This window comes from Pelecanus crispus, chromosome W (assembly GCF_030463565.1).
Source record: "Pelecanus crispus isolate bPelCri1 chromosome W, bPelCri1.pri, whole genome shotgun sequence".
Lineage (NCBI taxonomy): Eukaryota > Metazoa > Chordata > Aves > Pelecaniformes > Pelecanidae > Pelecanus > Pelecanus crispus.
Window position 1 is genome coordinate 3,038,665 of NC_134675.1, and position 144,179 is coordinate 3,182,843.

The 144,179-nt window shown below is 44.3% G+C and overlaps 1 protein-coding gene across 3 annotated transcripts; it reads right to left on the reverse strand.

The window, feature by feature from the left end:
• Nucleotides 1-32,872: 32,872 nt before the first annotated feature.
• Nucleotides 32,873-115,516, reverse strand: LOC142592844 (phosphatidylinositol 3-kinase regulatory subunit alpha-like). Of its 3 annotated transcripts, XM_075725549.1 has the most exons (15): nucleotides 115,183-115,516; nucleotides 73,052-73,144; nucleotides 70,103-70,177; nucleotides 63,364-63,495; nucleotides 62,283-62,484; nucleotides 62,004-62,083; nucleotides 40,099-40,201; nucleotides 39,313-39,411; nucleotides 39,008-39,188; nucleotides 38,434-38,559; nucleotides 37,257-37,399; nucleotides 36,811-36,987; nucleotides 36,637-36,705; nucleotides 33,525-33,695; nucleotides 32,873-33,062 (listed from the first exon to the last, which is right to left on the reverse strand). In XM_075725549.1, exons 1-15 carry the CDS (start codon nucleotides 115,514-115,516, stop codon nucleotides 32,873-32,875), a joined length of 2,175 nt encoding a protein of 724 aa, XP_075581664.1. The 3 variants fall into 3 exon arrangements, with proteins under 3 accessions (XP_075581664.1, XP_075581666.1, XP_075581665.1); XM_075725551.1 differs by lacking the exons at nucleotides 62,004-62,083; nucleotides 62,283-62,484; nucleotides 63,364-63,495; ... (1 more) ...; nucleotides 73,052-73,144; nucleotides 115,183-115,516 and adding an exon at nucleotides 43,590-43,605; XM_075725550.1 differs by lacking the exons at nucleotides 62,004-62,083; nucleotides 62,283-62,484; nucleotides 63,364-63,495; ... (1 more) ...; nucleotides 73,052-73,144; nucleotides 115,183-115,516 and adding an exon at nucleotides 41,438-41,543.
• Nucleotides 115,517-144,179: the final 28,663 nt, after the last annotated feature.

Below are 144,179 nucleotides of genomic sequence, written 5' to 3' on the forward strand. Positions count from 1 at the left end.
TGGTCAAAGATACTTTTTCTGTATCCCTGACTTGTGGTGAATGAGACTTATCTGACTGAATAGTCAGGCTAAATTAGGGTAATAGTTCTGTTTTACTTGAATAAGTTTGTACAAGAAATACATTCTCCCATTGTTCCTAACACACTTGGCAGCTTGATACGGGTAAATTCATGCAGGGTTTTGTTTCCTGGCTGCTGATTTCAAACCCAGGCTGAGAACCAAGCCTCAGCTTTTTCAAGGGTTTAAATTCAGTTCAAAAAGAGATGTGGGCATTGTGGATCACTACCAGTTTAGGCCCAGGGTATTTAAACACACAGGTGAATTGGTGTGGTGTTACTGCTGCAAGCCCATTCCAAGCATACAGCATGATACAGATTTTCTGCCTCCCAAAGCCTTCTGGCAGATGATAATGTTTGCTGTTGCAGTGGTTCAGTTTCTGTTTGAGGTAAACAGCAACAATAATACATTATTAAAACTAAGAAAAAAATTTCTTAGTCCACACTGGAATAACATCCCATGTGTACATGGCAGTTCCCAAACCATGCCCTGTGAAGCACCTTCTCCTGTAAGAGAGATTCTTCTGCACCAGCCCTTTGGGGCCTGTTACCTCTGCCATAATCCTTGATGAAACAGGGAAACAGAAGAAATGTGACCGATTGCAATGACAAGCTTGCACTGAGTAATTTAGTACACACTCAAATGAATTCCTGATTGCCTAATATACTGTATTAGTCAGTGTAGTAGTCAGATGGCCACAAGAAAAGACAGAACAAAATGAAAAAGAAAGAATCTGAGGAGGGAATAGAATCATAGAATCATAGAATCATAGAATCGTTTAGGTTGGAAAAGACCTTTAAGACCATCCAGTCCAACCATTAACCTACACTACCAAGTCTACTCTAAACCAATCAAGGGTAGACTAGACTAAACCATGTCCCGAAAGAAGAACCCACCCATATTCCAAGGGAGAGATGAATACACTTTTGGTGTATGAATGTTTTAGGTGAATTGTGTCCACTTCTCCCCAGAGCCATCCAGACTGAAGAGGCAAGCAGATGAGAGTCATCAGTGAGGTTCCTGTGAACAGCATGGTCTGATAGGGAAAAAGCTTTTGCATAGCCTCCTGCCAATTAACTCCTACTGTCACACAAGGCCAAAAATGAAGTAAAATGGCTGTGAGGCTACTAAATGAATCTGAGGAATCAAAGAATAGAACAAAGTTTATCAGAACCATGTTACATAGTATCTCCTATGACAGAGCTTCAGCTAGTGGCTGGAATGAATTCCAGATGTTTCCTCATGTACTGCTGAATAGGAGGGATTGGGATATTTGCCTTGAAAATTATTCAGAATGAGATAGTTTGGTACCAGCATGACTCCCTATCTAAAAAGCTGGAGGAAAAAGTTGGTTTATCGCTGTCTTCATCTGAAAGGGGTTTTTTTTGTTTTGGTTTGGTTTGGTTTTTGTATTTGCAGTGTTTGGAAATAGAAAAATTCCATTTTACTAGAACTTGAACAAGTAATGGAGAATGACAAAATAGACAAATGGCAGGAGGGAATACAAATTTAGAAATGCATCAGATGGAAATGTAATGACTGACTGCGTATGGAAGGGTTAAAAGATGGAATTTTGGTCTGTGGATGGACACTGGGTGAGAAGTAGATAGCCGAGGAATGCAGTTAGCACAAGAGACAGATAATTTATTGTTTGAAATGCTGACCATAGAGATAAAAAGCTGCGAAATGTTAGGGAGGATGTGCAGCTGTGAAGATACAAGGCACAGCTCACGATTTTGCTTGCTTTGCAAGCATCCTGTTATTGGCTTGAGCATAGATAATACGTGACTGATGGATTATGGTAATATGCCACGTGAACAAAGCCCATGAACCAATAGACGGGATGACTATGTCACGTGCAGCGCGCCTGGCCAGCGGGCGCACGCGCCATAGGCTCCCTTTGTTGCAACCGAGGCGTGTTTCGGCACTCGCTGGCCACATGTGTCGAAACCCGTTTCCTCTGCCATATGAATACCGGGATTTCCTGAAGAGGGGTGGGCAGGTGTACGGTGAGGTCACTGTTGCCTCCGTGGGGACGCCCATGTAAAGCTGGCACCTACCGATCGCTGGGCTGAGCTCGCAGCGCAAGATGGCACAAGATTGTACGGATGGACCATCTTCCTCACAGTCCTCGGGTCGGTAAGACTATTGCTTTGCTGAACACTTGTAGTGTAGTTAATAAAGTCTTTTGTGCTGCTAGATAGTCCGTATGTGTGTACCATTCTTTCCCCGGGAATCCTTGAAACCACTCTAAAACATAAATTGGCGATGAGGATGGGATTCCTGTAAGGAAGGAGGCACACAGACACAAGTGGGTGGGACGCGGATAGTGGAGTCGATAGCTATCTGTCGGTTGCGCCACTCGGGTGCAGAGGGGTCGGTCAAGAAGTATTGAATGGGAGGCTCTCCGCATGCAGGTTTAGGGATAAATGTGATAACAAGGTATACCGCGGGACGGAGCCCTTGTTTGTACAGGAATTGTTCGTGTTTTGTTAACCTAGATTGTGGTTGGTGTGGATGGCACATCTTACCCACCGATTTATTGCTGAATAAATCTTTAGATTTCTTTTGTATCCATTGCGGGTGTACCACACCTTTGACCCACGGGCAAGTAGATTATTATTTTTGTGTAAGATATCGGAAAGAAGTCTTGTGCGCTCAATATAATGGCTTTAAAAATGCCCTGGAAATCTGGGATGGGTACCAGTGGGTCAGCACCCCCAATTGAGAGATCAGGCTGGACCCTGGAACCCTGGAGCACCCTTTGGGACAAGTGGGAAACCTGTACTCAGGTATGTCCCGAGACATGGACCAATGAATCCCCTATGGAGGTTTTAAAATATTGGGAAGGGTTTGTAGAAACATCACATACAAAAGGGAAGGACCGCCTTAAGCATGCTGGGCAGATGGGGGGTGCTCTCCTATGCACCTATAAAGTACAATGGGGGCAAACGCAGGAACTGGAGGCAAAAGTTGAACAGCTAGAAAATCAGTTGTGGGAGCTTAAAGCGAATACAGTCATACAACAACAAGCCCTCCTTAGTGAAACAAAACAGCGGGAGGAGTTGGTGCAGAAATGTGCCAATCTTGCTACCCGTTTTGCGGTGCGAGTAGCCCGCCGGAGGCAAAAGGGATCCCGAAAGCTGAAGGGTGCACCTCATGTCCGGGCGATTGTGACTGACCCTGGGTGGGATCTGGAGACGTGGGATGGTAACATATGGGAAAGTAGTGATGGTGACTCCACCGAGACGGAGGGGGAGAAGGCGGGGGAAGAGGCAGCACCCTCGACCTCTGCACTGCCTGAGTCAGGGAAGCGAGCCACCCCCATAGTAAAACAAAAGGCGGTGCTTGATTCTAGCAGTGTATTTGTCTGACAGGACCAGATGGAAGATTATTTCCCTGAGGATATTAAAAATCTTTTACAGAAATATAAACAGAAGCCAGGAGAAAAACCGCAGCATTGGCTGGTATGGCTCATGGAGGAGGGAGGAGACATGGTTTTCATAGACAGTGTAGATGCAAGTAAATTCCTGGGGCTTACAACAGACCTATATGTCAAATCAGCCTTACGGCACCTACCCCCGGGAGAAAATGTACCCTTAGTTACGGTAGCAATGAATGGACTTGGGGACAGACATAACAATGACGGAGCATGGCCACCAGAGGCAAAAAGTTGGGCTATGCTGCAACAGGCTATCGCCCTTTTAAAAGCAGAAGGTATGAAGTTAGCAGTATCGATGGGAGACCCACGCTTATATCCTGACCAACCACTTTTGCCGGGAAGTCGTAATCTGCTTCTCAAAGGTTGTCCAGCAGGATGGAGACCTTATTTGATTCCCCTTCTAATGACAGAGCAAGGAAACACCATTTCGCAGGTAACAGAAAAGCTGAGTCAAATGGGGGACCTTCTGGGCATTGTAACAATGGAGAGTAGCACCCCGCAATCCCAAACTATGAAAAAACCACGCCCTGAGCCTGGACTGCCAGGAGAGCGAAGCCGTTTGTTCAAACAGTTGTTAGAGCAAGGTATCCCAAAACCAGAGATAGATGGACAACCCCTATCAGTGCTGCGCCGCTTGGCCAAACAGGGCATTAGAAACCAAGTCCGTAAACTCCAAGGTGCCGCCCCAGGTTTTCCTTTAAGGACACCTTCCATAGAGCACAAGAGCTATCAGTCCCCAAGTGTAAAAAATCAGGCAGGGAAGGGAAGAGACCAGCATGGCTGAGTCGAGACCTGCTGGTCAAACTAAAGAGTAAGAGGGAACTGCACAGGCAGTGGAAGCAGGGACAGGTGTCCTGGGGGGAATACAGGGAAGCTGCCTGGTTGTGTAGGGAGGAGGTCAGGAAGGCCAAGGCGAGGATGGAGCTGAATTTGGCAAGGGACGTAAAGAATAACAAGAAGGGCTTCTACAGGTATATCAACGAGAAAAGGAAGGTTAAAGAAAGCGTACCCCCACCGATGAACAAGAAAGGCGAACTTGTATCAACGGATGAGGAGAAGGCTGAGGTACTCAACAACTTCTTTGCCTCAGTCTTCACCGGCAACCTCTCTCCTCACCCCTCCTGAATCGATGGACCAAAAGATGGGGAGCAGGGATATAAAGCCACTCCCACTGTAAGGGAAGATCAGGTTCGAGACCACCTGAGGAACCTCAGTGTACACGAGTCTATGGGACCTGATGAGATGCACCCCAGAGTCCTGAGGGAATTGGCTGATGTAGTTGCCAAGCCACTCTCCATGATATTTGAAAAGTCATGGCAGGCAGGTGAAGTCCCTGGTGACTGGAAGAAGGGGAATGTTGTGCCCATTTTTAAAAAGGGAAGAAAGGAGGACCCTGGGAACTACCGACCTGTCAGCCTCACCTCTGTGCCTGGGAAGATCATGAAGCAGATCCTCCTAGAAGCTATGCTCAAGCACATGGAAGACAGAGGGGTGGTTCAAGACAGCCAGCACGGCTTCACCAAGGGCAAGTCCTGCCTGACCAACCTAGTGGCCTTCTATGAAGGAGTGACTGCATCAGTGGACAAGGGAAAAGCAATGGATGTCATCTACTTGGATTTCTGTAAAGCGTTCGACACAGTCCCCCACAACATCCTTCTCCCTAAATTGGAGAGATATGGGTTTGATGGGTGGACTGTTCGATGGATAAGGAATTGGCTGGATGGTCGCATCCAGAGGGTCGTGGTCAATGGCTCGATGTCCACATGGAGACCGGTGACAAGTGGAGTCCCTCAGGGGTCCGTACTGGGACCGGTGCTATTTAACATCTTCACCAATTACATAGACAGTGAGATTGAGTGCACCCTCAGCAAGTTTGCAGATGACACCAAGCTGAGTAGTGCCGTTAACACACCAGGAGGACGAGATGTCATCCAGAGGGATCTGGACAAGCTGGAGAGGTGGGCCTGTGTGAACGTCATGAGGTTCAACAAGGCCAAGTGCAAGGTCCTGCACCTGGGACGGGACAACCCCCAGTATCAGTACAGGTTGGGGGATGAAGAGATTGAGAGCAGCCCTGTGGAGAAGTACTTGGGGGTACTGGTAGATGAAAAGCTGGACATGAGCCGGCAATGTGCACTTGCAGCCCAGAAAGCCAACCCCATCCTGGGCTGCATCAAAAGAAGCGTGGCCAGCAGGTCGAGGGAGGGGATTCTGCCCCTCTACTCTGCTCTGGTGAGACCTCACCTGGAGCCATGCGTCCAGCTCTGGAGCCCTCAGCACAAGAAGGACATGGACCTGCTGGATCGGGTCCAGAAGAGGGCCACCAAAATGATCCGAGGGCTGGAGCACCTCTCCTATGAGGACAGGCTGAGAGAGTTGGGGTTGTTCAGCCTGGAGAAGAGAAGGCTGCGGGGAGACCTTATTGCGACCTTCCAGTACTTAAAGGGGGCCTACAGGAAAGATGGGGAGAATCTTTTTAATAAGGTCTGTTGTGACAGGACAAGGAATAACGGATTTAAACTAAAGAAGAATAGATTTAGACTAGACATAAGGAAGAAGTTTTTTACAATGAGGGTGGTCAAGCACTGGCACAGGTTGCCCAGAGAGGTGGTAGATGCCCCATCCCTGGCAACATTCAAGGTCAGGTTGGATGGGGCTCTGAGCAACCTGGTCTATTTAAATCTGTCCCTGCTCACTGCAGGGGGGTTGGGCTAGATGACCTCTAAAGGTCCCTTCCAACCCAAAGCATTCTACGATTCTATGATTCCGAGTTTTGAATCCCGTGAACAGGCTCCACTATACCCCTGGAAGGACCTAGATAAGACCGTAGCCCAGTTCCACCTGAAAGCTGAATGAGGGTCAGACCAACCCCCGGGTCTGCGTTGCCTTGTACAGCGTCATGACCCACATTCCTTTGTAGCTTGCACAATTTGGTGGTCTTCTCTGAACAAACAACAAGTGCGAGCTCTAGTGGACACCGGGGCAGAGGTCATGATTATACACGGCAACTCAGCTAAACATAAAGGGGAAGCAAGCCCTGTATGGGGTTTGGGAGACCAAACAGTTTGCTTAACACATGTAACATTGCAGATTGGGGAGTGGCCCCTCCAGGTCTTTTAGAATCATGATAGCTCAGATTGGAGAATATATTATCGGTATGAACATACTCCGGGGCCTTGTGTTACTGAACCCAACTCAGGAATCTGGCAAAAGACCACTCATACTTGGAATTAAAAATGCCTCCTCGCGGGCGGTGGTCTTACCTGCTGCCCCATGGGTTTTGGTATATCATGTCCTGAGTGCACCACCAGGTACAGAGACCACGCGGTGGTTCGCTGGGGCACGGGTATGGTATCGACCCCTGTTAGGACAACCAGTTGCGGCCGAAGTTATAGCCGCTGATAACTCCCAAGCTGTAACTATAGCAGTACCAGAACAATCTGCGTGGCGGCGTGTGCCAGCACAGCATTTAACGCATCGGGAATAGGGTATAGGCCATGTTTCCCCTCCCCTCTTATGTTCACAGATGGACACAGACATGGATACTGCCTCAACCCAAGGAAAACATCTGGGTGACCCTGGCTAACGTGACTGGACAAGATTCCTTATGTCTCAGTACAGCAACACCAAATAATCCCTTTTCCACATGTCTAATAGGGATTCCGCTGTCATCAACGGAGTTCAAAGGTCTGTCGACGGAGACGGCTGTCATACGGTTAGCCATAGACTCGACGGACTGGAATGCTTGGCTTTCACGAGCTGGGCATTCACCTTCATTGCCACCCTGGGGACTACAGATTCTGGGATCCCTGAATGCGGATTGGTGTACCTATTTTAATTACACCAGTAACAGGAGTGCATCTTGGTGGGTTAATGCCACCCTACCAGGATATTCCAACACATCGCGCTGGTGTAATACCACCTCCAACACTGTTACGATAAGTTTCTCCACACATATGTCCTTGTCACCAGGATTGTTTTTGATATGCGGTGACCGAGCCTGGCCAGGGGTAACATGAGCCATCAAAGGTGGGCCTTGTACCCTGGGCCGACTCACCCTGTTAGCCCCGAACATCACCCTTGCAGTCTGGATGCAGAAAAACCACATGCAAGTTTTCCAGAATGGAAAGGAGGAGGAAGCCCTATTTGAATGACTGGAAATTAGAAGGACTAAACCATCAGGAAAATGTTTCTAACAAAGCAAATGTTATTTTCATGCAACATGAGTTCTGAATATATGGGCAGGCAATTACCCAATCCATTATAGGCCACTGCATATTGGATGGCAGCTACTGAACTCTTGGCTTCAACATGTTTGGATAGAGCAGTACCTTAATTATTCTTCCCCTTTCTGTTAATGGGAAGAACAGCAGCTGGGAGGAACATTTGCTGTGGACAGAGTGTAGACTGCATTAAGAATCAAACATTTAAGCAGAACATTTCAACAGGGATGCAGAACCCATTTAGATTTCAGCTGTGAACATGTTTAATCTTGTTTAAAATTGAGCCTCTTAAAATGCCTCTGCAAAGCTGAGAAATACTAGAAATTAAGCTTGCATTTACCTTTGAAGCAAAAGGTCATAAGAACACAGTAAGAATATCTCCTTATTTGTTTATGTTGACAAATACTTGGTGTAATTTTAGTATATGTAGCTATAGTACTGTACACCCCAGAGACTGAAAATGAGTCTCACATCCTCTTCTGGAGATGGAATTCTGCCAGATTTGCCAAAACTTTTATTAGATCAGTCATGAGCTCCTGGAGACTTAAAAAAAAGTAATATTCATGAGATATGAGTTTGAATCAAAATTCTGGGAAAAAAGCCAAAGCAGAACAACATCCCACATTTTAGAAGGTAGAAGTTTAAATAACAATGTGGAGCTGAACATTGCAGCTGAAGTTATAATGAGCCTAACCCCCAAATCCTTAACAAATTTGGAATCCAGGTCTGAATTATCTCAATAACTTTTTTCAGATACTTCATTAGTCCCCATATAATAGCTTCCTTGGTTTATCATTGCTTCAGTTCTACTTGCAGTCTAAGGATTTTACTGCCTGGCAGTTGTAGCAGCAGTTTTTTCTTCAGTAGTTCTGATGGATTTGACTGCCATGAATTTGTCTAATCACTCTTTGGTATTCACAGTTTCCTGGGTCAAAGAATTTCACAGTTCACCTATATATTATTTGTATTCATTTGTTTTAAATCAACCACCTGTTAAGTTCGTTTGATGCCCTTGGACCTTGTGTTCTGATAAGCAGTAACTAAATTTTCTCTATTGGCCTTCTCTCTGTCTTTCAGAAGTGGTTGTATCTATCACACCTCCTCATCAGCCTCTTTTCCAAACTAAAGCACCCTAGTCTAGCTTATCTCCCCTCTCAGTGAAGCCACTCCACACTTTCAACCATCTTTCTGTCCTATTTGGTAGCTTTGCTAGTTTTTTTATCTGCTTTTCTAGATGAGGGAGACCACAACCATAGTCTAAGATTTCCACTATCTTTGAAACAGCTGAGTTGCTTACCAATTTTTTAACTGATCTTCTTTGGGTTGGGTACTATATAAGGGCTTTCTCACAGATTCATGTTTGATAAAGCAACAGACTGAGGTGTGAATTTCTACTGCCATCCTGAGAAAAAAAGGTAGGTATGGGGCTTCTGACTGGTTGTGCTTAAGGTGCAAGCTGGTGCTGCAGCAGTGACAATTACTTAGTGACTTGTCTTATATGCCTGTCTACGCTAAAAAAAACCCCCAAGCACCTTTATACATTGCACAAGAGTAAATGTACACCTCCCTTTGCCCTTACAAGTAATGAAAAAGCCACTTCCCCCCCTCTCCACTCCCAGCTATCTCCACAATGAAACAGAGAGAGAAAAAGATGAACCTTCCTGATTCAGGTGACCGCCACAAGAACATCTTTTCACCAGCCCCTGTGAATTTGCTCTCATATCAACTGTTTGTCCCATCCTGAAAGTGACTGCTGATGACCAGGTAAGCCAGGCATCTGATCAGACTGCCAATTTGCTCTCTCTCACTCCCTCGCCACCCAGATTATTTTTTAGACAGGGAGGTGAACATGCAGAAGAACATTAAAAAAAGAAAACCCTAAACACAAAAGCCAAAGACATCACTGTGTGAACAATATCTTGAGCAAAGCTTATAGCACAGATTCAATGGACAAAGAATCATAGAATCATAGAACCATTTAGGTTGGAAAAGACCGTTAAGGTCATCCAGTCCAACCATTAACCTAACATTACCAAGTCCACCAATAAACCATGTCCCTAAGCACCACATCTACACGTCTTTTAAATATCTCCAGGGATGGTGACTCCACCACCTCTCTGGGCAGCCTGTTCCAATGCTTGAGAACCCTTTCCGTGAAGAAATTTTTCCTAATATCCAATCTAAACCTCCCCTGGTGCAATTTGAGGCTGTTTCCTCTTGTACTATCACTTGGTACTTAGGAAAAGAGACCCACCTCACTACAACCTCCTTTCAGGGAGTTGTAGAGAGCGATAAGGTCTCCCCTCAGCCTCCTCTTCTCCAGGCTAAACAACCCCGGTTCCCTCAGCCGCTCCTCATAGGACTTGTGCTCCAGACCCTTCACCAGCTTCGTTGCTCTTCTTTGGACATGCTCCCGCACCTCAGTGTCCTTCTTGTACTGAGGGGCCCAAAACTGGACACAGTATTCAAGGTGTGGTCTCACCAGTGCCGAGTACAGGGGGACAATCACCTCCCTGCTCCTGCTGGCCACACTATTCCTGATACAAGCCAGGATGCTGTTGGCCTTCTTGGCCACCTGGGCACACTGCTGGCTCATGTTCAGCCGGCTGTCGACCAACACCCCCAGGTCCTTTTCGGCCAGGCAGCTTTCCAGCCACTCTTCCCCAAGCCTGTAGCATTGCATGGGGTTGTTGTGACGCAGTACTTAGCCTTGCTGAATCTCATACAATTGGCCTCAGCCTGTCCAGATCCCTCTGTAGAGCCTTTCTACCCTCAAGCAGATCAACACTCCCACCCAACTTGGTGTCATCTGCAAACTTACTGAGGGTGCACTCGATCCCCTCGTCCAGATCACTGATAAAGATATTAAAGAGAACTGTCTCCAATACTGAGCCCTGGGGAACACCACTCGTGACCGGCTGCCAACTGGATTTAACTCCATTCACCACAACTGAGGTACTTCAGCCTTTTCCTCAGCCTTTGTCACTATGTTTCCCCCTGCATCCAATAAAGGATGGAGATTCTCCTTAGCCCTCCTTTTGTTGCTAATGTATTTATAGAAACATTTTTTTATTGTCTTTTATGGCAGTAGCCAGATGAAGTTCTAGTTGGGCTTTGGCCCTTCTAATTTTCTCCCTGCTTAACCTGACGATATCCTTGTAGTCCTCCTGAGTTGCCTGTCCCTTCTTCCAAAGGTCATAAACTCTCTTTTTTTTCCCCTGAGTTCCAGCCAAAGCTCTCTGTTCAGCCAGGCTGGTCTTCTTCCCCGCCGGCTCATCTTTCGGCATATAGGGACAGCCTGCTCTTGCGCCTTTATGACTTCCTTCTTGAAGAATGTCCAGCCTTCCTGGACTCCTTTGCCCTTCAGGACTGCCTCCCAAGGGACTCTGTCAACCAGGCCCCTAAACAGGCCAAAGTCTGCCCTCTGGAAGTCCAAGGTAGCAGTTCTGCTAACCCCTCCATTACTTCTCTGAGAGAGAATCAAAAACTCTATCATTTCATGATCGCTATGCCCAAGACAGCCTCCAACCATCACATCACCCACAAGTCCTTCTCTGTTCGCAAACGAAAAGTCCAGCAGGTTGCGTTCCCTAGTTGGCTCACTCACCTGCTGTGTCAGGAAGTTATCTTCCCCACACTCCAGGAACCTGAGACTGTTTCCTCTTTGCTGTATTGTATTTCCAGCAGACATCTGGTAAGTTGAAGTTCCCCATGAGAACAAGAGCCAATGATCATGAGACTTCTCCCAGCTGCTTATAGAATATTTCCTCTGCCTCTTCATCCTGGTTGGGTGGTCTATAACAGACTCCCACCACGGTATCTGCCTTGTTGGCCTTTCCCCTGATTCTTACCCAGAAATTCTCGACCCTTTCATCACCATCATCAAGCTCTAGACAGGCAAAACACTCCCTAACATACAGGGCTACCCCACCGCCTCTCCTTCCTTGCCTATCCCTTCTGAAGAGTTTATAGCCATCCATTGCAGCACTCCAGTTGTGCGAGTCACCCCACCATGTTTCCATGATTGCAACTATATCATAGTTTTCCAGCTGCACAATGTCTTCCAGCTCCTCCTGTTTGTTTCCCATGCTGTGTGCATTGGTGTAGATGCACTTCATTTGGGCCATTGATCCTGCCACCTTTTATGGGGGAGTAGCCCTAATTCCTATGTGACTGTTCTCAGGTGCTTTTGTGGTTTCTAACACATCCATAACACTTGCATCTTTGCTGCTGCATGGATCTCCATCCCCTACCCCAACTGAGGTGGCAGACCGAAGGACCTTGTTAGCACACCATCACTGAAACATTGGCATGCTGCCCCCAGGTTTATCTCTAGTGAGCCTGGTTTTATCCCTTTCCCCCTCCAAGTCTAGTTTAAATATCTTTCAATGAGCCCTGCTAACTCCTACGCAAAGATACTTTTCCCCCTTTGAGACAGGTGTACCCCATCTGTTGCCAGCAGGCCTGGTGTTGTATAGACCGACCCATGATGGTCAGAAAGGAAGAGGAAATGTGCTCAAGCTGCGCCAGGGGAGGTTTAGATTGGATATTAGGAGAAATTTCTTCACGGAAAGGGTAGTCAAGCATTGGAACAGGCTGCCCAGAGAGGTGGTGGAGTCACCATCCCTGGAAGCGTTCAAAAAACAGGTAGACGTGGCACTTTGGGACATGGTTTAGTGGGCATGGTGGTGTTGGGTTGATGGTTGGACTGATGATCTTAGAGGTCCTTTCCAACCTTAATGATTCCTAGTTTTACTTTCATTAAAAAATAATCCAGCCACCAAGCCAGGAAACATGAAATTAATTATTACTCTGCCCTTAATTGTTTTAGTGGTGGACTTGGTAGTGTTAGGTTAATGGTTGGACTGGATGATCTTAAAGGTCTTTTCCAACCTAAACGATTCTATGATTCTATGATCAAAAAACCCCAAATTCTGCCAGTGACACCAGGCTCGGAGTCAGGTATTGATCAGCTGGGTCTTCCTGTTTCTTCCTTCATCATCCCCTGCAACTGGAAGGATAAAGGAGAACATTACCTATGCTTCTGATCCCTTAACCAGTCATCCCAAGGCCCTGAAGTCTCTTTTGATCACCCTTGGACTTCTTATTGCAACTTCATCGCTGCCTACCTGAAAAATCAATAATGGTTAATAATCCGAGGGCCGTACCAGGGTAGGAAGTTTCCTTGTCACATCTTTAACCCGGGCCCCAGGGAGGCAGCAGACTTCCCTAAGAAGTGGGTCCAGTCGGCATATTGGGCCTTCTGTTCCCTTCAGAAGAGTCCTATGACAATGACCTGTCTTTTTTTCTTTATGGAAGCAGTTTTGATGCAGGGCGTAGGCCAACTTAACCTTGGCAACTCCCCCAACCTAGATGAACCATCATCCTCGTCATTGGTTCCACTTGCAGAGCCTTGTACCTATTATGCAAGGGCACCTGGGAAGGTGGGGTAGTCACAGAGGAGACACGCCTGCTGCGCCAGGCAGGAACTTGTTGCCATTGCCCCCTATCCCTTAAGTCACTGTGTTCTGCCAGGTGGAGAGAGGATAGGGAATCCTCTGTACCATGTGTCCTGCCTGCCTGACAGGCCTGTCCCAGGGAAGGCAGGGTGCGATTCCAGTAGTCTATCTCTCTCTCAGACTCCCTGATATTCCTCAAGAGCTCAAGAAACTCTGTAAGAATAGTCAAGCTCTCTAATTGGGAAACACAAGTTCTATTTTCCATTGCAAATATCATTCAGATACACTGGGTGCATGTAGTCAGGCACACAAGGGGAACAGGTTTTTATGATGCTAATACAAAAGCACTCCATGGGAGCTTGTGGCAGCAAAATTAAATGAGACTGATAATTTACACTTTCTCACTTACGAATGCAATATCACCAGTGCTAGATAAATTATTGAAAAAGTTGTCAAACAAATTGCCTAGTGGATATGATCACCATTTTGTTGGTTGAACAGCATTTGAACAGCTGTTCCTCTAATACCCTCCAAAAGGGATTACTTGAGTGAAGTTTTAATGTGACTCTTCTTCCACTGAATTTTCTTTAATGAATACCCTTGGTGTAATTCTATCACTCAGGATTTTTGCACTTTGATTCTGCTTCCATGCAAATGATAAGAGAAAACTTTCTCCTTTACCAGACTATGCATGTCTTTAAGGCTAGGAGGCCTGACCAGTGATTACTGTTCATCTACTTTTTAAAATGTTGGTAAAGAAAGCAGAAACCATTTTAAAATATTTTAGCTTATCAAGTAGGCAGGGCTAATCACTTTAATTTAACAGTAAAAATAGTAATCTGAATGGCAGCCAAATCTATCTATAGGGACTGAAGATAATTCTGGGGAGATTCTTGTGCTGGGATTAGATGGAGTCAGTGAACCTAAAGAGATTTTTGGCATACACAGCCCCATCATGTATATTTGTCCATTTCTAGTTCACATGAATTTGTGCTGGGTAGAAGCAGAAGGTTTGTGATTTCTACAATTGCATGAGATGGTTTCTCGTGTCTGAAAAACCTCCCAGACTCTAGAGCCCCTCCTTTAGAATCCAGAGCCAGACTCACATTGCAGACCAATTAGGCCTTGAAATGTGAATACTGATCACATAGTTCTGATCTAGATGTCACTTCTTGAGCTGTAATACTCAGTAAAGAATCAAGAAATCAGACTGCTTAGAGAAAAACACCACCATCTTTATAGCTATAAGATTACCTGTCTGTCCTGGTTTTGGCTGGGATAGAGTTAATTTTCTTCCTAGCAGCAGGCATAGTGCTGTGTTTTGGATTTAGTAGAAGAATGTTGATAACACACTGATGTTTTTAGTTGTTGCTAAGTACTGCTTATGCTAGTCGAGGACTTTTCAGCTTCCCATGCTCTGCCAGGTGCACAAGAAACTGGGAGGGGGCACAGCCAGAATAGTTGATCCAAACTGCCCAAAGGGCTATTCCATACCATATGATGTCATGCTCAGTATATAAACTGGGGGGGGTTGGCCGGGGAGGAGCGATCGCTGCTCGGGAACTGTCTGGGTATCGGTCGGCGGGTGGTGAGCAATTGCATTGTGCATCACTTGCTTCGTGTATCATTATTATTATTATCATTATTATACTGTTACTATTAGCATTACTATTTTACTTTATTTCAATTATTAAACTGTTCTTATCTCAACCCAGGAGTGTTTCTCACTCTTACTCCTCCGATTCTCTCCCCCATCCCATCAGGGTAGGGGGAGTGAGCAAGCGGCTGCGTGGTGCTTAGTTGCTGGCTGGGGCTAAACCACGACACTGTCTCAGCCTAAGCAGGCTTAGTTTTCAAGAAGCTTGAGGCTTCATGCTGTATACATGGAGTAACCATTGAAGGAGGGATGTGAATTCAGTCTTCCCTTGTCTCTGGTGAGTGCCATAATGAATGGGCACTGTAATCAGTTTTCTTTATCCCAATGAATGTCTTTATTTATATGGAGTAAAACTACCAGTGGATTCAAGCTAACTCTTTAGTCTGGTGGGAAAAAGCATTCACCTAGGATGTCTTATCTCTGACTTCAGCCACTGCTCACTGGAGACTCTCCTAGATCTCACATATGCTAAGTGACTACTAGCATGGTCACTGTTGGCCAACAAGCTATATGACATAGAAAATGGAGTCCTGCTTTTCATTTTGAACATTGAAAAAGTTCTGCTAAATCCATAACCTTGTTTCATATCAAACAAGTGAGTTTTTTTAACGACAACTGTCCTTGCAGAACTATTCTTGATCAACTCTAGTATGTGCATGCTGAGCCTTTCGTTCTTAGTCTCTTTCAAGGTCCTTGACTAGATTAATTCCTAGGAAAGGATGGAGAATGACATCATGTTGTTGCTGAGTGGGCCATTTATCTGACACAGGAATGTAGCCATGGATTATCAAAAGCATCATTGCTAACAAATACACCAATAACTTTAAATTGATAAAGATACTGGGCTGGAAAATTTGGCCCTTAATGATCTGCAGAGCAAAATTTAAAAGACAAGTAAATTCAAGATTTTAGAAGACTATGTGAATAGTAAAGCTAGTCATTAACAATCTTGTCATATTTCTCTGCCTTGACCCTTCCCCTTGCATTCAAGTAGATCTCCCAGGAAACTGATCCACTGAAAATAGGTAGCTCAGGAAAATATTGGAAGAAAAGCTTTTTTTCCAGATCTCATGGTCCCTCTCTCTCAGTGGGAACCAGTTCTCAAAGCTCCAGAGCCAGGTTTGCTTCAGAAGCTACAGAGGTAAAAGTGTAGAGAGATTTCAGATGTGAAGTATCTGCTGGGACTGATACCCACAGGTACCCATTATTTTTCTTGTGTAGAGCCTACAGTCAGCTATTTCAGCTTCAAGACTGTAGAGACTAGAGCTGACATTAAAAAAAAAATCAGAAGAAACCAGCTGCCTAATTTGTGCTGATGCTTTTTTTTAAGCTAAAAAGCTTTGAAGATGACAGCTCAAAGAAGAAAACATACGTGTTGAATTGGGCATGGACATGCATCAGTCAAGGCCTACATATATATTACCAAATATGGGAGCACTTTCTTTGAGTTTCTGAGGTCAGGCATGTTCCTCAGGTGCGTCCTGATTTCATATCAGGGCATAAGCTAGCCTCACTGCCAAAGAAAACAACCCAGGTGTGTGGGTGGGGGCAGCTTTGGCCCACTTCAGCTGCTTCCTCTGTCAGTGGCTAACATAATAAGACTTGAAGAGTCAAAAAGACCCCAGTGGTTGTTTTTTGACTGGAGATGAACCCAGAAAATATGATCTAGCAATAATAGATACATACAAGAAGGATGGGACATGGTAATGGAGCTGCAGTAGACTCACTTTCCAAGCTCCAGAGTAAAATGGTAATGATAATAATAACAAAATAATAATAATAATAAAAATAATATACAAAGCAAGTGATGCGCAATGCAATTGCTCACCACCCGCTGACCAATACCCAGACAGTTCCCGAGCAGCGATCGCTCCTCCCCGGCCAACCCCCCCCCCGTTTATATACTGAGCATGACGTCACATGGTATGGAATAGCCCTTGGGGCAGTTTGGATCAACTATTCTGGCTGTGCCCCCTCCCAGTTTCTTGTGCACCTGCCAGAGCATGGGAAGCTGAAAAGTCCTTGACTAGCATAAGCAGTACTCAGCAACAACTAAACCATCAGCGTGTTATCAACATTCTTCTCATCCTAAATCCAAAACACAGCACTATGCCAGCTACTAGGAAGAAAATTAACTATCCCAGCTGAAACCAGGACAGTATCCACCCATTATTCTATACCATCTACGTCATGCCCAGGTCTTACCCTTTCGCATGCATTCTAATTAATCACCACTACTTTCCATATCTGGATATATGCACACAGATATCATTCCCGTCGTTTATGGCCCATCCCTCCAAAATGTCCATTGATTTCATTTAGTCCATGACTTTGGGTTCCATCTGTCATCACAGTCTTTCAGAGCAGGAGAGGTGGTGTGTGGTGTTGGATTGTTGCATGCTGAAGCCAGGTCTTGTTCCAACATTGCTGCACTTAGCTCGGTTTCATCAAAGTTCATCTTCATTAAGCTGGGCGATTCTTACTGTAATACCAATGATGTGGCATATAGCAACCATAAAAGAGATGCCATACAGTATTATATAGCAATAAACATCATACCATTCAGTTCATTGGCTTTTTTCACCCAAAATCAGATCCCCTTGAGGTACACATTGGACTTCCCCATCCTTTCGCATCACCCACCAAGTGCACCCAGGTCCTTGAGCAAAAGCAATCCCACGAATGGGTCTGCCTTTTCCCAAGGCAGGAGTAACCCAGACTGTCTTCCCCAGCGTATTTTTTATGTGCACTACAGGGACTTTATCCCTTTCTACAGTACGTAGAAGTTTTGATTGGGCAGGGCCAGCTCGATTGGCAGATCCCCTGGTGTTGAAAAACCAGGTGGCTTTTGCCAAATGTATATCCCAATGTTTGAATGTCCCAGCACCCATTCCTCTCAGGGTAGTCATTAACAGTCCATTGGATCGCTCGATTTTCCCAGAGGCTGGTGCATGGTAAGGGATGTGATACACCCACTCAATGCTGTGCTCTTTGGCCCAGGTGTCTATGAGGTTGTTTCGGAAATGAGTCCCGTTGTCTGAGTCCATTCTTTCTGGGGTGCCATGTCGCCACAGGACTTGCTTTTCAAGGCCCAGGATGGTGTTCCGGGCGGTGGCATGGGGCACGGGATATGTTTCCAACCATCCAGTGGTTGCTTCCACCATGGTGAGCACATAGCGCTTGCCTTGGCGGGTTTGTGGGAGTGTGATATAATCAATCTGCCAGGCCTCCCCATATTTATACTTCAGCCATCGTTCACTATACCTGAGGGGCTTGAACTGCTTGACTTGCTTGATTGCAGCGCTTGTTTCACATTCATGAATAACCTGTGCAATACTGTCCATAGTTAAGTCCACCCCTCGATCACGAGTCCATCTATATGTTGCATCTCTTCCTTGATGGCCTGAGGTGTCATGGGCCCACCAGGCTATAAATAATTCACCCTCATGTTGCCAGTCCAGATCCACCTGAGCCGCTTCAATCTTAGCAGCCTGATCCACCTGCTGGTTGTTTTGATGTTCTTCAGTGGCCCAACTCCTGGGTACGTGAGCATCTACGTGACGTACCTTTACAACCAGGTTCTCTACCTGGGCAGCAATATCTTGCCACAATGTGGCAGCCCAGATGGGTTTGCCTCTGCGCTGCCAGTTGCTCTGCTTCCATTGCTGCAGCCACCCCCACCGGGCATTTGCCACCATCCATGAGTCAGTACAGAGATAAAGGACTGGCCACTTGTCTCGTTCAGCAATATCTAAAGCCAGCTGGATGGCTTTCACCTCTGCAAACTGACTCGACTCCCCTTCTCCTTCAGCAGTTTCTGCGACTTGTCGTATAGGACTCCATACAGCAGCTTTCCACCTCCGATGCTTTCCCACAAGACGACAGGACCCATCAGTGAACAGGGCATATTGCTTTTCATTTTCTGGCAATTTATTATACAGTGGGGCCTCTTCAGCACGTGTCACCTCCTCCTCTGGTGATATTCTAAGGTTTTTTCCTTCTGGCCAGTCCATGATCACTTCCAAGATTCCTGGGCGACTGGGGGTTCCTATTCGAGCCCCTTGTGTGATCAATGCAACCCACTTACTCCATGTAGCATCAGTTGCATGATGTGTAGAGGGGACCCTCCCTTTGAACATCCAGCCCAGCACCGGCAGTCGGGGTGCCAGCAGGAGCTGTGCTTCAGTACCAACCACTTCCGAAGCAGCTCGAACCCCTTCATATGCTGCCAGTATCTCTTTCTCAGTTGGAGTATAGCGGGCTTTGGATCCTCTGTATCCCCGACTCCAAAACCCTAGGGGTCGATCTCGAGTCTCCCCTGGTGCTTTCTGCCAGAGGCTCCAGGTAGGGCCATTCTCCCCGGCTGCAGTGTAGAGCACATTTTTAATATCCTGCCCTGCCCGGACTGGACCAAGGGCTACTGCATGAACTATCTCACGTTTAATTTGTTCAAAGGCTTGTTGTTGCTCAGGGCCCCATTTGAAATCGTTCTTCTTCCAGGTCACTTGGTAGAGAGGACTTACGATCTGGCTGTAATTTGGAATATGCATTCTCCAAAACCCCACAACGCCTAAGAAAGCTTGTGTTTCCTTTTTGCTAGTTGGTGGGGACATGGCTGTTATTTTGTTGATCACTTCCATTGGGATCTGACGATGTCCATCTTGCCATTTTATTCCTAAAAACTGTATCTCCTGTGCAGGCCCCTTGACCTTACTTTGTTTTATGGCAAAACCAGCCTTCAGAAGGATTTGGACTATTTTCTTTCCCTTCTCAAAAACTTCTTCTGCTGTGTTGCCCCACACAATGATGTCATCAATGTACTGCAGATGTTCTGGAGCTTCACCCTGTTCCAGTGCTGTCTGGATCAGTCCATGGCAAATGGTGGGGCTGTGCTTCCACCCCTGGGGCAGTTGTTTCAAAGTGTACTGAACACCCCTCCAGGTAAAAGCAAACTGGGGCCTGCACTCTGCTGCCAAAGGGATGGAGAAAAATGCATTAGCAATGTCAATTGTGGCATCCCACTTGGCTGCCTTTGACTCCAGTTCATATTGAAGTTCTAGCATGTCTGGCACGGCAGCACTCAGCGGCGGTGTAGCTTCGTTCAGGCCACAAACCGGGACAAAGGGATAAATGAATTTTAAAAATGGGGGGAGGGTGGCATTTTGGAATGAGGACTATTCTTTGGCACAGCCTGGCTAAGAAGATAAATACATTCTCAGTCGGCTTGTCTTCGGACCTGAGGCCATGTTACTGGTTGTATTCATCTAAGAAATGTCAGGTGTGCCCATGTGTGCCCGCAGTTACTGTGGTCACAGTGTGTGCAGCATAGACATGCTGAGGGAGCATGTGCATTCACATTGCTATAGATGATCTGAAAAGAAGGGAGAAAACCTGGGGTTTTTCAATTGTCACAGCTAACCACCTACCCCAGTAAAAGGAGCTTTCTTGAAGCATCCTAATAGAGGTTGTGTTCTTCTGTATGTGACACCAATATATGACTGTATGTGGCTGGAAAGCTGCCTGGCCGAAAAGGATCTGTGGGTGTTGGTAGACAGCTGGCTGAACATGAGCCAGCAGTGTGCCCAGGTGGCCAAGAAGGCCAACAGCATCCTGGCTTGTATCAGGAATAGTGTGGCCAGCAGGAGCAGGGAGGTGATTGTCCCCCTGTACTCGGTGCTGGTGAGGCCGCACCTGGAATACTGTGTCCAGTTTTGGGCCCCTCAATACAAGAAAGACATTGAGGTGCTGGAGCGTGTCCAGAGAAGGGCAACAAGGCTGGTGAAGAGTCTGGAGCACAGGGCTGATGGGGAGCGGCTGAGGGAACTGGGGTTGTTTAGCCTGGAGAAGAGGAGGCTGAGGGGGGACCTTATCACTCTCTACAACTACCTGAAAGGAGGTTGTAGTGAGGTGGGTGTTGGTCTCTTCTCCCATGTAGTTAGCGATAGGATGAGAGGAAATGGGCTCAAGCTGCACCAGGGGCGGTTTAGGTTGGAAATTAGGAAAAATTTCTTCACGGAAAGGGTGGTCAAGCATTGGAAAAGGCTGCCCAGAGAGGTGGTGGAGTCACCATCCCTGGAAGTGTTCAAAAAACGGGTAGACGTGGCACTTCGGGACATGGTTTAGTCTAGTCTACCCTTGATTGGCTTAGTGTGGACTTGGTAGTGTAGGTTAATGGTTGGACTGGATGATCTTAAAGGTCTTTTCCAACCTAAACGATTCTATGATTCTATTCTATGATTCTAAAAGGAAGATTCTTGTGAAAAACCTTCTTACCAAGACTTGAATAGCAATTCTTTTCCCTTCCTCTCTCCTCCCCTCCTCTGAAAATGGCTGTTTTGAACCAGCATTACCCAGGAGCTGTCACACACATCCGGCCAGGAGAGTGTACAGACCCCCCAAGTGACTTGGGCTAATAAAAGACAACTTGAGTCCATCCGCTGGCCACACCCTGCCGGAAGCCCATGTGGCCCAGCCAGATAAGAGGCATTTTCTCCACTGGAGAACTGGGGACGAGGCCTTGCTCGTTTGTATCTGCCAAGATTACTGTGAGAAATAGACAGACCATGACAAGATTTCAGTTTTAGTGACACTGTTATTGGTAACAAAGATCAAGACATTTTGAAACATCAACATAATTTAATTGTGTGTCTTTGTACACCAGTTGGCTTTTTTTTTTTTTTTAATCTGTTTATCTTCTCTTCCCCTCTGAAATACTCACAGCCCTGCAGGAGGGTTGTTGTGCACATTTATTCATCTGCTAGGTCAGTCTATATTCACCTAGGAGTATTATTCTCTTGTCCAGAAACCTACAGTGCCTACCATAAATGGGTGCAATACTGTGAACCCATTCTGAGGATCTTATTCACATATCCTGAGGACTCCTGGTGCTCGTGGGTTGTTTGACAGTCCATGGCTTTCTTGTTTACATTGCCTGTTATCAGTAGAGCAACAGCTGTTTGCATAACAGCTTCTCCTCTTTCATCTCAAGTCTCTTGAAGATTCTCCCCAAAATGTTGTTCCTGCCTTAGACCCTGATCCTACGTGTTACTGCATCTGCTGAAGCCACTGAGGCTCTGCAAGGACAGATCTTCCATTTCACTGGACAGGGAAACTCCCCATGCAGCCTGCAGACCTTTCTCAGCAGAGCATTCTCCACTGAAATGTTTGGTTTAACTGAAGTACGTATGCATGTAGTGCTGCACCCAAAAAATATCGTAGGGCCTGCCACCTTCTTGAATTTTCCACGTAGTAGATGCATGGGGAATTTCACACAGCTGTCCTGCCCTGAGGTAGAGCTCAGTGTGACTGGGAAGTAATTTGACTGAAGTAATTCCTATCTTAGTTTTATTGTCACAATATCCCACCCTATATTCGTAGCTATGGAACAACTGGAAGGAAAGGAAGTCAAGTTCCATAAATTTCCCCTGGATAAGAAAGGAAGTACAGATGTGGTGACTAACAAACTGATTTAACTTGGAAAAAACAGCAGCATCTTCTTCATCCATGTCTTTTCAGTTGATCACATGGCTGTCAAGAGACCAAATTATTCCCCTAAAGACAGGTCTCTGGATTTCACATAGATAGGCTGTTGGAAGGCATTGATAAGCCAGGACTGAGGCAGTGTCAGGTTTTGCCCTGGAGCACACAGAGAAGCCAGCAGTATCCCAGCATTACTGCTCATCTGTGTTCCTCTGTGTGGAGTCCAGCATTACAGCTCCAAGGAGGATACAGCCCAGCATGTTTTCGAACCTGTCTGCCACCTTCACAATTATTATGAAAGTCAAAAATTCTATAAACCAACTGAACTTCCTGCCCCAAATTAATTGTCCCTTATCATTATGCCTAAGAGCAGAAGATATCAGCTGGTACTGGAAAGATTAAAACTGAACTGCCTATCAGCAGGAAAGAGACTGAGTTCATCTAACCTTAGCCACCTTAAATTTGCACATCTAGCATAAGCCATTTGCCTGGGCTCCCCCTCCAGTCAATGGAGTGACTCCAGAACATGATTCACCCCATTCTAAGAATAGTGCCTGAGGTAGGTGGGGTGAATCACCCTGGGGAATTGCCTCTGTCTCTCTGTGAAGAGAGCTTTGCCAGATGGCTTTGATGATACGATGATGTGGTGGGTTGACCTTGGCTGGCCGCCAGGTGCCCACCAAGCCGCTCTATCACACCCCCTCCCCAGCAGGATGGGGGGCAGGGGGAGAAAATAAGGTGAAAAAAACCCTTGTGGGAGAAGATAAAGGCAGTTTAATAAAGAAAAGCAAAGGCCGTGCATGGAAGCAAAGGAAAACATAAAGATTTTATTCTCTACTTCCCATCAGCAGGTGATGTCCAGCCACTTCCTGGGAAGTAGGGCCTCAGTATGCGTAGCAGTTGCTCTGGAAGACAAATGCCTTAATAACAAATGCCCCCCTCCCCTCCTCCTTTCTCTTAGCTTTTATTGCTGAGCATGACATCATATGGTATGGAATATCTCTTTGGTCAGATTGGATCAGCTGTCCTGGCTATGTCCCCTCACAACCTTTTGCCCACCCCCAGCCAACTGGCCTTTTGAGGGGGGGGTTGGAGAGACAGCCTTGATGCTGTGGGAGCACTGCTCAGCAGTAGCCAAACCACTGGTGTGTTACCAACACCTTTCTAGCTACCAATACAAAGCACAGCACTATGAGGGCTGCTGTGGGGAAGATTAACTCCATCCCAGCCAGACCCAAAATTAGGTGAGATGAATCCCACCTCAAAATGTTCAACCTCACTGTCTTCCTGAAACAGGGAAGAGCTGCAAATTGTGTGAACATGCAAACAGCTGCTGTTTTTAAGTGGCAGCCTTTACCCAACAGAATAATAACCCTGCATGGATTTCACAGGGAAAGTGAAAGGTGCCTGTGACTCCAGCCCCAGCATGGTGTAGTCTGCATCCTGCCCAGAGGGTGCAATGAGAGGCTGCTTCCTTCACCTCTGCCGCCTGGTATGGCATGGCTGGCTCCAGCTCTGACAGCTGCTGGACTTACATTCCTCTCATATTTCCATTTCATGTTCTTTCAGGTCTGTACTCCCATTCAGCCTCACAACATACAAGCTGCTAAGAGTTGCTATACCCACCTTTTAGATAGGTAAAGGTTATGCCTTATTCCCCTGAGTGCAGTGACAGGCCTGAGTGCACATGAAAGCCAGCATCAGTATGAAGCACTGCCATGGGTACTGGACAGGCAGGTGTGATGTACCACCCTATCACACAAACCAGTCATGCATTTCCCTGCAAGCAAGTCACTAAATGTTGACTCTTGGCATGGCTGTTTCACCTAACATCCCGTGGACAAATCCTCTGAAGTACTTTGGGTGGTTGCAACATGAAGGAAAAAATGAAGAGGGATTAATCCAGCAACCTTCACAGAACATTTGTTTTACACCAAGCACAAGATTTGTGGAAAAGAAAGAAAACCATGTAGGAAAAACACATTTATAGAGGAAGAAATGTACTCAGGTATGAATTCATTATCTATCTTCTCAGGCTACAGTCTTCTAACGAGTTCGGAATACCAGACACATGATATTGAAATCATCATCTGAATTAACTGTATTAATGTCTGGTTTTGTCAATACTGTTTGTTCAAAGACTTGAGGACGGCAGGTTTTAGATCCTTTTGTATGCTACCTGTTTGTCGTGGTTTAGCCCCAGCCAGCAACTAAGCACCACGCAGCCACTCGCTCACTCCCCCTACCCCGATGGGATGGGGGAGAGAATCAGAGGAGTAAGAGTGAGAAACACTCCTGGGTTGAGATAAGAACAGTTTAATAATTAAAATAAAGTAAAATAGTAATTATAATAATAACAATATAATAATAATATACAAAGCAAGTGATGCACAATGCAATTGCTCACCACCTGCCGACCGATACCCAGACAGTTCCCGAGCAGCGATCGCTGCTCCCCGGCCAACCCCCCCCAGTTTCTATACTGAGCATAATGTCACATGGTATGGAATGGCCCTTGGGGCAGTTTGGATCAACTGTTCTGGCTGTGCCCCCTCCCAGTTTCTTGTGCGCCTGGCAGAGCATGGGAAGCTGAAAAGTCCTCGACTAGCATAAGCAGTACTTAGCAACAACTAAAACATCAGCGTGTTATCAGCATTCTTCTCATCCTAAATCCAAACCACAGCACTATGCCTGCTACTAGGAAGAAAATTAACTCTATTCCAGCTGAAACCAGGACACTGTTAAATTTTTCTTCTGTCAATATTTGCACATGTTTAAATCAGTGACCTAAACTCCTCCTTTTTTAGTATGCAAAGATAATTTCTTCGTACAGGAAAGAACAGAGCAACAAGAGGTGTTCTTGTAATACCATTCTGGCAGGAAATATGGCCTGGCACAGCCATGGATAAAACCCCTACTTTTTCAAAGAATTGTCAGGATGTTTCTGGTTATCTGATTGCTGTTCAGAGGTTAAAGTGCTGGTCCCGCAAAAGATTATCCAAAGTTTGAATAGTAGCTGATTAATTGATATCTGTTTACCCAGAAAGTCCCTATAGAGTTTCTATTTTTAGCAGTCTATGTATTTGAGGACATAGGTCCTCAAAGGGATTAAATAAAAAACAGAGAGAGACACCAGAACCATGTCCTGAGCAGAGCTCCCACAGTTAATGCTTTTTGTTGTTTCAGAGGTGATAGGAAAGGCCTAGTGCCTTTTGTACAACCCATGTCTCACTGGAAGCATGTTTGACCCCACTCCCCTGTGTGCGGACCCCGCAGAGAAAGCAGAACTGCTTATTTTTTGCCTTATTTCCAGCCAGGGACGCTGTCAGGACCTCACCATTTACCATTTCCTCAGTTTCCACCCTCTAAACCAGAGTCTCCATGGGGTGGTGGTCCCCTGGGGTAAAATGTTAGGTGTATCCTAAACATAATAATCTCAGAAGGGTCCCTCTGAATACCTCTGCAAACAAGAGGGGCTCTTCCCCGTGGTGTAAGGGAGGGCTGCCTCCACGGGAGGCCATTACGGGCAAAGAGGGGCAGCCCAGGGCCTTGGCAAGGCTGTGCCACAGGGCTCTCCTGACCCCTGCCATTTTTTGCCTAGCTGCCCCCACCTGCACCTGTGGAGGTGCCTGTGTTTGTCCATGCAGAGCTGCCCGTGGGCACCCACTTGGGCTCTGCCTGCCCCCTTGGCCTGTTTGCTCTACAGGGACTTCTGCCTGCCAAAACCACCCTTGCTCACTGGCCAGCTGATCAGTGCTGGTGTGTGATTTACAGTGGGTCGGGTTGGTTGGCTTAGGCAGGAACCTCCTCTGGGCAGTGGGGAAGCCCTGGGGTGTTGGGCACAGGGTGGGGTGAGCTGCTGGGGGCTGAAGGCGCTGGGCAGCACCGCTGACAGCCCTACAGGGCGCCCCCAGGTGCAAACTCCAGAGGGACCCTTGAGAGGTTTCACCCTGGGGCTAAAGGATCTGATGATCATTGACAGGCTGGAGCCGAGGCCATGCTGGCATCTCAGCATCACCACAGTGCTGCACGAGCTCGGCTCATGGCCTGGCCAGCCCTGAGCAGGGAGGAGACATCACCTGTCCCTTCATTGAAGCCTGGAGAACGTAACAATGAGAAGTTTAAAATTTCCTCTTTCCTTTTTGGCTTCACAGCTCAGACAAAGGGATTTGTGTGAAGTTATTTACACATGACTTCGCATGAGTCAAGCAGCTTGGGGAGAAAAAAAAGATCACACCCACTTGTAGCTGCACAAAAATAGATTTAAGCAGTTTTTCATATTCCCTATGAAAAATGACCATCAAGCCTTAGCAAGAAAGCAGAGAGGGAAAGTGGAGTGTGTTTGCAGATAGCAAAAATAGAATGCCATTTCAGTGTCCAGTCTGCCAAGAGTGATATCTATACAACATATGATACAGGCCAGAAATCTGCTGGTCCATAGATTTCTGCAGATTATGATCAACCAATCATAATTTCTCTCAGTAGCTGATGATGGACGATGCATGATTCATGACCTAGCTAACCTTATTTTTAGATGATGAGTTCTATGGCTACAGAAGAGTTTGTGTTGCTTAACATTGGTTCAGGGAGCAGGAATGAGATAAACTTGGTGTCTATTTAAAAGAATCAGCTTACTGAGAGAAATTGCAACAGATATGTTCATCGGAGATCTAACCCCACTTTCTATTAAGTGGACTAAAAATATGATAATAGCCTTTAATCTACGTTTCTTATTAGAACCTCTAAGGGCCAGTGACAATGTTGTGATTATTAATGATTATTTCAAGCCTGTGCTACCCGAGTACCTCAGTTAGGGGGTATTATGTGACTACAGTGAGCAAAATGTGGGCAGATTTTAGAATGGAAACCTTGGACAGAACGGGAATAGGAATCTCTTTCTGCTTCTAGAGTGGCTGGCTGACTTCCCCAGAGGACCTCTCCTGGGGCAAGATATGGATGGGCTCGAAGAATTCAGATACTGCATATCAATAATGAGGGGAAGAAAACAATGCTCAGAATCAGTCTTGCCCAGTCCCCCCTTTACTTCCTCCCTCTTCTTCATTCTCACGTTGGTTTTCACAATCAGATGTAGTCATGAAGCTGGTAAATTACCTCTAGCTACAAAGGCTGACAGGCTGGCTTCATGGAAATCAATGACAAAACACACTGATTTCAGAAGAACGAGAACTTCATCTGCACTGTAAAAGGCAGATTACAGATCATTAATATTGTACTGCTTTTGCAAGAGTATGAGATGAGCAGAACTGTCATTTTGGCACTATTTGGCACGAGACTATTTTTGAGCTACTCAACTACTCCATTCATTTCAATACATAGGATGGCTGTGAGTCAGCTGAAATAATTTGCTCCCTAGTTCCCTCTAATAATATGAGCATTTAGGTCTCATTTTCAAAGTAGGCCACATATAGACAGGAAGAGTCAGCCAAGGATTCTGGTAAAGAGACATCTCAGACCTTACTGAAGCCTCAACAACTGAAATGCAGTTTCAAAACAACCTTTATTCTGTTTGAAGACTTATTACAATTTTTAAAGCAACTTAAAAACAAGACACAGCTCCATCAACTTTATAGCTCGAGCAAAATTTCAAGGAGGCATGTTTTCATTGTTGCCTTTTAAAGGCAATTTGCAACCCACTTTACCCTCCACCTCCTCAAAGACCATTTTAAACCAAAGTAATCTTGATGTTTTAAAGACATTTAACAGAATAGAGCTTTATTTATAAAAACAAGAATAATAAAAAAATAGCAGCATCTTGGGCAGCTAATGCAGTCTCATTAGGACAAGTGCAATGTAACATTACCAACTCCCACAGTCCAGTTTAGTCTTCTACCGCAGTAAATACAACATGTTCTACATAAAATGTTGCATTTTGGAACCTTGTTCCATGGGAGGCATTGTGCTTTGAGCTGCCCATTTCTAAAGTGACCCTGAAAAAAATAATATCAGGATTCACTTTCCCAACTTAATACCATGTATAGCAAAAGCACTGTGTGAAAATCGTCAGTTTTCCCCATTAGAAGCATCTAAATGTTTTCCCAAGCATTATTATTTCATTGCCAATTACAAGACAAAGCCATTTCTTTACTACAGAACAGTTGACACCAAATAGAAAATTTGAAGATTTGGTTTTACAGACTGCTTGACAAAATTTCTTAGATAAGTGAACCATACAGACAAGCTTTTTTTTAAAAAACAAACAAACAAACAACAAAAAAACAAAAAAACCCACCACCACAGAAACTCAGTTTTCTAACTGTATTTGGAAACATGCTGCACCCACAAAGGTCTAGTGTGCATGTGTGTGTGTCTTTAAACAAAGTTAATGATATCACTGAGTTCAGCAAAATTATCATGTTCGGTGAAAATACACCTATACTGGGATTTATTCATACATAAACATAGCAAGTGTGCACACATGTGCACAGATACACATCCCCAAACCTGCAAATTCAAATTTCAACTTAAGGAAATCAGAAACTCCTAATTTTGCTTGTGGGTGCTGGTTCTCTGTGTTATGTCTCATACCTTTCAAAGGCCTTGTGAAAGTGCTGCTGCAGTGCAGCATAACTCAGGGATTTAAAATAAAACAAAAAATTCCCCAAACCAAAAAAGCATACTAAAACAATTCCCACCCTTGAATCATATTAGATGCAAAAACTACATGTCAATAGAAATATAGAAAAGCACTGTGCTTCTTCAGTTATATCCACGTGCTTTTTTTCTGTATATATTAGTCTGAGATCAAATCAAAACTGGAGTCAACAATATGGTACACAAAGGACAAACAACTCTGCAGTTGAATAGGGCCTTTGGCAGGACACAGCTCTGTGCATTAAGGAGGGAGGGAAATGCAGAGGCCACACAATACCTAGGTACCAAAGAAAACCCACTCATGCCCACTTTGAGGGCGTAAGTGATCCTTGCAAATTGCACAGACCCTGTGTAGGCAGAACTTCCCCTTAAGAAGCCCTAAGCACTCATCCTCACAACATAGTGCTTGTTTCTCATTGTTGCTTATGCAAGAAAAGCAAGTGCCAAATTTGTGCACGCACTATTTTTTCTCTGCTGCAACCACAGATGAAGAGTAGTAGTACAGCACGACAGGAACAAATGATATCCCATACTGGGCTGGGCATGCTAAGAATATGGCCTACTGACATAGCAGAAGTTTTCTTAATATGAGGAAAATTAGATCCAAATGCCTTAACTACCATAAAATTACTTGAGAAATACTTTACTTGAGAAATACTAAGTGAAACATCAATTCAGATTACATATATTTTGCTTATAGATATATATATTTTGCTTATAGAGAAAAAAATCCCCACAGTTTTACTCTTAAAATATTTAACATTCAAAATTCAATATGTCCAAAGTGTTAACTTGCTACAAGTGTTAAATTGTTGTATATTGAACTGATTTGTAACTTCAAGCCCAGTAGTATGACTGTCATGCTAGAGTAATTGTTGGCGCTTTTCACAGTAAAAAAAAGAGTTATTAGGTAAACCAAATTTACATGGTCCTACAGGCCTGAAAAGAGGATGGAACGAGGAAGGGAAGGGATGAAGACTGAACTTCTATACAGAAAAAAAATTTCAGAATAATTTTGTAAGTGGTGACTATCCCAAAACGTTAATGTTGGTTGAATCTTGTTTCCTGATATAAATTCTAGTAAGAAAATGCACCTATAGGAAAGCAAAGACAATCCACCAAAAAAAAAGAGCACAGAATCAAAATAAAAACAAAAGCCTTACAGCCTCAGAAATAAAGGAATAACGTAAAAAATAAAAGATAATATAAAAAGTACTGGAGAGTGGCAAATTTCTTATTATTATTTCCAATAGCTTAATAAGCACTGCATACTTTGAATTAAAACACATGTATCTCTAAAACAGAGCTATTATGAGAAAACTCCATGTGTCTTACTCTTGATTGTGTGTGCAACTCCCTTTAATAGTAATGGGTCTTCCCTTTGCATTGCGGGGGAAGAATAAATTCATATCTTCATTTAGTCAAACGTTTTACAGGATTTCTCTGAACTTCATTACTTTATCAATTTGCAATGTGTGAATTTCCTCAGTGGTCAGGACAGTAAATAACCATTGCAAACCACTCAGTGAATTGTCCCGGAATTCCCAATGAGTTTGCTTTAGTGGGATTCATGTATTTGTTTCTTTTTAACTAAACCATAAGTCGTCCCTGGTGCTTGAAATGATAGAAGTGTTCACTTTGATACTGCCTCAGTCTACAAACTTATGAAAATAAAACCAAAATGTTAAATATGAAAGCCTAATCATTTTCAAAACAGACGTTTCCCAGTCTTAATTAGCTCTATGTTGTATCCAATTGGTCTGAGTAAAGGTGGGAGCTTTTTTTCACAATACTAATACAAAAAAACCAAACGTAGGCAACAGTTTAGAGAAACTTCCTTCATATGAAATGAAAATACCTTGACATATTGACAAAAATTCTGCCACAGTAGGTCAAGAAGTCATTTATTTACTCTGAAGAGTGGATTCATTCTGAAATCCAAAATATCTACCCCAGTAAAAAATTTTCCTGTTTTTTCTGCAGTCACTATCAGAGAAGGATACACAATTTTACATCTTCCAAATACAATCATGACAGAAGTTCAAAATGCTTCAAGAAGCAAACATAGCACAGTACCATATTCTAAAGATATCGCTGAAACAATATTGTTGGAATCAGTGATATTTTGTAATGTTCATATATTTTTTATTGAATAAAGCAGCTTTGAAGCTTATCAGGCACTGCCCAACAAAATATTTAGTAAAAAAAAAATTATGAACTTTTTAAACTTTGAGCTGGTAGCTCAATATTCTATACAAAGAAAATTGTAAAATATTTCATAGTTTTAATTCTGAAGCCAACTCTTGTTGGCTTCCTGTACATTTTTTTTAAACAAACAACAAAATGAATAACAAAAAATAATAATCAGGAAAAAATATTCTCAGGCAAAAGAAAGAAAGAAAAAAGACGACAAGGAAACAGTGTGCCCAGGTGGCCAAGAAGGCCAACAGCATCCTGGCTTGTATCAGGAATGCTGTGGCCAGCAGGAGCAGGGAGGTGATTGTCCCCCTGTACTCGGCGCTGGTGAGGCCGCACCTGGAATACTGTGTCCAGTTTTGGGTCCCTCAGTACAAGAAGGACATTGAGGTGCTGGAGCGTGTTCAGAGAAGGGCAACAAGGCTGGTGAAGGGTCTGGAGCACAGGGCTGATGGGGAGCGGCTGAGGGAACTGGGGTTGTTTAGTCTGGAGAAGAGGAGGCTGAGGGGGGACCTTATCGCTCTCTACAACTACCTGAAAGGAGGTTGTAGTGAGGTGGGTGTTGGTCTCTTCTCCCATGTAGTTAGCGATAGGACAAGAGGAAATGGGCTCAAGCTGCGCCAGGGGAGGTTTAGGTTGGATATTAGGAGAAATTTCTTCACGGAAAGGGTGGTCAAGCATTGGAACAGGCTGCCCAGAGAGGTGGTGGAGTCACCATCCCTGGAAGCGTTCAAAAAACGGGTAGATGTAGCACTTTGGGACATGGTTTAGTCTAGTCTACCCTTGATTGGTTTAGTGATGGACTTGATAATGTTAGGTTAATGGTTGGACTGGATGATCTTAAAGGTCTTTTCCAACCTAAACGATTCTATGATTCTATGAAACAAGAAAGAAAAGCAAGCTTAACCTGTAGATATGCTTGAGAGAAGACTATAGCCTAAAGAAGACTGAGTATTGCATAGCATGGTCTAAGAATTCAGATTTCAGCAAACAAAAGGGAAAAGAGAAGCAGTTTGGTATTGACAGTTTCCATCAATGATAGTTAGTCATCCAATACTATGTACATTATTATATACTGTATGCCATTGAAAGTCCTGTTTTCTTCAGTCTTAAATATATTCTTAAAACAGTATTTTTAAACATCTAAACAAAACACTTCCTGGCACTTCACTATTACAATTCCTCTGAACAACATATTGTAACTGAAACCCTTTTAAAGTGTCCCTTAGAAATGAAAGTGCCATTCTGCTACATATCATTCACCAGAAACCAAAAAATCCACAATGCTGCGTGTCTGGATCCACTGAGTGCAGTAACACCAAATCCAAGCCAGGTCATGACCAAGAAATTCCAATAACCAAATGACAAAGACCTCTTACACCTTGTGTCTGGAGAATCCAACGTTCTAGCTGGTAAAGCTTCAGAAGTGGTCATAAACAAGCACCATGGTTAAAGGCCTCTATGTCCCTGCAGGGAGATCAAGTTAGGATTTCTCTCTCTTTTGTTTTTCTTTTCTTAATTAAAAAAAAGCACTTCAGACTAGAAACATACATTCACAGCTTAATACTGTGATCTCTCCAACTGCAGCTGTGAAGGAAAGCTCTAGTCCCATCTGAAGACAGATAGCTTTGATACTGCAGCTCAAATTCTTGAGTAAGGCTGAAAGGAGCCTTCTCTCTCCAAAGGCCTCAATGTTGTCAAATCTTTTCTTTACAAAAAAACCAAACAACCCAGAGTATTAAGATCTTCATCGCCTCTGCTGTGCATATACTGGGTAGGCTAGTGTGACATTGAGAGAGTCATTGTGCTGCACGAGTGATGTGTGTTGATAATGTAGCACCAGTTCTTTGAGCGAATTGTACAAGTTATATGGCTCTGCAAATCCGTACCCAGTAGGTGTTTTGTTTATCACACAGTGCTTTACTTCTCCATCCACCCTAAAGAGGGAAAAAAAAAACACCCAACCAGTTTTTACTTTGTCAGTACAGTAAAGTTAAGCAAGAAAATATGGTATGGCAATAAATCTTAAAGTGCTAGTCACTACATAGAATTCCTGTCTTCTGTGGTGGGATAATGGTAAAAGCCTAGGTTTAACCCAAATTCCCAGATGTTGTAGTAGCTTAGGGAGGCAGGAGATAGGCAGGACTTAGCAGCTGCACATAAAGGAGTGCATGCATGCTCTGGTTTCCCTTCTTCTCCATGAGGCTCATCTGTGGGAGTGGCACAGGTCTGAGCTGTGTAGGAAATGGAGCAGCAATAAGGATGGCCTCAGGACTTGTTGGTCTGCTTCTAAGCCCAAAGATCCTATGGGATCTATATATATGCAAGTGTCTATCTGCCCCGGCTCAAGGTATGTGCCTCAAATGTTGGTTACATCATTCACAAATTAGGGTACGTACACAACAGAGCAGGCATAGCAGCCTTGTTTGCTGCTCTCTCGAACAAGGAATGTTCCATCTCGCTTTCCCCGCAGCAGATTTTCAGCTTGACTTCTATTGATATTTCCCACATTCCACGTTCTCTCATCATGATGGGGCAAGTCCTCATCATCTTCTATTATAGAATATTGGCTGTTGAAATAGGACAAAATGTGTTTGTGAAACACGTTGCAGAGCAAAATCCATTAATTAAGTAGTCCCCCTTTCATATTACTTGAAAAAACAAAAAAAGTCAGTGGTTAGTAGGATGTCTCCCTGGTAAAACTAGGGATGTAAACCATATAATACCACAACATTTTGACCACTGAATAAAAATAAAATATAAGTTCTGGTCCTTGTTTCTTTTAAAAACACTCATGTAAATCTGAAGAAGGATATAAAAGGATGCTGTGTTATCTTTCAGAATCTACTGCGAGCACTTCAGTACTTCAGCTGTTGGTCACTGTTTTGGTAAATAGCAAGCCCAATGAAATCAATAACCTCTGAGTCATCTTCATTTCCTAAGATCAGAACATTTGGTCAGCAGTGAAAAATCATGCAATGTATCGACTACAGCTGCTGCTTGGGAAAGCTATGAGCAGTTGTATAGGTAGACAGGTTAATTATTCATAGGGGAGATGGCTTTGTGGAAAGGGTGGAATAGTAGAGTGCTCTCTCTCCTTATAACCAGATTATGAGAAGAGCATATAATATAGGGCCTTCTCTACCAAAACAGCCACCAACTATAAAACTGATTCAGAGTTATATAGAACCCTCTGAGCTAAAGCCCACCATGAAAGAAGATGTCTCCGGTTCGGCTGTGTGGACACCACTTTGATATTCTGCAGTTCCGGAGCTCCCCACTTGCACAACAGCCTGCACTGGTGGGCCCTGCCTCTCCTGCTCAGCTTGCAATCAGTCTGTGTTTGGCTAATGTATTTATTCTTTCCGTAATAGGTTTTTAATCAGTTTTTCTTGCTCTAAGAAAACATGACTTCTCACTCATCCACAGTTCTGTCTTTCTGAAGATTCTCAAAGTAGCCTACAGAAATCAGCAATCTCATGCAGAACACACAGAATTCAATTTTTCAGAAAGAAAGGTGCTTTTGTTTCAGATGACACTCTCTCTAACTCCCTCATCCCATCGTACTCCTTTGTCCTGCAAGATATTGAAATGCATTCAGCAGTGGCTCTATTTTCAATCAGCACCTAGAGAAAGGGATTCCTATTTTTACTGCTGCTTATTATATTGATTTTTTTCTGCCTTACAACTTTAGAAAAAATTCATATTCTCAAAGTTTAATTTTTCAGCAGAAACCTGAGCGCTTACCAGACTCGCTGGGAAGGAGAGTCACAGAGTGAGAGAAAAGGAAGACTTTCTTTAAACAGTTTCACTTACTATTTTGATGCTACGTTAAAACCATGACCTGGCATTGTTCTTTGTCTACTGTTCAACTGATGGGAGTACCAGTGGAAACAGGTGTCTACATATTTTCCATCATATCATCTTTGAGCTGTGCTAAGACTGAGTGAACAACATGGCTTTAAAATGTGTATGCCATTTTTATCCCCTGCTTCTACCAATGCAGCCGCAGCAGAGATGCACAATTTCCAGGATAACAGTAGGAGACTCAGTAAACCAAGCCAAATTAAAATAGACCACTAATGTGGACAAAGTTAGAATGTAAATCCACAAAACAGTCATTGTCAGTGTGCTGCTTTTGCTATATGTTCAGCCAGGCAGTGTAAAAGGCATGCACAGGAAACTACATCAGCAGAAAATGTTGATATGAATATTACTTAGACAACTTTGGTTTTCTATTTGTTCATTCTTCACTGTTACTACACTTTTGATATTATTTTGTGGCTTGCTTTTGTTTAAATTTGGTATACATTTGCACCACCCAGGTGCTTTTTGCTTTTTTCCCAGGAATGAAGTGAAACGTATTCAGTAGCCAAGCCCCAGTCAGAACGTATACTAAACTGAATTGCTGAAATGACAGAATACTATCCTGCCATTTCCCAGAAAAATTAACCAGACCACACAACCAGAAAAGGACCATTCTTCATCATACACAATTTTATCATCTCCAATAGCAACATGATATACTGATGTGGGTACCACTATACTAGATAGCACCATGGTACCAACGCTTGAAATTTGGAAATAGCCTACCCATGCCTAAGGGACCTTCTGAACAATTTATCTATCCATATGACATATCTACAAGATACTAACACCTTATGATCTTCATTTGGCTGATAAGAATAAAGACACAGGTTAAATTCCAGTGCTTTGCTAAAGTAACTTGATTATGCACTTCCTTGAATAATGGCAGAGTAGTGGGTGAGACAGAGTCTTTTCTAATATTTGCATTACTGTCCTGGTTTCAGCTGGGATAGAGTTAATTTTCTTCCCAGTAGCAGGCATAGTGCTGTGTTTTGGATTTAGGATGAGAAGAATGCTGATAACACGCTGATGGTTTAGTTGTTGCTCAGTACCGCTTATGCCAGTCAAGGACTTTTCAGCTTCCCATGCTCTGCCAGGTGCACAAGAAGCTGGGAGGGGGCATAGCCAGGACAGCTGACCCAAACTGGCCAAAGGGCTATTCCATACCATATGACGTCATGCTCAGTATATGAACTGGGGGGGTTGGCCGGGGAGCAGCGATCGCTGCTCGGGAACTGTCTGGGTATCGGTCGGCAGGTGGTGAGCAATTGCATTGTGCATCACTTGCTTTGTATATTATTATTATTATTATATTGTTATTATTATAATTACTATTTTACTTTATTTTAATTATTAAACTGTTCTTATCTCAACCCAGGAGTGTTTCTCACTCTTACTCCTCTGATTCTCTCCCCCATCCCATCGGGGTAGGGGGAGTGAGTGAGTGGCTGCGTGGTGCTGAGTTGCTGGCTGGGGCTAAACCACAACAATTATGTAGGCTGCCATGTGTTAACAGTGTGCATTGTTACTGGAGAGCTAGGCTTGAGATTTCCTCTGTGTGGTCCTGGAATTAAATATGCTTTATTTCACTTTTGCGTAAGATGACTTGAAATGCCAGTAACATTTAAATCTTTTAATACTCACTCTTCTGTATTTTCATTTCCAAGCCATTCATTTAGCTTCTTTTGCCGAACACCTTTTTGAGTCAGCCACCTGGACAATAATTGCAAATAAAATTAATTGTTAGTCACAGAAGTTAGATGCCAATAAAAAAAAAACTTTTAAAAAAAAGTTTTGTTAATTAATAATGATACTCACATCAAGTACTGATCTCTTGTCTTCCTCAGCTGTATGAGGTCTGGCTTAATGCTGTTCATACGCTTGTCTATCTCTCTATATTCAGCTGCTTGCTTCTTTAAATCCTCTTCTAATCTACGCCTGCTGTCCACAATTTCACTTATTCGAGACTTCAGTTTTTCATAGTTGTGCATAATTCTGAATGGAATAATGTGGTAGGTTATACTCTGATGAAGTCTTATTCATGACTTTATATCTGCTATTTTCTCATGTAGATATTTAAGAGAACAGATTATTTCTCTAGATGTAGGTACACATTTTGCAAGTTCACATCTACCCCATTTGAGCCTTGCTGTGCTTACAACTTAACAACTTCAAACTTGCCAACTTGCTTTAGTTTTAGACAGATCTATATTTGGCATTGTTTCTTTCTTCAAAATCATACAATTTGAAATATAAACACTGACCTTTGTATTTCTTTTTCATTTCCTTCCCGTTTAAATTTTTCAATGTATTCCTTACTGTATCTTTCTTGCGTCTGGCACTGCTCTTCAAATATTTTTATTGTTTCATTAAATGCTTCAATAGCTGTTCTTTTCATTTGAATTTCCTGAAAATAAAATAATTGTTATTACAGTTGTTATCAAACAGAGGGGATGATTTATTGGCTTGTATCGCAGAAACACTTCAGTATGTTGCAACAGAATGACTTCAATATTCCTTTACCAGAACACATTCTGTCTGCAGAGCCTTACAAAACAGAGAAAACAGGCCTATACAAAAGGCTACCATGATGAGGCTTTCTGCGATAAGGTTTTCCAAGAAAGAAAACTGCTAGACAAAGAGCTAGCTACAATCTTTGTTTTGTATAAATAAGTTTTATTTGTGATGATTAGAGCCTTATGGCAATGCACTTTGCCCTTTGTACCAGCTAATGTCCTTAGAAGTACATCTGGCTTTCTGAAATAAAGGTATAAGATATTGGGCTGGACAGGTCTCGAGGTCATCTAGTCTATCCTCCTGCCCCTACGTAGCTAGTCAATAGCTAAGTATTTTAAGTTGAAGTTGCCTGCACTCCTCCACCTTTCTTCAATTATTTTGAGGTGTATTTCCTGAACATTTTAAGAAGCAATCTTGATTCTGGGACTGTAAAACAGCACTAATTCACTGGCACTTCAAGACTTGTCTAATAGTTTATTATGATGTAAGAAGGATAGAGGCAGCTTTTCATTCCTGCACTGTATCTACACATGTCATCACTCCACCCTGCATAGGTGAAACCAGACCCTTAAAAAACTAGTAATAAAATACAATGCTTCCCTGCAGATGTGTCTTGAAAATGTTAACTCAACTTGATGAGGTCAGTATGCAGAACTGTTGGTAAATCAAGTCAGTTCTGTGCTTGCTTTGGATGCAGGTGTCAGACTTGAGCACAGGGTTAGGTTACAGGTGGTGACTATTCAAACATGAGTAAGCAATTCTACTATACTGAATGGGCACATCAGATATGTTTCTGCTTTTGGGCAATGGTAGTGGTGGTGGAAGGGAGGAGGATGGAGGAAAATGGTGGTATGAATTTACAGTAATATTCTTCTAAATCTACAGAAGTCTTCCACTCTCCCTTTGGTTTCAAATCTAGCTCACCTGAGATGTTCTTGTGTAGTCTTCATAGAGTCTGTCATATTCTCGGCTTTTTTCTTGAAACTGGGTATTATATTCATGTAATTTCTTTCCCACTGCTTCAATGCTATCCTCTTTTACAACTTGATCCTGGGATAATGAGCAGAAGGAAAGACATTCCGTAAAGAAACAATTATATCGCACAGATTTTCAGGATAAAACTGCTTAAAGATGACCAGATAGTTACATGGTAAATGTGACTTCTCTTTTATCAATATGGAGATATGATATACTATATGCATAATATGAAAATTAGAAATAAAATTAATGAAAAAAAGCAATTTTGCATTGCAAGTGTTCAGCTTTATACTGAAAATTATATATTTCATCATTAATGAGTGGGATATTTATTAACATAAGTTTATTTCTTAATAATGTATCTGCAAATTGTGGAGTTGGTTTTAAACAAAAACATCCATTTTTATACCCACTTTATTTTTTCAAACATTAACAGAGCTGAAGTTCTTCATGATAAATGACTCCACTGCAGTAATTTCTCTGTATTTAAGTGTAACACAAAGAAAATAGACCAAATTACCTGCTGGTACTTAGATACTGGATACAGCAATTTTACATCCAGTTTAGGATTATACTGGGCTAGAGATTCATTCCGGTAGTGGTTTATTAGCTCGACCACAGAGTTGAAAGTTAATGGGTCAGAAAAGCCGTATTTCCCATCTCGGTGAAATATTTTGATTAATTTGTTATTTCCTCCTTTCCTGCAAATAAAGTTTGTTGAAAAGTTAGGCATACTTCAAATACTATTTCCTAAGGAACACTGTATTTTAAATAAAGTATTGCATTTTACTGTCAGGTATTACAGACCTAGCATAATTATTTTACCTTAGTGTAAGTGTGTAGTCTCCATGCATTTTGGTTGAAGCATCTCGTACCAAAAAGGTACCATCAGCAGTGTCTCGAAGCTTCTCATTTACTTCTTCTCTAAAACGAAAGCAAAAGTAACCAATTATTTCAGCTACTTCTCACTCATTTACCTTCTAACTGTGCTCTAAATTATTCTGTTTTTAAATTGTTTTTTATAAGCCTTCTTGATCTCCATATTAATAAATACAGTTATTTAATAGCTTATTTAACATTACTAGAGAACAACTGGGATATAAAAATGGTATATTCTATGTCCTCTCACTGCTGGAATAAAGTTATATTCATGCAAAGGTCTTTCTGCTTGTTCATACAAGCCTGCACAACTGGAGCAGCCAGTGCTGGTCTAATGTACCTATATATAGTACAGTTAAAAATGTTGCTAATATATGGCACTTGTTAGTCTGGCTTGTTAACTATTGTGCCTACAGTTGAGGTTCTGGATGAAAGACAAGAAGAAAATACTTATTTCTTGGTGTTGTCCTTTCATGCTAGCATTTCATATAGCTGTCTTAAAATAACAGAACAACCACCAAATCATTTCACATATTACATTCTAACTGACTGCCAGTAACTTTTTAGTCATGCTTGGAATAAAACCAACTGTAATATGTTTGTGTTGGAAAATATCCTAAAAACGGCTTTTAGAACTGTAATTTTTCTATACTTATGAAGAATACATACACACAGAATAACAGCAAGAACATAAAGCCAAACATAAGAAATACATGTCTTGAGCTGATTTACCTTGAGATATCCCCCCAGTACCATTCAGCATCTTGTAATGACATGTTGTTATTCATGCCATTGTTAGTTACAGTATTAGGTTTTGGTGGCTTAGGAGGCAGTGCTGCAGATGAAGGGGGAAAAAGTTGATTATAACTCATTGAAAACCTGACCATATATTCCTTGAAATTACACATTATTGCATGAATGAGAAAAAACAAAAATAGTTACAAAATAGAGTTTTCCATCACTAACAGTCTTTAAAAGACATTGGAGAAATCATGATATTTTACTGAAAACAATATAATTAAACAAGAAAGATGCACTGTTTCAAAAAAGTATGTTAGTCTTGCAATAATATATTTTAAGCAAAATATAACATCATACTCATTTCCTCCCCCTGTGAAGAAAGCATTTGTGAAAAAAAAAAAGCTGAACTTTGCTTTTACCTTCTTCCATTATCTTCAGATGAATATAAATAATAAAATATGTCTTTCTGTGATCCTCAGCATTCTGTGCGATGATTTGCCAAAAAACACTTTAAGAAACCCATCTGTGACCCAAATATCCCTTGTGTTAATCTTAGTATTCTACAGAATAAATTGTGTTCCAAATGCCAGGACTGATTAAAAACCACATCCCCCTTTTCTCAATGTCAAAGCTGTATACATATACCAGTGGGTGCCAGAGAAAATACTGCAGCACTCCTGATTTAGTAGCAAGGGGGAATTGGAATCAGGATTAAAAATCAACCCAGCTCTTTTAGTTCTCCAGTAAGTACAATATTCCTTACGAACATCCCTGTCTGTATATTATGACTGGCTACAAAAGACAATGTTTTTACAGTTGCAATGAATATCAAGAAAGCATTTTTTTTTATACAATATGAAAAAATGATGTGATATCAGGTATTCAATTAATATTGCTGGATTTTAAAATATGTTTTTCCTCAAACAATCCAAACCAACAATTTGTAATCACTGTTTCAGGAAATAAAAGTATTATTACAGCATCTCCTTTAGTCACAGTGTGGAACAGAGATAGCAAAAATAATAATAAAAGAAATGCAAATTTTTTATGATATAAATAGCAGAGCCAGAACTACATCTGACAGAATAAAATCAAAACAGGAAACAGTAAAAGTAAGCAGACAGGTATTTCTACAGGTTATGATTCTAATTACTATAACCATGCACTAAAATACAATTTAATGCTAATTTATGGAAAAAAGGAAAAAAAAAAAAACCTATTTGTATCAATGACAAAGTAAAGAAATCCTACATATCCACTAAGAAATTTTCAGCAGCTATCGTAAAGACCAAAATGAATTAAGTCTTCCATAATAAGACTGCAGTTTTACCTGGTGGATCCATTTCTATGTAAAACATCAAGTCTGTGCCACAATTTATATCTGTCTTAGGATATTCTATATCCAGTTCTTCCATATTCCAAACAGTATTGTACATTTGTATGAGTTTCACTGAGTAAGCTCAGATACAAGAAAAGTGTCAGGCTCTCTTTGTAATGGTGTCTTGGAATTCATTTTAAAACCTATAAGGGGCTGCACTGTAACCTATTACATCATAAACCTCAGCCAATCATGTCAAAAGAATGTCACCAGACCATTCCTGTTTCATCATTTTGTTCTACACAAAACATTTTTAGTTTCTGAAAGAATCTACATTTAGCAGAACTGCAATATATACCTGGTATTACAAAGAAAAGGACTGAGCTCTCTCTCCTCACCCACATTCCCAGTTCGTTTTCCTGAATTTGCAGCATGGTACAGTCCAATCCTGGCAGGATGACAAAAGGCTGATATGCTGCAGCACGTAGCTCTTACACACATGTGCACACAACACGCACACTCACACACAGGGCAGCTCCCTTTAGAGGTAGGTCGGTCACTTCTCCGTTTCATTCTCCTACTCAGATGCCTGAAGTTTACCATTCAAAAAGCTATAAAAGGCTTGTGGACCTACTTTACATATTAAAGATGTGGAAGGGAAAACATTAGACACACATTATACACATACATACACACAGAAACATATATCTCCACATAATGAAATATGGATTATGTTTTTGAACTGTACAGATTTCTATAATTTTAATGGACACACAGGTCTGATATACTTGATATTATTATATAAAATGTGCTTACTGCAGAAATGCCTTCCCCCCTTATCATTTTGTAATAAAATACAATTTCAATCGGTCTGGATTAACTCATTTTGAAATCTAAAAATCAAATATTGTAATCTTACATTCAGCAGTTTCCTAAACCATGGAAGAAAGTCAAAATTGAGCAATATCTTGAAAAATTATTTTGCTGAACATAAAAAGCCAGTCTGTCAGGATACAACAAGGTTCAGTCTGCCCTTTCATGCTGCTTCTCTACCCTGTTCTCATTCAGATATTTATCAAGTTAATTGTTTTTAAAAGCAAGAGTCCTTGTCAGTGTCTTCTTCCTCGCTTGACGTTATGTCATCAGTATTCTCCTACCATTTAGAAATACTCCTTCTTAACTCCCCCCCATCGTTGACTGTAACTCTCTCAGACCTCTTGGAAGAAATACGTACAGAATAGACTATTAATTCCAGAGCAGAATGCTATGTAAAGCAATCCACATGCTTTATACTCACTATAATCTATGGGGGCAGAAAACCAGATACCAAAAATAACCACAACAAAGAATAGCTGTAGCAACTATCTGTGCCTACAGCATAAGAAATCCTGGTGTGGCTGAAATGTGCTCTGTCTCACAAATACTCATTAAAAAAATTAACACAATGTATATCCTTCCCAAATATTTCACGCACATCTACCCTCCTTCTGTGCCCCTCATCAGCTCACCCCCTTTAGACAAGCATTAACATATAAGAACATCTGGAGTACCAACAGCTACCAAAAAATGCATGCTAGTTAGCTTTATATGTTAACAAGCTTAAATTCATTTTGAAGTAGATTCTCCCTTCCCTGTTTAGGTAGACATGCTCCAAAGATTCCTTCCATTTCCAAAATGAAATAGGATACTTAAAATCATCCTAGACACAAGTCCAAACACTGAACTTGGAGGTTTAGCCCACCTGCTACCAAAACAGTTGAGTTGCCAAGGTAATTATATAAATTAGGTTATAAAAATTTCCTACAAAGACTACATTGCTGCATTTAGGTCTTGTGTGGGATCAGTAAGATTTTTTTATTCCGTTGAATAAAGGCTTTCAGGAAAAATTACTTCTCCAGGCTTTCACTGGTGACTGAATTCTGGACTGCCCACACTTGTATAATCAGGTTAGTGCTCAGTTCAGACTAGCCTAGCTTGCAGGCAAGAAAAGACAGGAGGCAGATAGGCAATTCCCCATTCCCTGTATAACTTGGAGAGGTACTGAGGTACTTGACTTTCATTCACGTATCTTAAGTCCATGAAAGCTCTACCTGGTATTAAGTTACAGCAAAATACTTCCATGAGGTGATGAAGAAAACACACACAGAAATTCAAAATCACTTACTTCGTAAATTATGCATCGCAAATGCTTGCCCTTGTAATACAGGCTGAAAATACAATCTAATAATCTGAAAAATTAATTGGTTTCCTCTCATAAAAATCTTGCTTAAAAAACCCCCAAACTCCTTTTAATAGGAAGCTTCTCAGAAGCAACTAAGCAAAAAAAAAGTCTTAAGAGATTGCTCTTTATGGAACCAATGTTCCATAAAAATCTCTAAAAAAGTGGTAACATGCAGTGAGAAAATCCAAGCCTTCTCTCTCTTCTTAATTGCTTAAAGCTCTGTGCTGTGCAGAAGGTATCCACTTACTCCTTACTCTGGTTCATCATTAAAAAGTGAATCTGACTTTAGTACTGTAAAAAAAAAAACAACAACCAAAAAAAACCCCGAACCCCCACCACCACTCTCAGTAGCTTGCTTGTCCTGGTTTCGGCTGGGATAGAGTTAATTTTCTTCCTAGCAGCAGGCATAGTGCTGTGGTTTGGATTTAGTAGGAGAAGAATGTTGATAACATGCTGATGTTTTTAGTTGTTGCTGAGTACTGCTTATGCTAGTCAAGGACTTTTTCAGCTTCCCATGCTCTGCCAGGGGCACAAGAAACTGGGAGGGGGCACAGCCAGAATAGTTGATCCAAACTGACCAAAGGGCTATTCCATACCATATGATGTCATGCTCAGTATATAAACTGGGGGGGGTTGGCCAGGGAGCAGCGATCGCTGCTCGGGAACTGTCTGGGTATCGGTTGGTGGGTGGTGAGCAATTGCATTGTGCATCACTTGCTTTGTATATTATTATTACTATTATTATTATATTGTTATTATTATTATTTTACTTTATTTTATTTTAATTATTAAACTGTTCTTATCTCAACCCAGGAGTGTTTCTCCCTCTTACTCCTCCGATTCTCTCCCCCATCCCATCGGGGTAGGGGGAGTGAGCGAGCGGCTGCGTGGTACTGAGTTGCTGGCTGGGACTAAACCACGACAGTCCTTTTTGGCGCCCAACGTGGGGCACGAAGGGTTTGAGATAAGAACAGATTAACTAGAGTGTATTAAGGAATCTGTTAACAGTTGCCGGTCATGATATTAGTTCATCTGATCTGTACCATGTTCTTTTCTTGGCTGTGCATGTTAAAGCTTGGTGTTGGTCTGTGCATTGCGCTATGCTCTGTAGTGATTAAGGATGTTTTGATTGGGAGGTTCCTTATCAAAATCCTGACCTTGAGCATGGTTTTCTATCTGGGTTTTATACACAAGTCATTACTGTACTTCGGGTACCACCTCATGGAGAGAGTTAGCAATTATACCTTTCCCTCGGAGATGTTTGTTGTGGAGGAACTACAGAATGGCACCTTCATTACCTTATTCTATAATGCTTCCTCCCTCATTACAGAAAGTTTTCAGTATTTTGAACATCCCTGGGCATTTAAGATACTTCTATTGATACTTCTTGGGAATATTGTTTAGGTTTTGACAAAGGTTAGTAAGCAATTTAAGAATATCATCCAGAGATCTGCCCCAAGGCTGGAGAGTTATGAGTGGCAGGGTGTGTGGGATCGTATGCGCAAGTACCTAGGGCAGTGGGGACCTCCAGTGTTTTGGAACTTCACCCCTGAACAAGTGCAGAATCCTGAAGAACTAGTAAAGTATTTGGAAGAAGTATGTTCTCACCCTGGCAACTCCAAAGAGACACAACTCATTGCAACATGCTGGGGACTGGCCCATGCTTATAGAGCCCTGTTCAACACTATTCAGTACCCTCAAGGGAAAGAGAGGGTCTCTGGATCTGATGACAAAACAACAGGCGCTGTGGCTACTCCAACCACAGCCACAAGCACTGCAGCTACTCCAACACCCACCACAGGCACTGCAGCTACTCCAACACCCACCACAGGTACTGCAGCCACTCCAACCCCAGTGGCAGGCACTGCGGCTAAACCAGAGAACCAACCTGTGCCGGTATCAGTTGCCCCTATACAGAAGAAAAAATACACGAGGAAATCAGTTCGTTTAGTAAGGGATGAAGATGAACCAGGGCCATCACGAGAACCAGAGGAGGAAGAACCCATAAATGAGATGGTGACCACCCGATCCCTATCCCTGAGTGAGCTGCGAGATATGCGAAAAGATTTCGGTCGTCATCCAGGCGAGCACATCATCACCTGGCTGCTCCGATGCTGGGATAACGGGGCCAGTAGCCTGGATTTAGAGGGTAGGGAAGCCAAGCAGCTGGGATCCCTTTCCAGGGAAGGGGGCATTGACAAAGCAATTGGAAAAGGGGCAAAACCGCTCAGCCTCTGGAGGCGACTTCTGTCAAGCGTGAAGGAAAGGTATCCCTTCAAGGAGGATGTTTTATACCGCCCAAGCAAATGGACCACCGTAGAGAAAGGTATCCAGTACCTGAGGGAATTAGGCATGCTGGAGGTGATTTACAGTGACCTGAATGATGAACAGTTACCCAAAGACCCAGATGAAGTCAGGTGCACACAATCCATGTGGCGGAAGGTGGTACGGAGCGCACCAGCATCGTATTCCAACTCATTGGCAATACTAGCCTGGAAAGACGACGAGGCACCAACGGTGGATGAAGTGGCTAGACAACTCCGGGACTACGAAGAAAAGCTCTCTTCCTCCCTACGGGCCTGTGTCTCGGCTGTGGAAAAACTGTCTGAAAAAATGTGCCAAGAGTTCCAACAACTCAGAGAGGATCTGTCCTACTCCCCACCTGCACGGACCAGTGTCTCAGCCATTAGGAGTCAACGTCCCTATGCTCAAGAGAGAGGATATAGAGGATACACACCACGGGGCACCCTGTGGTTTTACCTGCGTGATTATGGAGAGGACATGAGAAAGTGGGATGGAAAACCCACCTCAACCTTAGAGGCACGGGTGCGTGAGTTGCGAGGAAAAACTATTAGAAAAGGTGGTTCTCCCAGGAAAATTGCAGCTCCAGTTTCCAGTGAGCAGTTCCCGAGACAGAGTAAGAGGGCTATTTTTACTTCCGACCTTGATCAGGGGACTTTTGATTCACATTTACAGGAAGTGAACAGCGAATACTGTGACCAGTGTTAGAGGGGCCCTGCCTCCAGCCAGGTGGAGGAAAGGGACAACCGGGTTTACTGGACTGTGTGGATTCGATGGCCTGGAACGTCAGACCCACAGGAGTAGAAGGCTCTAGTGGACACTGGTGCACAGTGTACCCTAATGCCATCAAGCTATAGAGGGGCAGAACCCATCTGTATTTCTGGAGTGACAGGGGGATCCCAACAGCTCACTGTACTGGAGGCTGAAGTGAGCCTAACTGGGAATGAGTGGCAAAAGCACCCCATTGTGACTGGCCCAGACGCTCCGTGCATCCTTGGCATAGACTACCTCAGGAGAGGGTATTTCAAGGACCCAAAAGGGTACCGGTGGGCTTTTGGTATAGCTGCTTTGGAGACAGAGGAAATTAAACAGTTGTCCACCTTGCCCGGTCTCTCAGAGGACCCTTCGATTGTAGGGTTGCTGAAGGTTGAGGAACAACAGGTGCCGATTGCTACCACAACTGTGCACAGGCGGCAATATCGCACCAACCGAGACTCCTTGATTCCCATCCATAACCTGATTCGTCGACTGGAGAGCCAGGGAGTGATCAGCAAGACTCGCTCACCCTTTAACAGTCCCATATGGCCAGTGCGAAAGTCTAATGGGGAGTGGAGACTAACAGTGGACTATCGTGGCCTGAACGAAGTTACACCGTCGCTGAGTGCTGCCGTGCCAGACATGCTAGAACTTCAATATGAACTGGAGTCAAAGGCAGCCAAGTGGGATGCCACAATTGACATCGCTAATGCATTTTTCTCCATCCCTTTGGCAGCAGAGTGCAGGCCCCAGTTTGCTTTTACCTGGAGGGGTGTTCAGTACACCTGGAACCGACTGCCCCAGGGGTGGAAGCACAGCCCCACCATTTCCCATGGACTGATCCAGACAGCACTGGAACAGGGTGAAGCTCCAGAACATCTGCAGTACATTGATGACATCATTGTGTGGGGCAACTCAGCAGAAGAACTTTTTGAGAAGGGAAAGAAAATAGTCCAAATCCTTCTGAAGGCTGGTTTTGCCATAAAACAAAGTAAGGTCAAGGGACCTGCACAGGAGATACAGTTTTTAGGAATAAAATGGCAAGATGGACGTCGTCAGACCCCAATGGATGTGATCAACAAAATAACAGCTATGTCCCCACCAACTAGCAAAAAGGAAACACAAGCTTTCTTAGGTGTTGTGGGTTTTTGGAGAATGCATATTCCAAATTACAGCCAGATCGTAAGCCCTCTCTATCAAGTGACCCGGAAGAAGAATGAATTCAAATGGGGCCCTGAGCAACAACAAGCCTTTGAACAAATTAAACGTGAGATAGTTCATGCAGTAGCCCTTGGGCCAGTCCGGGCAGGGCACGATATTAAAAATGTGCTCTACACCGCAGCCGGGGAGAATGGCCCTACCTGGAGCCTCTGGCAGAAAGCACCAGGGGAGACTCGAGGTCAACCCCTAGGGTTTTGGAGTCGGGGATACAGAGGATCCGAAGCCCGCTATACTCCAACTGAGAAAGAGATACTGGCAGCATATGAAGGGGTTCGAGCTGCTTCAGAAGTGGTTGGTACTGAAGCACAGCTCCTGCTGGCACCCCGACTGCCGGTGTTGGGCTGGATGTTCAAAGGGAGGGTGCCCTCTACACATCATGCAACTGATGCTACATGGAGTAAGTGGGTTGCATTGATCACACAACGGGCTCGAATAGGAAACCCCAGTCACCCAGGAATCTTGGAAGTGATCATGGACTGGCCAGAAGGAAAAAACCTTAGAATATCACCAGAGGAGGAGGTGACACGTGCTGAGGAGGCCCCACTGTATAATAAATTGCCAGAAAATGAAAAGCAATATGCCCTGTTCACTGATGGGTCCTGTCGTCTTGTGGGAAAGCATCGGAGGTGGAAGGCTGCTGTATGGAGTCCTATACGACAAGTCGCAGAAACTGCTGAAGGAGAAGGGGAGTCGAGTCAGTTTGCAGAGGTGAAAGCCATCCAGCTGGCTTTAGATATTGCTGAAAGAGAAAAGTGGCCAGTCCTTTATCTCTATACTGACTCATGGATGGTGGCAAATGCCCTGTGGGGGTGGCTGCAGCAATGGAAGCAGAGCAACTGGCAGCGCAGAGGCAAACCAATCTGGGCTGCCGCATTGTGGCAAGATATTGCTGCCCGGGTAGAGAACCTGGTTGTAAAAGTTCGTCATGTAGATGCTCATGTACCTAAGAGTCGGGCCACTGAAGAACATCAAAACAACCAGCAAGTAGATCAGGCTGCTAAGATTGAAGTGGCTCAGGTGGATTTGGACTGGCAACATAAGGGTGAATTATTTATAGCCCGGTGGGCCCATGACGCCTCAGGCCATCAAGGAAGGGATGCAACGTATAAATGGGCTCGTGATCGAGGGGTGGACTTAACTATGGACAGTATTGCACAGGTTATTCATGAGTGTGAAACATGCGCTGCAATCAAGCAAGCCAAGCAGTTCAAGCCCCTTGGGTATAGTGAACGATGGCTGAAATATAAATATGGGGAGGCCTGGCAGATTGATTACATCACACTCCCACAAACCCGCCAAGGCAAGCGCTATGTGCTCACCATGGTGGAAGCAACCACCGGATGGTTGGAAACATATCCCGTGCCCCATGCCACCGCCCGGAACACCATCCTGGGCCTTGAAAAGCAAGTCCTGTGGCGACATGGCACCCTAGAAAGAATTGAGTCAGACAACGGGACTCATTTCCAAAACAACCTCATAGACACCTGGGCCAAAGAGCACGGCATTGAGTGGGTGTATCACATCCCTTACCATGCACCAGCCTCCGGGAAAATTGAGCGATCCAATGGACTGTTAAAGACTACCCTGAGAGCAATGGGTGCTGGGACATTTAAACATTGGGATACGCATTTAGCAAAAGCCACCTGGTTAGTCAACACCAGGGGATCTGCCAATCGAGCTGGCCCTGCCCAATCAAAACTTCTACGTACTGTAGAAGGAGATAAAGTTCCTGTAGTGCACATGAAAAATATGCTGGGGAAGACAGTCTGGGTTACTTCCCCCTCTGGCAAAGGCAAACCCATTCGTGGGATTGCTTTTGCTCAAGGACCTGGGTGCACTTGGTGGGTGATGCGAAAGGATGGGGAAGCCCAATGTGTACCTCAAGGGAATTTGATTTTGGGTGAAAATAGCTAATGAACTGAATTGTATGATATTAATTGCTTTATAATACTGTATGTTATCTCTTAACTGTATGTTATCTCTTAACTGCATGTTAATATAATAATACAGTAGGTTAATATTAAGTATATAATACTGTATATTATGATTGCTATATGCCACATCAATGGTATTGCAGTAAGAATTGCCCAGCTTAATGAAAATGAACTTTGATGAAACCATGTTGGAATGAGAACTGGCTTCAGCATGCAACAGTCCAACACTGCACACCATCTCTCCTGCTCTGAAAGACTGTGATGACAGATGGAACCCAAAGTCATGGGCTAAATGAACTCAATGGACATTTTAGAGGGATGGGCCATAGACGAAGGGAATGATATCTGTGTGTATATCAAGATAGGGAAAGCGGTGGTGATTAATTGGAACACATTGGAAAGGGGAGGGCCTGTGCATGACCTAGATGGTATAGAATAAGGGGTGGATACTGTCCTGGTTTCGGCTGGGATAGAGTTAATTTTCTTCCTAGCAGCAGGCATAGTGCTGTGTTTTGGATTTAGTAGGAGAAGAATGTTGATAACATGCTGATGTTTTTAGTTGTTGCTGAGTACTGCTTATGCCAGTCAAGGACTTTTTCAGCTTCCCATGCTCTGCCAGGCGCACAAGAAACTGGGAGGGGGCACAGCCAGAATAGTTGATCCAAACTGACCAAAGGGCTATTCCATACCATATGACGTCATGCTCAGTATATAAACTGGGGGGGGTTGGCCGGGGAGCAGCGATCACTGCTCGGGAACTGTCTGGGTATCAGTCGTCGGGTGGTGAGCAATTGCATTGTGCATCACTTGCTTTGTATATTATTATTACTATTATTATTATATTGTTATTATTATTATTTTACTTTATTTTATTTCAATTATTAAACTGTTCTTATCTCAACCCAGGAGTGTTTCTCACTCTTACTCCTCCGATTCTCTCCCCCATCCCATCGGGGCAGGGGGAGTGAGCGAGCGGCTGCGTGGTACTGAGTTGCTGGCTGGGACTAAACCACGACAATGTCCCTGTCAGATAAAGATCTCAGTTTCATGATTAACTTGGGCAAGTTCAAATATTTGCTGATGTCGTGGTTTAGCCCCAGCCAGCAACTAAGCACCACGCAGCCGCTCGCTCACTCCCCCTACCCCCATGGGATGGGGGAGAGAATTGGAGGAGTAAGAGTGAGAAACACTCCTGGGCTGAGATAAGAACAGTTTAATAATTGAAATAAAGTAAAATAGTAATGCTAATAGTAACAGTATAATAATGATAATAATAATAATGATACACGAAGCAAGTGATGCACAGTGCAATTGCTCACCACCCGACGACCGATACCCAGACAGTTCCCGAGCAGCGATCGCTGCTCCCCGGCCAACCCCCCCCAGTTTATATACTGAGCATGACGTCATATGGTATGGAATAGCCCTTTGGTCAGTTTGGATCAACTATTCTGGCTGTGCCCCCTCCCAGTTTCTTGTGCCCCTGGCAGAGCATGGGAAGCTGAAAAAGTCCTTGACTAGCATAAGCAGTACTCAGCAACAACTAAAAACATCAGCATGTTATCAACATTCTTCTCCTACTAAATCCAAAACACAGCACTATGCCTGCTGCTAGGACGAAAATTAACTCTATCCCAGCCAAAACCAGGATAGCTGAGCATGGGATTTCAGGTGGGGGAGGGGGAGCCAGATTCAAAGTAAAAGTTGTCATCAGCTAACAAGTGGCCAATGCAGGGCTAACTTTCTCGTTTTAGCTAAGTAAATGAGAGGACCATTGTAAGAGGCCTTAAAATAGTCTGTCACTGGCTACTGAGTGCAGTATTAGACAAAAGCAGCATGAACAGCCAAATACAGGAAGTGGCTAACTAACTTACTGCAGAAAAAACCCCCAGAATCAAAATCTTCCTTGAAAAGAGCTGCATCTCTCGGAGCAGCCCTGTACAAAATAGCCTGCTTGCAAGCACAGCATCACCTCCTAAAGACTCATGCTGGATCACAAATACAGGTGTTGCTTGAAGATTCTTAGCATGAAGCTGTGAGGCATTTTATCCATTTTCCATAAACTGAAAGTAGTAGAAAAAACACCTGTCTGTATCCATGGTGTTTTCCAGTATGTTAGGGTTGTTGATTTCTTGGGCAGGCAGGTGGGAAAAGGGAGTGTACAGAGAGGGAGCAGTTTAGGTTAAATATATTTTCTTTGCCTTAGTGATTGGTGGAGATCAGACTTGCTAAAGGAACAGAACAGCAATTGAAAAGCCTGCTCCCCTTTGCCTACAGAGGTTAACTTCTTTGCCAACTATACTTTTACAAGGAAATAAATCCAAAAAGAAAGGAGAAGCAGACCACAAGATTTAATTCAGAGAAGAGAAGGGGATTAATATATTCCTCCCACTTGTTGGAAACAGTGAGAACTTCCAGTAGCTGTGTTCCTTCAGATAAGCTCGTGCTCCTTACAGCAGTCAAACGGCACTGAAGTTTTCACCTCCCAAACACTCCACCTACCAAAATCCTCCTATGCTACAAAATACCAATCCCACTTGTACCTCATAATGAAATTCAAATATCTGCAGTACATTTTTGATGTTTTACAGTTTATTGATTAGCTTCACCTATAACAATCCCTTGCTTTTCTAGTTTTAGCCTTTGCCTACTTGAACAATTGTCAGTTCTATATATAATCTAAAGCAGCACAATCATATATGTACAGCCTACTTCAAATGGAGACAGTAACCCATGTTTCTGACCTAATGACAGTACACAGCAGAAGAGGAAAAATCCAATTTCTGACAGTAACTGATATGCCTCCGATTTACTGTTAAAATTACAGAAGGGATTGATAACACTTTTTGCTTTATAGGGCCACAAGACAGAAGCATATTCTCAAAGGAGATAAGACAACCCAAAACTGGTTCATTTAACTGTTCAATAATAATTTTAAAAAGCACAGGTACCCACACAGAGATAAAAGATAAGACTTTGTTCCCAAGTCCAATTTTTTTTTGGATTACAGTGCCTTGTGCAAAAATGAGTTCCTAATCATCATGCAGAAGGGAATCGTGTCTTGTCAAAAAAAGATACCGATATGCACACACCTGCATTTTCATACAACTGCCTCATCTTAACTTTTATTTAAATTTCAAAACTTTGAGTGGTGCCCACTGAATCTATAGATTTGTATTTGCAGAAAGTTAGCAGCCTATGACTTTTTGCAGTCATACTCACGGTGGTGTTCTATCTATAAAGCAATTTGTTTCTAAAAATAGATGTACGAAGCAGGAAGAGAACTGATCAGGTTCGACAGGCTTGTGTGTGTTACACATACTTGCATACAAATACACACACATATATTAATCTGTAAAAAATTCTAATAATGTTGTACATGTTTCAGTTTTACCAAATACTTTCAATTAGGTATTGAGAAACATAAAGTATACACTACTGTCAAAATCTAAACCAAGAATACAGCGTTGCTAGGCATGGTGATTAACAAAGCATTTTGCTCTCTGTTAAATCAGATATAAAGCCTGATTTTTATTAGCTTAAAGGGGAGCCCTCTGCCGGGTGAGGCGTAGATGTGCAATATCCCGTATGACATTAATTCTCCCTGGGACAGACTGCCTTCTGCATGCTCCAAACCACACTCAGTGCTGCCAACAGTCCAGCCAAGCCTGTGACATGATGCAGAAAAGTCCTGACAAGGGACAGCGTTTTTACATATTTGGCTGTGCCCCCAAGACACTACTGACAGGACTGCAGGTTGAGCCTGACCACCACAGTCCAGGGGAGCTTTGTGACCAATTTCAAGAGGAACAGGATCAGCCTTTACACTCCCCTGCTCTGGTTGTTATGCCACCAAGCTTGCTAATATTTTGTTCAGTTAAAAGCAAAGTATCTGCATCTTGGTGATACTGCCAGAACTCTCACCCCATCCCCAGCAAGTGAGCAGTTATGTGTAAGGCAGTCTCATTACATCACTTATTCTTAGCTATGACCCTGTGAGTAGTAAAACCTACCTCTTCATGCTTAAAACTGCAATATTTCACAGCTTGAGCCATTATTTACAATGTTATTTACAAGCCTGGGAAATGGGAATAAACTGGGATAGACAGTTTAGACAAAGCAGCTCAGCTTGAGTTAGCGTACAGGCCATTAGAGGCTTCAATTCATCCATACAGGACAGCAACTCCTTCCAGCCACTGCAATAGCTCTTCCTCTGCTCCTCACCAGCCTGTCTGCCCACAATGCTACCAGCTCCCCACATTTCTTTTGCTCTCCCACCATGTCCCCCTTCCTCTTTACCTTCCTGTGATAAGACACATCTTGATCTCACACACCCAAAGCCACTCCTCAACACACCTCCACACCAAGAGGACTCCCATCTCCCTGAGTTCACCCCAAAAAAACCCTCCTAACTCTCCTATTGTACCACCTTCCTCTGTACAACTTGTCCTCCCAGCTCAGCCAAACCAACTGCGCCGCCCCAAGCACCCACCGGGCCCCGTGGACAGCTGCGGGACCTGCATCCAGCGCAAGCCTGTTCCAGACAGGAAAACCAAGAGTCTTTACGATCCTCAAAAATGAACTGAAAAAACCATCCAGTCTTCTATACCTACAAATATAGCCCATTTTTCAATATATACCTCTAAAAGCATACGTGTCTTCACATCTCTCTGTTGTGTGAGATTCTATCTGTGAGACATAAGCAGCACTGTTAGCTATAATCTGTTATAACTAAGATACTTTCTTCTAATACTACTGTTTTGAATAGCATATTTAGAGACATGCACTTTTTTTCTGACTGTAAAATCAGCATTACTTTTTAAAGCCTGTGTGGCTGTTCATCAAGTTGGGGTGTTAAAATGGGATGCTAAATCATTTAGTTTGCCCAATAACACTTACCACTTTTCAGGCCTCCCACTGATAAACACAAAGAATGAGACAGGAATCAGAAAATTGATCTGGTTACCAATTATTCAAAATACCAAACATTTCTCTAATCTTACTTCTCCTGCAACATTACTTTGTCTTGACGTACTACACACATAGTCACAACAGGTATTTTAACATTAGTACTTTAACTTTTGTGAAGGGCTAAGCACTATTCTAATTCACAAACAAAAATGCATAGTTTGCTGTTGAACACTGTGACAGAGAAAAAAAAAAATCAGTCCAGAGTTGCGATTAAAAAAATCAAGTAATGGCCTAACAGTAACTCCTGTTTTTGTGCTATGGTGTGCATAACATCACTCTAGCTGTAAGATGTCCAATTTAAGATATATTAAGATATAAGACCCAATTGCATAATTTCTATTGCTTTGAGGCAAGAAGGTTAATTAGGGGGTGATGCAATAAGAAAAAAACCTACAGTTGTGCAAAGATCTCCTCCCTATTCGGATCAGTTATCTCCAACCCTGCATTTAATGTATCTACATACTGTGTAAGATACCACTAAAATTTCATGCACAGCTCATTTTAGACAGAATGTTTTCATCCAGTCTTGAGAATAACAGAAAGAAAAAAGAAAGGAGGAAGCTATCACTTCAGCCTGTGAAAAAGAAACTTGGCAGCATTGGCTTACCTGTTATCACTTAGTTGTCATTACATGATTTTCAACAAGTAAGATTCTTTCTGTTTAAAACCTTTTAACTTCTGAACTTTAAAAATTCTATTACAGATTGTCATTCTCAGAACACTTATATGACAAATAAGTTATCTTTTCTATGTATCTTCCTTTATTACAATGTCTCTAAACTTTTTTTTATGGAAACTCAAGCCATTACAACCAATAATCTTGATGATAATTTTGAAAAATACATCTTCGAGTCTTCTATGAGAACTATAAAAGCACAGCACTTCAGATGATCAGGTCACTGAATGATTTTGGTGCTGAAAACAGACTTGTGTTCTAATCCTGTAAACTTACATAACATTCTACTAAGACTCAACTTTTGAAAATTATTCAAGCACTTTACAGGCCTAAGAGCAGAGGTTAGCTAACCATAGACTACAAAGCTTGAAAATTTGTATATGAGGTTTTTTCCAGCATATTAATTAATAGATGTGCAAATGTTCTACTAAAAAACATTCCATTGCCCAGGATGGACTTTGAAATGCACAGAAGAGTTCTATTTTTGTAACAGATCATATGAAAAATCCCAGGAGGACCCTCAAAATAAACTATTGCATTACAAAAAAATAATTACTTCAGAAGCAATATTAAAAACAAATAGCTGTTAGATTATAATTATTAATGTGGCGTCAAACCCTATAAATCTGATGGATACAGCCACATTTCTTCAAGTGCCCTAATGATACTCTCAGGATGACTAGACTCCTTCTCCTCATTAGTAGTTCTAACATCAACAACTTTCACTTTTATACTTTCTTCATATGAAGCAACTCAGGACATTATGCAATTAAGTGCAACTTAAACTCTCACTTTGCAACTTAAGAAACTCTCACTGTTGACTCTACCTTTGTAACCTCCCAATCAGCACCTCAAGCCATATAAACTGACATATCCTAAAGCATTTACAAACATATCATTTTGAACTCTTTAGAATATTAGAGGTTTCAATAATGTATTTTGCTTTGTAAGGCTTATAACATGTGGCAAAGATAAAATTATTCTTTACAATTAGCAGTTACTTGCAGATTCTTAGTAAAATAAGACAAGTAGTCATTAAAAGTTTGGACTCTCCTGGTTGTTATGAAACATTAGGAAGAAAAATACACAGTGGTTCTGGAAATGACTCCTTAACTATTTGGACAAAATTGAACGAAACCAAATAGGTATAAACTAGCTGAAAATACATGTACACTAAATGTTAGGGAAAGGTTCCTAACTAATAGAACTGGCAAGGCTGGAAAAGTCTTCTGATCAAAGCAGTAGTGATAAAAATCTTAGCCATTTTAAATTCATCTTCATTAGTTGATGAAGACCTACAAAGACCTACCCCCCATATTACTACCACCTCCACAAGGAAGAAAAGACGGCTCATAGTCATAGGAGACTCCCTTCTGAGGGGAACGGAGGGTCCAATATGCCGGGTGGACCCTCCTCATAGGGAAGTCTGCTCCCTGCCAGGAGCCCAGGTCAGAGATATCACCAGGAGACTTCCCAGCCTGGTACGGCCCTCGGACTACTACCCCTTACTGCTCTTCCACGTGGGTGGTGATGAAGTTGCAGTGCACAGCCCAAGGGTGATTAAAAGAGACTTCAGGGCCTTGGGACGGTTAGTGAGGGAATCGGGGGCACAGGTCATCTTTTCCTCCCTCCTTCCAGTTGTGGGAGGTGACATTGGTAGGAACAGGCGGATCCAATCTCTTAACACATGGCTCCGAGGCTGGTGCCACCGTCACAACTTTGGGTTCTTCGACAATGGGACGGCCTACATGGCACCAGGCTTGCTGGCGACAAATGGGAGCCACCTTTCTTAAAGGGGAAAGAGGGTCTTTGCACAGGAGCTTGCGGGGCTCATTGACAGGGCTTTAAACTAGATGTGAAGGGGGAGGGGGAACATACCAGGCTTGCCTGTGACAAGCTGTGGGATGGTACACAATGGTTAGAGGGACGGGGTGCTACTGTGAGCCCTCATCCTGTTGCCCAGAGGCATGATGGGGACGCTGCAGCACAGTCGAAGTCTGGCAGAGATGAGCTGGGGGCTCCTGAGATAGTAGGAGCTCACAAGGAAACCTTCGTGAAACACCCCGAGGGAAACAAGGGATGTTCCACTAAGAAGGTGACATGGCCAACAGCCCAGATGAAATGCCTCTACACGAACGCACGCAGCATGGGGAACAAACAGGAGGAGCTGGAAGCTGCTGTGCTACTAGACAGCTACGACCTGATTGCCATAACCGAAACCTGGTGGGACGAATCCCACGACTGGAATGTGGCTATTGCTGGCTACAGGCTGTTCAGAAGGGACAGGCAAGGAAGGAGGGGTGGAGGCGTTGCCCTCTACGTAAAGAAATCAATACAGTGTGAAGAGCTGTCCCTGAAGAATAGCCACGAGCAGGTCGAAAGCTTATGGGTAAGAGTCAGAGACAGAGGCAACAAAGGGAACCTTGTGGTTGGTGTCTACTACAGGCCGCCTGATCAAGGGGAGCCTGCTGACGAAGCCTTCTTCCTCCAGCTCCGGGAGGCTTCGCGCTTGCAGACTCTCGTCCTGCTGGGGGACTTCAACCACCCCGACATTTGCTGGAAAAGCAACATGGCGAGCTGTAGGCAATCCAGGAGATTCCTGGAATGCATAGACGACAACTTCCTAAGCCAGGTAATAGACACCCCTACCCGAGGGGACGCGATACTGGACCTGATGGTCACCAATGCAAGTGAGCTCATCGGTGATGTCAAGACTGGAGGCAGCCTGGGCTGCAGTGATCACGCATTGGTGGAGTTCACGCTCCTGAGGGACATGGGAAAAGCGAGGAGTGCAGTCAGGACCCTAAATTTTAGGAAAGTAAACTTCCAGCTCTTCAAGGAGTTAGTCAGAAGGACCCCCTGGGAGACGGTCCTCAGGGACAGGGGAACGGAACAGAGCTGGCAGATCTTGAAGGACACCTTCCATAGAGCACAAGAGCTATCAGTCCCCAAGTGTAAGAAATCAGGCAAGGATGGGAAGAGACCAGCATGGCTGAGTCGAGACCTGCTGGTCAAACTAAACAGTAAGAGGGAACTGCACAGGCAGTGGAAGCAGAGACAGGTGTCCTGGGGGGAATACAGGGAAACAGCCCGGTTGTGTAGGGAGGAGGTCAGGAAGGCCAAGGCGCAGCTGGAGCTGAATTTGGCAAGGGATGTAAAGAATAACAAGAAGGGCTTCTACAGGTATATCAACCAGAAAAGGAAGGTTAAAGAAAGCGTACCCCCACCGATGAACAAGAATGGCGAACTTGTATCAACAGATGAGGAGAAGGCTGAGGTACTCAACAACTTCTTTGCCTCAGTCTTCACCGGCAACCTCTCTCCTCACCCCTCCTGAATCGATGGACCAAAAGATGGGGAGCAGGGATATAAAGCCCCTCCCACTGTAAGGGAAGATCAGGTTGGAGACCACCTGAGGAACCTCAATGTACACAAGTCTATGGGACCTGATGAGATGCACCCCAGAGTCCTGAGGGAATTGGCTGATGTAGTTGCCAAGCCACTCTCCATGATATTTGAAAAGTCATGGCAGGCAGGTGAAGTCCCTGCTGACTGGAAGAAGGGGAATGTTGTGCCCATTTTTAAAAAGGGAAGAAAGGAGGACCCTGGGAACTACCGACCTGTCAGCCTCACCTCTGTGCCTGGGAAGATCATGAAGCAGATCCTCCTAGAAGCTATGCTCAAGCACATGGAAGACAGAGGGGTGGTTCAAGACAGCCAGCACGGCTTCACCAAGGGCAAGTCCTGCCTGACCAACCTAGTGGCCTTCTATGAAGGAGTGACTGCATCCGTGGACAAGGGAAAAGCAATGGATGTCATCTACTTGGATTTCTGTAAAGCGTTCGACACAGTCCCCCACAACATCCTTCTCTCTAAATTGGGGAGATATGGGTTTGATGGGTGGACTGTTCGGTGGATAAGGAAATCGCTGGATGGTCGCATCCAGAGGGTCGTGGTCAATGGCTTGATGTCCATATGGAGACCAGTGACAAGTGGAGTCCCTCAGGGGTCCGTACTGGGACCAGTGCTGTTTAACATCTTCATCAATGACACAGACAGTGGGATCGAGTGCACCCTCAGCAAGTTTGCAGATGACACCAAGCTGAGTGGTGCTGTTGACACACCAGGAGGACGAGATGTCATCCAGAGGGGCCTGGACAAGCTGGAGAGGTGGGCCTGTGTGAACGTCATGAGGTTCAACAAGGCCAAGTGCAAGGTCGTGCACCTGGGACGGGACAACCCCCGGTATCAATACAGGCTGGGGGATGAAGGGATTGAGAGCAGCCCTGCGGAGAAGGACTTGGGGGTACTGGTGGATGAAAAGCTGGACATGAGCCGGCAATGTGCGCTTGCAGCCCAGAAAGCCAACCGTATCCTGGGTTGCATCAAAAGAAGCGTGGCCAGCAGGTCGAGGGAGGTGATTCTGCCCCTCTACTCTGCTCTGGTGAGACCTCACCTGGAGTACTGCGTCCAGCTCTGGAGCCCTCAGCACAAGAAGGACATGGACCTGTTGGAGCGGGTCCAGAAGAGGGCCACCAAAATGATCCGAGGGCTGGAGCACCTCTCCTATGAGGACAGGCTGAGACAGTTGGGATTGTTCAGCCTGGAGAAGAGAAGGCTGCGGGGAGACCTTATTGCGGCCTTCCAGTACTTAAAGGGGGCCTACAGGAAGGATGGGGGCAAGCTTTTTAGAAAGGCCTGTTGTGACAGGACAAGGAATAACGGATTTAAACTAAAGAAGAATAGATTTAGACTAGACATAAGGAAGAGATTTTTTACAGTGAGGGTGGTGAGGCACTGGCACAGGTTGCCCAGAGAGGTGGTAGAGGCCCCATCCCTGGCAACATTCAAGGTCAGGTTGGATGGGGCTCTGAGCAACCTGATATGGTTAAAGCTGTCCCTGCTCACTGCAGGGGGGTTGGGCTAGATGACCTCCAAAGGTCCCTTTCCACCCAAAGCATTCTATGATTCTATGATAAGGGGATTATACAATGTGCCTACCTGTAATACGAGACATGAGGCATTTTTCTGCTGCTGCTTTTCTGCTGCTGTGTCCTAGCTCTTCAAATCTTAAGCAGCCCTACAAATCCTACTGCCATAAACCTTACCTTGTACTTTGAATAGAGATGCAGGACAGCTACAGCCTGCCCAGTGTTCTGTTCACCATTGCCCTATCCTTTGTTCGGACATTCTCTGTTCCTAAGCTGTAAAAGCTAATATCTGAAGTCCCCCAGCATTAATAATTTCTTTTGCACACGGTTAGAAAGTCTGCCTTGCTCCTACCAAATATTTGATTTAAAACCAGGGATTTTTGCATAAATTAGAGGTGGGTTTTACTGTTTCTTGACTAAATTAGGTGCTAACTCACAGAATCAAAACAAGTGTAATCTACCTTTCCTGAATGGGGCGTTAATATTTTCCACATTTTTTATTGATATTGATTAAGAAAACTTTTGAGTCTGTGGATTAAAAAATGCATATAAGAAAGGGGGAAACCTTACTTTCTTAATGATCTCTATGGGGTATTGTATTTCTAGTTTGCCTGGGAGCAGAGTGAGAGTTAAACAAAATCTCCAGAATTTCCCCACCACTACCACTGCTGTATGATATGTATTCTATTGGATTACAGGTCTTATAAGTTCACAAATTCCTATTCACTGTTTACTGAAAAAGGAATGAAAGTCCTAAGGCTGTACAAACGATGGGTACTAAAATTATTTTAATGAAAAAGACAATTTCTTATAAAACAGATGTTGCACACCACTATGGAACATATGAACAACTTCTACTTAGTTCTGTAATTCTGCAATTTTGCATTAAGTTTGTCGTGGTTTAGCCCCAGCCAGCAACTAAGCACCACGCAGCCGCTCGCTCACTCCCCCTACCCCCATGGGATGGGGGAGAGAATCGGAGGAGTAAGAGGGAGAAACACTCCTGGGTTGAGATAAGAACAGCTTAATAATTGAAATAAAGTAAAATGGTAATGATAATAATAACAATATAATAATGATAATAGTAATAACAATATACAAAGCAAGTGATGCACAATGCAATTGCTCACCACCCGCCGACCGATACCCAGACAGTTCCCGAGCAGCAATCGCTGCTCCCCGGCCAACCCCCCCCAGTTTCTATACTGCCCATGACGTCATATGGTATGGAATAGCCCTTTGGGCAGTTTGGATCAGCTGTCCTGGCTGTGCCCCCTCCCAGTTTCTTGTGCACCTGGCAGAGCATGGGAAGCTGAAAAGTCCTCGACTAGCATAAGCAGTACTGAGCAACAACTAAAAACATCAGTGTGTTATCAGCATTCTTCTCCTACTGAATCCAAACCACAGCACTATGCCTGCTGCTAGGAAGAAAATTAACTCTATCCCAGCCGAAAGCAGGACGGTTTGATTAAAAAAGAAAAACAACATGCATTTAGTGTCCTTAAGTTGAATTTCAATATTTAAGAAAACAATGGTATATAATTTTTTTAATTAAATATATTTTTACCTGGTATAGGTTGTCTCTCATTCCATTCACTTGTGATTAAAACTTCTAGGATTTTTATCTGGTGTTCAGTATTATCAGAGCTGCAAGAGATGAATTAGACCGTAAGAACTAGGAAAAATGCAAAAGTTTACATTAGTATTATTCAAAAAACATTGGAAAAATTTACAACCATGCCCTCCACATTAGAAGTGAGGTCAGGAAATTAATTAATTAAACTTACTTTTCTATATATCTAACCCATGTTTACAGTACAGAATATAATAAAGATGACCCACGCACCTTGTTATCTGGAATTTGAAAAGCAGAGGGCTGAAAATTTCAGCCAGAGACCTTGCATTCAAGAGATTTTTGCTGGAGGCTTGACAAAGTCTGAGGAAATGTTTGAGCAAATACTGGAGTGTGAGCCAATACTGGGGAGGTATATTTGGAGATCTGATGAGTTTCTTCAGCAGCTGAGCATATTCCTCTGAGCTCTGCACTTCTGCAAGCAAACAGATAAAAGGATCTTGATATCAGAACAGTAACATTCAACAAGTAAAATGAAATTATATATGACTCCTTTGGAAGCATCAATCTTACAGAAAAAAAATAATTCTGTCCTTCATTAGTGCTGTAAGACTTGTTTCTTCTTTTGAAAAAAGTGAAATGCTCAGGGAAGAGTAAAGAACAAGTATTTAAAAATCAAATGGAAACAGATATGCATTTTGGTAAAAACCACAATGTGTTCAGAGTATACTGGTAGAAGTCTGTCTTGTGTTTAGCATCACACATGATTGGGTAATTTTGAGATGCACTAGATAATTCTTACAGGTGCTGTTCTAACTTTGAAGCTTACAAGTAACGATATCCTGTCCTGAGACATATAACAGAATATTTGGCCCATGTGCTGAAAGCCTATAAGCTGTACTTGTTTGAAATGACTACTGTAGATGACGAATCTTACATGCATGTATTTGTCACTTCATAACCTGCAGCTCCCAATGTACTGCAGAACACCATGACCTCTAATACATTTACTTTGTCAGCACTGATAAAAAGTTAAAAAATAGCTTTCTGAATACAGATAAATCCTTGATTACCCCCACAGTTTTTATATAGTCATTCTATTTACTAAAATGAAAACTGTGTTGTCCCTTATATTTTCCATTATGTTTATCTAAATAGATAAGTAAATAATGCATGTCTAGACCTAAATTGAAACAGCTTTCATCAAAAGCAGTGAAGGTATATATTTTTTCTGAGATGCTGCCAGGTTGTGCAGAATCTTCCATGTTCTGTGGGTGACAGCTGGACCACTGGATGTTCACAATCCTAACAAAAGTTTTTTGGTTTGATATTTGAAATAATTTGATATTCATACCTTGAGCTACAGAAATCATGTCACTGTAAACAGCTGCTGGAATGATGGGATTTGGCAGGTCCAGGAGATACCTCTTGAGAGCATCTGATAAAGTACGCACATCAAATGTCTCTAAATCCAACAGAGAGGCATCTAAAGGGAAAGAGCAACATACTTTTTAGACATTAGAAACTAGGAAAAATACATAGGCTCATGATATTAACTCTTTATACCAAGCCAAAACTGCTAACATATCTGGTTTACGGGGAACAACTTGTAAGAAAGAATCTAAGACACCAAAACACATCTTTGAGATGAAGAACATACAGTGCTCAACACCATGCCTAGGCCTTTGGCATCTGATGAACCAAATGGCTTCCAAAGCTGTGTGGCCTGACATATACAGTGCAGGGCTGAAGTCAGAATAATTGTAGTGACTTGCTGTAAGTTGGCAGTGTTATGGAACATCAGAGTTTTTTTAACAGGTCTTTGTTTTACCTGTAAATATTTTGTGTAAGAAGTAAGTATTAATCAAGGGTTTGGGCAAATGCAGCTTCTCTACTGGTAGCTACTTCTATTATGACTGGAAGCTTGATTAACAACTTGGGGCCCCAAGTCTGTAAATATTTATGTGAGTTGAAACAAATACACACATGCAGAACTGGGTGCTTGGTGTTTTATGCAGCAGTTAGGATTTATCTTTTATAACCTGGTATCCTTCCAGCACAGTTATGACTTGGGCTAAGGTTTGGGAGTGTCACATTGTGCTGGTTTTGGCTGGGATACAGTTAATTTTCTTCATATTAGCTAGTATGGGGCTAGGACTACTTGTTAGCATCGAAGCAAGGAATATCAGCAGCAAAAATAAAAATATGGAAATATAGAAATGCTTACTTAATGCAAGCAAGATTATGTTTCCTCTTAAAACATGAAACTGGTGCAGTAAAGTCCTTAATGTTTAAAGAAAGATCCATGTTTGGTACAAGAATTTAGAGATATTAATGCTGACCAACTTTCTAGGCTAGCCAAGTCCCCTGTAAAATAACTCCTGAACCTATTTGGCCAGTTTAAACCAAATTCAGCAGGGAGGCAGAGGAATCAGATATATGGTGTGTCTACACGTACTGTGAAAAAAAGGAGCCAAGAGGGGGTAGAGAGACATTTAGTGCTCCTCCACCTCCTTCCTGTTTTCCCCAAAGGAAAGCTTGCAGTATGAGCTCAATCTTTATTAGACACCAAAGAATACGCATGAGAAAAAAAGACATTATGAATGGCTCAGATGATAAAAAAATTGCAGTGCGGGTATGAATTCTACAAGAGCAATTATGTGTCAGAGAATCTAACCACAAATTCATAAGAAATAGTTTTCATTAGTTCTGTTGCTCACAGGATGTCTTTTATTTCATAAGCCAAGTTAAGTCCTGGTTCTCTCAGTGCTGACCCATTCTCTGAAGTATATCCCAAATTGTTATAATGAATACACAAGTCAGAATAAACTTGTGGTACTCCGCAACTCTTTGGGTGTAATGTCATAAACAGACCTGAACTCTTCTGTCTGCCGAGCTGGCCAGATGCAAGTCAGCTAGATAGAATGGTGTTGAAACTAACAGGCAGTTATCCAATTAATATGGAGAGCATTTTAACCATAAGCAGAACAGCACACTAATGGAGTTCACAACTTTGGGACCAAAGCCAACTTGCACTCTGCTAATTCAAGACAGTAAGCGGAGATCAGATCTGATGATCTTGTGATGCTCTTTTAGTCTGGAGAAGAGGAGGCTGAGGGGAGACCTTATCGCTCTCTACAACTCCCTGAAAGGAGGTTGTAGTGAGGTGGGTGTTGGTCTCTTCTCCCATGTAGTTAGCGATAGGACGAGAGGAAATGGGCTCAAGCTGCGCCAGGGGAGGTTTAGGCTGGAAATTAGGAAAAATTTCTTTACGGAAAGGGTAGTCAAGCATTGGAACAGGCTGCCCAGAGAGGTGGTGGAGTCACCATCCCTGGAAGTGTTCAAAAAACGGGTAGATGTGGCACTCTGGGACATGGTTTAGTCTAGTCTACCCTTGATTGGCTTAGAGTAGACTTGATAGTGTAGGTTAATGGTTGGACTGGATGATCTTAAAGGTCTTTTCCAACCTAAACGATTCGATGATTCTATGATTCTATCTGTCTGTATCCATGTGTCTGGACACCCACTGCACTGGCTCTGTCCTGGAAGATTCTGATCCTATCTTAAAGAGAACTAAGAAAGATACGTTGTTACTAAAGGGTAAAGTCCTGTTTTCCTTTCTCAAACCTGAATACATTTTAAATAAGAATACATGTAAACCACAAGTTCTTGATCTCAGGAGACAGACGAATCTTTCTTAAAATTACACCTCAGTTTAGAGACTTAATAAGGGATTCAGATAAATTAAGAGATACATTTATTTTGGTGCCACGGAAAATCTGGATTTATCTGGACTGAAAAATATAATTACAATACTAAAAATATGGCTTAGGCTGCTAGCACCACATGCATATCTCCTCTCCCTGCTTGCACTTATATACTCCTTCACTCCCATTGTTGTCTCACAAAGGGAGTTCGTTATGTTAATTTGTGGAATTACCACCTAGCACCCACCTATGCACAGAAATGAAATAAAATCGATATCTCGACTCAGTGTGTGAATTGGATTGTTGCACACCGGGTAACGAACTCCCTTTGTGAGACAACACCATCACAATCAGCAGAGGACAGGATGCTCTTTTGATCTGAAGGAACAGACAACTCATAGTATCATCTCTTGTTCATTTTGCTAATATTTACAATTACTAAAAATGAAGAGAGCTAATTCACAGTTTGAGTTTGCTTCCTTTGTCCCTTTGGCAACATGGCATGTAACCAGTTTCATTTTCTAGCCCTTGTATTTTTTTGCTCTTTTACGCAAGTGGAAGTTCACACCCCACATCGTACCCCAGCTTGCAAAAGAATGGTGAAGCACTCCTCCTACAATAGCTCCTGATCTCTCATAGTGCAACTGAGTGTTGCCATGCCAGTATATTCTGGCCTGAAGTTGAAAAAAGAGTACCAAAAAGAGAAGGAAGCATATTTCAGAAAAGTTGAAGAGGTACGTGGTGTTAGTGGTGTAGCTGCATTTTACTGTCCAAAACCCGAGAACCCAGCCTACTGCAGCAACATCAATTCAATTCTTTCTTTCCCTTCCAGCATCAGCTCGGTAGCAAGCAGGGAATGTGGAGCTATTGCCTCTCCATCTACTGGACAAAAAAATCACATGCACAGAAGTGTATGTACACAAATGGCCTTTTGTTTACAAAATATTAACCTGCAGCCTTACAGCAATACTGTATATTTACCGTGCTTCTGAACAAAACAGCTTTTTTTTCTGTATAGCTACATTTTCAGTCCTTGAACAAGCAAGTTACCAACTGTCGTGGTTTAGCCCCAGCCAGCAACTAAGCACCACGCAGCCGCTCGCTCACTCCCCCTACCCAACGGGATGGGGGAGAGAATCGGAGGAGTAAGAGTGAGAAACACTCCTGGGTTGAGATAAGAACAGTTTAAAGATTGAAATAAAGTAAAACAGTAATGATAATAATAACAATACAAAATTGTTAAAAGCAAACTGGGGCCTGCACTCTGCTGCCAAAGGGATGGAGAAAAATGCATTAGCGATGTCAATTGTGGCATCCCACTTGGCTGCCTTTGACTCCAGTTCATATTGAAGTTCTAGCATGTCTGGCACGGCAGCACTCAGTGGCGGTGTAACTTCGTTCAGGCCACGATAGTCCACTGTTAGTCTCCACTCCCCATTAGACTTTCGCACTGGCCATATGGGACTGTTAAAGGGTGAGCGAGTCTTGCTGATCACTCCCTGGCTCTCCAGTCAACGAATCAGGTTATGGATGGGAATTGGGGAGTCTCGGTTGGTGCGATATTGCCGCTGGTGCACTGTTGTGGTAGCGATCGGCCCCTGTTGTTCTTCGACCCTCAGCAATCCCACAACAGAAGGGTCCTCTGAGAGACTGGGCAAGGTGGGCAGCTGTTTAATTTCCTCCGTCTCCAAGGCAGCTAACCCAAAAGCCCACCGGTACCCTTTTGGGTCCTTGAAATACCCTCTCCTGAGGTAGTCTATGCCAAGGATGCACGGAGCCTCTGGGCCAGTCACAATGGGGTGCTTCTGCCACTCATTCCCAGTTAGGCTCACTTCAGCCTCCAGTACAGTGAGCTGTTGGGATCCCCCTGTCACTCCAGAAATACAGATGGGTTCTGCCCCTCTATAGCTTGATGGCATTAGCGTGCACTGTGCACCAGTGTCCACTAGATCTTTCTACTCCTGTGGGTCTGACGTTCCAGGCCATCGAATCCACACAGTCCAGTAAACCTGGTTGTCCCTTTCCTCCACCTGGCTGGAGGCAGGGCCCCTCTAACACTGGTCACAGTATTCGCTGTTCACTTCCTGTAAATGTGAATCAAAAGTCCCCTGATCAAGGTCGGAAGTAAAATTAGCCCTCTTACTCTGTCTCGGGAACTGCTCACTGGAAACTGGAGCTGCAATTTTCCTGGGAGAACCGCCTTTCCTAATAGTTTTTCCTTGCAACTCACGCACCCGTGCCTCTAAGGTTGAGGTGGGTTTTCCATCCCACTTTCTCATGTCCTCTCCATAATCACGCAGGTAAAACCACAGGGTGCCCCGTGGTGTGTATCCTCTATATCCTCTCTCTTGAGCATAGGGACGTTGACTCCTAATGGCTGAGACACTGGTCCGTGCAGGTGGGGAGTAGGACAGATCCTCTCTGAGTTGTTGGAACTCTCGGCACATTTTTTCAGACAGTTTTTCCACAGCCGAGACACAGGCCCGTAGGGAGGAAGAGATACTTTCTTCGTATTCCCGGAGTCGGCCAGCCACTTCATCCACCGTTGGTGCCTCGTCATCTTTCCAGGCCATTATTGCCAACGAGTTGGAATACGATGCTGGTGCGCTCCGTACCACCTTCCGCCACATGGGTTGTGTGCATCTGACTTCATCTGGATCTTTGGTTAACTGCTCATCATTCAGGTCACTATAAATCACCTCCAGGACGCCTAATTCCCTCTAGTACTGGATACCCTTCTCTACGGTGGTCCATTTGCCTGGGTGGTATATAACATCCTCCTTGAAGGGATACCTTTCCTTCACGCTTGACAGAAGTCGCCTCCAGAGGCTGAGCGGTTTTGCCCCTTTTCCAATTGCTTTGTCAATGCCCCCTTCCCTGGAAAGGGATCCCAGCTGCTTGGCTTCCCTACCCTCTAATTCCAGGCTACTGGCCCCGTTATCCCAGCATCGGAGCAGCCAGGTGATGATGTGCTCGCCTGGATGACGACCGAAATCTTTTCGCATATCTGGCAGCTCACCCAGGGATAGGGATCGGGTGGTCACCATCTCATTTATGGGTTCTTCCTCCTCTGGTTCTCGTGATGGCCCTGGTTCATGTTCATCCCTTACTAAACAAACTGATTTCCTCGTGTATTTTTTCTTCTGTATAGGGGCAACTGATACCAGCGCAGGTTGGTTCTCTGGTTTAGCCGCAGTGTCTGTCACTGGGGTTTGAGTAGCCGCAGTGCCCATGGCTGTGGTTTGAGTAGCTGCAGTGCTCATGGCTGTGGCTGGAGTAGCCACAGTGCCTGGGGAAGGGGTTTGAGTAGCTGCATGGTGCTTAGTTGCTGGCTGGGGCTAAACCACGACAGGAGCCTCCCAAGCGAAAGATCATGAATCACTGCAGAGCATAGCACAGTGCACAAACTGACAACAAGCTTTAACGCATGCTGCAAAAAAAAGAACATGGCGCAGATCAGATGAACTAATATTGTGACCAGCAACTGTTAACAGACTCCTTAATACACTCCAGTTAATCTGTTATTATCTCAAATCCTTCATGCCCCACGTTGGGCGCCAAAAAGAACTGTCATGGTTTAGCCCCAGCCAGCAACTAAGCACCACGCAGCCGCTCGCTCACTCCCCCTACCCCAATGGGATGGGGGAGAGAATCGGAGGCGTAAGAGTGAGAAACACTCCTGGGTTGAGATAAGAACAGTTTAATAATTGAAATAAAGTAAAATAGCAATGATAATAGTAACAATAAAATAATAATAATAATGATATACAAAGCAAGTGATGCACAATGCAATTGCTCACCACCCGCCAACCAATACCCAGACAGTTCCCGAGCAGCGATCGCTGCTCCCCGGCCAACCCCCCCCAGTTTCTATACTGAGCATGACATCATATGGTATGGAATAGCCCTTTGGTCAGTTTGGATCAACTATTCTGGCTGTGCCTCCTCCCAGTTTCTTGTGCACCTGGCAGAGCATGGGAAGCTGAAAAGTCCTTGACTAGCATAAGCAGTACTCAGCAACAACTAAAAACATCAGTGTGTTATCAACATTCTTCTCATCCTAAATCCAAAACACAGCACTATGCCAGCTACTAGGAAGAAAATTAACTCTATCCCAGCCGAAACCAGGACACCAACAAATGATTAAAATAATTATTCTTGGAAAAAGAACCATGCAGTGGAGCCATGAAAAAAGGACAACCTGTAAAAGTGAAAAATACCTTTCATATGAAGTGTAAAAGTTAGAAACCTTTTAAAATTATATTTGCCTTTTTAATATTATAGTATTCAGAACCAGCTCATATATAAGCTGAGTAGGGGAGCAAAGAAAACAGGATCTGTCTGACCACAAAATCTGTATAATGTTTTAAAGAGAACTGTACTTACCACATTCAAGAATTTGTCTCAGTTCTGCTGAGCTGCTTGAGCCTTGTGTTCCATAGAAAGTTGAGCACTCCAGATCTTCAAAACAAAATCGATGGATACATTAACATTCCAGTGACTGTTGCCATGAAACAACATGCTTCTGTGTTCTTCAAATCAGTACTTACAGTATAAATTAGCAACATTCTCCCCACCATCCTCCTACCACCTACCAGACTAAGGAATGTGATTGCTTTTTAAGGCTGTAAGACACCTCTTTGTACCTTCAAACTGCTGCGTCTGCAGAAAGAGCTGGCCAAGGAAGATCAGAGGTGGCAGCAGTCCCACATATTCTGTACAACTCTCCATGGGCTGACTGTAGAAGGCCAGGACTAGGAAACAGATTCACATACCCAAGGGAAGAAAACAGCTTGCAGGAGCAACATGGGAGACAGATCTTCCTTTACACTCTACATACCAGCTGGAAACACCAGGTCCTTCAGGTGGATAAGTGAGCAGTCTGAGTCATGATACCCCACAGGAATGGGACAGGGACATGACAAAAGTTCTGACACATACTAATTAGCTTTAAAGATTTAACTGAGACTTATAAGTTACAAATGTGCCTAACCTTTGGCACCCTATGCAGTCAACAGACACAGAGAGACCCTTCTATGTGACAGGTAACTCTTAGGCTGCCTTTGACTATCCGCAGAGCCCATAACCTCACAGCGTATGTAGGGTGAGTGTCACATCACAGATGTGAGAGAAAATGTCTGTATATGTCACATAATATGTCTGAGAATCCACTTGAATAAAAGACACCAATATAATACTTTCAGATGAAAGATACTGTTTACAACTTCCCTACTTCAGAGAAAATACAGAAGACACAAGGAAAGAGACCATACCCAAGGATGCAGAGCACTGACAATTTAATAGTATCAGTGGCATTTCCTGGAAGCAGTGTTTGCTTATGCAAACTGTTGGTAAACATTAGCCCTTCTCATTGATATTAGCAAGTTCCTACTCATTCAGGAAAGGCTTATGCTCTCTTAAAGTGTCACAGCACTATGTGAGAACCCATGTCCCCAAGGACAGCGTATTGGGTTTGCGTGGCAAGGTTTCGGTAGCAGGGGGGCTACAGGGGTGGCTTCTGTGAGAAGCTGCTAGAAGCTTCCCCTATGTCCAACAGAGCCAGTGTCAGCCGCCTCCAAGACGGATCCACCGCTGGCCAAGGCTGAGCCAATCAGCGATGGTGGTAGAGCCTTTGTGATAACATATTTAAGAAGGGGAAAAAAAAAAAAAACAGGACACAAACTGCAGCTGGAGTGAGGAGTGAGAATATGTGAGAGGAAGATCTATGCAGACACCAAAGTCAGTGAAGAAGGAGGGGGAGGAGGTGCTCCAGGCACCAGAGCAGAGATTCCCCTGCAGCCCGTGGTGAAGACCATGGTGAGGCAGGCTGTGCCCCTGCACCCATGGAGGTCCACGATGGAGCAGATATCCACCTGCAGCCCATGGAGGACCCCACACCGGAGCAGGTGGATGCCCGAAGGAGTCTGTGACCCCGTGGAGAGCCCACGCTGGAGCAGGCTCCTGGCAGGACCTGTGGCCCCATGGAGAGAGAGGAGCCCACGCTGGGGCAGGTTTGCTGGCAGGACTTGTGACCCCATGGGGGACCCACGCCGGAGCAGTCTGCTCCTGAAGGACTGCACCCCGTGGAAGGGACCCACGCTGGAGCAGTTTGTGAAGAACTGTAGCCCGTGGGAAGGACCCATGTTGGAGAAGTTCATGGAGGACTGTCTCCTGTGGGAGGGACTCTACGCTGGAGCAGGGGAAGGCTGTGAGGAGTCCTCCCCTGAGGAGGAAGGAGTGGCAGAGACGACATGTAATGAACTGACCGCAACCCCCATTCCCTGCCCCCCTGCGCCGCTCGGGGGGAGGAGATAGAGAAAATTGGGAGTGAAGTTGAGCCCGGGAAGAAGGGAGGGGTGGGGGGAAGGTGTATTAAGATTTTGGTTTATTTCTCATTACCCTACTCAGTTTCAATCGGTAATAAATTAAATTGATTTTCCCCAAGTCGAGTCTGTTTTGCCTGTAATGGTAATTGGTGAGTGATCTCCCTGTCCTTATCTCGACCCACGAGCTTTTTTGTTATATTTTCTTTCCCCTGTCCAGTTGAGAAGGGGAGTGATAGAGCAGCTTTGGTGGGCACTTGGCATCCAGCCAGGGTCAACCCACCACAGACAGCAGTCTGAGTCTGATCAGAATACCACTTTTCCTCTTGCTCCCAGGCTGTAAGGCCACTGAATGAGCAGGACCGACTGTGCTGCTCCTTACCTCACCAGGGCTATGAAGGTGAAATCAGAGGAGAAGCCAGGAAGAGATAAAGGGCAAAAGAGGCAGGACACAGTAGAACAAAGGGGAAAGCCTCAAAAGGATGAAGAGACATCAACATGGGAAAGCAGAAGATCAAAAAATCCATAAAAATAACGCTGTCTGGCTTAGCATACAGCTGCAATAAAGAACTAGCTCCTGAAGTATAAAACAGTTCTTGTAACTTTTTCATATTTAATTCTTTTTTTTCTGCTTTGGGGCAACACATTACTTGTTTGGCCTTGTATCCAATTCAATGTCATGATGGCGTTTCCATAAGCAACTTAAGGTGCTCATCGGTTTGAAAAAACAAAGCAATACCAAACCCTTCTCCCTTACCTTTCAATAATACTTATATTAGTTGAGTTATTAAATGTCATTTGAGGTAAGCTTTGGTTTTGCTCCTACAGTCCAAGTAGCCTCTACTGAGCAGAAACCAATACAACAAACCGTAAATGAGATTATTTTCATATCTGTTGAGTAATATGATGCATTAGCAGCTCTAGGAAGGGGAGATACCAGCTGTGGATCCGATTCGGCAGTCTTGGCTCACACAAGTAACAAAAAACCTTGGTAGATCGTTCTTCAGCCTACCTTTCTTTTCAATTGTCTCCACTATCTTGATGAGGATTGGTGGAGCAACATCAGGAGGTGCAAACTGCTCTGTAAGATCTGGAAGTGAAAAAGCTGCAAAAGATAAGAATTAAAATAAGCTAAACTACAGCTAAATGCAATTTCTGTTTATGAAAGTCAAGACACATAATGCAACTAGTTAATTTTTAAGTACTGAACAAACATCCCACTTGTCAGGCCTAAATGAGAACATCCCACAAGTAATCAGGAAGCAAATAAAAACGATGACAATTGCATTTTTAGGGCATTTTCTTTTAGAGACCCCAGCCAGTCCTAGAATAACCCTCCGTATTACCTAGGAAAAGAAAATACAATAAAAGTTTGCAACCTATGGATGGGCAGAAATAAAATGCAAGGATGAAAATTAAAAAATCTTTTGATCTGAAACATTTAAATCCAGTGTGCTGGGAGTTGCTGATCCCCTGGGTAAAACACACTTACAAAGGCCTGAAATAGCAGTAGAAACAAGTATTTCATTGTATTGGGTTTGCATGGCAAGGTTTTGGTAGCAGGGGTGGCTACAGGGGTGGCTTCTGTGAGAAGTAGCATGGGCAACAAACAGGAGGAGCTGGAAGCCCTTGTGCAGCAGGATAGCTATGACATAGTCGCCATCACAGAAACGTGGTGGGACGACTCTCATGACTGGAGTGCTGCACTGGATGGCTATAAGCTCTTCAGAAGGGATAGGCAAGGAAGGAGAGGTGGTGGGGTGGCTCTGTATGTTAGGGAGTGTTTTGACTGTATAGAGCTCGACAGTGGTGATGGTAAGGTCGAGTGTTTATGGGTAAGGATGAGGGGGAAGGCCAGCAAGGCGGATGTCCTGTTGGGAGTCTGCTATAGACCACCCAACCAGGATGTAGAGATAGATGAAGCGTTCTACAAGCTGCTGGCAGAAGTCTCACAATCGCCAGCCCTTGTTCTCGTGGGGGACTTGAACTTGCCAGACGTCTGCTGGAAATACAACACAGCAGAGAGCAAACAGTCTCGGAGGTTCCTGGAGTGTGCGGAAGATAACTTCCTGACACAGCTGGTAAGTGAGCCTACCAGGGGAGGTGCCTCACTTGATCTGCTGTTTACAAACAGAGAAGGACTTGTGGGAGATGTCATGGTCAGAGGCCGTCTTGGGCTTAGCGACCACGATATGATAGAGTTTTCAATTCTTGGTGATGTAAAGAGGAGGGGCAGCAAAACTGTTACGATGGACTTCCGGAGGGCAGACTTTGGCTTGTTCAGGACGCTGGTTGGGAAAGTCCCTTGGGAGGCAGTCCTGAAGGGAAAAGGGGTCCAGGAAGGCTGGGCCTTCTTCAAGAAGGAAGTCTTAAGGGCGCAGGAGCGGGCTGTCCCCGTGTGCCGTAAGACCAACCAGCGGGGAAGACGACCAGCCTGGCTGAATAGGGAGCTTTTGCTGGGACTCAGGGGAAAAAAGGAGAGTCTACCGCCTTTGGAAGAAGGGGTGGGCAAATCAGGAAGAGTACAGGGATCTTGTTAGGTCATGCAGGGAGGAAATTAGGAAGGCAAAAGCCCAGCTAGAACTCAATCTGGCCACTGTTGTAAAACATAAAAATTTTTTTTTTTTTAAGTACATCAACAATAAAAGGAGAGCCAAGGAGGATCTCCATCCTTTGCTGGATGCGGAGGGGGGAAAAATTGTCACCGAGGACAAGGAAAAGGTTGAGGTACTTAACGCCTTCTTTGCCTCTGTCTTTAATAGCCAGACCAGTCATCCCCAGGGTATTCAGCCCCCTGAGCTGGAAGACAGGGACGGGGAGCAGAATGGAGCCCTCATAGTCCAGGAGGAAGCAGTTAATGACCTGCTATGCCACCTGGACGCTCACAAGTCTATGGGGCCGGATGGGATCCACCCAAGAGTACTGAGGGAGCTGGCAGAGGAGCTCACCAAGCCACTCTCCATCATCTAGCAGCAGTCCTGGTTAACAGGGGAGGTCCCTGATGACTGGAGGCTTGCCAATGTGACGCCCATCTACAAGAAGGGCCGGAAGGAGGATCTGGGGAACTACAGGCCCGTCAGCCTGACCTCGGTGCCGGGAAAGATTATGGAGCGGTTCATCTTGAGTGCGCTCAACAGGCATTTGCAGGTCAACCAGGGCATCAGGCCCAGCCAGCATGGGTTCATGAAAGGCAGGTCCTGCTTGACCAACCTGATCTCCTTTTATGACCTGGTGACCGGCCTGGTGGATGATGGAAAGGCTGTGGATGTCATTTACCTGGCCTTTAGCAAAGCTTTTGACACCGTCTCCCATAGCATTCTCCTTGGGAAGCTGGCAGCTCATGGCTTGGACGGGCGTACTCTTCGCTGGGTAAAAAACTGGTTGGATGGCCAAGCCCAGACAGTAGCTGTAAACGGAGTTAAGTCCAGGTGGCGGCCGGTTACGAATGGTGTTCCCCAGGGCTCTGTTTTGGGGCCAGCCTTGATTAATATCTTTATCAATGATCTGGATGAGGGGATTGAATGCGCCCTCAGTAAGTCTGCAGATGACACCAAGCTGGGTGGGAGTGTCGATCTGCTGGAGGGTAGGATGGCCCTGCGGAGGGACCTGGACAGGCTGGATCAATGGGCCGAGGCCAACTGGGTGAGGTTTAACAAGGGCAAGTGCCGGGTCCTGCACTTGGGTCACAACAACCCCATGCAACGCTACAGGCTTGGGGAAGAGTGGCTGGAAATCTGCCTGGCCGAAAAGGACCTGGCGGTGTTGGTCGACAGCCGGCTGAACATGAGCCAGCAGTGTGCCCAGGTGGCCAAGGCGGCCAACAGCATCCTGGCTTGTATCAGGAATAGTGTGGCCAGCAGGAGCAGGGAGGTGATTGTCCCCCTGTACTCGGCACTGGTGAGGCCACACCTGGAATACTGTGTCCAGTTTTGGGCCCCTCAATACAGCAAAGACATTGAGGTGCTGGAGCATGTCCAGAGAAGGGCAACGAAGCTGGTGAAGGGTCTGGAGCACAGGTCTTATGAGGAGCGGCTGAGGGCACTGGGGTTGTTTAGCCTGGAGAAGAGGAGGCTGAGGGGAGACCTTATTGCTCTCTACAACTACCTGACAGGAGGTTGTAGTGAGGTGGGTGTTGGTCTCTTCTCCCATGTAGTTAGCAATAGGACAAGAGGAAATGGGCTCAAGCTGCACCAGGGGAGGTTTAGGTTGGATATTAGGAAAAATTTCTTTACGGAAAGGGTAGTCAAGCATTGGAACAGGCTGCCCAGAGAGGTGGTGGAGTCACCATCCCTGGAAGTGTTTAAAAAAGAAGTAGACGTGGTGCTTTGGGACATGGTTTAGTCTAGTCTACCCTTGATTGGCTTAGAGTAGACTTGGTAGTGTAGGTTAATGGTTGGACTGGATGATCTTAAAGGTCTTTTCCAACCTAAACGATTCCATGACTCTATGATTCTAAGTTGCCAGAAGTTTCCCTTATGTCTGATAGAGCCAGTGTCAGCCGGCTCCAAGATGGACCCACTGCTGGCCAAAGCTGAGCCAATCAGCGACAGTGGTAGCGCCTTTGTGATAACATATTTAAGAAGGGGGACAAGCTGCTGCACAACAGCAGCTGCAAGGGAGGAGTTGAGAATATGTGAGAGAAATAACTCTGCAGAACTGACCACAACCCCCATTCCCCGTCCCCCTGTGCCACTCAGGGGGAGGAGGCAGAGAAAATCGTGAGTGAAGTTGAGCCCAGGAAGAGGGGAGGGGTGGGTGGAAGGTGTTTTAATATTTTATTTCTCATTATCCTACTCTGACTTTTGATTGGCAATAAATTAAATTAATTTCCCCGAATCGAGTCTGTTTTGCCCATGACAGTAATTGCTGAGTGATCTCCCTGTCCTTATCTCGACCCATGAGGCTTTCATCATATTTTCTCTCCCCTCTCCAGCTGAGGAGGGGAGTGATAGTGCGGCTTGGTGGGCACCTGGCATCCAGCCTGGGTCAACCCACCACATTCATACTCGTACAAAAGCTCAATGATAACTTCTGGTTGTTTTCATTTTTTGAAGCATAATATTTTTAATAGTATAGTTGTCTTGAAGCAAGAACTTTCTTTTCTAGAATGACTGTTTAAGAATAAATTGTGGTATAATCATAAAGGAACATTTTGCAGATTGAAGCAAACCTGCATACAGATTTTATACAAGGTCAGTTTTCACGCAATGCATTTTCTTCACTGAGAGAATATATTGTATAAAGGAATGTTCTGGCTCTGTGATGTGAGAGATGAGCTATTTCTAAATGCACTATTTTTGCCAAAAGAGTAATTCAAAAGTTTTAGAGCGGTCCTGTTTAACCCTTGGAAAGCAAGAATGTTTACATAAAGAGAGTATTAAACTACTGCCAGAAACATCTGGCATACTTTGATGGGTTATGACTGACAAACAAAGCTTAATCGTTGAAGTAAAAGTTGCCAGTTGCCTAAGCAATGGTGATCTCTGCCTGATTAAACTCATCATGGACAAATAGAGAATAATTCTTAAACACACATGAACATATGTGTTTACATGCATATGTGTACATACAGGTACGCATATGCACACACTGTATTTCTAGAAGACTTAAACTGAAAAAAATTTTGAGGATAAATAACTAGAAGGAGGAAAAAAAACCAGTAAAATATGAATAGAGAGTTTTTAATGAAAAACTTTTAGATAACCAAAAAATTAAATATACCACACAACTGAGAAAGCAGACAATTTTGGCTAAGAATTCTCCCTATTTTGGAAGCAGCAATTATATAACTTTCTAAAAATGCAAACAATTTAAAAGTGAGAAAGGCAGCAAGGAAGGTACAGAAGAAGTTTGGAAGTGCAGAAAACTGAGGAATGAAAGATAATAAATAATAATAATTTACGAACTAGTAATGGAAGTGGAGCATACTGGGACACTGAGACATGTCCCTTGCAAAAAGAAGCAGAATGATAGTATGATAATGATGAAATACTTTCCAGTCCATTCATAACCGAGAAGGACATTAGAAAAACATGTTATGCATAACAGTTTAACTTAGGAGGCCCAGAAAACGAGCATTCAGGAGTCCCAAAAGAGTTGCCTAAGGAGATCTCTGGCCTGCTGATGTTACTTTTTAAAGACTCGTGGAAAATCAGAGCAATTCCTGGGAATCAAGAGAGTTCTAATGCTTGATCCATACTCTGAAAGGACAAGTAAGATGACCCCGATGACTACGCGCTAGTTACATTATCAATACTGGGCAAAATAAAGGAAAACCTGATACTAGACTCATATGATAAAGCAATAAAAGACAGCACTATAACTAAGGATTGTCTGCATAGCTTTTTAGAGGATAGGTTCTGTTAATAACCACACTACTTCCTTCCACAGTTAGCTGAAAAATGCAAATGAGTAGACATAATAAGCTCTAAAGTTTTCTCAGATTTAGCTACACCTGTATAACATGTACTTTGTTTGTTTTTAGCTTTTAATCACAGTGTTATACTGACCAGCAGATCTCCAAATATAGTTATTAATGCAGAACAACCTACTCAAGGAAGGAATGGACTTTTCATCTCTTTACATCTTCAAACCACTTTCAGGTGCCATCTGGAACACCTCTTTTAGCATAACATCATATCTGCTTTATCAAACACAAGTTGGGCTCAAATGGAAGATGCTACAGTCCAAGCAGCCTCTGCTGAGGCATGCTGAAATACAGACCATTTCATTTGTAGTATTCAGATCAAATAGTTCCTTTCAACCACAAGCCATGAACCTATTTTATGGCGAGGGCAAATCTATTGAAAGAATAAATGAAGGATCAGATCAGAGTCACATCAAAGGGTATGCTATGAAAATACTCAAATTATGAGATACTAATACACTCACAGAATGCTAAGGGCATAAAATGCATCTTTATACATGGTAGCAGAGGAAGAACAGGCTTTAAGAACAGAGTTTACATATTTTTACTTATGAAAATAACTTTCTGCTCCATTAGGTAGCTAGTTACATTAAGAACCTTTCTCTGTCTTAAGTAACAGCAATGAAATTGTATCATCTCTGAACAAAGATGCTCATCTCATAATTCCAGCTGGAGGCAGCATGCAGCTAACAGTCTAAACTGAAATTGAGGAAAGAAAGTAGACACGAAGATGGCACTGGTGAGGCCGCACCACAAATATTCTGTTCAGTTTTGGGCCCCTCACTACAAGAAAGACATTGAGGTGCTGGAGCGTGTCCAGAGAAGGGCAACGAAGCTGGTGAAGGGTCTGGAGCACAGGGCTGATGGGGAGCGGCTGAGGGAACTGGGGTTGTTTAGTCTGGAGAAGGGGGGGCTGAGGGGAGACCTTATCGCTCTCTACAACTACCTGACAGGAGGTTGTAGTGAGGTGGGGGTTGGTCTCTTCTCCCAAGTAGTTAGCGATAGGACGAGAGGAAATGGCCTCAAGTTGTGCCAGGGGAGGTTTAGATTGGATATTAGGAAACATTTCTTCACAGAAAGGGTTGTCAAGCACCAGAACAGGCTGCCCAGGGAAGTGGTTGAGTCCCCATCCCTGGAGGTATTTAAAGACGTGTAGATGTGGCACTTAGGGATATGGTTGGTAGACTTGGTAGTGTTAGGTTAACAGTTGGACTTTATGATCTTTGTCGTGGTTTAGCCCCAGCCAGCAACTCAGCAGCCGCTTGCTCACTCCCCCTACCCCGATGGGATGGGGGAGAGAATCGGAGGAGTAAGAGTGAGAAACACTCCTGGATTGAGATAAGAACAGTTTAATAATTGAAATAAAGTAAAATACTAATGATAATAGTAACAATAAAATAATAATAATAATGATATACAAAGCAAGTGATGCACAATGCAATTGCTCACTACCCGCCGACCAATACCCAGACAGTTCCCGAGCAGCGATCGCTGCTCCCCAGCCAACCCCCCCCAGTTTCTATACTGAGCATGATGCCATATGGTATGGAATAGCCCTTTGGGCAGTTTGGATCAACTATTCTGGCTGTGCCCCCTCCCAGTTTCTTGTGCACCTGGCAGAGCATGGGAAGCTGAAAAGTCCTCGACTAGCATAAGCAGTATTCAGCAACAACTAAAACATCAGCGTGTTATCAGCATTCTTCTCATCCTAAATCCAAAACACAGCACTATGCCTGCTACTAGGAAGAAAATTAACTTTATACCAGGTCTTTTCCAACCTAAATGATTCTGTGCTTCTAAGTCAGATGTGATAGACATTTGAAACATTTCAGGTGACAGCACAGCAGTTCAGGGATGGTCCATCCAGGGTACCAAGCTGCTATTCTTTATTTCAGGCGGCAAAGAGAACTCTGCTTTCTCGCATTAACCAAGCTGTGCCTTGAAACGATGGCAAGAGATACACTGCAAATGCCTATAAACAAGGTGCATTTAGAAAAATAATTCAATTTCCCATGAGATTTAGATTTTCTACACGAGGGATGGAATCCAAGCAAACCAAAAAGGAGAACCTAGTGTCAGGGGAAGACTTCAGTTCATGGGAAGAAGCCCTTGCAGGGTGAAGAACGACACTACAGAAAACAGTTTGTCTCCATGGGACATAAAGAATGGGGTGGATGTAGACCTTAGCCAGATTACCTAAAGAGAGAGTGCCTCTTCTTGCAGTCTACCTGACGCTCCATGCTTTTCATCTACACTTTAAGCAGGATCTTAGCTTATAAACTAGATTTGTATTATAATCTGTTACTGAATCTCTTTGTTGTACAGTATTCTTGGATCAATAATATCCTTACTGAAAGGCTTTTGGAAGCTACACATTCACCTTTATATAAAATCTATAATATGTCTACAGAACATATGTATGTAAAGCAAACGTCACATTGGTTAAAATGAAAGATTTCCAACACTCCTCTGCTACCCTAAAATATGCAATTGGAAAAATATTAAAACATTAGGAGTTCAGAGGATTTCTGATGTCTCTTCCTCCCTATACCCCATTCCTTTTCTCCAAAACTAGAAATTTCTATCTACCAGAGACATTGCTGAAATTTTAGATATGAAAAGAGCATTTAAAATAACGACAATCTATTCCATACATACATAAATTGTAAAATACTTATGAATTTGACTGAAAACTTAGGATATTCACCTCTCAATACTATGCACACACTGGGGAGTATAAGCTCTATAGTAAAAAGACACACACAAACACATACACAATGGCAGGAAGAAAACCTGCAGTTACCTTCAACACAGCAATGACAGAACAATACATCTAAGTCACACAGTTATAGTGCTCAGCAGAATTGAAAAAAACATTCACTTTATCAGCATGTAGGAGATGCCATTAACAAATTAAAATTACTTAACCTCCCACCTGTTCTAGGATTTCCTATTCATTGCATCATCTCCCATATAATTAAGTCATAGCATCATACTGACTTGTACTTTAAGCTTCCCAACTTTTGCACAAAATAGAAAATGATGTTCATTTAAAGTAAAAAGACCTCACAAAACACACATCTGTCAGGAAAAAAAAAAGACTTAACAGTACTCATAGAACTGAATCCAGTTTATAACAATTATACAGAAGACAGCCAAATCTGGGAACACTGCCCTTCATTTTCAAAATGCTGACAGGAAATGGCAGAGGCTAAACTGAAGAAAACTACAGCTAATTTTGGAAAAAAAACAATGACTCCCAGAGCCAGAATACAAGATATCCTTAAAGAAGTCCTGATTCTGGATTATGTGTTCCAGAAGAAAACTCAGTATGCATATTAAGAGATCTACAGAGGGAAAGGAAAACTTTTCAGATAGGTCACTTCCACTAAAAGAGAATAAAAGCTCACATGCAACCTGCATTTAGTACCTGATTTCAAAAGTATCTTTTGCTTTGAAGCATGCTGTAGCACAACACAGAGGTTTGGAGAACCAAATCCACTCTTAAGAATCTGAGCAACTTTGTAGATACCTTTGTTACAATTCAGTATGTTTTTCACTTAAAACAATCATTTTTCCCCCAAATTCCTGTAATTTTTTTGAAATCCCACGGTCTCCAAAATATTAAGGTTCTGAAAAGCTGTCATACAATTTTCGTGTCTTCTTTCTAGTCAAAAGTCTGGTAGTAGGTTTCCAGATAGTAAAGAAGCTTCTGATGACACATGATAAAAGCTGGTTTTCCATTAGCTCTATTTTTACCTTGCCACAGTGAGAACCAATGAGATGAACCACAAGTCAGGGTTCGCTCCAATCTATGAACTCTTCGCTCTCCCTGATACAGACAGGCCTGAACAGCTCTAAGGCAATGGCAACGTGTGGGAGATAAGAGCATATCTTACATTCAAGGGTTGCCAACACAGCTACAAAATGCAAGATGAAACCAGCATACAGCTGCACCTTTTGGAAGGGTTCTCAATAAAAAAAGATATTTTAGAGTTAGTACCTGGCAACAAGAAGTGGAAATTTAAAGCTGGAATTTGGCTTCAGATGTTTCTGAGCCAAATACTTCATTACTGCTAGAAGAATAATGAAAATGAATATAAAAATATGAATATAACTTAAAATGTAACAATACACACCACCGAAAAGAGTTTAATTTCTAAATTTTTTACAGGAACTATATACTAACATTACTTGAATTTAGCTCTGAATCAAGATTACTCCATGCATGTTGTTCTTTTTTTCAGAAATGGCATTTAAGGTTGTGCATACATATTGCATTCGATGACAACACAGCTGTACATAAAAGTCTAATATTTGAGAGCGTAGGTCTTAAGATGACAACTGGCTTATTTGCATGCAGATATATCTATGCATGCAACTGTATCCACTAACATAGTGAATTATGCATTCATATACTTAACATATCCTTGTTTGAAAGTCATACAATATGACCAAATGTGAATTGTTTGACCAGCACTGAAATTAAATATAATAAACATAAGCATATTAATTAACACGGAAGAAGAAATTCAAAAGTAAGGGTGATTGTCAAACAAGTTGTGATAATGCCTCTAACAAGATTAGCCAGTAAACTATAACAAAACAATGGCTGATCAAGCATCTAAAATACTTTTGCCAGTGGCACCATCAGTGACATAATGCATGACAAGGTGTGGACAATGGAGGATTTTCCATAGAGTTCAACACTCCTGCTTGCTATTGAAAATTCTGGGAAACACAGGAGCATGCCTTCTTGACTGAAATGCTGTTATTTCAGGAAATAAGCAGTTATGCACTCTACTAGGTATGGGAAATAGAATCCAAAATATGTTCCACTATTATCACCCGTCTTCCCTGAAACAGAATCTGAATTTCAATAAGGATCCATAATGGCTGAATTTAATTGCTTGTCAGTATATGATGTCAAAATCAAGTGAAGATGCACTGGAAATAAGGGCAGTTTGGCATTCCTGCATAGCCTTTTTTAAGGCAGTGCTATGAATTGAGGCAGTCCCGTGTACTCGTATGTGTTTACTTCTAGCAACCCCCAGACCAGAGAGACAACGGTGCTTCAGAAGACTGCGCTGAGAACACACCAAAAGCTGTCCCTGTGGAAACCTAAGTTCAGATCCTGTAACACTGGAAAGCACCAGGAGGTGCCTCTGCACAGGTGAGGGCACAGCCCAATGCTTCTCACAGCCCTGTGGTGGCAGCTGGTCCAGATGCAGAGCCTCAGTCATCACGGCCCCCTCAGCACCTGCTTTCATCAGCTGGGGAAGAAAGGCCACAACAAGCCTCGCAATCCATCAGAGATTGAAAAAACTCTTACTGACATAAAAATCATAACTTTTAGTGAGAGGGCATTTGATGGTCCATTATACGTTTCTTTAGTCTTAGGAAGCAGCAAGTTTCTGCAGAAACTTTTGGTAGAACAGTATGAAAGAGGAAAAAAAACCTAAACCCTATGGAGAAATTTCCATAGAGATCTTGGCTTTGGGTTCAATGCCAGACCAAGACAGAGTCTGGTATTATAAATAAATACCAGACAAAAGTTCAACCTGAGATTTGAGGACCATAACCTTTCCTTGTGTCCTGGTTTCGGCTGGGATAGAGTTAATTTTCTTCCCAGTAGCAGGCACAGTGCTGTGGTTTGGATTTAGTAGGAGAAGAATGCTGATAACACACTGATGGTTTAGTTGTTGCTCAGTACTGCTTATGCCAGTCAAGGACTTTTCAGCTTCCCATGCTCTGCCAGGTGCACAAGAAACTGGGAGGGGGCACAGCCAGGATAGTTGATCCAAACTGACCAAAGGGCTATTCCATACCATGTGACGTCATGCTCAGTATAGAAACTGGGGGGGGTTGGCCGGGGAGCAGCGATCGCTGCTCGGGACTGGCTGAGTATCAGTCGGCGGGTGGTGAGCAATTGCATTGTGCATCACTTGCTTTGTATATTATTATTATTATTATTTTTCCCTCCCTTTTCTGTCCTATTAAACTGTCTTTATCTCAACACGCAAATTTTACTTTTTTTTTTTTCAATTCTCTCCCCCATCCCACTGGGGAGGGGGGAGTGAGCAAACGGCTGTGTGGTGTTTAGCTGCCTGCCGGGTTAAACCACAACAGTCCTTTTTGGTGCCCAACGTGGGGCACAAAGGGTTCGAGATAACAACAGATCTGACCAGAGCGTGTTAAAACAAATTCGTGATAAGCATTCATTCTATTAGTTTAATAGTCACTGGTCGCAATGGTGATTCATTTGCTCCCAGAGTTGTGCTTGTTCTCAGAGTTGTGCTATTGTAAGAGACTGAAAGAGTTAATGTCTCAAACATTGTGGTGAGGCATGTTAAGGTCTGCAGAGAGACAAGTTAAGGTCCCCATAGCAACAAATGGGGGGGGGGGTGGGGTCTGTATAGCACCACAGGTGAGAAGCCCATTGGGGTGGAGAGCAGTTCCGCCCTCTGATGGCCGAAGGTCATGCACAGTTCATTTGAGGAAGGGGCTCACGACCACCCCCCCCACAGTGGCGCCTCCGCAGAAGATAGAGAACATTCTGGAAAAAGCCTCAAGGGGGACAAGACTAGAGATAGGGACTAGCCTATAAAAGACACAACTTCGAGGAGCCATGCATACACCCCAACCACCAGAGGACTCCATGCTGCTGCTGCTCTGGACCTGCCTCCCCCACATGGTGCTGGCGCTGCTGGCACAGCCGGAGGCCCTGCACTCCAAGAGCAACATGCCCGCCACCGCAGGACTGCCGCATTTACCATCGAAATCGTGGCATCCAAGGGTGGTGATATCTCTCTCTCTTCTCTTTTTTTCCTTTTCTTTTCCTCTTATAAGTATTTGAATTAGAACCCACGTTGCCTATCATTGCGCTTTCCTGGTTTGGGTTGCCTACCGTTATGCTTTCCAAGTTCAGGTTGTTTTTTACCATCAATAAAGTGTTTAATCGATCATTTGGTGTCATTTCACCTTAATTTAGCCCAAGAGAATCACAGAACCTCCGCGATCCTCTCTGGGCAGCCCAGTTTGGGTTGTGACAGCTATGTAAGACATTACTTGCCGTATGCACTCCCTGCGGTGCTGTTTATCACCTCTGGGGGCTACATAAAAGTTAATGCTTTGCTGTATTGTGTAACACTGGCTTATGGTATGATAAAATTATCGGTCATGAGATTGTACTCAGCACTGCTGTCATCCCTGGACTTCAGGAGCTTTGGAAGCCATTTCTCAGACGTTATTAATAATTACACTTTTTACCTCTTCTCCTTGGAGAGCCAATCTACAGGGGAGACAGAGGGGGATACTTTCTCTGCTCCTTCAGCATCTCTTTCTCCTTCAGGCTAGTTACAACAACTCTTGAGAATTTTGAATGTCCTTGGGATATTCAAACCAGTATGGTCCTATTACTACGTCTCCTGAATGCAGTTCAGGTCTTGTTTAGGGTTAAACAACTATTTAAGAATATCATCCAGAGATCAACTCCTGCAACAGGCACTGCAGCCACTCAAACCACGGTGACAGGCATTGCATCTACTCCAACTCTGGCAAAAGGAACTGCGCTGACTCTAACCCCAGTGACAGGCACTGCAGCTGAACTAGAGAACCTACCCGTGCCAGTATAAGTCACCCCTATACACAAGAAGAAATACACAAGAAGATCGGTTCATTTAGTAAGGGATGAAGATGAACCAGGGCCATCACGAGAAGACAAGGAAGAGGCAGAACCCATAAATGAGATGGCAACCACCCGATCCCTATCCCTGAGTGAGCTGCGAGATATGCGAAAAGATTTCAGTCGTCATCCAGGTGAGCACATCATCACCTGGCTGCTCCGATGCTGGGATAACGGGGCCAGTAGCCTGGATTTAGAGGGTAAGGAAGCCAAGCAGCTGGGATCCCTTTCTAGGGAAGGGGGCATTGACAAAGCAATTGGAAAAGGGGCAAAAATGCTCAGCCTCTGGAGGTGACTTCTGTCAAGCGTGAAGGAAAGGTATCCCTTCAAGGAAGATATTATATGTCACCCAGGCAATTGGACCAACACAGAGAAAGGTATCCAGTACCTGAGGGAATTAGCTGTGCTGGAGGTGATTTATAGTGACCTGAATGATGAGCAGTTACCCAAAGATACAGATGAAGTCAGGTGCACACGACCCATGTGGCGGAAGGTGGTACAGAGTGCACCAGCATCATATGCCAACGAGTTGGCATAATGACCTGGAAAGACGGAGAGGAACCAACGGTGGATGAACTGGCTGGCCAACTCCGGCAATATGAAGAAAGTCTCTCTTCCTCTCTACGGGCCTGTGTCTCGGCTATGGAAAAACTGTGCTGAGAGTTCCAGCAACTTGAAGAGGCTATGTCCTACTCCCCACCTGTACGGACCAGTGTCTCAGCCATTAGGAGTCAATGTCCTGCTCAAGAGAGAGGATATAGTGTATATACACCATGGGGCACCCTGTGGTTTTACCTGCATGACCACAGAGAGGACAGGAGGAAGTGGGATGGGGCACTGAGCAAGAACAAGCCTTTGAACAAATTAAACGGGAGATAGTTCATGCAGTAGCCCTTGGGCCAGTCCAGGCAGGGCAGGATATTAAAAATGTGCTCTACACCACAGCCGGGGAGAATGGCCCTACCTGGAGCCTCTGGCAGAAAGCACCAGGGGAGACTTCAGGTCGACCCCTAGGGTTTTGGAGTCGGGGATACAGAGGATCCGAATCCCACTATACTCCAACTGAGAAAGAGATATTGGCAGCCTATGAAGGGGTTCGAGCTGCTTCGGAAGTGGTTGGTACTGAAGCACAGCTCCTGCTGGCACCCCGACTGCCGGTGCTGGGCTGGATGTTCAAAGGGAGGGTCCCCTCTACACATCATGCAACTGATGCTACGTGGAGGCAGTGGGTTGCACTAATCACACAGTGGACTCCAATAGGAAACCCCAGTCGCCAAGGAATCCTGTAAGTCATCATGGACTGGCCAGAAGGCTGAAACTTCGGAGTGTCGCCAGAGGAGGTGACACGTGCTGAAGAAGCCCCACTGTATAATAAATTGCCAGAAAATGAGAAGCAATATGCCCTGTTCACTGATGGGTCCTGTCGTCTTGTGGGAAAGCATCAGAGGTTGAAGGCTGCTGTATGGAGTCCTATACGACAAGTGGCAGAAACTGCTGAAGGAGAAGGGGAGTCGAGTCAGTTTGCAGAGGTGAAAGCCATCCAGCTGGCTTTAGATATTGCTGAACGAGAAAAGTGGCCAGTCCTTTATCTCTGTACTGACTCATGGATGGTGGCAAATGCCCTGTGGGGGTGGTTGCAGCAATGGAAGCAGAGCAACTGGCAGCCCAGAGGCAAACCCATCTGGGCTGTCCCATTGTGGCAAGATATTGCTGCCCGGGTAGAGAACCTGGTTGTAAAAGTACGTCACGTAGATGCTCACGTACCCAAGAGTCAGGCCACTGAAGAACATCCAAACAACCAGCAGGTGGATCAGGCTGCTAAGATTGAAGTGGCTCAGGTGGATCTGGACTGGCAACATAAGGGTGAATTATTTATAGCTCGGTGGGCCCATGATGCCTCAGGCCATCAAGGAAGAGATGCAACATATAGATGGGCTCGTGATCGAGGGGTGGACTTAACTATGCACAGTATTGCACAGGTTATTCATGAGTGTGAAACATGCGCTGCAATCAAGCAAGCCAAGCGGTTCAAGCCCCTCAGGTATAGTGAACGATGGCTGAAATATAAATATGGGGAGGCCTGGCAGATTGATTACATCACACTCCCACAAACCCGCCAAGGCAAGCGCTATGTGCTCACCATGGTGGAAGCAACCACCGGATGGTTGGAAACATATCCCGTGCCCCATGCCACCGCCCGGAACACCATCCTGGGCCTTGAAAAGCAAGTCCTGTGGCGACATGGCACCCCAGAAAGAATGGACTCAGACAACGGGACTCATTTCCGAAACAACCTCATAGACACCTGGGCCAAAGAGCACAGCATTGAGTGGGTGTATCACATCCCTTACCATGCACCAGCCTCCGAGAAGATTGAACGATACAATGGACTGTTAAAGACTACCCTGAGAGCAATGGGTGCTGGGACATTCAAACATTGGGATACACATTTGGCTAAAGCCACCTGGTTAGTCAACACCAGGGGATCTGCCAATCGAGCTGGCCCTGCCCAATCAAAACTTTTACGTACTGTAGAAGGGGATAAAGTCCCTGTAGTGTACAGGAAAAATATGCTGGGGAAGACAGTCTGGGTTACTCCTGCCTCAGGCAAAGGCAAACCCATTCATGGGATTGCTTTTGCTCAAGGACCTGGGTGCACTTGGTGGGTAATGCGAAAGGATGGGGAAGCCCGATGTGTACCTCAAGGGGATTTGGTTTTGGGTGAAAATAGCAATGACCTAAATCTTATGTTGTTAATTGTTATATAATACTGTATATCATCACTTCTGCGTTGCTCTATGCCATATGAACTGTATTACAGTAAGAATCACCCAGATTAATAAAGAATGAACTTTGATGAAACCAAGCAAAGTGCAGCAGTGATGGAACTAGAACTGGCTTCAGCATGCAACAGTTCAACACCGCACACCATCTCTCCTGCCCTGAAAGACTGTTATGACAGATGGAGCCCAAAGTCATGGACTGAATGGACGTTTTAGAGGGATGGCCTATTGTCCTGGTTTCAGCTGGGATAGAGTTAATTTTCTTCCTAGTAGGAGGCATAGTGCTGTGTTTTGGATTTAGGATGAGAAGAATGCTGATAACACACCGATGTTTTAGTTGTTGCTAAATACTGCTTATGCTAGTCAAGGACTTTTCAGCTTCCCATGCTCTGCCAGGTACACAAGAAGCTGGGAGGGGGCACAGCCCAAACAGTTGATCCAAACTGACCAAAGGAGTATTCCTTACCATATGACGTTGTATTGGGTTTGGTGGCAAGGTTTCGGTAGCAGTGGGGGTACAGGGGTGGTTTCTGTGAGAAGCTGCTAGAAGCTTCCCCTATGTCCGATAGAGCCAATGCCAGTCCTCCACGAACTTCTCCAACATGGCTCCTTCCCACGGGCCACAGTTCTTCATAAACTGCTCCAGTGTGGGTCCCTTCCACGGTTTGCAGTCTTTCAGGAGCAGACTGCTTCAGTGTGGGTCCCCCACGGGGTCACGAGTCCTGCCAGCAAACCTGCTCCAGCATGGGGTCCTCTCTCTCCATGGGGCCATAGGTCCTGCCAGGAGCCTGCTCCAGCGTGGGCTCTCCACGGGGTCACAGCCTCCTTCAGAGCGCATCCACCTGCTCCGGTATGGGGTCCTCCACAGGCTGCAGGTGGATATCTGCTCCACCGTGGACCTCCATGGGCTGCAGGGGGACAGCCTGCCTCACCATGGTCTTCACCAGGGGCTGCAGGGGAATCTCTGCTCTGGCACCTGGAGCACCTCCTCCCCCTCCTTCTTCACTGACCTTGGTGTCTGCATAGTCGTTCCTCTCACATATTCTCGCTCCTCACTCCAGCTGCAGTTTGCGTCCCCATGGTTTGTTTTTTTTTTTTCCCCTCTTCTTAAATATGTTATTAGAGAGGCGCTACCGCTGTCGCCGATTGGTTTGGCCTTGGCCATCGGCGGGTCCATCTTGGAGGCGGCTGGCATTGGCTCCATCGGACATAGGGGAAGCTTCTGGTAGCTTCTCACAGAAGCCACCCCTGTAGCCCCCCTGCTACCGAAACCTTGCCACGCAAACCCAATACATTCGTCATGCTCAGTATATAAACTAGGGGGAGTTGCCCGGGGAGCAGCGATCGCTACTCGGGACATGGCTGGGTATCGGTCAGTGGGTGGTGAGCAATTGCATTGTACATCACTTATTTTGTATATTATCATTATTATTATTATTTTGCCTTCATTTTCTGTCCTATTAAACTGTCTTTATCTCAACCCACGATTTTTACTTTATTTTTTCTGATTCTCTCCCCCATCCCACCGGGGATGGGGGGAGTGAGAGAACAGCTGTGTGGTGTTTAGCTGCCTACCGGGTTAAACCACAACACCTTGGTATTTGTAATTTTAGAGATCGTAATGGCATTTATCAAAAGAACAAGCAAATATAGTACTTACTTAGAACTGCCTGCCTGCTATTAGCAAATGTTTTCAGTGGGCAAGGATGAAAATCAAGGTGGTGAGAGTGAAGACAAAGAAGTTTATGTCACTATGTGTTATAGATAAATTGAGGACTGCAATATATAGTAAATTCAGATGCAACTGTTGGAAAAGAAAAAGACTTCTCCATAGACCCTCCTGACCTAAGATGATTCGGGTTTGGTTATAGTTAAATTCTCCTAGAGGCTAAAACCATCAATGAAAATCGCAGGAGGAAAAGCTGTTCAGGGCTCAACCACCTTCTCCAGTACTCGTTTCATTAGAAATATTCTAAAAGACAACACTATTCATGGAAAAATATAAAAGAGATTTAAGCTTCAGTGAATTTAACACATCATTACAAGTGGCTTAATAAGTCTGTCTACTATTACTTGTATTTTATTTTTATCAGATGTCATCAATCAGGCAGATTGCGGACTCAGAATACCACAGAAGCCTTGGCAGCTAAAGGAGACTAGATCCAGGAGAAATGAAGAGAGGTAAAGAATATCCCAGCAGTAGAAAAAGAAATGGTCTGGCCCACCAACACTATCAGCCTTCAGGCTCACAAGAAGCCCATTTTTACATAGGCAGAAAAACATCTGTGAGTCAAGATTTATTGCAATACGAATGATCCCAAAGCTATGAAAAGGAATAGAGAAATGATGCCTGTTGGTGAACTTCGGTGACTGGAGTACAATCAGGAAGCTAGATGGAAATACCGCTGATTCTAAATTCCTGTCAGAAAGTCCTTCAATACTATGCAGCCAGCCCAGTTTACTTCTTCCATCAGTCAGTAGGTGTTGAGTATGAACTAGAGGATGAAGTGAGAACTTCATTCAGATGTTCTCTGTCAATGGTACACTGAAGATTTTAGCCACAGAAGGAAATACAGATCTGTACTGGAAAAATGGTTTATCACATCAGCTGTCAGTCCTCTTTTTCCTTCATCTGCAATGGATAAACACCTAAATAAAGCAGAACACCCTCCTAGGGCATCTCAATGACAACATTTAAATCTCATGGATAAACAGTACACTGTTAATATGCTTCTGAACTTCAAATAGCTTTTTAAAGCATTCATATTTCTGCTGTAATCCTACATCAGTAATACAGAGTGACAAGAACTTTTCGAAGGGACTTATTCCAAAAGATGATGACTGCAGGAGTTTTTACCAATGCGACCTTCTGAACTCCAGTCAGTTCCAGTGCACTGCTCAAGTGAGCATCTGTAGATCTGTAGAATCCTGTACATGAGGTAGGTACTGACAACATTGACTATAAGCTTGAAAAAGGGCACTTCAAACTGATTTTTGTAGAAAAATGTACACAATTTGTTAGAATATACATGGTACATAACAGAATAAGGCCATGCAGTCATTTTTCCAGGAGGACAAATATATGTACATTATGATTAGGCCTTTTATTAGTCCAACCCACTGAATCTACGAGTGTCAGAATAAAAACTGAATGTTACTTCATTTTATCCTGGCTACACATAATATGTGGAAAAGACAGTCACCTGTATAAATCAATGCTGTAACTGAGACAAGTCAAATACTTTGCCTAGATACTTTCCAGTGTTATCAGCACATATATGCAAGAGGTGATCTGACTGATAAAATATCATGTGCATGGTGATTATGCGGGAAGTTTGGGGGCCTGGGAGAACTAATTCTTCATCCCCATTTATAATGTTGCACCAGCTGCACTCTCAGGGCTAAGGAGAATAAGGGGCAACTACTGGAACAAAGGGGAAACAACCCCAGGCAAACACAGACTGTGCAAGAAAATAATCTATAAATAATAGATGGCAGAACTAGACAGAACAAAGCTTTGATTTGATACAGAAAGTCATACTTTATAATGTACCAATTCTCCAGAAAGAAATCTGGAGTCTCTTTACCCTTCTCTGACACAAAAATGAATGCTTGTCACAGAGCTGCTGCATTAATCATCAAAAAATTCCTCCAAGACAAAACAAAATGGAAGTGCAGAGAGAAAGAAAAACAAACAAAAAAAGACTGTCTGATTTGAGGAAAGTTTAGCTGCACAAATACACAGAAAAATAAAACCACCAAGCAACAGTAGTGTAGAATACTATATTCCTTTATAATAGTTTAATACTTTTAATAGTGGCTGCTAATCATGTTTCACACCTATTAATTTAATGTTTCATAAAGCCCTATTTCTATCATCTGTTGAAAGAGAAGTGATACTGTCTGTACTGGGGAAGAATTCTGTACATAATATTATATCAGATTAAACCTCAGTAACTTTATGAATTATGAGCTGTCAGGCACTTATCTGCTACAGAATATACTTCTTGGAAATAGGAGCTATAAATAAGTCAACAGATGTTCTTTGTTGGCTTCAACTGAAGCACAGATAATTTTTAAAAAGCAGCCTGCAGTTAAGACTGTTGTAAAGACAGTATTCTGCTTCCCTCTATGGGTGAACTTTTGCAATACTCCTTTTCAAACTATAACTATAACTGAATTTAGGATTTGAAATGGCTGCAACTATTTACAATTAGAGAAACAAGCAGCCCTGTTCTGAGGAAAAACTGTAAGTTTAAGGAAAAAAAATATTAACTATGTGCAACATATTCTGGCATGCAGTACACTCCTATATAATGACACACATAATGCCTGAATTGTTTTGCAAAAGAAAACCCCCCCAAAAAACAAGGAAGAGATGGGAAAACCACCTGTTTATTCAATTGTTCTTTCAAGGAGCTGTGAGATAAGCAGAAACATTAAAATAAGAAATAAGCAAGAATGTAGTAAAAGAAGATTCATTTCTGCTTCTAAGTAGAGGAGGGCACTCAATAAGCTGAGGAGCCCAGAGGGGGCCCAGGACAGACACCACCGGAACTGAACCCTGAGCAGGCCGGCAGTGGTGCTTCGTTACTGCCGGTCTCCGTGAGAGGTGTGTCTCACCTCCTTCCCACAGTCTGGAGCACAGACAATGGCTAGAGATGGCCCACACTTTTCTCAGGGGCTGACAGGCTGATGCATATTTCCCTCTTACTCTTCGTTCTCACAGATCACCCTAAGCCCTGTGTGACACACAGGAGCACAGCAGGTAGCAGCATGCTCACAGCCCCTAGCAAGCATCACTTTAAATAGAAGAGCAGGTCTCTAAATGGAATGAGCCAGCACAGTCCTCAGAGCATGATTCTGAGGACAGAGAAACAAAATATTTAAAAAAGCCAACACCTATTCTTCATGTCCTGTTGATGTCTGCAGGTTCCCTGCAGGAGTTTTCAGTTAGAGAGATATCAGCAGATTAGAGTTAAAATGTGGTGTGGGTACCAAGTTACTGCATCCCCACAAGCAAGGAGATGATGAAAGAGGTGACAGTAAGGGTGGGAGGGACATGGACAACCAAGAAGCTGGACCCAGTGAAGTGCAAAACATTACCTTTTTCATCAAGTGAGGCTTGTGTATATTCCCTCCTCCTTCAGGATGGCAGCTCTAGGGCTAGAAAATTGCTGAGCTCTGCAAGAATTTGAGTAATTCTGCCCAATTCTCCTCAGAGATACCAACTGGTAATGAAAAACTTAACGTTCCAGTTTCTGGCAATGGATTTATACAAAACCATACATGATGTCAAGAAGGAAAATATATGTCACTGAATATTCAAGTGTAGTGTGGATAGCGTAGGTGTGAGGACAAACAGCATGTTCCACTGACAGCTACATCTTGTGACCTACTTACCAGGTTCCCAGTGCAACTTTCAGGGTTATTGCTGTCATTAAACATCCAGACTGCAGTAGTAGTACCTAGAAGCCCTTATCAGAATCCGAACAAACTTGTGATAGTTCTCTACAAACAAAACCTCTGTTATTGGTCTTATGATTAACTAAGTGATCTCTTAGAATTGATACCGGCTGCTCTATTAGCCTTCCCACAAACTCTACCTCATCTTTCCCAAGGATACTAAAGCCATGTTATTCTAATAACTTCTGCATTCTATACTTTTTTTTTAAAAAGGAACAGTAAAACTCTAGTAAAAGCATACTTTATTTTAAAGAGACTATATGTAAGTTAATACATTTACACAGTATTTTACTAATCACTGTATAAGGAATGAGCAGCAAAGCTCCCTCTGTCTGCCTGCTATACTACAAAGACACATAAACAAAGCTATATTAAAAGAGCATTAAGATCACAAGGTCAAGCACTCAAAACTTAAGACAACAAAGAACTAAGGTTGCATGTGCAATTTCAGTTTTTCCTCTTGCCTCCTTCCACATCATGACATAGCATTTTTCCCATGAGATTACTCTGCCTGTTTCAGCACACAAAGCCTAGTGATCTCAAGGGACAGAATGCAGGTCAATAGTTGAGGTATTTATTACTGGAACATTATCCAGATTGTACAAGGACACATGGTGTATTGGGTTTGTGTGGCAAGGTTTCAAGGTTTTGGTAGCGGCGGGGGTACAGGGGTGGCTTCTGTGAGAAGCTGCTAGAAGCTTCCCCTATGTCCGACAGAGCCCATGCCAGCCGGCTCCAAGACGGACCTGCTGATGGCCAAGGCTGAGCCAAACAGCGATGGTGGTAGCGCCTCTGGGATAACATATTTAAGAAGGGGGGAAAAAACCCAAAGGAACACAAAACTGCAGCTGGAGAGAGGAGTGAGAATATGTGAGAGGAACGACTATGCAGACACCAAGGTCAGTGAAGAAGGAGGGGGAGGAGGTGCTCCAGGTGCCAGAGCAGAGATTCCCCTGCAGCCCCTGGTGAAGACCATTGAAAGGGATAAACCTCTGATAGTTTTAGTTATCTGCTGAGACACATATTTCGAAGAATGTGACTCCTTGTCTAGCATGATTGAAAACAGACCCTGAGTAAGCTTGTCAGGCTTCCTGTGTAAAACACTGATAACACCCCCATGCCAAGATAAGAACTCAGGGAACCGGTTTCATGGCATTCCAAGGCCAAAAGGACTGATGAGCTAATTCAATGGCCATAAATGGACAAAGGAAGCCCAAAAGTTCAACTAGCGGACAAGTGAAGACGACTATTGGAGACCACCAGAGGACCCCCAAAAACCACCAAAGAGGGCAATTATGCATGCGGGTTGGACATTTGCATATGATAATGATCTCATGTTTATGTAGATGAATTCTTAGAAATCCTATGAATATGTATAACTTGATAGTATAAAATCTCTGGAAGTTTGCCAAATCGTTGGAGCACTCATGGTGGAGCGATCCCCAGTGCTACCCAGCGCTGCAATAAAGAATGCCTGCTTAATAGTAACTTTGTTGCTATTGAGTTTTATTTCGGGAACTTTCTGAAGACTCCGTTTCCTCTTATGGAGAGGTTCGGACTTTGAGGAATAGTATCCGCGAATTTTTGTATCACCATGGTGAGGCAGGCTGTCCCCCTGCACCCATGGAGGCCCACGGTGGAGCAGATATCCACCTGCAGCCCATGGAGGAGCCCACGCCAGAGCAGGGGGATGTGCCCAAAGGAGGCTGCAAGGAGCACTCTGACCAGCTGCTTCCCTTCCTTGCATTTGCCACTGGGCAGCTGCCCTACACTGGCCTATTCCAGCACAGGGGAATGTGCTGTGGACGTTCTCTGACTTCCCTGTAGAAAATTCATAGAGAGCAGGATCAGTGCTCAAGTTGACTGCCTCTGAACTTAGGGGAGTGTATAAATGGGCATACCAAGAAATACTAATCTGTTGTATATTTAAGTATTGCACGTGTACAGAGTTTCTACAGGTCACACACACAAAAAAAAAACCAAAACAGTTTTTCTACCATCCTGCTCCTGCCAAGGAAGTTAACCAGTCTTCTAACTAACCCATCCACATCTGAAAATATAATGGCACTATCTATCTATACATCTACCTGCATTTCCACATATGTATAAATAGAGCTTAAAGCTACAATCACTCATTTGTTTCAGAATGTTGATTATAGGATGCAATAAAGGAGTAAAAATATATCCCTGACTGGTACAAGATATGATCAAACACGTGAAAAGGTCTTCTAGCTATGACTCACTAAGAAACAGGTGGAGGTTTGTGAAGCTGAAAGGCTGCTGGCTGGAAGGAGTAAGCCTTCTTCCACACTGGCCAGCAAGGACTGGGAATTGGCTGCTATTCTGTCAAAAGGCCAGGTATGTCCTGGTTGTTTTCCTGCTACCCTACTGGGAAGAGAGAGAGAAAAAAACCAACCAACCAACCAAACAAACAAACTCACTCTTGCATGTCTCTTTTTGTGTATTGGGTTCGCATGGCAAGGTTTTGGTAGCAGGGGGGCTACAGGGGCGGCTTCTGTGAGAAGATGCCAGAAGCTTCCACTATGTCCAATAGAGCCAGTGCCAGCCGGCTGCAAGATGGATCCGCCGCTGGCCAAGGCCGAGCCAATCAGCGACAGTGGTAGCGCCTCTGGGATAACATATTTAAGAAGGGGGAAAAAAAACCTGCACAACAACAGCCAGGAAAGAGGAGTGAGACTATGTGAGAGAGACAACTCTGCAGACACCAAGGTCAGTGAAGAAGGAGGGGGAGGAGGTGCTCCAGGTGCCAGAGCAGAGATTCCCCTGCAGCCCCTGGTGAAGACCATGGTGAGGCAGGCTGTCCCCCTGCAGCCCATGGAGGTCCACGGTGGAGCAGATATTCACCTGCAGCCCATGGAGGACCCCATGCCAGAGCAGGTGGATGTGCCCAAAGGAGGCTGTGACCCCGTGGAGAGCCCGCGCTGGAGCAGGCTCCTGGCAGGACCTGTGGCCCCGTGGAGAGAGAGGAGCCCACGCTGGAGCAGGTTTGCTGGCAGGACTTGTGACCCCGTGGGGGACCCACGCTGGAGCAGTTTGTGAAGAACTGTAGCCTGTGGGAAGGACCCATCTCTCCTTTAGGTTTACCCTTCCAAACTTGTGCATGCAGCTGGAAAATCTTGTATCCTAGTTAGCTCAGCCATAGCATCTTCAGAGAACTTTACTGAGGTTTTTACAAGATAAAGCTCCTCAGAAATGGTAGATGCAGCAGACAGCTGGTGTAAGTCACCTAAGCACTGCTATGCTACCACCAGGTACATAATTCTTGCAGGACTCAGAACTGCTAAACAGGAGCTTGCCAACCTCCCAAAGGATTCTAATATTTCATGGTAAATGTGCCACTAATAGCCTCTTTTAGAGAGATCAGTATGAGTAATCATCTAAATCTAGGTCTTGTTTTAAGGGAAATGCCTTTTTTTTTTTTTTTTAAGCCAGCATATTTCTTGATTTCTCAGGGGAGCCAGCCCTTCTGCTTCTCTTTTTCTTGTGTTTCACTACATCAGTCAGCTTCCCACATTTTAAACATTGCTCTCAAACTGAGAAGTCTTAGGAGACAAAGCAAGGCGGCTGGTTATTCTAATGGCATTCAGTTAGGAATAAATAATGCAAGGGACTAAGTGAATATTCTAATCTGTGCTGCCTGAGGTTGTGAAGGGACCCAACTTGAGCAAAAAAGTGTGAGGCCACAGGTGTAGACTTCTCTAGACACACATACTCAACTTCTTTGGCTGCTGCTTCCAAAACCTTGCAGGATAGTTTAGTTCTAAACTGCTATGTATAAAGACTGGGTTGTTTTTTGGGTGGATTTTTTTTTTGGGGGGGTTGTTTCGTGGGGGTTTTTTTTCCCCAAAATAACTACAAGTTACATATCACCAAATTACATGCAGAAATTTAACATATACTGGGAGTCAGTACTGTAGTCTCACATCAAGCTAATCAAGACTAAGAACAAAGTTTCAGAGCCTATTAGAGTGTCCACTTATGCCATGGTCTGACAGTGCTTTGCTTCAAAGCAAGTTGCTTTTTTGTTTTGTTTTGTTTTTTAAATTTAATTTGAGTCAAGAAAATAAGCATGGATTAAAGATTTATGACAGGCTGCAAACAGGTGACCAAATCATACTTAACATGACAGAAAACTCTAGATTTTCCAAAACATTAAATTCATCTAATTCATCTTGAACTGAGATAACTTAATGCTTTTACTTCTACATGGCTATCAACTTGAGCCGAACAGAACAAATTGGAAACACATTTAAGTCTACTTTTTCCTTCTCGCTTTATAGCTTCCCCATGCTTTATGCACATTACACATTCCCTCACTTTCTCTCTAAGCATGTGGTCTCTTTCTCCTTCTGGCATTCTGTAATTCTGCCAGCCATTAAGCTTTGGTTTAAATAAGTAGATCTGCCAACTTAAACACCAGTTTCCTGAGGCAATCAAATAATGAAACACATGTGTATGTACTTGCACATAATCTGTCAAATGCCTCTCTAGCCTACTACAAACATTTTTTGCAATTCAGGGTTTTCATAGGAGCATGCATTCATACACTCTTGGTTTTCAGCAATCAAATGCCATGGTTCTTGAGAGTCCTGTGTTTTGTTTGTACATACAAACCCAATGTCCCTGCAATTTCCATATCAGTATCTAGAAGACACGAAATATGAAAAACCTAAAAATACAAAAGTTGTGCAGACAACTTCATATGGAATAAGCATATACTTCAATTTCTCCAACTTGGCTTAGAGGTCTGGTGCAAGATAGCACAGATTCCTCCATGGCAGAACACTCTTTGCATGTTTCTAGTGTGTCTGGAAAGTTAATGAATAACCATTCCAGGTGTCAAGAGTATTTTTCATACCTCCCCCATTAGTCATCTATCATCCACACTGAAGCTGCCTTGATTTCCACTTTCTAAACTAGTATTTCCCAAAAGAGAAATCTAATGTATGATGCTAGTAACAGAGTAATCCAGGAAAAAACTTTGTCTGTCACACTGGGATGAAGTTGTACTGGCACACTTGATTAAATAAGGTTGCAGTTTACAGCATGGCAGAATAAAGAGGGTAGAAAAAGCATCTTACAATTAAGCAAGTTACTGACTGGTACTGAAACCTGATTTTAGTTTTCCAAGGACTGTAATTTACTACATAACTTGTCATCGTTTCCAAAAATTCCTTCACTGTTTCTGTGAATCACAACTTTGATACAGTGAAAAAAACAAAATTACTAGAGATTCATCATAAAAACATAAAGCAAAAAGGTACTTAAAACGTGCATGCCCCCGATATGCATATTTCTATTACAAGACATGCTTTGCATGTACAACAAAGCACCAAAATCTTGAAACTTTAAATTCTCAGAATCAGGAAACAAGTGAGACAACACTAAATTATGTCAACACATCTGTTCAATCTGTGCACTCACATTCTAATAATTCTTTTACTTTTGATGCTTATATTTGGATTCCAGCTGGTGAAGCTGGATGATGCAGACAGAGGTATGCCAGGAAGATTTGTTCTGCAAGGAATCATCTCGGACAACCAGTACTCAGTAACTGAAGCCAGCCATGCAGTGAGCAGATGGTACTCGCTCCTTGTGACAAATAAAGCCTTACACTGTCAAACCTAATGCAGTTCTGGTTCCTGGTTTTAGTTATCTCAATGAACATTTAAGTGTTAGAGTTAAGAGTTCTTTAAGTTAAAGTTCTGTCCCCAGATTCAGATTTTTGAAATGTTTTTCCACACAACCTCCCTATTACGAAGAGATTAACCTTAAAACCTTAAACTATCTTAAAACAGTAGGTTTTTTGTGATTTTTTTGGGGTGGGTTTTTTTTTGCTTTGATTTTATTTTTTCAGTTGTCTTTTGGGGCTACCTCATTCCTCACAGGAATCATGATGCTGCCTTTGCTCACAACAGTGTCCTGAAGATGACTTAATATTTGTGAAGCTCTATGAAGCTGTTATCAGCAACGTCACTGGAAAGAGCACAAGAGGCAATGAAGAAATCTGTTTCCAGAGAGAAGCCTGAATGCTGCAAAGAAAAGGTGGCTTAAGACCACAAACTAAACAACCAGAATGAAGCAATTCTCATTCAGTGAGGACCTCAACAATGAACAAAGCAAGGATGAGCAGGAAAATGGGTCAGGTGACTATGTAATTAAAAGCTGTATCATACTGCATACACTACAAGAAGGTATAACTACACGTACAAACACAAGTTTTAAATGCATAGTTTTGCAATCTTAACAACATCCTGCTACATATATCCTAACATCCTTATGTAATTCACTGCATATATGCACATGCATCAAGGTAATAAAACTCTGTATTTAACATTTGTATTTATTGTTGTTACAATAACAGAATATACAGTTAAAACTATCACCATATCATTTTCTCACTTATAAGAAACCCTCGTTATCATCATACTAGTTACCCAAACAGGCAGCCCCAAGAAAAAAAACCCAGCCTTGACAAAGTATCTAGCAGCATGGAGCAAATTTTTCATATGCATTAGTGAAGATGACTGAATACAATGGAAGAAAATAACTTGGTGAAAATAATCTCTATACTGTCATCACCAAATACAATTAAATGTGTGCCCCCACAAATTAAGACATTTCTACTAAATTTGCAATTCTTACTATATAATGGACATACAAATGGCTAAAAAGTTAAATCATCTACATTAAGTATGTACTAAAGGGAGGAGTCTGGACTGATTAGAAACATGCTTTAAATCACCTAGAAGTTATGAGCTTAATACAAGAATTACAGTCAAATTCCATGCCCTGCTTTAGTGAAGGAGCTCAGACAAGATGATCATAACAGTGTTTCCTTTCCATGTCTTTGAAATCTGTGAAAGGACAGTCAGATACTGTTGTTCTTTACATCACTGCTTATCGTGTAATATTTCATGCACATTCATATTATATGCAATTTGGTATTCTGGAAACTCTTCAGAACAGAGCTAGCGTAATTATAGCATTTGTGCTCCAAACCCTAAAGGCAATGGGAATTTTGCCTGAGAGACACAAGAGTAAGATCTGTGGGATTTGTCCCAGTGCTGCTAAACCTTGACTATAGGTCTGATCCTGTTCTTTCTGAAGTAAAAATGGGTTTTGCCACCAATTTAAGGGAAAGTAGAATAGGAGCCTGCTGCTTCTTGTTTAATTAAAAGACTTGTTCATACAAGAAAAAACAAACACCTATGTATACATGTATAATATTTACAAGAACATCCATACTTTAAAATAATCTTATTTTTAGTTTGCATCCAAAGGCATTTTGAATAAAACATTTTAATACTCTGTTTAGGAGAGAGCAGCTCACATTAACAAGCATGGGCATGTTCCATCTAAACTAACAGACAGTTTACCACAGTATTTGATTGACTGGCTATTTAGATCAAACAGACAATAAAAAGCAAAAAAAACCCCACCCCACAACCCAAAACATTCTCATCTTATTGGTGTGTTCTTACTGTGTCATAATAAAACCTTAGATATTTGTCTTAGAGGAAACATCTGGAGAAAAAGCGTAACAGTTGGTAACTGTCTTCCCCTTTTTTGCTAAACCCTACATGCAACTCAAAGTCCTTTATCTTAAATCACTGGGGAAGGCACCTCCAGCCCACTATCCTTTTCAGTGCAAGTTTTAATAACAGAGATATAAGAGACTTAACTATCATTATGAGACTGGCCAGGCTGGTTAGCTCAGTTGGTTAGAGTGTGGTGCTAATAACGCCAAGTTCATGGGTTCAATCCCTGCTCACTGCAGGGGGGTTGGGCTAGATGACCTCTCAAGGTCCCTTCCAACCCAAAGCATTCTATGATTCTATGACTAGCACAGTCCCAAGCAATGATTAGTACTACATACAACAGATGAGCACCAAATGTTCCTCTAGCAGACAATCAGAATTCTTCCAAAAGGCAGCTCAAAAGAAGTGAGACTTCATGTTAGTCACTCTGTAGTAAACATTGTTAAACCAGTGATTTACTATAACCCCCCAAAAAGTGTCCTGATAATAACTGGTTCATGTTAGTCACTCTGTAGTAAACATTGTTAAACCAGTGATTTACTATAACCCCCCAAAAAGTGTCCTGATAATAACTGGATTGTGGAAATCTCTCATTTTAACATATGAGGCTGCAGCTTACACAGACTAACAGAAGGGTTCTGGAGTTGTCAGCATTAAGTTTGAACCCAAGTGTAAGCTGGAAAAAACATGAAAGCAGTGGGGAATGCACACTAATCTTTTAACCAATAGTAATTGTAAATACAGAAGAGCAAAGAGAATTCAAACATTCATCCCTCTGTGCCCTCGAGGACCCCTGAGTGAACAGAGGTCCTTTATTTCCAGATATTTGATGTGAAGTTTTTGCTACTTGCTATTGTGAATATGAATTCCTTAACACTTTCTCTATTGACCAGGCGAGATTGCAAGGACCACTAAATCTTTATTCTCAGAACTGGCTTACACGAGAACAAAAGGCCTCCCCTAAATCTTTCTCTTCATAAGAAAATTGCTTATGTAGGTTAATGAGTAGCTATGCTATTCTGGCTTCAGAACAATCGAGTAGATTTAGATTGGCAAGAATATATTCTAAATTATACTCAAACATCTGTATAGATTCAACTCCGAAGTACCCAAAATAACTTGACATTTTCTGACATTTTCTCTCAAGGGAAAGGCTATATTGCAAAAAGCATAGTAAATATGAAACAAAGAATGAAAGACCATATTACACTAAGAGGCACAAAGCAATCAAGCCTGGCCAGCCAAGAATGTCCTGTTTTAGAGAAGTTCTCAAAGGGCACAGACCCCTTGCAGAAGACCCATGCATCACCCCACACAGACAGCACTGGAGCATGCACTCAGCGGAGACAGGAAGACCACGGGAGCAGAACACACCTTGCTGCATCCCGCAGTACCCTGGTGCCTCATAGTCCTTTGCAGACCAAGGCAGGTCAGGTGCCCCTCAAGCGTGTGCCAGTCAACTAGGAGGAAAGTGAGAAATCATGAAGGGCTTTTCTCCATCCAAGCGCAGCACATGAAAAATTGTGAATTAGCAATAGAGGACTGGAATGTGCAGTCACAGGGTTAAACACCATGTGAAAGTAGGAAAAGGACTGCAAAACTTTGCCCTTAAATGTTTATTTCTGGAATATTTCTGGATAGAAAGATAACAAAACCAGACACAGCTGTGCAGCCTTATCTATCACTGCACATAGTTGTTTCTTTCATTAATTCCCCAATTTAAGCACTTTGGTCTACCTCCAGCCAAAAACAGCTTAGGAAGAAGGCTCTGAAACTAAAAGGTAATGTCCCAAAATAAAAGCCCTCCCCTTGAGACAGACTGCTGAAGAAACTATAACATGCTTTGAAACATGGGTCTGCAGTGTTTGGTACCATTTAAAAGTTTCTTTGCCAAGAATAATTCTCCATGCTCATCACCTACCTACAAAATCTTGTCCAAGTGGGATAAGGCGATCTGGGAAGAAATCAGTGACAGCACTTAATTTTTTTCTCCTACCCCCCCCAAAAAAAAAATTCAGTTATATCTGTAAACAAGACATACAAAACTCATGCAGCCATGCCTCCTGGCAGGTACAGTCCCTCCTCAGACTACAGATTTCACATTGTACTAATCTCCCTTCCCAGCCTGTGAGCAGGAGGCTACAGCATGGGAGTGCTCAGATAGATATCCAACAAATCCAATCCCACAGAAGAGAAAGAGCAGGTAAGAGACCCCTGAGTTACACCTATCTGATGTGTTAACTGGAATAGTTTGACTTCTGGCCAATATCTTTACATTCTTAAGCATGCATGTTTCTTAGAAGGAAGCATCAAAACTTTAAAGGAAAGCAGAGTTAGCTTTAAGTCTGGTTTTCCATCATACAGTAATTCAATTTAAAAAAAAAAAAAGGGGGGGGGGGGGGAAATCAGCCTAGTCTAGGCCTTGCTTATTTACTGAAAAAAATACAATAGCTGCTCAAGAGCTTCTGGAAGCTGGGTGGATCCCAGAGCAGAAATAGTCCAGAGGTGGACCAGAAGTAACTGCCCTTCCTTCGGCAGGTCTGCCTTCTGCAGGAGCATCTTCCCATCCTGGACACTACTGAGTGATCTGCCAGCACAGATAGAAATTGGCATGTTCAGACCTACCAAGGTTAGATCTCACTTCTTGCCCTCAACAGCCACAATATCTAGTGGAGAAACTCTCTCAGACGTTAACCTCTGGGAAACACTCTAACACAAAAAGTGATGCCAAGCATATACAGATCCAGTGGATTATACAAGCAAATTGTCTGACAGCTAACTGAACTGTTAAACACCTTTTTCATCATTCATGCCATAGTTTACACAGTAGCTTTGAAGTATAAGATAGTCTTAAAAGATATTTTTAAAGTGTACAAGCCATATGCAATTATGTCTTTCCCTAGCTCAGGGCAGTAGCGTGTTTTTGAAACTCTGTCCTGAGGATTTTTTATTATAGATCTTTATTACCTGAAAAGCTGTCAGCCCAATATTATTTTTAAATGCTGTCTTACATGCAAACTGTTTTATAAAATGGATCAATATGTGAAAATAAAGAATAAAGAACAGACTGAACAAAAAGTAGTCAAGTTAGTACAAAGTTACACCTGATAACACTTTACCAAAAGACTTCAGGCAATGTCCAAGGATGCATGCATTCCTATAACAAAGTGCAAAAAATGTAACACATAACAAACCCCCCCCCCAAAAAAAACCCCTCTTCTATTAATAAAAACACAGAATAGGATTGTATTTTAGACATATATTTTTCTGAAAGCATGAACAGAAGTTAGCAAGTATTAACCACAGTTATTACTTTTTTTTTTTAAGCCTAAAATTCTCTTTAAATTCTCATAAGTACCTAGAGTCTCACCAAAGTATTCTCAGGACTTAAAATCCTTCTCCAGCTGAAATAAATATTTCTTTAAAATCCTGTAATTCCCCTTGTCATTCCTAGCTATGAAAATAAAGTAGTTCTTTGTATTCTAGCCTTCAGATTGATTTCATGGATGTTCATCATGGAAAGTAGCTTTGGAGCAAGACACAGATGTGAAAGAGCACACAGCCAGCTGTAGTTACACCACCTGTGTTCTTTCACACAAGAAAATCTGGATGTGTATATGGCATCACACAACTGTTTAAGTGGGCACAGTTACTTGCTCAGAGTTCAGAATGATCCATTCTTGGCAAATACTTAGCACCATGTATTGCTGAAATTCACAAACTGATGTTATCATATGCAAACCTAAGTAAGAACTATTTGTTAACCAGTGGGATTTTTTTTTGTTTTTTCAGATGTTCCTGGATCACAGCTACAGGAACAGATCAAGATGATTCCAAGGGAGATGAACAGGCTACTTCACCTTTGCCTTGCTTTAAATCTGCCCCAGGAGCATTCATGTCAGCAGGAGATATTAAAAGACTGAACCAGTATTACAGAAGTATTACAGAAGGCTAAAGAAAGGTAAGCAAAGTCACTCAACATAATACCACTGTTGTAACTATAGAAAGGCATATTAAAATTGGTGCAATACAAAATAGATATTTCTTATAGCATCAAAATAGTAGTGTTTTCTTCTTTCAGTTTCTTAAAGCAAAATGTGTGAGGAAAGGCTGTTGTTTTTTGGGGTTTTTTTTGTTTGTTTTTTGGGTTTTTTTAGACTAATTGATACAGCTGGGGAAAAAGTACATTTCAGCCGCACAAGCCTTTTCAGGTCTGAGATCATCCTTGAAAATCAAAAGGAGGTTCTGTGTGTCCCAACTAATATATTTTTCCCAGAAATACCAATTGGTCAATTAAAATATTCTTCTCAAAAGTTCTCTCTCATCTTTAATCTTATCCCATCACGATTAACACACATGGAAGATACTGGTTTTGAAGCTGCTTCCTCTTCTACCAGCAAGTGGGGCCACGCATCAACTTGCCCATGTCCACTGTTACTGTACAATTTGAACTAGTATTTGCAAGCGTAGCCCTGTGCTCTCTGTGGTGCTTACAAACACTTTTTTAGTCATCATGCAGTCACTGAGGCGAAGGGCTCCGGAGCAGCCGCTCGTGCCGGGGCACCCTTGCTAAGGCGGCAAGAGCGCAGGGCGAGAGCGGGCACCCCAGCTCCCCGCCTCGAGCGGGTAAGGGCGGGAAAGGGCGGGAAAGGGCGAGCTGCTGACGTGGGGCAGCTCTGACGCAGCATGGGCGGGGCCCGGAGTGACGGCGGCCAAACCCCCACCTATAAAAGCAGCCCCCAGGGAGCGCGAGCGACCAGGAGCGTGGTGAACAGGGCGTGGCGCATCAGTTTGTGCGGCAGTTCGCGCGAGCAGGGCCAAGTGCCCCCGCTCCTAGCTCCAAAGGGAAACTCAGGCAGTGGTCATCGCCCTCCCAGGAGAGGACCTAGCACCTATGGTCACCACCTGCCCGAAAGCCTCTGCCAGAAGGAATGCGGCGACCCAGCCGGAGCTCCCGCACAAACACGCAGCCGTCCAGGTCTGGCTGCAGGGAGTGCCTGAGCCTGTCGCTCATACCACAGGGCAGCGGAGACGGCAAATGTCTTCGCTGTGAGCAGGGAGATGATCTGCTCAGCCTGGTGGCAGAGCTGAAGGAGGAGGTGGAAAGGCTGAGGAGTATCAGGGAGTGTGAGAGGGAGATAGACTGGTGGAGCTGCACCCGACCGTCCCTGGGGCCAGGGCAGCAGGCGGAGGCCCCACAAGGAGCGGAGGATCGCCTGCCCTCTTGCCAGCAAGCAGGAGGGGATCCAAGAGACGAGGGGGAATGGAAACAGGTCCCTGCCCGGGGAGGCAGGCGAATCCCCTCCCGGCCTCCCTCACCTTCCCAGCTGCCCCTACACAACAGATATGGGGCTCTGGAAGTTGAGGGCCAGGCAAGTGGGGAGGGAGGTGCAGGCGAAGGTCCAGCCAGGGGGTTGCCGAGGGCCAGTCAGTCAACCCCACGGATTACGACTGCCCCTGCTAAGAAAAAAAGGAGGGTAATTGTGGTAGGTGATTCCCTCCTGCAGGGAACTGAGGGCCCAATCTGCCATCCGGACCCATCCCACAGGGAAGTCTGCTGCCTCCCTGGGGCCCGGGTTAGGGACATTACTAAGAAACTCCCCGATCTGGTATGGCCCTCCGATTATTACCCACTGCTGGTTGTACAGGTGGGCAGTGATGAGATTACAGAGAGAAGTCCTAAAGCAATCAAAAGGGACTTCAGGGCACTGGGATGACTGGTTGCAGGATCAGGAGCACAGGCAGTGTTTTCCTCTATCCCGTCAGTAACAGGGAAGAATGCTAAATGGAATGGGAAAACTCACCTGATTAACAAGTGGCTCAAAGGCTGGTGCTGTCGGTGGAATTTTGGGTTTTTTGATCATGGGAAGGTTTACACGGCACCGGGCCTGCTGGCAGCAGATGGAGTTCAGCTGTCTCCAAAGGGGAAAAGGATTCTCACTCATGAGTTGACGGGACTCATTGAGAGGGCTTTAAACTAGGTTTGAAGGGGGGAAGGGGATATAACCAGGCTCGCTAGAGAGGAGCCTGAGGGTGGCATGGCAACGTTGGGGGTGAAATTGATAGCCCATCTCAAGTGCATCTACACCAATGCACGTAGCATGGGCAACAAACAGGAGGAGCTGGAAGCCCTTGTGCAGCAGGATAGCTATGACATAGTCGCCATCACAAAAAGGTGGTGGGACGACTCTCATGACTGGAGTGCTGCACTGGATGGCTATAAGCTCTTCAGAAGGGATAGGCAGGGAAGGAGAGGCGGTGGGGTGGCTCTGTATGTTAGGGAGTGTTTTGACTGTATAGAGCTCGACAGTGGTGATGATAAGGTCGAGTGTTTATGGGTAAGGATGAGGGGGAAGGCCAACAAGGCCGATGTCCTGTTGGGAGTCTGCTATAGACCACCCAACCAGGATGTAGAGATAGATGAAGCGTTCTACAAGCGGCTGGCAGAAGTCTCACAATCGCCAGCCCTTGTTCTCGTGGGGGACTTCAACTTGCCGGACGCCTGCTGGAAATACAACACAGCAGAGAGGCAACAGCCTAGGAAGTTCCTAGAGTGTGTGGAGGATAACTTCCTGATGCAGCTGGTAAGTGAGCCTACCAGGGGAGGTGCCTCACTTGACCTGCTGTTTACTAACAGAGAAGGGATTGTGGGAGATGTCATGGTCGGAGGCCGTCTTGGGCTTAGCGACCATGATATGGTACAGTTTTCGATTCTTGGTGACGTAAAGAGGAGGGGCAGCAAAACTGTTACCATGGACTTCCAGAGGGCAGATTTGGCCTGTTCAGGACGCTGGTTGGGAAACTCCCTTGGGAGGCGGTCCTGAAAGGCAAAGGGGTCCAGGAAGGCTGGGCCCTCTTGAAGAAGGAAGTCTTAAGGGCACAGGAGCGGGCTGTCCCCGTGTGCCGTAAGACCAACCAGCGGGGAAGACAGCCGGCCTGGCTGAACAGGGAGCTTTTGCGGCGACTCAGGGGAAAAAGGAGAGTCTACCACCTTTGGAAGAAGGGGCGGGCAACTCAGGAGGAGTACAGGGATCTTGTGAGGTCATGCAGGGAGGAAATTAGGAAGGCAAAAGCCCAGCTAGAACTCAATCTGTCTACTGTCGTAAAAGATAATAAAAAATGCTTTTACAAGTACATCAGCAATAAAAGGAGAGCCAAGGAGGATCTCCATCCTTTGCTGGATGTGGGGGGGAACATTGTCACCGAGGACAAGGAAAAGGCTGAAGTACTTAACGCCTTCTTTGCCTCTGTGTTTAACAGCCAGACCGGTCATCCCCAGGGTATTCAGGCCCCTGAGCTAGAGGATAGGGATGGGGACCAGAATGGAGCCCTCATAGTCCAGGAGGAAGCAGTTAATGACCTGCTATGCCACCTGGACACTCACAAGTCTATGGGGCCAGATGGGATCCACCCAAGAGTACTGAGGGAGCTGGCAGAGGAGCTCACCAAGCCACTCTCCATCATCTATCAGCAGTCCTGGTTAACAGGGGAGGTCCCTGATGACTGGAGGCTTGCCAATGTGACGCCCATCTACAAGAAGGGCCGGAAGGAGGATCTGGGGAACTACAGGCCCGTCAGCCTGACCTCGGTGCCGGGAAAGATTATGGAGCGGTTCATCTTGAGTGCGCTCAACAGGCATTTGCAGGTCAACCAGGGCATCAGGCCCAGCCAGCATGGGTTCATGAAAGGCAGGTCCTGCTTGACCAACCTGATCTCCTTCTATGACCTGGTGACCCACCTGGTGGATGAGGGAAAGGCTGTGAATGTCATCTACCTGGACTTTAGCAAAGCTTTTGACACCATCTCCCATAATATTCTCCTTGGGAAGCTGGCAGCTCATGGCTTGGACGGGCGTACTCTTCACTGGATAAAAAACTGGTTGGGTAGCTGAGCCTGGAGAGTTGTGGTAAATGGAGACAGGCTGGACCGATGGGCCGAGGCCAACTGGATGAGGTTTAACAAGGCCAAGTGCCGGGTCCTGCACTTGGGTCACAACAACCGCACAGGCTTGGGGAAGAGTGGCTGGAAAGCTGCCTGGCCGAAAAGGACCTGGGGGTGTTGGTCGACAGCCGGCTGAACGTGAGCCAGCAGAGTGCCCAGGTGGCCAAGAAGGCCAACAGCATCCTGGCTTGTATCAGGAATACTGTGGCCAGCAGGAGCAGGGAAGTGATTGTGCCCCTGTACTCGGCACTGGTGAGGCCGCACCTGGAATACTGTGTCCAGTTTTGGGCCCCTCAATACAGGAAAGACATTGAGGTGCTGGAGCGTGTCCAGAGAAGGGCAACAAAGGTGGTGAAGGGTCTGGAGCACAGGGCTGATGGGGAGCGGCTGAGGGAACTGGGGTTGTTTACCCTGGAGAAGAGGAGGCTGAGGGGAGACCTTATCGCTCTCTACAACTGCCTGAAAGGAGGTTGTAGTGAGGTGGGTGTTGGTCTCTTCTCCCAAGTAGGTAGCGATAGGACGAGAGGAAATGGGCTCAAGCTGCGCCAGGGGAGGTTTAGGTTGGATATTAGGAAAAATTTCTTTACGGAAAGGGTAGTCAAGCATTGGAACAGGCTGCCAGAGAGGTGGTGGAGTCACCATCCCTGGAAGCGTTCAAAAAACAAGTAGACGTGGCGCTTTGGGACATGGTTTAGTCTAGTCTACTCTTAATTGGTTTAGTGTGGACTTGGTAGTGTAGGTTAATGGTTGGACTGGATGATCTTAAAGGTCTTTTCCAACCTAAACAATTCTATGATTCTATGATCATCCTGATCTTACCACTGTGAAGAAAAAAAAAAAATGCTCTGCCTTACTTTAATGCAGCTTGCAAAATCTTTGTTTTCATTAGCAATAAAGCAGGTGGTGAGAACTTTGTTTTCATATGCATTCACTAATCTGGCAGTTAGAAATTTGCCTCGTACACCAAGAAGTATGACCATGAGTAGCTGGCAAGGCTCTTTGGCAGGAACCTGCCCCAGTTCTCATTGCAAGTCAAAAGCAACAGACTTGAAGTTCATGACTGCAGGGCAGTTCTGACAACTCCAGCAGGACAAAGGCTTATGCTCAAACTGGGCTTTTTAGAATGAACCCAAGGGCTCTGGCTTGAACAGCAAATACATTTACCAAATGAGATAGTGACTCATCACTTCACTCTGTAATTTCCTTTTTCCATTTGCCTAAATCAGGAGAGATTATTACTGTTTTTTTCCCAACTGAGGCTCCAGGCTCACTGCATTCCATTCCTACTGGCTTTATAGCAAAATTAAGGAAACAGATCCTACAGCATATTCAGTTCAAGCATGCACAAACGGTTTTCTGCTCTCTGTCAGTTTGCATCTTTGTCAGACGTTGCATAAACTGTTTTTTGAAAGGAAAGAGTTTCCAAATGTTCCATGTCATTATCTTTGTCTAATTTGCTGATCTGTATGTGTTCTAAGAGAAAAGTGTAAAGAAAGTTTTGGTTTAGGGTTTGGTGGGGGGTTTTTTTTGATTGTTTGTTTTGTTTTAAAGAAATTTATGTTATAGTTTCATTATGAGAAGAAAGAGCTTTGGATTTTTAGGCTCTAAACTAGCTGAAATGGTACAAAGTGTCAACATACACAACCCTTTTAAGTTACACAGGAAGTTGCAGGAAGCTCCAAAGTATCAAAACAGACAAATTATTTATATAAAGTTCTGATCTGCCTTCTGCAATCTGACCTTCATTTCAAAGTGGGAATTTAGCATTCCAAGTTAAATCAGAAATTATTTCTGTCAATTAATCAAAGCTTTATGCTCCAAAGTCTGCTTAAGATCAGCCTTCACAAATCAGGTAGAAAAACAATACTGTATGAACCAACTCTAGAAGTATGCAGCTGTATGAGCTGAATCAAAGTTCACAAAACTCAGTTGGACTCAGGACACTTTTCATTTTCAAAAGGAGTTGGGCAAGATGGAGCTAAGTGAGAGGAACCAGCCCTATGTAGCTCCAATGCTCCAATTTAAAAAAAGCATTTCAAGACACATACAAAAAAAAAAAAATTCATATCAAGTCTTTACAGCTTCACATAAACTTCAAATGTCTAGTGGAGGGCATAAAGATGACCCTGTGCTGGGTCTCCACTGTTGCAGGTACCTTGACCCCTCCAGTTGCAGCCAGTCACCCTTGCTTGGTGGGAAATGTAACCTGGGGAAAAAGGCAGGCTGGGGCAGTGAGAGCCTCACACCAGCAACAGGAATTACATCTGCCTTGCCATAGCTCTGACCTCCACCAGGCCTGAAACTGAAAGGTGCTAGAGACTTCCTGGGGCTTTCGTATCCCCTTTATTTTCATATCTTTTCAGATGCAATTAAAAAAAAGCCCACAATCTCAGACTAAATCTACTACTTCATTGACAAAGTTAAGGGGAAGACAGGCAAAATGCAACAGTCCTAAAATTTCATTCAAAGAGCCCCAGTTCTGGTCTTGACCAATGGTTCTAGAAGTTTAAATGGGTCACTGATAAAATAAAAATCTGGGGAAAGATTCAACCCAAGTGTTGTAATAAATAAATTAATATTTTAATAGAATTTGAGACCACCAGCAGTTTTATTTGTTTTCAAATTAGCTTTTAATATTTAAAGAGCTCCCTATTTATAAGTAAGACTGTGATTGCATAAGACACTGGCCTCATTGACTGCGAAGTCTGTTTAGATGCCTACGATTATTTGTGTATGAGTACCTGCAGCATTGTGAATACTGGCAGCATTGTGCCTAAATATTGCAAATTTGATCTAATACAAAAGAATCTGGACACTGATGAGCAAGTGATCAAGCTTAACAAGGCCAGAGGAAAAACAAACATTCAGAATAAATAATTAAGTATTTAAGATTATTTAAATGATTAGAAAGTAATTTTAAAGAAAAAAAAAATCTAATTCTGTTGAGGGAGGTCTAATCCCTGATCCTAGGGCATTACTGAAGGTGCCTAGCCTTTTACATGAAGCTCTAAATCTTTAATTCAAAAGGAGTTATGGGAACTTTTTTTTTTAAATCTGAAAAATACATGGCTGGATCACAAGCTGATTCTTAAACATTTTGGAGTATGGCAGGATCATGCGTGCAGATTTTGAGATTAAGAATCCCAGTTAAATTAGCACATTTTCTTGTTTTCAGTCCCAAGCTATTAAAAATAAACACATTATATGTAAATAGTACTCTGTCTAGAGGCAATAAACTTCAGTTTAGAAGTGATCTAGTAACTAAGGCTTGGGGCACTGTCTCATCCCAAAGAAGCAGGAAAGCCTACATTTAAACAGAGACCCCCAAACCTGCAGCAGAATTTCAGAGTAACTCCCAGCAGCCAAAACTCCCATGAATGTCTGTTACAAACACAGTCCCAGGGCAGGCTCGGAAACTGCAAGATTAAAACCAGGACTTTTCAGCGCAGCGCTGTGGCCAGCTCACAGCATGGAGTTGTGAACAGGGGCATCAAACAAGCATGACTACAGAGACCAAGCAAGTTACAAAACACTACTATAAGTTTAAAGCAATAAATGTATCAAGGACTTGGATGACTGTTACTTCACCACAGCATGCATAAATGAAGAATCAGATTTTCTTTCCACCCTCTGCCTCTCAAAATGACCTACCAGTGTTGAGGTGTCTATCCAAAGAGTCATGTTTATTCTGCAGTTACATACGATGCAGACAACCATCTCCGCAGGTGGGTTAAGAAAAAAGCCAATGTTACCTGATCAGCACACATTAATATCCAAATCAAGGACTGATCAAAGAGTAGTGCTTCCTTTCAAAAGCAAATATCCCATTTTCAGAATTAATCTAATGAGAAACCATGAGACTTGAGTGACTAGAGGCTGAAGAGTTTGAAGACTTAAGAAATAGGGACAGTATAACCTAAAATGCCACTACACCCCCATCTGCCCCCACCTTCATTCTAACAATGATGTATACCTAGACATTACATACTTGCAAGCAATTCTTGAGTGCTTAAGGATATTGCTATGTAAAACAGTTCAGGTCTACTCTTTATTAAGCCCCCACCAACTTAGAAATGCTTCTGCCAGGTTTCCACTTGGTTGCCACATACAATTTTCTACATTTTCATTCTTCTTTGATTATCAGCACAGCAGAATATAAACTCTTAGGCAAAGTGAGATGGAAGCTGATAAACTGATACCACTTCACAAGTGATGCTGCAAACATTTCTATGGAGGCAGAGGATGATGATACTATCTAGGACTATGGTGTCACTTTAAGAATCAGGATCACATACTACAACTTGTGTTTCCTATGGCTAGAAATACTGAGAATTTAAGAAGTATTAGATGTTGAAGCAATAAGCCATTCTAGACTTCTGAGAAGTAAAAGACCAATGTAAAATCTATCCTAAGATGGACTTGGCTTGTTGATATATAAACCCCAAATATCTGAATGTCAGTAGGTAAAAGCAGACAAATCACTTTGAGGAAGGTTTGTTTTTGGTTTGGTTTGGGTTTTTTTAACCTAAAGCTTTTCCAATTCTTAAGACTCTTTCTTCTATTAACAGAAGAGTTCTGATCAAAATCAGAGTTCTGTCCAACATACTGTCGCAAATGTAGGTTAGAAAGCAACTTATGTTTAAACAAAGGAAATATCTTCCTTTGTTTACAAGTGCTATTTTTTTTTCTACTGCATGCCCTACCCGAAAACAAAATTAAATCTGAATTTCTCTACCATCATTCCATTGTTCATTTTTAAATGCCTGCTCTTACTTTTAATGCCACATGTAAACCTCCATGACAAAATATATATATTTTTTGCTGTTAGCAAGAGATTTATGATAGGAACATATTGTTTATTTGGAATTCATAGTCAGATTCACTAAGAAGTTTCTCAATAGTGAGTTTGATGAACCACAGAGGGAAATGCTTCCATCAGCTTCTTAGAAACCTAAAATAAATGCTACCCTGCTCATTCTCCATTTAAGTCTTTACAGTTGTGAATTATAAGCATACTTTCCAACCTCTGAGATGTACCTCACAGTAATGCACCACAGAGACCAGTAACTGAGACAAAGCACATTAAATTACAAAGTGTATGAGCTAAATATTATGAAGTAGAAACAATTCATAATTGACTGAAATGAGACATGCACTAAAAAAAGCTGACCAGCATGTATTATATATGTAAATGTATGGCCATGCAAGTCTATGAAACAAAAATACCTGAAAAATGCAGGGGGGGGGGCCACACACAAGTCTTCTGAGAACAATACTAACCTTGTTGCTCACTCTCGGCTTCAGCTTTTGCAGGACTTGGTGCTACAGGAAGGGGTCGAAGAGGACGAGGCTTCGGAGTTGGAGGAGATATTTTTTTTCTTCCAACGTACTCTACATAAGTTCCTGGGAAATCCCCCCTCTCCCCTGTAGTTTCATTAAAGCCATTTAACCAACCAATTTCCTCAGGCTTTGCTTCTTCCCCTTCACTGAATCCAAGTGCTAGTAAGGTACCTTTATTCACAGTTAATATATCTCCTAAGTGCAAGTCAATGTCGTCTTCTCGCTCTTTTTTGTAGTCATATAAAGCTCTGTATTGATATCCTTCGGCACTCATCTTGGCAAATGATTTAATGTTCAAAAGTGTTATTAAACAGTATCAAAATGCAATTGTCCAGTTATATTTTTATGTACGGATATATTCAAGATTATTAAATGGGATAATAAAAGTGTCAATAGCAATGTCTAAGTAATAAAAACCACCAGAGAATCAAAAAGCACCAGGATCTGTCATTTCACTGCTGATGTTTTTACTGATGTATTTATTCCGAGTCAATGATTGTTGCAGAAGAATGTGTTCCACTACTTCTATGTCTAGCAATATTCTTCCAATTAGTTCCTTTTCTGAGCTTGCTGGCACTTCTGGGTCTCCGTATTTAAGTTCAGCTGATTCTTATAGCCAGTCACACCTTCTTCAGATGTACTTGCCGCAGATTGCCCATGTACCTTAAATATTCTGCCATGGAACTCTGCATACGTGCTCTTCCTGGAAAGAGAAGAGAAAACTGGTGAAGTAGTTTCAAATTCTCTTGATGCTTGTGAACTTGGGATTCCACTTATGACTTAAGCTTTCTGCAACCCTGGCAGAGGTCATGTGTCCCACAAAAGAGCCCTAAATAACAATAAAAAAAGCTAATGCTTGCATTTTTCTAAAGGATATATGTCTAATTACTTGAACTGAATTTGCATCCCTGCAGTATGAGACATGCTGCTATACATTCCCTGCTTCCTTCTCTGTGGCTTATGGCTACTGAAGTCTCAGAGTGAGAGGGCTTAGCCCTCAAGGTATCCCTGTAGTGCAGTACCTAACCTGGCAGCAAGATTTTACGTTATCTCCCTGAAGACACACAGCCACAACCCTTCCCCACAAGAGGTCTGCCAGGACAGAGGAGGAGCTCACTGTAATTAGCACTGACACTGACCACTGGGATATTCAATTGCCTGCTGTTTATGCAGAGAGTGAGTATGGGCAACAACCTCCAGCCCAAAACCTATTGGAGGGAGGGGTCTTTTCATAATCTCCAGGAGAACCAAAAAGTCCAAAATGCTTTTACTTGACAGGTACCATATTTCTGTTTTCTTAAAGAGAGGGGGTTCCCTACTCCCCCATCTTCCAGATGTTTTTTTTAATGTGTTTATGGTATAATATTAGAAAACCAATCAGTAACTGAAACAGGCACATCCAGACCATCTAAGCAGCACTAGCAGGAGAAAAGTATCAGGGTATATGATTAAATTACACTAAAGGCAAGAGACTACAGGCCTAAACATTTGACTCAAGGTTGCCTGACCATAAAGTAAAAAGGAAAAATATTATTTAAAAAAAAAAAATCAATTTAGAAAACAGTAGCTTAAAGAGATACAAAACAGTGAAAGTTTTCTAAACATTATTTCAACTGCTACTCATTTTCATCTACTTAAAAAGACAAGCACAATCATAATTTGAAATGCTACAATGGAAACCAGAAAGTGCTAACTACTCAAAGTTGCATTGAAACTCCTAAACAACAGCTGAATAAAAGACCTGAGGGGGCTATGTAATACCAGTAGGTAAAATATTGACTGCATACTTAGTGCCACAAAAAGCTGAATTTTTTGAGCAACACTCCCTTTTACATTGTAAAAAGACACCAGTAGACAGGGCTGGAATAAGAAACCTCTGACATGTCTTTTCCACACCATTTTCTGTAATGTCTCAGTCATCAAGTCCTTGGAACATGACTAACTGAAAAGCTAAAAAGTATTTATAAGGCAGCATATGGGTTTCCTTTTCCAGTGGATGGCCCTGATCCCTAATTTGTATGTGGCTCCTCTTCAGTCCATCAGGTCTAAATATAATTCCCTGCAGCTTATCGTGTAACATCTCTTGTAACAAAACACAGAAGAAAATCTTTCAAGTTCTTGAAGAACTTCCTTATCATCCACTGCAATCAGTTTTTCTGTAGGAAAGAATTATCTGAGCCCAAATTCGACTTCTCATTTAAAAAAAGCCTACACACAAGTATTTATTTTAATAACTTTCAAATCTATCCACATGGATTAGGCATCCAGCTCCCACCAAAATTTTAATGAGAAATTTCTGCAGCCACTTCTGAAAACCTGAACTATGCTGCTTAGCTTACACTACCAAACATCACGGACTTTGAAATTAACATGGAGAGTTTCACTGATATTTTATTTTGCCTTTTCTACCAGAAGAAAGCACACAGACAAGAACTGGAGGGGGGGGGGGGGGGAGGGGAAGGAAACAAAAATCAAAAGCACAAGTATCAATTAAATTGCACAGAAACTTTTTCAAAAGCATGGGTTCCAGTTCACATAGCAAGAGAACAAAATGCACTTACACACCTCAGATCTAAATGTTGGAGCTAATCTAAATGTTTCTAATCAAAACCACCTGTCCTGGTTTCGGCTGGGATAGAGTTAATTTTCTTCCTAGCAGCAGGCATAGTGCTGTGTTTTGGATTTAGTAGGAGAAGAATGTTGATAACATGCTGATGTTTTTAGTTGTTGCTGAGTACTGCTTATGCTAGTCAAGGACTTTTTCAGCCTCCCATGCTCTGCCAGGCGCACAAGAAACTGGGAGGGGGCACAGCCAGAATAGTTGATCCAAACTGACCAAAGGGCTATTCCATACCATATGACGTCATGCTCAGTATATAAACTGGGGGGGGGTGGCCGGGGAGCAGCGATTGCTGCTCGGGAACTGTCTGGGTATCGGTCGGCGGGTGGTGAGCAATTGCATTGTGCATCACTTGCTTCGTGTATCATTATTATTATTATCATTATTATACTGTTACTATTAGCATTACTATTTTACTTTATTTCAATTATTAAACTGTTCTTATCTCAACCCAGGAGCGTTTCTCACTCTTACTCCTCTGATTCTCTCCCCCATCCCATCGGGGTAGGGGGAGTGAGCGAGCGGCTGCGTGGTACTGAGTTGCTGGCTGGGGCTAAACCACGACAGTCCTTTTTGGCGCCCAACGTGGGGCACGAAGGGTTTGAGATAACAACAGATTAACCAGAGTGTATTAAGGAGTCTGTTAACAGTTGCCGGTCACGATATTAGTTCATCTGATCTGCACCATGTTCTTTTTTTTGCAGCACGCGTTAAAGCTTGCTGTCAGTTTGTGTAGTGTGCTATGCTCTGCAGTGATTCATGATCTTTTGCTTGGGAGGCTCCTTATCAAAACCCTGACCTTGAGCATTCTTTGGTATTTGGGTTTCATACAGAAGTCACTACTGTACTTCGGGTACTACCTCATAGAGAGAGTTAGCAATTATACTTCTTACTCTGAGAGGCTTGTTGTGGAGGAAATACAGAATGGCACCTTTGCTGCTTTCTTCTATGATGTTTCCTCCTTCATTACAACAACTTTCCTGTATCTTGAACACCCCTGGGCAGTTAAGATACTTCTATTGATAATTCTTGGGAATGTTGTTTCCGTTTTGATAAAGGTCAGTAAGCAGTTTAAAAATACCATCCAGAGATCTACCCCAAGGCTGGATAGTTATGAGTGGCAGGGTGTGTGGGAACGTATGCGCAAGTACCTAGGGCAGTGGGCACCTCCAGTGTTTTGGAACTTCACCCCTGAACAAGTGCAGAATCCTGAAGAATTAGTAAAGTATTTGGAAGAAGTATGTTGTCACCCTGGTAGCTCCAGAGAGACACAAATCATTGCAACATGCTGGGGACTGGCCCATGCCTATCGAGCCGTGGTCAACGCTAATCAGTACCCTCAAAAGAAAGAGAAGGTCTCTGGATCTGATGACAAAACAACAAGCACTGTGGCTACTCAAACCCCCACTACAGGCCCTGCGGCTACTCCAACCCCCACTACAGGCCTTGCAGCTACTCAAACCCCTGCCCCAGGCACTGTGGCTACTCCAGCCACAGCCATGAGCACTGCGGCTACTCAAACCCCAGTGACAGACACTGCGGCTAAACCAGAGAACCAACCTGCGCCGGTATCAGTTGCCCCTATACAGAAGAAAAAATACACGAGGAAATCAGTTCGTTTAGTAAGGGATGAAGATGAACCAGGGCCATCACGAGAACCAGAGGAGGAAGAACCCATAAATGAGATGGTGACCACCCGATCCCTATCCCTGAGTGAGCTGCGAGATATGCGAAAAGATTTCGGTCGTCATCCAGGCGAGCACATCATCACCTGGCTGCTCCGATGCTGGGATAACGGGGCCAGTAGCCTGGATTTAGAGGGTAGGGAAGCCAAGCAGCTGGGATCCCTTTCCAGGGAAGGGGGCATTGACAAAGCAATTGGAAAAGGGGCAAAACCGCTCAGCCTCTGGAGGCGACTCCTGTCAAGCGTGAAGGAAAGGTATCCCTTCAAGGAGGATGTTTTATACCGCCCAAGCAAATGGACCACCGTAGAGAAAGGTATCCAGTACCTGAGGGAATTAGGCGTGCTGGAGGTGATTTACAGTGACCTGAATGATGAACAGTTAACCAAAGACCCAGATGAAGTCAGGTGCACACAATCCATGTGGCGGAAGGTGGTACGGAGCGCACCAGCATCGTATTCCAACTCATTGGCAATACTAGCCTGGAAAGACGACGAGGCACCAACGGTGGATGAAGTGGCTAGACAACTCCGGGACTACGAAGAAAAGCTCTCTTCCTCCCTACGGGCCTGTGTCTCAGCTGTGGAAAAACTGTGCCAAGAGTTCCAACAACTCAGAGAGGATCTGTCCTACTCCCCACCTGCACGGACCAGTGTCTCAGCCATTAGGAGTCAACGTCCCTATGCTCAAGAGAGAGGATATAGAGGATACACACCACGGGGCACCCTGTGCTTTTACCTGCGTGATTATGGAGAGGACATGAGAAAGTGGGATGGAAAACCCACCTCAACCTTAGAGGCACGGGTGCGTGAGTTGCAAGGAAAAACTATTAGAAAAGGTGGTTCTCCCAGGAAAATTGCAGCTCCAGTTTCCAGTGAGCAGTTCCCGAGACAGAGTAAGAGGGCTAATTTTACTTCCGACCTTGATCAGGGGACTTTTGATTCACATTTACAGGAAGTGAACAGCGAATACTGTGACCAGTGTTAGAGGGGCCCTGCCTCCAGCCACGTGGAGGAAAGGGACAACCGGGTTTACTGGACTGTGTGGATTCGATGGCCTGGAACGTCAGACCCACAGGAGTATAAGGCTCTAGTGGACACTGGTGCACAGTGCACGCTAATGCCATCAAACTATAGAGGGGCAGAACCCATTTGTATTTCTGGAGTGACAGGGGGATCCCAACAGCTAACTGTACTGGAAGCTGAAGTGAGCCTAACTGGGAATGAGTGGCAAAAGCACCCCATTGTGACTGGCCCAGACGCTCCGTGCATCCTTGGCATAGACTACCTCAGGAGAGGGTATTTCAAGGACCCAAAAGGGTACCGGTGGGCTTTTGGTATAGCTGCTTTGGAGACAGAGGAAATTAAACAGTTGTCCACTTTGCCCGGTCTCTCAGAGGACCCTTCGATTGTAGGGTTGCTGAAGGTTGAGGAACAACAGGTGCCGATCGCTACCACAACTGTGCACAGGCGGCAATATCGCACCAACCGAGACTCCCTGATTCCCATCCATAACCTGATTCGTCGACTGGAGAGCCAGGGAGTGATCAGCAAGACTCGCTCACCCTTTAACAGTCCCATATGGCCAGTGCGAAAGTCTAATGGGGAGTGGAGACTAACAGTGGACTATCGTGGCCTGAACGAAGTTACACCGCCGCTGAGTGCTGCCGTGCCAGACATGCTAGAACTTCAATATGAACTGGAGTCAAAGGCAGCTAAGTGGTATGCCACAATTGATATTGCTAATGCATTTTTCTCCATCCCTTTGGCAGCAGAGTGCAGGCCCCAGTTTGCTTTTACCTGGAGGGGTGTTCAGTACACCTGGAACCGACTGCCCCAGGGGTGGAAGCACAGCCCCACCATTTGCCATGGACTGATCCAGACAGCACTGGAACAGGGTGAAGCTCCAGAACATCTGCAGTACATTGATGACATCATTGTGTGGGGCAACACAGCAGAAGACGTTTTTGAGAAGGGAAAGAAAATAGTCCAAATCCTTCTGAAGGCTGGTTTTGCCATAAAACAGAGTAAGGTCAAGGGACCTGCACAAGAGATCCAGTTTTTAGGAATAAAATGGCAAGATGGATGTCGTCAGATCCCAATGGATGTGATCAACAAAATAACAGCTATGTCCCCACCAACTAGCAAAAAGGAAACACAAGCTTTCTTAGGCATTGTGGGTTTTTGGAGAATGCATATTCCAAATTACAGCCAGATCGTAAGCCCTCTCTATCAAGTGACCCGGAAGAAGAATGAATTCAAATGGGGCCCTGAGCAACAACAAGCCTTTGAACAAATTAAACGTGAGATAGTTCATGCAGTAGCCCTTGGGCCAGTCCGGGCAGGGCAGGATATTAAAAATGTGCTCTACACTGCAGCCGGGGAGAATGGCCCTACCTGGAGCCTCTGGCAGAAAGCACCAGGGGAGACTCGAGGTCGACCCCTAGGGTTTTGGAGTCGGGGATACAGAGGATCCGAAGCCCGCTATACTCCAACTGAGAAGGAGATACTGGCAGCATATGAAGGGGTTCGAGCTGCTTCAGAAGTGGTTGGTACTGAAGCACAGCTCCTGCTGGCACCCCGACTGCCGGTGTTGGGCTGGATGTTCAAAGGGAGGGTCCCCTCTACACATCATGCAACTGATGCTACATGGAGTAAGTGGGTTGCATTGATCACACAACGGGCTCGAATAGGAAACCCCAGTCGCCCAGGAATCTTGGAAGTGATCATGGACTGGCCAGAAGGAAAAAACATTAGAATATCACCAGAGGAGGAGGTGACACGTGCTGAAGAGGCCCCACTGTATAATAAATTGCCAGAAAATGAAAAGCAATATGCCCTGTTCACTGATGGGTCCTGTCGTCTCGTGGGAAAGCATCGGAGGTGGAAAGCTGCTGTATGGAGTCCTATACGACAAGTCGCAGAAACTGCTGAAGGAGAAGGGGAGTCGAGTCAGTTTGCAGAGGTGAAAGCCATCCAGCTGGCTTTAGATATTGCTGAAAGAGAAAAGTGGCCAATCCTTTATCTCTATACTGACTCATGGATGGTGGCAAATGCCCTGTGGGGGTGGCTGCAGCAATGGAAGCAGAGCAACTGGCAGCGCAGAGGCAAACCAATCTGGGCTGCCGCATTGTGGCAAGATATTGCTGCCCGGGTAGAGAACCTGGTTGTAAAAGTTCGTCACGTAGATGCTCATGTACCTAAGAGTCGGGCCACTGAAGAACATCAAAACAACCAGCAAGTAGATCAGGCTGCTAAGATTGAAGTGGCTCAGGTGGATTTGGACTGGCAACATAAGGGTGAATTATTTATAGCTCGGTGGGCCCATGACGCCTCAGGCCATCAAGGAAGGGATGCAACGTATAAATGGGCTCGTGATCGAGGGGTGGACTTAACTATGGACAGTATTGCACAGGTTATTCATGAGTGTGAAACATGCGCTGCAATCAAGCAAGCCAAGCAGTTCAAGCCCCTTGCGTATAGTGAACGATGGCTGAAATATAAATATGGGGAGGCCTGGCAAATTGATTACATCACGCTCCCACAGACCCGCCAAGGCAAGCGCTATGTGCTCACCATGGTGGAAGCAACCACTGGGTGGTTGGAAACATATCCCGTGCCCCATGCCACCGCCCGGAACACCATCCTGGGCCTTGAAAAGCAAGTCCTGTGGAGACATGGCACCCCAGAAAGAATCGAGTCAGACAACGGGACTCATTTCCGAAACAACCTCATAGACACCTGGGCCAAAGAGCACGGCATTGAGTGGGTGTATCACATCCCTTACCATGCACCAGCCTCCGGGAAAATTGAGCGATACAATGGATTGTTAAAGACTACCCTGAGAGCAATGGGTGGTGGGACGTTTAAACATTGGGATACGCATTTAGCAAAAGCCACCTGGTTAGTCAACACCAGGGGATCTGCCAATCGAGCTGGCCCTGCCCAATCAAAACTTTTACGTACTGTAGAAGGAGATAAAGTTCCTGTAGTGCACATGAAAAATATGCTGGGGAAGACAGTCTGGGTTACTTCCCCCTCTGGCAAAGGCAAACCCATTCATGGGATTGCTTTTGCTCAAGGACCTGGATGCACTTGGTGGGTGATGCGAAAGGATGGGGAAGCCCAATGTGTACCTCAAGGGAATTTGATTTTGGGTGAAAATAGCCAATGAACTGAATTGTATAATATTAATTGCTTTATAATACTGTATGTTATCTCTTAACTATATGTTATCTCTTAACTGCATGTTAATATAATAATATAGTAGGTTAATATTAAGTATATAATACTATATATTATGATTGCTATATGCCGCATCAATGGTATTGCAGTAAGAATTGCCCAGCTTAATGAAAATGAACTTTGATGAAACCATGTTGGAATGAGAACTGACTTCAGCATGCAACAGTCCAACACTGCACACCACCTCTCCTGCTCTGAAAGACTGTGATGACAGATGGAACCCAAAGTCATGGGCTAAATGAACTCAATGGACATTTTAGAGGGATGGGCCATAGACGAAGGGAATGATATCTGTGTGTATATCAAGATAGGGAAAGCAGTGGTGATTAATTGGAACACATTGGAAAGGGGAGGGCCTGTGCATGACATAGATGGTATAGAATAAGGGGTGGATACTGTCCTGGTTTCGGCTGGGATAGAGTTAATTTTCTTCCTAGTAGCAGGCATAGTGCTGTGTTTTGGATTTAGTAGGAGAAGAATGTTGATAACATGCTGATGTTTTTAGTTGTTGCTGAGTACTGCTTATGCTAGTCAAGGACTTTTTCAGCTTCCCATGCTCTGCCAGGCGCACAAGAAACTGGGAGGGGGCACAGCCAGAATAGTTGATCCAAACTGACCAAAGGGCTATTCCATACCATATGACGTCATGCTCAGTATATAAACTGGGGGGGGGGGGGTTGGCCGGGGAGCAGCGATCGCTGCTCGGGAACTGTCTGGGTATCGGTCGGCGGGTGGTGAGCAATTGCATTGTGCATCACTTGCTTCGTGTATCATTATTATTATTATCATTATTATACTGTTACTATTAGCATTACTATTTTACTTTATTTCAATTATTAAACTGTTCTTATCTCAACCCAGGAGCGTTTCTCACTCTTACTCCTCTGATTCTCTCCCCCATCCCATCGGGGTAGGGGGAGTGAGCGAGCGGCTGCGTGGTACTGAGTTGCTGGCTGGGGCTAAACCACGACACCACCTATGAACAGCAAACCCTGCTAGAAAAATACCACTTCAACCATGTTAAATATTCCGAAATATTTATTTTCTTTTTAAGAAAGGTTCAACAAGTACTCTAACTACTCATTTCACTCCTACTGCCTACAGGCATTTTGGCAGTCAACCAAATAAGTCTTCTAAAACACTGCATAATTTAACTGACTTGACCTACTCCTCTGATCTTTTATCATCAAATGTATCATAGCAACTTTATGGCCAGATATTTAAAATGACTACTTGTGTGTCTTACATTTGGTCTGACAATACAGAACTGGTGTATTGGGTCTGGCTGGGATGGAGTTAATCTTCCCCACAGCAGCCCTCATAGTGCTGTGCTTTGTATTGGTAGCTAGAAAGGTGTTGGTAACACACCAGTGGTTTGGCTACTGCTGAGCAGTGCTCCCACAGCATCAAGGCTGTCTCCAACATTTCCCCCCCTCACCAGCAGGCTCGGGGTGAGCAAGATCATGAGAGGGGGCACAGCCAGGACAGCTGACCCAAACTGACCAAAGGGATATTCCATACCATGTGACTTCATGCTCAGCAGTAAAAGCTAAGAGAAAGGAGGAGGAGGGGGGGCATTTGTTATTACGAAGTTTGTTTTCCAGAGCAACCACTATATGTACCAAAGCCCTGCTTCCAGGGAAGTGGCTGGACATCGCCTGCTGATGGGAAGTAGAGAAAAATCTTTGTTTTCCTTTTGCTTCCACCTGCAGCCTTTGCTTTTGTTTTTTTATTAAACTACCTTTATCTTGACCCACGAGGTTTTTTTCCCCCATCTCATTTTCTCCCTGCCTGTCCTGCTGAGGAGGGGAGTGATAGAGCGGCTTGGTGGCACCTGGCATCCGGCCAAGATCAACCCACCACAACTGGAAATCTTGTAATAACATAAAAACTGCTTACAACAGTTTTTAAGCATATTTTAAAAACTCAAAACCTTAATCAGATAGGACAAAAGGTCCAATTTACTTGCATGTTACAACAACTCAATGCAGTTAAGATAGCAAAGTTTCCCTAAATCCAGCTTTCCTGGGGCTCAGAGCTGCAGTACCAGTTCATACTCACTCCTCAGCACTACCTTCAGTGCAGGGCCCCCAGTATCCTGTCTCCTGACTGACCTACCATTCGCATACCTAGAGACACACTGAATTTCTTGGATTTATGCCTTTTTCTATTCTCATTATCTGTCAAGTTTGGAGTCTGAGTCTTCCTCCATCCCCAAGAACCTTGCAGACAGCCCTACTGCGCATTGATGGTGTCCTGGTTTCGGCTGGGATAGAGTTAATTTTCTTCCTAGCAGCAGGCATAGTGCTGTGTTTTGGATTTAGTAGGAGAAGAATGTTGATAACACACTGATGGTTTAGTTGTTGCTAAGTACTGCTTATGCTAGTCAAGGACTTTTCAGCTTCCCATGCTCTGCCAGGGGCACAAGAAACTGGGAGGGGGCACAGCCAGGACAGTTGACCCAAACTGCCCCAAGGGCTATTCCATACCATATGACGTCATGCTCAGTATATAAACTGGGGGGGGTTGGCCGGGGAGCTGCGATCGCTGCTCGGGAACTGTCTGGGTATCGGTCGGCGGGTGGTGAGCAATTGCATTGTGCGTCACTTGCTTTGGATATTCTTTTATCATTATTATTTTCTCTTCCTCTGCTGCCTTTATCTCAACCCACGGGTTTTACTTTTTTTTTTTTTTTCTTCTCTCAATTCTCTCCCCCATGCCACCAGGGGGGGGAGGGTAGTGGGGGGTAGTGAGCAGCTGTGTGGCGCTTAGTTGCTGACTGGGGTTAAACCACAAAAGATGGGTAAGTAACAGTGACAGACACTGGTTCTCCACACCAGTCTGGTAACACTGCAGCATCTCCAAATAGCCCTCTTTCGCAGTTCTTTCCTTTCTGCTCTGTTAAGATCCTGTATAAACAGATTCCCTTTACTCCAAGTGGAGTTACATGGTCTCTACCCTCAGACATTTTAAGTCAAACTGATTTAAGCTGATTACTCTTAAAATAAATAGCTCAGAGACCATCTTAAGTAGAGGGAAAAACACAAACCAAACAGTTTAGGCAAGAAACATTGCTATATTTGAGACGATGTATTACTGGATTTCCATTTGGCATGTGGAATGGAAAAGGAGGAAGAAGTATTGTAAGAGAATCAAATGCTCATTTGGTTTTTATTTACTAAGAGCTTGATCCCAATGAAAGATTCCTGAGTTCAGGGAGAATTCTGGTCTCTCAGCAGAATGGTTTATGTTGGGCATTTCAACAGTTATAAAACTTAAATTTACAAGAACCTCTTGCAACTTTCTGTTGAATTTTAAGTGGAAAAGGAAGGGGACATGAAATCTTCCCCTCCACTCCCCCTATTAAAAATGGTGTCTGGCTCCCACTCCACTGGTACCCAAGCATTTCCTCCCACACTAGCTAGCATTCCTTTGGTGACTGAGAAGAAAAACTTCTGCCCTGTGAATCCATGTTAATGCTAGCCCAACTAGAGAGGTGTGCGTGTGTTATCGATCTGGCACCCCTATACAAGATAGCAAAGATTTTCTTCACTTTTAAGTTAGCACATTTAATAACCATATCTCCTCATACCGCCATCTCTCTAATACTTATTCCAAAAATCCCTAGGGAAACAGTGCCTAACATGAACTTTCCTTTGACTGCAATTATGAGCTTCATCAACAGAAGATCAGACTAATGTACTTTGGGAGGCACTGAAATAACAGGAATTGAAGTGTAACTAAGGAATTTTGCTTAGACTGACTCTTCTCCCCACTAGGTGCCTACACACCTGTAACTCAAACTGCAGTTATCTCTGAAGCATGATGCTGCCACTCCTCAAATCAAGATAACCAAGGTAAGTACCACAGCAGAACACTATTTTCTGCAATAAACTGAGGTCCAAGATATATAGTGAAGTACTAGAAGATACATACTTATAATCTCTTTATACCACTTCCAGTGTTTGAAAGACTAATTTTGAGCCTGTGGAGATTCTACCACTGAACAAGTTCAAATATGTACACATAGAAAAAGTACATTAACTTCACTATGGACACTATAAAGCACATCCCATTCTGAAAGATTTCAAAGATTTTATAAGGGCTGCAAAGCTATGCAAGAGAGCAGGTGAACAAAGTGCTTCAGAAAAGTCATTTAAAGAATAATAACAAAAAAAAAAAAAAACAAAAAAACCGAGAAAGGCAGTACAAACTGAGCTTCCATCCTAGTAAGAGGCCAGTAAGTTAACCCCTCCGGGAGTCCTGCACCGACAGGCACCCGGACGGCAGTCCCCACCGCAGAGCAGCCACTCTCCAAGTACCGGTGCTCGATCCCTGTGTCCCGGCCCCACTCGGAGGGCACAGCCCCTCCACCGCCAGAGCAGGGCTGCGTGGAAACGGCACTTCGCGGTCCGGGGACGAGCACAGAGCCAGCAGGACCGCCCTCAGTGAAGACCTAGGGAAAACCAGGCTCGGCGCGGCGCCGCCCCGCCACCCATTCCCCCTGGGAACGGCCGCCTGAGCGCTTCCTATGGACACCCCGCCCGCCGCCCCCGGGGACGCCAGGGGGGCGGGGGCACCAGTCCGGCACCCCGCTCCGCACGACGGGGCTGGGGCTCCTGGGTAGCCCCGCGGCCGCCAAGCCTCACCCCCGGCACCGCCCGCCCAGGAAGCGCCGGGCCGGGCCGCCCCCAGCCACGGGGGAAGAAGCGCCGCCGCCCCCAGGGTTCGGCGCTGGCCGCAACGGGCGGCCCGCCAGGGCCTGCCGCGCCGGAGGGCTCGGCGGCAAGACAGCCGGCCCCGAACAGAGGAAAAAGTTGCACAGACCGGGGGGACGGCGCTCCCGCTCGGCCTGTCACCCCGCAGGAGTGGCCGGCGCCCGGGTCTCGAGCTGCCCCACACCGCACCACCCTATCCTGTCCCCCTGCCCTGGCAGCTTCCCGCGGGGCAGCGCCAAGTGAGGCGGCCACGGCAGCACCCGCTTTACCTCAGCAGCAGTAGCGGCGGCGGCAGCGCCTCCCTCCGACCGCCGGGCAGCTGTCACCGTGCTCACCACGGGCATCCGTTCCACCGCACACCTAGGCCCAACTTCCCCCAGCCGTGCTCGGCTGTGCCGTGCCCGCCGCCGGGCGCTGCCTCCGCCCCCCCCCCCCCCGGCACGGCCGCCAACCCGCGCCGCCACCGCCCCTGCCCCGCCCCGCTCCTCCCGCTGACTGACAGCGGCCGAGGGGCGGTGCCCACCACCGCCCGCCCCGCGCCCTGGCCGCAGGCTCACCACAGACTGGCCCGCGGGGCTGGCTGCCGGTGGTGGGGTCAGGTCGCGGGCAGCTTCCGCCCGCGGAGGAGGGCCGGGATCGCTGTACCCAAGACGTGGGGCCCGGCGGTGCCGGCGAGGCCCGGGTGCCGCCTCAGCCGGAGAAGGCAAGGTTAGGCCGGGGAGTGATGGTGAGAAGAACATGTGCTTCTTCCTAGTTCCTCTTTGGGGATTTTTCTCCTCTTTTTTTCTTCCCTCCCCCCAAATTGACGTAATATGTTACATTGGTGGAAAGTGCCCAAAACAAAACAGCCGCCTCTGCTCCCCTGTACCTGGGACATGAGTGGCCCACTGGGTCCCGAGCAGGGTCATGCCGTGTGGCAAGGTGACAGCAGCCTGCCATCCCCCACCTGCCTGCCGCAGTGGGTCTGCTCCTCAAGGGGCAGCTCTGTTCTGCCGGGCAGGAGCCTGGCTGTGGCAACACACTCGCCCCTGTCTAACCGCCTCCGCCCTGCACTGTCGGGGGCCTGCGCTGCTCCAAACACCTGTCAGCCCCAGCCTAGTGAGAGCTGCTAAGCAGCAGGCGCAGTCAAGTGGGTGGAGGTGGTAGCTGTCTGCAGTAGCTGAGTTCTTTGGTTGATACCATTGATTACCATCATACGGTGCCGAAGTTTGCTAGATTCCATGCAGCACAGAATAAAATGACATATTCCCTGCCTCAAGGAGTGCACAATCTCCAGCAGATCTAACAACACCAGGGTGTAACACAACACCACGAGGTTGCAGCAACAGTCATGTTGCTGAGGTATGTATGCTGTGTTTGAACAATCTTTAGATACTAAATATGTTGTGCTGGTTTTGGCTGGGGTAAAGTTAATTTTCTTCATAGTAGCTAGTATGGGGCTATGTTTTGGATTTCTGCTGGAAACAGTGTTGATAACACAGGGATGTTTTAGTTACTGCTGAGCAGTGCTTACACAGTCAAGGCCTTTTCTGCTTCTCACCCCACCCCACCAGCGAGTAGGCTGGGGGTGCACAAGGAGTTGGGAGGGGACACAGCTGGGACAGCTGACCCCAACTGACCCAAGGGATATTCCATACCATATGACGTCATGCTCAGCAATTTAAAAGCTGGGGGAAGAAGAAGTAAAGGGGGACATTTGGAATGATGGTGTTTGTCTTCCCAAGTAACCGTTACGCATGATGGAGCCCTGCTTTCCTGGAGATAGCTAAATACCTGCCTGCCAATGGGAAGTGGTGAATGAATTCCTTGGTTTGCTTTGCTTGTGTGCATGGTTTTTGCTTTACCTATTAAACTGTCTTTATCTCAACCCACAATTTTTCTCACTTTTGCTCTTCTGATTCTCTCCCCCCATCCCACCACAGGGGGAGTGAGCAAGCGGCTGTGTGGTGCTTAGTTGCTGGCTGGGGTTAAACCACAACATATGTGTACATATGTTACCATGACTCAGTCCTTGTAGGTGTCGCTGTGAAAGAGGAGAAACTTTGTTTAGGCATAGGTATAACACATCCAGGCTGGCAGGGGAATGAATGCAAGGGCAGCCATGCAAGAAGCAAGCTAAAGGTTCATCGAGACCCGTGCCATGGGGCTGTGAATGCAAGTGCCAGGGCTGTCCTAATTAAAAGTGGCTAAATGAGGATGAGAGATATGTAGAACATCAAAAGCAAGGACAAGGCATTTGTTGGGAGAGAGTGCAAGGATCAGGCCCTGAAACACCCTGTGAGAAACTGTAGGACTAGTACAGTAAGACAGCCTGAAGTCTTATGATTGAAAGAGGAATACGTGTTTGCTGGGGGGAAGGGAAGAGTCTGCCTTGCTTTAATTTGGCAGTTGAGCATTCTGAAACAGCAAATTAGCTTATGGTCTGATCACAGACAACTGAGAGAAAAAGTGAAACAGTTTTACTACAGCAAGGTGTAATTAGTTTTTGCAAAGAGCAATAGGTCAGTGTGCGTGTTTTTGGAATCCTTAGATTTTTGGAGGTATTTTTCCTGAAAAATGTTCTAAACCAAGAAATTTGGTTTTACTGAGTATGGGGAAAAAGTGGAAATCTCTTATCAGCTATGATTTCTTTAAAAGATGCTCCTCTATAGCCTCTTCCTTATGCTTCGGAGAGGATTTTAATTTTTTTCCCATTGAGTTCCTAACTTTACAAGCTTCCAAGAGACACTAGAAGAATGTTTCCTGACACCCATTAATCATTTCTGCATTGATTCATTAGGACTCAGTTCACTTCAGGACTGCAGATGAGAGAAGATCACAGCTCCTAAGGCCTCTTGGGATGACAGCGTGGATCTGACCCCACAGGGGTATGACAGAGCATTGCAAGGCTGCAGCCACAGAGTTGCAGGATCCAGTCCCCAGAAAACAGTAAAAATGCCCTCATTAGCCTATCTGGCAATCTAAACACACAGAATGTCTTTTAAACTAAACACTCCTTTTGGAACAGAGACTGGTGTTTGTATGTAAGAAAAAACATTGCTGTAATTTAAATACTAAATAGTAAAATTGAAGGTTATTGAGGGAAATGCCAGCTCTTGTCTCATACATTTTTTTGTGGGATTGAAAACGCGGGCAGAAGCAGAATTAAGAAAGAATGTTCCATTTCTTCTGTCCAGACTGCTGTCTCTGGCATTTGCTGTTGCTGAGGGCAAAGTCAGCATGGATTTTGAAGGGGATTAGACAGACTAGCTGGTTGGAATGTGTCCTGGTTTCGGCTGGGATAGAGCTAATTTTCTTCCTAGCAGCAGGCATAGTGCTGTGTTTTGGATTTAGTAGGAGAAGAATGTTGATAACATGCTGATGTTTTTAGTTGTTGCTGAGTACTGCTTATGCTAGTCAAGGACTTTTTCAGCTTCCCATGCTCTGCCAGGCGCACAAGAAACTGGGAGGGGGCACAGCCAGAATAGTTGATCCAAACTGACCAAAGGGCTATTCCATACCATATGACGTCATGCTCAGTATATAAACTGGGGGGGGGGGGGGTGGCCAGGGAGCAGCGACCGCTGCTCGGGAACTGTCTGGGTATCGGTCGTCGGGTGGTGAGCAATTGCATTGTGCATCACTTGCTTCGTGTATCATTATTATTATTATCATTATTATACTGTTACTATTAGCATTACTATTTTACTTTATTTCAATTATTAAACTGTTCTTATCTCAACCCAGGAGTGTTTCTCACTCTTACTCCTCCGATTCTCTCCCCCATCCCATGGGGGTAGGGGGAGTGAGCGAGCGGCTGCGTGGTGCTTAGTTGCTGGCTGGGGCTAAACCACGACAGAATGCCAGTCTTGGGCACTAGCCTGATAATGGGTATTTAAGGGAACTAAAAACCTCTCGAGTAATGGTTCCCAACTGGTGAGACTAGACTTGTCCCACAGGTGAAATGGCGGGCTAGAGTCAATGGCTGTGCTGCCTCCCTGCTGGCATGGTATCCCTCGCTGGAGGGGAAAGTCTCCAGGGCAGGGTCAAATGGACCTCCTTCCTGCCTCCCCTCTGTAGCAGGCAAGCATCATGGTCTTTGCTTGCTTTACCAGTTTTCCTTCCTGAACTTGACTTCTGAGTTCACCTTGAGCACCTCACTTGCTTCTTTCTCTGTGGATCAAGGAGAGAATGGGACCCAAAAGGGGGAAAGTAGGCAATAGCAGCAGGTTGCTTTGTTGCACCCCTTGCTGGCTTTACTGTCAGGCCTGTTGTGACTTCTCTCCCAAGGTCACTCCAGCTCCCTCACATCCCTTTCCCCACAGACCCCAGCATTATCCCAGTGTCTCCAGGAATCATTTCCTATGTCTAATCTTGGTAGGTGAAGGCTATGCAATAAGGTTTGCTCTAAGAACATTGTGAAGCAGTACTCTGGTGTGAAGCTTGAAAAGGAGGAGGATGCACAAGTTGAAAACCTGGGTCCTTCTTCAATCGGATACTTTTCAGGAGGTCTTAAGGATTGCATAAAGCTTTTGCATATAAAGCTTACAGTGGGAATAATGCATGTAGACATGTTTGATTAGGTCCAGGTTTCTTGAGAAAGATATTCTTGACCAATTGAAAGGTTAAGTCATTGAGGCAATATGTAAACAGGAGGGATTGTCAAGGCAACAGTCAATGGAAAGAAGAAAAGACAGAAGGGTGAAATATGGGTAGAAGGCAGGATTATCAAGGTACAAGCCATACACACTTGTGCTTGCTAAGGAAGACAACTGTAGTCTCCATCCATCAGGACATCTCTTGAGGAGCATTTCTGCCAGAGGCTGCTTAGGGGAATGCAATAAAAAAAATGAGCAGGTGTTTTGTTTCATATTAGTAGCAGTCAGATTATTTGAACCTTCGCATCTTACCTCTGGGCAAGCTTTCTGTAGTAAAGGTCATGGAGTACTGGAGAGAATCTACCCTGGAGGTTCCCTTTCCTCTGGCAAAAAAAAGTTCCGCTTGATCTTAGAAAGGAAATTTTGAAGTATGGAAACTAAGAGAGGAAAAAATGCAGTCATCAGAGGATCTGTGGGGAAAGGAGAGTTCCTAGAGCATCAGATCTTTGCCACTACAACTGGCAAACTCCATTTTTCTTCTTTACTGGCACATTTTAAGCAGGGAGATTTCCTTCTGTTTCTTCTAAGATATCAAGGCAAATCCATTTGTAAGGTAAGATACCTAGCTTAGTGGATTTTATCAGTGCTGAATCTGATCTCCTGGAATAGTGTGGGCAAAGGTTGAGGACACCACGCAGGGGAGTTTTATTGGCATATACCTTAGGTGTGATGAATGCTAATGGCATATGTCATTTACTAAGTTCAGAACAGAGCTCTACAACTCGTGACATAATATTGTACCCCACGTGCAGCAGCAGGGTTTCAGCCGGCTGATCTGAAGGTTCAAGTTGAAAAAGAATCAATGTTTATATTCTTTCTTACTCCCCAAAATTAAAATGAATTCATATAGTGTTTAACTATGCTGTTCTACTAATACACACTGCTAAATGACTCATGTAAAATTCCTGAAGGAGTGACCATAGTGGGGAGTCAAGGAAACAACAGGAAAAACTACCCATAGTTATTGTAGACATGACTTAAATACAAAATAAATAAAATGAATCACAAGAAGGACAAGGATCAAAACCTGTGAATGGTGATGTTTTTCTGTCATAGCCAGGACAAAGAAAATATTGCTGCCCAAAAATGTGGTTTAAGTGTGTTTCAGAAGACAAAACAGTAGCATGTAAAGCAGGTTCCTTCACTGCTTAAAAGCATTTTAGCATATAAAGGAAAAGAGTGAGCTAAAAATAAGATAGAGGAGTCCAGGAAAGAAAGAAGCAAAGTTTGCTATCATATTAAGAATCAAGATAAGTAAACCTGACAACCTTCATGTTAAAACTGGAAGGAAGCTGATTAGCAGTGTGTTAGTCATGCTGGGTGTAACAGAGTGATTTGATTTGAATTTTATTTCAGTTCTGTGAGAGTCCTGGTTTTGGCTGGACAGGACCAGGCTGGTTTTGCACCGGGCAGGACAGATGTAAAGAATGTGCTCTACACCTCAGCCAGGGTGAATGGCCCTAGCTGGAGCCTCTGGCAGAAAGCACCAGGGGAGACTCGAGGTCTAGGGTTTAGGAGCCGGGGATACAGAGGATCCGAAGCCTGCTATACTCCAACTGAGAAAGAGATATTGGCAGCGTATGAAGGGGTTCGGGCTGCTTCAGAAGTGGTTGATACTGAAGCCCAGCTCCTGCTGGCACCCCGACTGCCGGTGTTGGGCTGGATGTTCAAAGGGAGGGTCCCCTCTACTCATCATGCAACTGATGCTACGTGGAGTAAGTGGGTTGCACTAATCACACAAGGGGCTCGAATAGGAAACCCCAGTCGCCCAGGAATCTTGGAAGTGATCATGGACTGGCCAGAAGGAAAAAACCTTAGAATATCACCAGAGGAGGAGGTGACACGTGCTGAGGAGGCCCCACTGTATAATAAACTGCCAGAAAATGAAAAGCAATATGCCCTGTTCACTGATGGGTCCTGTTGTCTTGTGGGAAAGCATCGGAGGTGGAAAGCTGCTGTATGGAGTCCTATACGACAAGTCGCAGAAACTGCTGAAGGAGAAGGGGAGTCGAGTCAGTTTGCAGAGGTGAAAGCCATCCAGCTGGCTTTAGATATTGCTGAAAGAGAAAAGTGGCCAGTCCTTTATCTCTGTACTGACTCATGGATGGCGGCAAATGCCCTGTGGGGGTGGTTGCAGCAATGGAGGCAGAGCAACTGGCAGCGCAGAGGCAAACCCATCTGGGCTGCCGCATTGTGGCAAGATATTGCTGCCCGGGTAGAGAACCTGGTTGTAAAGGCATGTCACGTAGATGCTCACATACCCAGGAGTTGGGCCACTGAAGAACATCCAAACAACCAGCAGGTGGATCAGGCTGCTAAGATTGAAGTGGCACAGGTGGATCTGGACTGGCAACATAAGGGTGAATTATGTATAGCTTGGTGGGCCCATGACACCTCAGGCCATCAAGGAAGAGATGCAACATATAGATGGGCTCGTGATCGAGCGGTGGACTTAAATATGCACAGTATTATAGAATCATAGAATCATTTAGGTTGGAAAAGACCTTTAAGATCATCCAGTCCAACCATTAACCTACACTACCAAGTCCACTCTAAACCAATCAAGGGTAGACTAGACTAAACCATGTCCCGAAGTGCCACATCTACCTGTTTTTTGAACACTTCCAGGGATGGGGACTCCACCACCTCTCTGGGCAGCCTGTTCCAATTCTTGACCACCCTTTCCGTAAAGAAATTTTTCCTAATTTCCAACCTAAACCTCCCCTGGCGCAGCTTAAGCCCATTTCCTCTTGTCCTATTGCTACCTACTTGGGAGTAGAGACCAACACCCACCTCACTACAACCTCCTTTCAGGTAGTTGTAGAGAGCGATAAGGTCTCCCCTCAGCCTCCTCTTCTCCAGGCTAAACAATCCCAGTTCCCTCAGCCACTCCTCATAAGGCCTGTGCTCTAGACCCTTCACCAGCCTTGTTGCCCTTCTCTGAACACGCTCCAGCACCTCAATGTCTTTCTTCTATTGCACAGGTTATTCATGAATGTGAAACATGTGCTGCAATCAAGCAAGCCAAGCAGTTCAAGCCTCTCTGGTATGGAGGGCAATGGCTGAAATATAAATATGGGGAGGCCTGGCAGATTGATTATATCACACTCCCACAAACCCACCAAGGCAAGCGCCATGTGCTCACCATGGTGGAAGCAACCACCGGATGGCTGGAAACATATCCCGTGCCCCATGTGTGGAGTGATTGCTGGAGGTGACGTAGACACCAGACGTAGATTTATGATTACACGAAAGGTACAGCATTGAAGAAGCTTTCTGGATGGAATGCAGCTGGATGCAAGGAATCTATCCCACAGGAAGTTCCTAAGCCTGTAACCTTGGATGTCGCAACCCAGGGGAGCCTGGTGTGCTGATTCTGAGAGGAGCTGCCCAGGGGGTGGAGTGGTGTGGAGACATCACGGCCAAGCCCTGTGATAAAGGAACTCGGAGGGGCACCATGGTCCTGATAAGCTGCATAAGTGATACCCTGCATCAGCAAACTATCATGATGTTGACAAAAATGCTGTCCTTTAGTAACTTTTACTCATTATAATATCATTATAATACTAGAACACACTCCCATCTCAAAACCCACCCACCTCCAAGGTAAGACCCCCCCTCACTGAGCCTGCGCTCTGAATTTTTCTGGGCCTGTACCTTTAAAACGAAGCGAGAAAGTTTTACACCAATCGTAACAAAAGTATGTATGACTAGAGTCCCTCAAGCTCCACCTAATGTGTAAAAATACTATAAAATTGGCCTAAGGGAGAGGGGATGTTAGGGAAGACATCATCGTGTACCACTCTGACCTCTGGGATCAGTCGACAGGCTGAGCCTCTCTTCCCCCCCATCGGGACACCTTTGGGTAAGAATCTAACACTTGGTTATACCAAGTGCCTCCGCGGGAAACTTAGAAACCTCTATAGAGTCACTTTATGTCTTTTGATGCATCTGTGTTATTCTAAACTTTGGCAATCGTAGGTGCCTTGCAGTCAGTGAATTTATCACCGGTAATCCAAAGAACCTGCATGTCTGTTGCTTTAATAAATTGCTTTGATTTGTTGCTCTAGTGTGATAGTGGTCATTGAACGCGACCACACACTTTAAGTGTGGCCGTGGTAGTTCATGCAGCACGACTACACGAAAGGTGCCTGTGTTATTTGTGAATCCGTAATCATGATAGTTCAGTGTACTGAACATGACCGGACTTATAACGATAAATTGGGTACCTTCCAAAGCCTCTCTTGATGCGACACCATGCCACCGCCCAGAACACCATCCTGGGCCTTGAAAAGCAAGTCCTGTGGAGACATGGCACCCCAGAAAGAATCGAGTCAGACAACGGGACTCATTTCCAAAAAAACCTCATAGACACCTGGGCCAAAGAGCACGGCATTGAGTGGGTATATCACATCCCTTACCATGCACCAGCCTCTGGGAAAATCGAGCGATCCAATGGACTGTTAAAGACTACCCTGAGAGCAATGGGTGCTGGGACATTCAAACATTGGGATACGCATTTGGCAAAAGCCACCTGGTTAGTCAACACTAGGGGATCTGCCAATGGAGCTGGCCCTGCCCAATCAAAATTTCTACGTACTGTAGAAGGAGATAAAGTCCCTGTAGTGCACATAAAAAATATGCTGGGGAAGACAGTCTGGGTTACTTCCCCCTGTGGCAAACGCAGACCCATTTGTTGGATTGCTTTTGCTCAAGGACCTGGGTGCACTTGGTGGGTGATGCGAAAGGATGGGGAAGTCCAATGTGTACCTCAAAGGGATTTGATTTTGGGTGAAAATAGTCAATGAACTGAATTGTATGATATTAACTGCTCTATAATACTGTATGGCATCTCTTTTATGGTTGCTATATGCCACATCAGTGGTACTACAGTAAGAATCGCACAGTTTAATGAAGAATGAATTTTGATGAAACCAAGCAAAGTGCAGCAGTAGTGTTGGAACGAGAACCGGTTTCAGCATGCAACAATCCAACACTGCACACCATCTCTCCTGCTCTGAAAGACTGTGATGACAGATGGAACCCAATGTCATGGACTGAATGAACTCAATGGACATTTTAGAGGGATGGGCCATAGATGAAGGGAATGATATCTGTGTGTATATCAAGACAGGGAAAGCGGTGGTGATTAATTGGAACACATTGGAAAGGGGAGGGCCTGTGCATGACGTAGATGGTATAGAATAAGGGGTGGATACTGTCCTGGTTTTGGCTGGGATAGAGTTAATTTTGTTCCTAGCAGCAGGCACAGTTCTGTGTTTTGGATTTAGTAGGAGAAGAATGCTGATAACACCCTGATGTTTTTAGTTGTTGCTCAGTACTGCTTATGCTAGTGTCCTGGTTTCGGCTGGGATAGAGTTAATTTTCTTCCTAGCAGCAGGCATAGTGCTGTGTTTTGGATTTAGTAGGAGAAGAATGTTGATAACATGCTGATGTTTTTAGTTGTTGCTGAGTACTGCTTATGCTAGTCAAGGACTTTTTCAGCTTCCCATGCTCTGCCAGGCGCACAAGAAACTGGGAGGGGGCACAGCCAGAATAGTTGATCCAAACTGACCAAAGGGCTATTCCATACCATATGATGTCATGCTCAGTATATAAACTGGGGGGGGTTGGCCGGGGAGCAGCGACCGCTGCTCGGGAACTGTCTGGGTATCGGTCGTCGGGTGGTGAGCAATTGCATTGTGCATCACTTGCTTTGTATATTATTATTACTATTATTATTATTATATTGTTGTTATTATTATTTTACTTTATTTTATTTTAATTTTTAAACTATTCTTATCTCAACCCAGGAGTGTTTCTCACTCTTACTCCTCCGATTCTCTCCCCCATCCCATCAGGGTAGGGGGAGTGAGCGAGCGGCTGCGTGGTACTGAGTTGCTGGCTGGGACTAAACCACGACAGTCCTTTTTGGCGCCCAACGTGGGGCACGAAGGGTTTGAGATAAGAACAGATTAACTAGAGTGTATTAAGGAGTCTGTTAACAGTTGCCGGTCATGATATTAGTTCATCTGATCTGTACCATGTTCTTTTCGTGGCTGTGCATGTTAAAGCTTGGTGTTGGTCTGTGCATTGCGCTATGCTCTGTAGTTATTAAGGATGTTTTGATTGGGAGGTTCCTTATCAAAATCCTGACCTTGAGCATGGTTTTCTATCTGGGTTTTATACACAAGTCATTACTGTACTTCGGGTACCACCTCATGGAGAGAGTTAGCAATTATACCTTTCCCTCGGAGAGGTTTGTTGTGGAGGAACTACAGAATGGCACCTTCATTACCTTATTCTATAATGCTTCCTCCCTCATTACAGAAAGTTTTCAGTATTTTGAACATCCCTGGGCAGTGAAGATACTTCTATTGATACTTCTTGGGAATATTGTTTTGGTTTTGACAAAGGTTAGTAAGCAATTTAAGAATATCATCCAGAGATCTGCCCCAAGGCTGGATAGTTATGAGTGGCAGGGTGTGTGGGATCGTATGCGCAAGTACCTAGGGCAGTGGGGACCTCCAGTGTTTTGGAACTTCACCCCTGAACAAGTGCAGAATCCTGAAGAACTAGTAAAGTATTTGGAAGAAGTATGTTCTCACCCTGGCAACTCCAAAGAGACACAACTCATTGCAACATGCTGGGGACTGGCTCATGCTTATAGAGCCCTGTTCAACACTATTCAGTACCCTCAAGGGAAAGAGAGGGTCTCTGGATCTGATGACAAAACAACAGGCACTGTGGCTACTCCAACCACAGCCATGAGCACTGTGGCTACTCCAACCACAGCCACAAGCACTGCAGCTACTCCAACACCCACCACAGGTACTGTGGCTACTCCAACACCCACCACAGGTACTGCAGCCACTCCAACCCCAGTGGCAGGCACTGCGGCTAAACCAGAGAACCAACCTGCGCCGGTATCAGTTGCCCCTATACAGAAGAAGAAATACACGAGGAAATCAGTTCGTTTAGTAAGGGATGAAGATGAACCAGGGCCATCACGAGAACCAGAGGAGGAAGAACCCATAAATGAGATGGTGACCACCCGATCCCTATCCCTGAGTGAGCTGCGAGATATGCGAAAAGATTTTGGTCGTCATCCAGGCGAGCACATCATCACCTGGCTGCTCCGATGCTGGGATAACGGGGCCAGTAGCCTGGATTTAGAGGGTAGGGAAGCCAAGCAGCTGGGATCCCTTTCCAGGGAAGGGGGCATTGACAAAGCAATTGGAAAAGGGGCAAAACCGCTCAGCCTCTGGAGGCGACTTCTGTCAAGTGTGAAGGAAAGGTATCCCTTCAAGGAGGATGTTTTATACCGCCCAAGCAAATGGACCACCGTAGAGAAAGGTATCCAGTACCTGAGGGAATTAGGTGTGCTGGAGGTGATTTACAGTGACCTGAATGATGAACAGTTAACCAAAGACCCAGATGAAGTCAGGTGCACACAATCCATGTGGCGGAAGGTGGTACGGAGCGCACCAGCATCGTATTCCAACTCGTTGGCAATACTAGCCTGGAAAGACGACGAGGCACCAACGGTGGATGAAGTGGCTAGACAACTCCGGGACTACGAAGAAAAGCTCTCTTCCTCCCTACGGGCCTGTGTCTCGGCTGTGGAAAAACTGTCTGAAAAAATATGCCAAGAGTTCCAACAACTCAGAGAGGATCTGTCCTACTCCCCACCTGCACGGACCAGTGTCTCAGCCATTAGGAGTCAACGTCCCTATGCTCAAGAGAGAGGATATAGAGGATACACACCACGGGGCACCCTGTGGTTTTACCTGCGTGATTATGGAGAGGACATGAGAAAGTGGGATGGAAAACCCACCTCAACCTTAGAGGCACGGGTGCGTGAGTTGCAAGGAAAAACTATTAGGAAAGGCGGTTCTCCCAGGAAAATTGCAGCTCCAGTTTCCAGTGAGCAGTTCCCGAGACAGAGTAAGAGGGCTAATTTTACTTCCGACCTTGATCAGGGGACTTTTGATTCACATTTACAGGAAGTGAACAGCGAATACTGTGACCAGTGTTAGAGGGGCCCTGCCTCCAGCCAGGTGGAGGAAAGGGACAACCGGGTTTACTGGACTGTGTGGATTCGATGGCCTGGAACGTCAGACCCACAGGAGTATAAGGCTCTAGTGGACACTGGTGCACAGTGCACGCTAATGCCATCAAACTATAGAGGGGCAGAACCCATCTGTATTTCTGGAGTGACAGGGGGATCCCAACAGCTCACTGTACTGGAGGCTGAAGTGAGCCTAACTGGGAATGAGTGGCAAAAGCACCCCATTGTGACTGGCCCAGACGCTCCGTGCATCCTTGGCATAGACTACCTCAGGAGAGGGTATTTCAAGGACCCAAAAGGGTACCGGTGGGCTTTTGGTATAGCTGCTTTGGAGACAGAGGAAATTAAACAGTTGTCCACCTTGCCCGGTCTCTCAGAGGACCCTTCGATTGTAGGGTTGCTGAAGGTTGAGGAACAACAGGTGCCGATTGCTACCACAACTGTGCACAGGCGGCAATATCGCACCAACCGAGACTCCCTGATTCCCATCCATAACCTGATTCGTCGACTGGAGAGCCAGGGAGTGATCAGCAAGACTCGCTCACCCTTTAACAGTCCCATATGGCGAGTGCGAAAGTCTAATGGGGAGTGGAGACTAACAGTGGACTATCGTGGCCTGAACGAAGTTACACCACCACTGAGCGCTGCCGTGCCAGACATGCTAGAACTTCAATATGAACTGGAGTCAAAGGCAGCTAAGTGGTATGCCACAATTGATATTGCTAATGCATTTTTCTCCATCCCTTTGGCAGCAGAGTGCAGGCCCCAGTTTGCTTTTACCTGGAGGGGTGTTCAGTACACCTGGAACCGACTGCCCCAGGGGTGGAAGCACAGCCCCACCATTTGCCATGGACTGATCCAGACAGCACTGGAACAGGGTGAAGCTCCAGAACACCTGCAGTACATTGATGACATCATTGTGTGGGGCAACACAGCAGAAGAAGTTTTTGAGAAGGGAAAGAAAATAGTCCAAATCCTTCTGAAGGCTGGTTTTGCCATAAAACAGAGTAAGGTCAAGGGGCCTGCACAGGAGATCCAGTTTTTAGGAATAAAATGGCAAGATGGACGTCATCAGATCCCAATGGATGTGATCAACAAAATAACAGCTATGTCCCCACCAACTAGCAAAAAGGAAACACAAGCTTTCTTAGGCGTTGTGGGGTTTTGGAGAATGCATATTCCAAATTACAGCCAGATCGTAAGCCCTCTCTATCAAGTGACCCGGAAGAAGAACGAATTCAAATGGGGCCCTGAGCAACAACAAGCCTTTGAACAAATTAAACGTGAGATAGTTCATGCAGTAGCCCTTGGGCCAGTCCGGGCAGGGCAGGATATTAAAAATGTGCTCTACACTGCAGCCGGGGAGAATGGCCCTACCTGGAGCCTCTGGCAGAAAGCACCAGGGGAGACTCGAGGTCGACCCCTAGGGTTTTGGAGTCGGGGATACAGAGGATCCGAAGCCCGCTATACTCCAACTGAGAAAGAGATACTGGCAGCATATGAAGGGGTTCGAGCTGCTTCAGAAGTGGTTGGTACTGAAGCACAGCTCCTGCTGGCACCCCGACTGCCGGTGTTGGGCTGGATGTTCAAAGGGAGGGTCCCCTCTACACATCATGCAACTGATGCTACGTGGAGTAAGTGGGTTGCACTAATCACACAAGGGGCTCGAATAGGAAACCCCAGTCGCCCAGGAATCTTGGAAGTGATCATGGACTGGCCAGAAGGAAAAAACATTAGAATATCACCAGAGGAGGAGGTGACACGTGCTGAAGAGGCCCCACTGTATAATAAATTGCCAGAAAATGAAAAGCAATATGCCCTGTTCACTGATGGGTCCTGTCGTCTTGTGGGAAAGCATCGGAGGTGGAAAGCTGCTGTATGGAGTCCTATACGACAAGTGGCAGAAACTGCTGAAGGAGAAGGGGAGTCGAGTCAGTTTGCAGAGGTGAAAGCCATCCAGCTGGCTTTAGATATTGCTGAAAGAGAAAAGTGGCCAGTCCTTTATCTCTATACTGACTCATGGATGGTGGCAAATGCCCTGTGGGGGTGGCTGCAGCAATGGAAGCAGAGCAACTGGCAGCGCAGAGGCAAACCAATCTGGGCTGCCGCATTGTGGCAAGATATTGCTGCCCGGGTAGAGAACCTGGTTGTAAAAGTTCGTCATGTAGATGCTCATGTACCTAAAAGTCGGGCCACTGAAGAACATCAAAACAACCAGCAGGTGGATCAGGCTGCTAAGATTGAAGTGGCTCAGGTGGATTTGGACTGGCAACATAAGGGTGAATTATTTATAGCTCGGTGGGCCCATGACGCCTCAGGCCATCAAGGAAGGGATGCAACGTATAAATGGGCTCGTGATCGAGGGGTGGACTTAACTATGGACAGTATTGCACAGGTTATTCATGAGTGTGAAACATGCGCTGCAATCAAGCAAGCCAAGCAGTTCAAGCCCCTCAGGTATAGTGAACGATGGCTGAAATATAAATATGGGGAGGCCTGGCAGATTGATTACATCACGCTCCCACAGACCCACCAAGGCAAGCGCTATGTGCTCACCATGGTGGAAGCAACCACTGGATGGTTGGAAACATATCCCGTGCCCCATGCCACCGCCCGGAACACCATCCTGGGCCTTGAAAAGCAAGTCCTGTGGCGACATGGCACCCCAGAAAGAATTGAGTCAGACAACGGGACTCATTTCCAAAACAACCTCATAGACACCTGGGCCAAAGAGCACGGCATTGAGTGGGTGTATCACATCCCTTACCATGCACCAGCCTCCGGGAAGATTGAGCGATACAATGGATTGTTAAAGACTACCCTGAGAGCAATGGGTGGTGGGACGTTTAAACATTGGGATACGCATTTAGCAAAAGCCACCTGGTTAGTCAACACCAGGGGATCTGCCAATCGAGCTGGCCCTGCCCAATCAAAACTTTTACGTACTGTAGAAGGAGACAAAGTT

Bases quoted from the DNA above. Each gene is read 5' to 3' on its own strand.
- LOC142592844 (XM_075725549.1), bottom strand. From the start codon at position 115,516: ATGAGTGCCGAAGGATATCAATACAGAGCTTTATATGACTACAAAAAA. The intron at 73,145-115,182 runs GTTAGTATTGTT...TATCTTTTGCAG, and splicing joins AGCCGAGAGTGAGCAACAAG to CTTTTTCACTTCCAGATCTT. The intron at 36,988-37,256 runs GTCAGTGTTTAT...TATTCCATTCAG, and splicing joins AATGAAAAAGAAATACAAAG to AATTATGCACAACTATGAAA.